Raw genomic sequence first — 144,179 nt, 5'->3', positions numbered from 1 at the left:
AATATTATTAAATGCATGAAAAGATGTCTCAAAGCATGCATATGGGACTATGTAGAATAAACCCTCAAACTCACCTTTGTGTTATGAAAACTCATGGTTTGTTGCGGGTGGACAGACTAGACTTTTCCCTCTCTCCTTTGAGGACAAAAAAAAAAAATGGCAGCTATACCTAGCACAACGCGTTGCCATCTGTATGCATTAGAGTAAGCCAATTCTTAGGATAATATGACTTCCAAAGCTACAGGCAAAAAGAATGTATTCCACTCCGTTTTCTCAGATCCTAAACCTGATTTTCCTCCCAACTGAAAAATTACCATTACCTTAATGGTAAGTATTGATATTGGTAAGTTTATTTTGTCAGTACATGTTTTGAAACAATATTTGAATAAAAAATTCTGTAAAGGAAATAATGAAAGACAAGTAAGGTCATCTGTCACCTTTTGAGCCCTAGGAAAACATATCATTCTCAGAAAATCAGTTTCTGTATTAAAATGCGCACAAGAAAATTAATGACAGAGGGAGAGAGAGAAATCAGGAGAAGAGCTACTTTATGTTTCATTTTGATAGAAAAAAATCTGTATCAACCAAATGAGGTTTTTGCTGTAACATAATTCAGATGAGTCATAATGTTGATTCTTATACCAAACGCATCAGAGTCTCTATGAGATAGCAAGTTCAGACCCATAGTTGAGAGAATTATTTATCAGTCTGAGTTGAATAAGACATCATTCATTTAACAGAAATTAGAAGTAGCTGCCTTGGCAGAGTTTGCCTGTGGAATTACAAGAGGATGGGCAAGAATTCTTATAAAGCTGAAGAAGTCTGTTTATTGACTTGAGCAGACTTTGAAGGGAGTCTTTTTGCATTCTGCTTGCGGTGCTCTGTGCACAGAGTTATCCTTATCTTTAAATGAACAAATGCTGAAAATCTTCTACCCTACCAGCCTGTCTCAGCAGAGCAGGATAAACGTGCTCAGCTGAATGCACAGTTAACTCTCTTCACTAGGGCTTTACATGTGGACCATTATTTTCATCTTTATTTTTAATGATTTTTTCCAGTTTTAAATTCCAGTTGCCTTCATAGGGGACTTAAGAAATTTTTTGTACTCTCAGTTTGGCTTCTTTTAATCCAAATTAAACAATACATACTATTTAAAAGTTAAATATGCTTTATTTTGCCCTCTGTAAAATCCCCTTTTTAAATGGCTGCAATCATAAGGCACTTTTTAAAAATGTGAGGCTGAATTTGCACTGTGACTGTTGCTACTTTTATTCCCCACGAAAATGTTATTCAGAAAAGAGCTATATATTCTAGGCAGATAAGTGCATAGTTTCATTTTATAGTGTTCATGGCAGCAAAAATTATACTTAACGTTTCAGTCAGGCCTCTAATATAATTCATTGTTTTCTCTCATTCATAATTTTTTGGAAAAAGACCCTGTGGTCATGATAATCTCAATGCTTCCATTAAAAGCTTTCCTAAGGAAACATCCTTTCTTCTATTTTAAATTATGCATTTTCAGTTTTAACATAGCTTAAGCTACTATTGGGTAAGCAATAAAACAATAACAGCTGATCAAAGCACTTCTAAATTTGACATATTGCCAATCATGAGAAAAGTAACTCTTTAAGTCCAAATTGCGGAAAAATATTTTAAAATAACATAATGAACTTAAAAAATCAGTTCTTATATAAACTATGCTAGATAAGGATCAGCATATCAGTCTTATCTATAATATTAGTCCTAGAACTTATAACCTATTATAACACATCCTCTGTTCTACCAACAAGCTTTGAGCTCAGATGAGGAGCCTAGAAGAGACTTTCAGGAGGATGCTTCACATCCATTAGGGATCGGAGCCCATCTTTTTTTGTTCTTGTTGCTGTTAATCACTGTCTTTATTAAACTTTGCTGCATTTCAAGCCATTGACGTGCTAAGAACAGCAAAACCAGTCCTGTAGCCCATAGCTTTATCTTCAATATTTCTTTTCTTCCTCACTTGCCTTCTCCTCTCGTGGTTCCCTGTGCAAGTTAAAGACATGTAACTTACCCATAGAGAGACACAACCCCAGCTGCAGCTCCAGGTCGAACATCCCTCCTCTCCCGCTGTTGCCCCTTGCCCCTCAGTGACGCCAGCGATGCTCGCAGCCATGGGACAGGGAGAGGGCAACAGGGGCAGAAAATCACAAAGAGGAGGGGGTCGGCAAAGAAAGAGGTGACAAGAAGGAATAAGTAGAGTAGAAAAGTAGGAGAGTAAAACCAAAAAAGACTCTGGTAGTTGCTCAGAACATAGAAACACCTCTCCTTCTAAAATGGAGGGAGAAAATAGGAGATGCTGGGTTAACAGGAATGAATTTGAGAGTTTCATTCTAATACGTATCAAGAGTAGTAGCTTTGTCAAAGCCCTTCGCACACTCAGGAAAACAATGTCTCCTCTCTTTAAGGATGCTGAAACTCTGCTCAAAGCTCTGATTTTGATTTTTAAAAAATAATGTAGTGGGGAGAGCAGTGCAAGAGGTCTAAGAGCAGAAGGAAATTGTCTCATTGTGTCAGACCCAGCCATGCTTCTATAATATTCCACTATGCTCTTTTAATAGGGCTTGAGCCCAGCCTGCAAACTTCTACCACTTATTCAAGTGAGGCAGCTGTTTCATCAATGAAGTCAGTAAAGAAGCAGCAAGCCAAAACCCAAAATATCAGACTAAAAATCCTGTTCTCTCTCAGTCACTCAGCATTCATTCCCTGGTCCTGACAAGGTCATAATTTCCCTAAGGTAACTCCTGGGCAGCCAAGACAACATAAATATCAGATTTTAGGCATTAAATGTAACTGTGGGGGGAAAAAAAGTCTTCCATGAAGGCAGAACACGGTTCTTGGATTTATTTTAACATCAGACATCATCTCTTTGTATCCATCAGCCACCTCTCTACTTGTTAAAGAGATCTGATCTTAACAGCTTATCCCGCTCTTGTATCCTCCCTCTATAATTATAGTTCATTTATTTTGACCAAATTATGGCTAACTACATATAATGTTATATGCAGTAACTTTCTCACCTGGTTAATTTTGGCTAGAATTACGGGAACTAATGAAACAATTTTATATTTTATATCCTTAAGCCAATTGAATTCTTCCCTTCTTGCAGGAGGTCATCACGCGTGATTCAACCTGAATATGACATTTTGACATTTATTTTTCTATTTAATTTTTGCTGTGTCCAGCACAAAAAAACCCTTACTTGGATCTAAGCATCTTTTAGAACAGCCTAAGAAAGAAGATAACTTAGATCTTTGTTTCTCATGGTTAAATTTTGGTACAAAATTGCATGTATTACCAAATTTTTCCAATGACAGAATGCTGATATTCAGATTGTCCAGGATAATATGTAGAGACTTTAAATAAGTGAATGAACTTCCCTATCAAAAGCAACTTCATTTTTACAGGCTAATCAAAGGGACACTGTCAAGGTTGTTAAGCATTAAAATTTCCATAAATTGGCAGTTGTTCCATTTGAAAGTACTTACCTTAAAGAGACACTGTCAACTTTAAAAAGTCACATTTAAACTTGATCTGAATGCAGTGTGGTTTTAATTAGTGAGTTTAAAGAGTTTAGGGATAACATTTTGTTTTCCTTTAATTTTTGGGAGGAGCTGGGGCGGAATTGGGAGGCTTGCTTTCCTGGCTTTTATGATATATCATCCTGTAAAGTTTTCAGATGTCTAACTGGCAATCCTAATCTAACTGTAATCCTTTCTAAAGCAACTTCAGACATGTTTTCAAAGGTAATTCTTCACTTAAAGATGCAGATTTCAGTGGCAGTAGAATGGATGCTTTTTGAAATGGCAGGAGGTGCTTATCTAAATTTTAGATTTCTAAATACTTCTGCAAATTGGGTCATCAAATGCCACTGACAGACAGTGGGATTCATATTCCTGAGTCCTTTTAGTGCCTTTGAAGTTTTATTCTCCTGAAAAATTCTTTTCCCTCTTGCGCTGTTGCAGCAGTGACTTAGACTTGACTCCTGGAGCTGCTTCTCTGAGCAGTTACATGCCTTCACATCCTGAGTGAAGTCAATGAGTTAAAGCATCCCTCTAAACATTTCATCTACGCTGGACTTTTTTTTAAGACCTAGCACTTAACTATTCAATTTAACAAAGGACACACACTAACCACTGTTACAAACCAACACTATCATACACATGCCAAAGTAAAATATTACTCATGTTCCCAAATCTGCTTCCCATGAAAAGATTAGCAAATTGGATACAATTTCAAAGGTAAGGTTCATGCTACTCTGGGAGAAATGGTCTCCTCAAATAATTACTTGTATTTCTGTAACACCCTGTTGTGTAGGTTCACACAGAGGAATTTTGGGCTATGTTGAAGCTATTTCAAAGGAAGCTGATGCACACAGATGACCATTAATGCCAGGCTTCTTTTATGTGGTCAACAATATGGCTGAATCTGTGAGAATCTTTGACATCTATTAAAAAGCATGCGATTCAAGTGGGTAATTTAGGAGCTGAATGAATCCACCAGTTATTCTCTCCTGTTAAGAGTGGCTGACAGTTGCCTACACCTGCTCTTTACCAAGTGATATTGTAGTTTTGGGAGACTTTCTGTGAAAGTGTTAAATTACTCAAATTCAGGAAAGAGGGAATTACTGCAGAGGAGATGAAATTCATACAATGTGAACTCCAGCTATATGTTCATTTTTGATGCCAGCTCTCCCAACAACCACTTACTGATTCCCTTTTACTCACCTTTGGTATCTTCTGTTCCTCCATGGAGCCTTGCACTGTTTTCCGACAGTGTAATTCCACTGGATTTAGTGCCTGTGAATAGACCACAGTTGGTCAGCAAAGTCACCAAGCTCATCCAGAGAAGGGTGCCGTGCAAACAGTTGTATTTTGCAATAGAACAAATCTCCTGTTTGACATGAATACTAGACTCAGATTGACCGTGATCAATTTTCTGGAAACCTCTGACTTACTTTGGAAAGAATCTGAGGTTTAGATGGCTACCAGCTCAGGGCCTCCCATGCTATTCCTAGTACTACTGCTGAATTTAACCTGATGTGTTGTTTATTATCCCATACATGTCTTGCAAGGCTTAGCATGACAACTACCAACACTCAGGAAAAGCAGATTGTCATTAATTAAAAATCGCAGACTGCCACTTCTCACTCTGCAAACCGCCTGGTTTTCTTTCATTGTGCCTCATAACATTACTACTGTTTCTGACATTGGTTTCAGTGTTTTACTGAGCAGAATCACACACCTGGTGTTTTTCTACCCACTGGAGTAGAAATTTGGGCGTATTGTAAGTGTAACCCACTTTCAGGGCAAACCTTTCTCAAAGGACTCTCAGTCCAGTGCCAATACATCAGGTTTGTAAGCTAGGCAATTATTCTGTCTCACACTCATACTTTAAAATATGTTTTTCACATCAAAAGTGTTACCACACTGCCCTTATTCCTGGTGACATATTATCTCCGCTTCTCTCAGACAGAGGGGCCTTATAAATGTTCAGCATCATCTCATATCTTCTCATAGTAATGTATGTTTCATTTGCCACACTGAAACAGAATTACCTCAACCCACTTTATCAAATCTCTTTGGAGAATCTGATTTTAACCTGACATGTTGGGTCCATTAGAGACTGTAATTATTTAGGGTTAATTGTACAGGTGTGGAAGTAGGAAAGATGTGTTGAGTTGTGACAGCTAGTATCAGGGTCAGACTTGAGGTTAAGAGAAGGAGGGTGTGGGCATTTCTTTTCCCCTTTAATAGAACAATTAACACTCAGCCCAATCAATCTTGCATTTTTGAATATCTTGCTGATAGGTCATGCACCATTACATCAGCATGTGAGAGATAGCCAATGCAAATAGGTCACTAGATGTCATCTCAATGGCATCTTACTGTAAATCTAATATGGTTTAAATGTAACAGAAGAGCACTGAGATGAAGAATAGAGGAAGAATCACAGATTCAGAAAACTTTATTAGCTGAAAAGAATGTTTTCTTAAGCAGGATAAGCAGCACAGTACTGACCCTACCACTGATGTCTGGGTACTGATATAGCTGGAGGTCTCTAAATCTAATAATAACTGTAGAAATATCTTTAAACACTAAATCTCATTTTGCAGTTCGCTGTCCATGGGTTAACAGAGGTTTTTTCCCCTTTATTAAAGAACAAAGAGGCAGCAAGCCCAGCTTTATTTGTTCAAACATTACTGGGTGGTGAATTTAATGACAGTCTTTTCGCACAGACACAGGTTCCTAGCTTCTCAGCTCTTCCTGATGGAACAGTATGAGAAAAGTTCACCCTAGTGGCTAAGGCATGACTGCAAAGAAAAATGATCTGTTCCCAGTCGGGGCACAGGCATCCCAGCACGTGGCTGCATTGCTGCAGCGTAAGGAAGGGTGTGGGTCTGCAGTGTATTCGAGACCTAGGGGGACCCCCCTGGGGGCACATTCTTACTTCATAGTGTCCTGCTGTGAATGCAAAACAATTTCTGCATGTACCTGCCCCATTGTGGGTCACCCATGGGCTGTGGTCCCTCGAGAGTGTCCTTGACCCTGGTTTTAGTGTTAAGTGCCCCTCATCAAGAGTGTGCCTCCAGCTCCCAGTAGCTGCTGGTTTTTTTATCATATACGTTTGAGCACATTCACCATGTGCTCCTTTGATGGTTAGATGGTTAATTTATGCACGCAATGGTTAAATTTTGCTGCAAAGTGGGGTTCCTCCACTGTTTCCCTCTGCCTCAGGGCAGGCTGTCCCATGGTGGTCCCTCCTGCCTCCACCCACACACATGCCCACCATGGCCCCTGCTGCTTGTGACTTAGCTTGTATGCCCAAGCAACTCGAATGCTGTCAGCTGAAAGGCAGCAAGATCACACCTTACCCACTCTGCTATTACTTATGTGCACAGGTCCTCAACTAATATCAAGAAGTACACCCTTATAATGGGTGTAGAAAAATAACAAGATTTCCAATAGCTGATAAACAGCCTAATCAGCTTAATTTGAAGTGTGCATTATTCACAACTCTGAAGTTCAGCTTCAGAAAGAGATCATGCAGAACTGCATCTTGTGCTGTAATTTTAGTTTCCTTCATTGCCATCACATGGAGGAACACATTTGTCAGCTGCACCATTTGCATGAGTATTGTGAAATCTTTTACAGCTGAAATGTTCAAAGCTTAAAATTCCCATTCCATATGATTTTTTTTAAAACTAAAACCCCAACCCCTGCATTTCATCCAGAATGAAATAACAATCTTTAAAGTTTTCCAAAGAAATGAAAACCTTTTCTTGCTTTCCTGAAATGGCTGCTCCTGACTCCCACATTTCCTCAGCCTGTTCCAGAAATTGCACAGGAGCATCAAACACTCAAACTGCCGGGCTCTGAGGCTGCTTGGAGACTCCCAGCTCAGACTGACTGTTCAGACAAGTCTGTTAGGTCTTGAGACTTTCAGGCCTCTCCTCTGCTGCAGGAACATCAGGGTGTCTGACTAGGAGCAGACTGCAATGCAGGACTCAGACCTCTGGATTGGGCATGGAAAGTCAAGGGTTCAAGCAATCTGCCAGGGATCTGACAGAGACATCCATGCCATTCTGTAGTCAGGATGCTGTCACGAAACATTTTGGTGTCTCAGGTCACTCTTGCTCTTAAGAGTTGGGAAGTCTTTAGGGAGATATGCTTTTCCCATTTGCCTGTGGGAAAAAGGAATTGCATGTACAGCTTTCCTTCGATGTATCAATCTTGAACTCCACTCAGAGGTTGAATTGGTTCCTCTCTTTTCAGTTATTATCATCTTCTGAAGAACACTTTTAATAACAACAGGCTATCATCTGCAGTGTCTCTGATTTAAGCAGCAACTATTGATTGACTAGTTAGAACTTCCGTGCTTTATGAATTGTTCTCTAGAGGTGGCAAAATGGGTAAATCAATGCTTCAATTTGCTTTTATATTCCAACCCCTAGTGCAAGATAAACTTTTTCTAAGCAAGCTTCAGAAGGTGAAGGAATATTTTAAAGTACAGCATATTTTGTGGGTGTAGAAGGGACAAATATATCATCAGACGTTCAGTTTATCAAACACAATAATCAAGACAAAAAAATTAATAGTTTAAGCCAGTGATAAGAACTTACTCCAACTAGAGTTCTTTATTGAAGAAGTAGACCATTTTGTACCTCAAATGATTCTAAAAGCATTTCAGAAAGGCTCAAAACCAAATAGTTTGAATGAGTGGAGAAATACTCTTATTATTGTGGCTGGCCTAAAGCACCAAGGTACAACCTTCACTCCCTTATTGCTATTATTGCCGTGGCAATAGTGGTTTACTCTATCAGCCTAAATTCATGAAGGGGGAATAAAGTATGGATTTACACAGATTTGCAGTAAAAATACAGTGGAAATTCATGATGTATAGGCATAGAAGCTGCTATTATTTGAGTCACTATTATATTTTCTGGGAGCCAGAGTAGTACCGCATGATAATTCACCTACCTTATCACAGCAGAAAACCTCTTTACACTGAGAATGAGGTACAGGATAGGTTAATCTTAATGGCTTATGTTGATAGATTAAGTGCATATGTTTTGCCCATGCATCAGTTCTGAATTCAAATGAACAGTTATACACTATTAATTTTGTACATTTTGCTATAGAGTAGGTAATACATATGTTCAATACATTAAAAAAACATGTGTCATGCATAGTTTTCTGTCAGAAATGAAAACAATGCACTTTGAGGTTTCTACATATTGCCAAGCATGTTTGGAATAAATAGACTTTCAATCTTATGAAATACAGCTTTTGCTAAAATAAGAGGCATGCATGAATAATGGCCATACCAGGTAGAAGCAAATGATTATTCTGGTTTTAGAATAGCCATAAAGTAATGATCATTTCCTCATTTCTGAAGAAAAAATGTTGGGGAGAAGGGTAATACGTACACAGCCATTATTTCAGCAGATGGGGCATATTATATTCGTGGATCAGATCTTGCACTAATGTAAAAACAGTGTCTCCATCAGCTTTAAATACCTAGTTCCACATCTTTTTAAGGTATTGTTTATCCTGAAAGATCAATAATTTAATCAACTGTTCATTATTGTGATGATTATTATGAAAAAATTACCAGGTCTTGCTTACATGAACACACCTTCTATTTATATCTGCTTATTATAAGGAGTGTAAATGTTGGATATTCTCATGAAGTAGCAGGACTCTAGGAATCTTCAACATTAATCAAAAACATAATAAGCTCCAAAAACAAGATTTAAAAATAAAATTTAAGCAGTACTAGCAAAGAGGAAATTTTAAAAAGCAAAATGAAACAAATACTCACCACAGATTACCTGAAAAACAATCTAGGACAATAAATATTGTGGGTAATAAAAGAAACAGCATTTCCTTCTCCCCTGCCCAATTCAGTTCAGAACTAATAATTACCATTACAGCTGCCATCATAAAAAAGCATCATAGCTGGAAAAAAAGGAATGTTGTATTCATAGCCAAAGTTAAACAGTAAAGCTGTGGGTTGGCAGATCCTCAGGCCAGGACCCTAGCTTAGCGGATGCAACTTCAGTTCCGGCCATGTACTTCTGATATAACCTTGAGAGACTTACGTCTATATTCATACCTCCCCCTTCAAGCACTGAGTCTCAGGACAGGTAGGGTAATTAAAAGGTGCTGTTTCACAAGGAGTATAAAGATGGTGAGATAAATTACACAAGTCGGAAAAAGCCCAATTTTCTCATGTGACCTCTCCAATCAGATGGATCTTCAGAGAACCATCTGTCCTCATTAGCAACCAGAGAGACTTGTCCCGGGTACAGGAGGATGTCAAACAGGAAGCCTAAAGCCAAAAAGAAAGCTGGGCACTGCAAGTGCCTGACCAAGCACCTATCTCAAGGGTTCCCAGCCATACCTCTGTCCATAAGAGATTAAACACATTGTGCTTATTTTGAGTGTAGATATTTTCTGAAGCTTCAAGAAGGCAAGGTGTCAGCTTCTCTTCTACCATGTGCTAGAGCAAGAATGTCCAGCCTATGGCCCACGGTTTGATTTGGCCCATCAAAAATATTCCATCTGTTCAAAAGCCCACTTAATGTCACTTTCTTTCCAGAAGACCTTCAAACATAGGTGAGACCTTAATTATGGCAGCCATCTTTATGCTAACTTCTTGCCAAAGATCCTTCTAGCCCTTCCCAATCACTCCCCTTTGCTGACACTGTAATGTAAAATTCATTAATCCAAAACCACTACAGACCCAAGATGCCTGAAGCTGTATGTAAGTGAGACGACTCTGGGAAATAAGCTGAGTCCTGGTTTCCAGTCCCTGTTCGCAACACGGCATAGACATTTTCATCCAGTGATATACGCAAAAGCAGACACCACAAATGGGTCCCAAACTGAGGTTTCCTCCCTTGTGTAGGATCCTTACATCACAACAGATGACACTACTTATCTTCTTACTCTTGCTTTTTCTCTGGTCCAATTAGTCTTGCATCACTGATGTCTTGACAACCAGATTCAATGGGGGAACAGCCCCTTCATAACCTTGCCTCAAGCTTGATGGTGCGTTCCCGTGGGGGGGGATGTCAGATCCTCTCAGAACGGCCACGGATTATCGCATGAGTTCCCCCAGTCCACTGCATGAGTACTCTGTCATTGGCCAGCTTTGGGCTGTGCACAGCAGAATATGCCCTAGTTTGGTTAAGATATTAAGGACAATCTTTGGGTCATGGAAATTGTAGAAACAAATTGTCCTCATGCTCAGGAGAGCCAACCACTCATGCCATTCTGGGAAATTATTTGATTATTCAAAAGAGTGCAACATGAGCCCAACATGATTAGCTTTTAAGGTCTCTCTTGTCATTCAAATCCTGTGCAGATTGCAGAGTTGCGTAGGCATGGTGCTTGACTTCTCTTGCCAGGGCTTCTGATCAGGTGCAGAAGCCTCTGCTACGGTGCCTGAGGAATTTTTTTTTGCTCCAAAGTGTATATATTTAGTGACCACAGGCACTTTCAGGCTTTATGCAGAGTGTTAGAGCGCAGTTTGAACTTTTCCTTGAGATTTCAGTTGAACTGCTCTCGCAGAGTTGTCTAGCACCTTTCATAGGTGCCCACTCTGGTCCCCAGATGCTGCTCCAAAGGGATAACAGGTCTCTCACAGATGCCACATCTATAGCAATGTCTCATATGTCTGATAACATGTACTGCATGCCTCTGTTTAGGCACTGAGCCTGTCACTGAAGTGTGACTAAATGTCCATTTAATTGGAATTTAGACATGTGGATGAGAATAATAATTCCCAAACTGTAAGGAGGTTTTGAGAGTAAGCTCACTAAGGTTTAGTTCATGCTCCAAAACTAGAGTGAGAGAGTCACAGAAAAGAGTTGTCCATTACTTTCACACATTACCTAATGAATCTTCATAGGATCCTGGTCAGGCCAGAAGAATTATTATTAATGTATTTTTAACCTTTTATGGTTACTAAGGCAGAAAGAATTAGTCCAACATACATAAATTGGCTGCTAAAAATGTTATCTATTTATTTATCCTTACAAAGATATATTTTGCGTGCATCCCGGGATAACATTTTAGATATCTTTGTTAGAAAATGTTGGAGTAAGAAACCTGTTCACACTCACTTGGCTGACTGAAATACTGGATTCGCATGGCATAGACTGACAACCCACGTAGGCTGGGCTAGCTACCAACCTATGTGCTGTTACTCTGGTCATCATGATGGTATGCAGAGTAAATGGATAAGAATATCTTGCATCACCTCCTGAAGTTGAGAGAGTAGGAAAGTAAAAAAAAGACAAAACAAAAATGGGGGGAAAAAAAGTGATGAAATTTCAGAAACTTTTCTTTTATGATGTAGAAACCTGCTCTTTTTCCAGTGTGCTTATTACCTATGTTTTGAACACAGTGCTATGTTATTACTGAGCCTGGGGAAAAAAGGGATTTGAAAGACTGCAGTAAACTATCTCCATTAGAGCTAAATGTGTTTTAGGGAGCTTGTTTCTATTACAGAAACAGAAAGTAGGAATGTTTTGTCACACGGGCGGTGTTGAAAGGCAGGTCTGGTCGGACATGCCAAGTTGTATTTATACCTACAACTGGCCTGACGCTCTGCTGAGGAAAGCACGGAGAGCTACAGCGGAGGCAGTGGAGCTGAGCTGTCTGTACAGCCGAGAGAGGCTCCTGAGCACATCTCCCATTTTGTTATGATTCGAGCACAAAGTTAATTTTTTTAACCTCTCATAGAACTGCCAGGTCAAGATCATGCGGCAGTCAAAGGGCTGGTTGTTTCCATTCCTGTTTTGGTGGGGCGCTTTTATTTTTTTTTTTACACTCAGAGAAAAATATCGATGGAACAAAAATAACTTTCAGGCTGCAGTGGTGTAGAGGCACACGAGCCCTAGGGAGCGCGGCCAGGCACCCCACATGCCTGGCGGGTCCCATGGGGATAACCCCTCGCCCTGCCCAGACGTACCTCTCTCTGGGCTGGGGGACCCCCATGTTGCACTTGCTGAGAATCGCAGGTGGAGGATCCAACATTTCACAGAGTAAAGTCAACTGCAGAGTATTTTATGGCTCAGTTTTAGTGTTCCCTTCTTTTTCTATGACCACCACTACCATCAGTAGTTTAGTGGTTATGTTCAGCGCTGCTCTCTAACAGCAAGAGATTAATTGCCCACTCAGACACCTGAACAAGGAGCCACGGCCTTCAGTACAAGAATAACACCAGCAGTGAAAAGCAGCTCCTCCCCGTCGCCCTCCTTCCCACTCTCTTCCCTCCACCCGCTCTCCGTTACAGTAAGATTTCTCACTGCCAGGTAATCTCCACGACTAGCACTGCTTTAAAGTGCTGAGGGTGGTATAGCAGAAGGAGGGCATGCTATCTTTTAGCACATGACTATGGTCCAGCGGGGATAATCGTTTCAAACCACCTAGGAAAAAATAAGCAGTATAATAATGTTAGTCAGGTAGCTTTTTCTACCTTATCAACACCTGCAGACACAAACTTGCACTGACAAATGCTACACCAGAGGGTATAATAAGTGGAATTAGAAAATATTACCTTCAGGAGCTATTGGGCTCCCAAATGCGATATGCAACAGTAATGTAGATAGCATGGAAAAACAGACAATAAGCACAGCTTTGAATTCAAACATGACCTTCAAAGAGCTTTTTCTTAGAAACACAGAGTGAAAGCCCTAAACCTTTAAAAGAGCATGACCAAACAATAAGCCCCCAACTTCGTGTACACCTCTGAGAATTCATTCTCAATAATGGACTCTCAGAAGTCTTTTATCACTGTTTTAAAGACTTTATTTATCAAATTTGAAAGATATCTTCTCTTTGCCCCGTTTTTATCACAGTCTCAAGGTATCTTATCAATATTCACTCAGCAAGCACAAGCATATTTCTAAATGACAGTACAGAACAGTATGTGATAAACCGGAACATTTTTGCAGCTCAGACCAATGAGCAAGATAAAAGCATATAGGCTCCTGCAAAAGCAGCAGGACTTTGGCTGAAATGTCAGAAGCAACTATTTTGTGGGGAGTGATTCATTAAGCTGACACTTCAAAAACTGGAGGAGCTGTTCTAGTGCTCCAAGCTAGGTTTGAAAAACCTAGACTCCCTTGAACTGTAGGTTCAAAACTGGCAGAATCTAGTAACCCTACTCTTACTCTTCCAAGTGAGACAAATTGTGCTCTATGAAGCTTAGGACAGAATATTTCATAGGCAAGATCTTCCATAAAGTAGAGTTGTGTTTGCAATTCACAGACAGTAGAGAGCCATGTCACTTTTTGCTAGAGAAAGGGATGTTCCCAGACATTTCTGGTGAAAGCAGAATAATTATTATTCTCTTTCAGCACTGAATTTCAAGAGTGGGTTAAGACAATTCCTGCATGAATATAATTTGAGAATTCCCTAGTATGAAATGTGCTTATGAGAAAAAAGAATTGTGATCATTAAATGCATCCTTTATTAAGCAGATCATTCAAGTAACTATATGAAGCTTTTACAATGAAATAAACTGCCAATAAGATTTTGCAGCTATAACTTAGTGTAGACATTGGATGGTTGATTCAGAAATGATTACATCTCTAGTGAATCTTCATTGCCATGGGCACGTACTGTGTGAATGCATGTAAGTCATACAAAACATTTGTAGCCTACATATGAGACAAATGAAAAAGCTTGGAAGACAACCAAAGAAAACCACCTGTGAATAAGCATCAAAAAATCATGTTGAAAGGATGAGTCAAGCTACGTAAGGCCTTGTTAATGACCAAACCTTAAAATCAACCTGATAATTAATCCTGCAGCCAATAAGGAATAGAGGGATAATGCTCTGCTCCCTCTAACTTACTTAACAATAATATTCTACAATGGCTAGAAGAACAGCCAATGGAAGAAATACAATACCAACATTAAATTCTGCAAAGTGGATAAAGTTTTACCTTGTACTGAAGCAGAAGACAGTACTTTGATTTAAGCATTCCCTTTATTCACCTGTTAGATAGCCAAGGCAGACTATTACAAAATTGATCTAAGGCACATCATAATTCAATAAAATGATTGTTTTAGGACATATTTTTTGTTTATTACTCTTAATAAATTACTATGTGCCTTAAATGATAGAAATCATGTGTGTATTGACCAAAAGAAAACAAGAATTATCCAAAGGGGTATTATAGAACCAAAACTTGACACTGAAATGCATCCAGTCCATTACAACCAGTTTTTAGACAGCATGTTTAGGTCTTTTGTCTATCATTATTGTGGTGGAAACAGCAGTGGTGTAACTCCTCTTGGCCTCATAAAAGTTAAGGACTAGTCCTAGATCCAATTACATAGTGCTAAACAGCTCAAAGTCTCCTGCTGTGATGATACACACTCTTCCCTGGTAGTGAGTCTTTTCTAAAGATAATACAAGACATACGGTATCAGTGGATTACGGAACTTGTGGGGCTTTCTCATTCTGAGTAAAAACTTCAGCAATTACCTATGAGCAGAAGAGCTCATTTACCACAAGCCTCTTAAATGCATGGGTTAACTCCTGTGCTTGGGAAAACGGGGTGGGGAGGAGGTTGGCTTGCTGGCTGTAGCAGGGCTGACCAATCTCTGAAAATCAATTCATGTCATCAGCTTTAGAAAGGTAATCAAGTGTTACATCTACATTCCCCTAACAAGTTCTAATCTACTGAAGGTTTAACTACAGTTGATTTAATGAGGCTACTCTGAGAACTGGAAGGAACTTTGGGGATTTTACTTAAGAAACAGTAGATGCAGGAGCAGACACTTGGGATTTGATAAATGAGGATGAGAAGCCCTTGTTAATCATGTCTTCCTAGAAGTCAATAATTAAAATCTCAATTTTTCCTAAAGGAATTCTTCCTTCACTGTGCCTGCAAACACAGTCCCTGACAATTGTGATATGACTTTCAGGTTAAATGTTTTAGTCTCTAGGACAATAATTTAATAGGTCTTTTATTCTTCCGAAGTCTGCCAAGTTAATTATTAGAGCTACATGAAAAGGGGCATTTACTACAGAATAAATCTGCTATAAACAGCTAGGACCTGTTATGGCTTTCAAAATAGATTTAACTCTCTCAGAGTGAAAAAGTGGTTCTGTTCTCATAAACCACCATTTTAGAAAGGGGTGGGGAAGCACATCAGCACAGTCCAGGAAATTTTAGTTTGGGGAGTACATTGACTCGTGGGTTTTGGTGACTCTATGTAAACACTTCTTTCAAAATACTGCCTCTATCAGTGAGCAAAACCAAAACACACAAGAAACAGTGGTATCATGTATAACTTGAGTTTAGTGAGAACAGAGCTGAGCCATTCATAGTTCCTGTAGAAATGTTTCCTACATGAATTCCATCACTCTTAATCTGTTAAATATGTAACAAACTTTGTTTCGTGTGAGAGAAAGGAATAAAGGTGACTGAACCATCCAACCACTGCACGTACACACATGTCACAATGCTTCACACTGCTCACCAGGACTTAGCAAATAGTTGAAAGACTTTTTTTTTTCCATGTTCTTATCTTAAAATATGTCAGTTGCAGGAAGAAACAATAGGGAATTGTTGAATTATCAGTTTACCCAGCGTTCTCTTGAAGCTATCCTGGGTTCTCACTGTAATATAGGAACATACAGCTCACTCCTCAGCTGATATCAAGGAACCAATATAATTACAACATGAAGAATAAAACAAATAAAATAATAAAACAAATAACAAATCAGTTCCCCATGGATAGCAATAAGCAAATGTCTTTCCTCTGCACTATTTCAGATTCTTTCATAATATCAGTCCATGATATTCAAGGCTACTTTTAAAAAGCTGCTGGCAATAAAGACAACCTCAAACCAAGTTCCTTTTGTCATAAAGTTTGCTCTAAGCTATATATAGTTTTCTTTTGATTATCTGAGCAGGAAATAAAAATGCAATGCAATTTAAAAAAAGGAAGAACACCAAAAGCAAATACACCCATTTTATTTTCCGTTTCTCTTCTCGCTTGTCATTTATTTTCCCTTATGGAGGCCACCAAGGTTTTTAATATATTTGAATCTCATACTCACAGTCCTCCAAAGGCATTAACCATTGAGGATTCATCTACTTCTGTTCTCATATTGAATATGATAATGTACATGTAGATTTCTGGTGCTGTGAAACGCACGTTTGATTTCAGCCAACTTTGCTTTCAGGATTTTGCTAATTCATAAAGTGCACACCCATCGCACCCAATTAAGGCAAATGTACTGATCCAACTAAGTGTACTTCCCACTTGGAGAAACTCTGGAACACACTGCATTAGATTCTTGGTACACCTTCCACTTCCCAAACTCTTTCTTTTTTTTTTTTTTTTTTTTTGTACCTCCGTCAGGGAAATTGCTTATATTGTAAGGATTAATGTCTCCCAATAATACAAATAGTTAATTTCCCAACAGGATATTTAATGTATTCACATCAGCACATCGTAGTGGGAAATGTGTGGCCAATAACCACATGGGGTTAATACACACTAGCTTTGATGATCTCAAAGCCAGATATTCAGCTGGTGTTCATCGGAATGCATCTCCATTTCATTCTATGAAGCAGTGCCAATCTATACCAGTTGAGAATTTGGCCTTTCATCTTTCTTTTACAAAGCTAGAGCAAAAATAGTTAGAATCAGTTCTTGGTAAACTTTTAATCTCATTGATATTAAATTTGATCCCTCATAACCAGATCCTTCATGAATTCCAGAGACTTAATCTTTGCTAAACAGTTTTTCATGAGCAAATACTAATGACTTTGTGACACCAGAAAGGGAAATGAAAAAAATATGTTCTTGCAAGCAAAAAAGATGTGTTAGAAACACCAAACAAATGAATTCCGGCTTTTACAAGGATTCCTAACTTTTGAATTCTAACTATTGAGAAAGATGCATGGCTTCTGCATGGTCTGAAGGGAGAGAATTACCTCCTACTATACCTGGGAGCTGTTCAAAGTGATAGCCAGAAAAGTGTTTTTTAAATTAAAGTCATACTTTGCAAAAAATTACATTTTAGGCACAATAGTCACTCATAGCAGACCTCAGCTTACTTCTGAAATATTATTGTAGGGAATTTGATGTGTGTGAAGCAGAGTGAAGATTAGTCTTGACTGTGAGGTCCTATTTAATGCTATGGGAGCATCCTGCTAAAATAGAATGATGCGGTCATCTAATAGAAGGGGTAGATAGAAACTCAATTTCATCTTTAACAGGACAAAGGCCTTGGAGGCTTTACATTTAGCTCCTTTGTAGTATAAACGTGTCAAGTATTTAACAGTTAAAAAGATAATGCTTCTTCCTTGTCTGTAGTTTTAACTCCTGGAGTGAGTGTTATCCTTCTTGATGCCTCCACTTGGTGAAAGAATCAGAGAATGAGGTACCAAATATTATCCTACTAAAGACAAAGACAGCTGGAGAGGTAGGGACATAGAACCAGTTATTATTTATGTGTGATCAGTTCCTTCAGGTGTTATTTATCTTTTGATTATCTGTTTAATTTTTTAATGTAGGCAGTTTTTCTGTTTATTTGCATAACTAACTATGCTAGCATGGTAATCTCAGTCATCCAGAGATGACAGTATCCACATAGAGGCCCTGTTTTGGGCTGGATTACTTTCCAAAAGGTTAATCACTTGAAAAAAATGTTTATTTGCTTTTATGAAATGTTCCAATTACTGATGAAACTCATTTCAAATAAAGTTACAAAGATGATACAGGAAAAGTTGCAAGATTAAATGTGTCTTTTGTTAAGCACTGAAAGCAGAGTAAAGCATGTAAAGATGGGCAACACTTATCCAGATCGGCTTTAACGGATCTCAATAAAGCTTGGGCTGCTGCAAATGATTAAGTTAAAATCATGCCAACATACTAATGGTTCTGCATATTAGCAGTGTTAACTACTAACAAGATTGAGGAGGGATTATTACCTGACATTTTCATGTCCTTGCTGAACTCCAGAGTGTGACAGTTTGAATTAAAACAAAGTTATCTCTGTCAGGAGAGGATGAAATAGAAGCGACAAATACTTAATCAAGCCAGAACTTGGGATGCTGAATTGGGGCTGAAGGTGATTACAGTCACCGGTGATGGAATGTTATCCACCTACGTCTTATATCAGTGAAAAATAGTAAGTTATTAGTCTGAAATTTGTGAAGTGATTCATTCGAGGATCTTACGTTATAATGACAGAGGAGAAATATACTGTACTTGTATTAGAAAAAGACTGAAAATTTCAGCTTGGACACTGAAAAGCACCACAACAAGAGATAAGAAGCTTAACTAAGCCATAGGTGGAGGGGACATTAAAAAGCAGACCCCGGAGTTCAGGTTCAAGCTGAATCAAGACCAACACACAGATTGCAAAATTCTTGCAAGCTCTTTCAAACTGCCTTGGCAAAAATCCTATCAGATGAACTGATTATTGTAAGCTTTCTACATCTCTTAATTAGTAGCAATCACATGAAACCAAGGAGTTCTGTGGGGTTTCCCACATTTGATCAAAAAAATCTCAGGAGAATGGATATTCTGTTATATCTGAGCCAAAAAGTAGGTACCTCCTGTTTCTGGATCCAGGTCTGAACATGTATGAAATCAGTGTTTTTGACTGAAGTAGTGGATATTTGAAACAAAGAAATGAGTACCTGTGAGGACGTCTTCACCCCCCAAGCTCCCTCCGATAGTTATTGCCTAATCTGTAGTATACAAAGTATCTGAGGTATCATTCCCATGTATTAAAATTCTATATCTGTATGGTTGGTGATAAAGAACAAACATGTTCCTCTCTCTCTTACTAGCTAATGGCCACTGAGACTGGCACAAACAGCATTTGTTTCATGTCTTTTTTCCCCCTCAACTATGTCCATCAGGATTTTCTTACCTTCTGATTTTTGTCTCTAATCCTGCCAAAAAATTCAACTCCTGCAGCTCACACGAAACCCTGAGTGGTATATTCTGTAACAAAACTTCAGTCTTCGGCATAGAGCTGTAGGAAGGGGATGACCTCTTCTATGTAGCTGGAGCGCTGCTGACCAGATGACTCACAGAGGAAACGCAGTGTTGACACAGACATGCAATGCTGTTGAAAAGATTTTGTTTAGCAATTGTTTATTTACTCAGGATCATGGTACCACATTAGCACTTTTGTTCTGACTTGGGATTCACTGATTATTTCCAGAAACCCTGACCGCTATCAGAGTAACAGCATTAGAAACGCTTAAAAGCAAACATGCATTACAGAGTCCCATATACAACTGGGCTGTCTGCTGCATAACGTTGTCATGCTGAGCATTGAAAAAGTAAATGAAGTTGGGAAAAGGTCCAGGAGTTCAAAACATTTGAGCCACCAGTTTTTATTGGCTTGTCCACCAGTAAACACCTTCATCTAAACTTATCTACTATGTCACTTTGACGACTACAATTTGGCACAACAGTGTAGATGCAATAAAGCCCAAATTCTCTGAGTGAAAATTTGTGAGTCAGTCATTGAAAGACTGTGTGTTTTAAGCCATTCAGTTTGTGTTTCTAGTGAGGTGTAGGTGTTCCTTGTGTTCTCACAGCATTTGGTAATAAACCATTAGACACAGATGAAGGAACCTAGTGAGCTAAAGAGAGAGTCTAGTAGGATATTGTAAATACCATTCCTCCCACTTGAGGATGATTGTATGTGTCACTATGGGAAGAAATATTTCATTGGTATTCTGCAGGCGTTGCAGGAAAATGCTACTATTACAAAAGCCTGGATCATAAACACGAAGGAGGAGGGGGAGAAGGGTTTAGTTCTCATCTCTAAGTGTAAAGGATACTTCAAAACAAAACTAGGAAATAAGGCAATATCGGTTTGATTAAAACCTATTGAAGTGAATTGAAAGATTTTCACTTATGTCAAATGGTGTGGGATCTGTTCCTTTGTGATTCTGTGCTGCTATCTGTGGTTTTTTTCTGGAACACAGCACCACAATCATCTTTGTAGCTGAAATGCATTCCTCTCTATCATATTTTAGAGAACGGGGTTTCAAGCCATAGGGACACAATATTTCACCTTGCCTAAAAGGTGCCCAAGGGAAAATGAAGGCAGAGTGGTCAAGACAAGCAGTAGTAGTAGCTGTCTTTCATTGAATCTTGACTGTCTAGCAAAGCATGAAAACTCAATTTTATTTATGAATGTGAAGTTTTAACGAGGAAAAAAACTAGACCGAACCTCTCTCAGGGGTATGAAATTAACCTATGGAACTATCACATGGCCATTTATGTGCTTGTACAAGTGAAATTAATGTGGCACAGCACACTTTTCCCCCCTTCTGCTTGGCTGAACTGTGTTTTCACAGCAAACATCACTTAAATAAGAAAGATCAAGCTAATAAACTTTATCCAGCATTCTCTATGATTATTTGTAGAATTCAGTATTTTCCCTATAGCAGACTATCACTTTCTGAAAGACACAGCAGAACTCAAGCTTTCTCAAAATGTGAAAGCTCCCCACAGAAAAATTTGCTTTAACATTATTGCTTTTGTTTGAGGGTGTAACTTGTCTAAGGGAAGATCCTCATATTTCATGCTATATGGGCAAAACTCAAAGGTGTGATACTTACATTTTCTCAGCCAGTCTTTCTCTAAGTAAAGAAGATAACACCCCTGGTTTTGTTTTCCTCCTACCATTTTTTCAATGGCTATGTTCTCTTGAGGCTGGGAATACTATCCTCAACCGGGTTTTTTTTGTTGCGAAACCTGCAAGTTAGAGAAAAACTGTCTTGTGCCAGCTGCACACTCAAGGTAAATAACTCAAAAGTGTCAGGTTGATAGCTTTTAAACATGTTATGCTAATTATACTACTGAAAAAGAAAAGCATCAGGCAAAGTTAAAGAAATTGTATGCACTAAATACATTGCCATCAATGAATGCATGCAAGTTATTGAATAAATCATCAATGAGGTAGACTAGAATGAGGATGCAACACATAGGAAATGTCCACACAAATGATCACCCGGTTTCCTTGCACATTTCTGTTGAGATAAGATAAAATACCAGTTCCCCAAACATCTCCTTGATGGCAAACCCTGTTCTACCTGTGTACCGAATATGAAGATTTAGGTTAAAAGACTACTAAATATCATAACCGCCACCTAAAACTTAGGAGATGATTACAAATATCTCCAGATGTGACTTTACATTGATATATTGAATTGGATCTGAGTGTGCCAGAAGAAGCCACAAAACTACTTATGTCTGTTTAAGATGTGCCTGTAAAGCCAGAAGCTCACGCTAAATTGATTTGCTTAATGTTAAATATAAGCCCACCTACAAGCTGCCCCAATCTATCTAAACTGAATTAAGACAAATTAGTCTGACTTGTGTCTAGTCACAGGCTCTAGTACAAAGGCAACTGTGCATGCGGTGGAGCAACAGCCGCCAGTGCCCTTGCGGATTTCTTGCTCTGCACTGAAGTGGCAGCCGGGCTGCTGATTACTCTAGATAGCCAAAGAGTCATTAGCAAGGGCTGAGGGAAGTGTCTAATGACAATCAGTGTCTTGATCTGCAGTTATTTGTTGGAATTTTGGGCTGGACCATCCTTGTAGTGTTTTGCTTGTTGAATGTCTCATGTGAAGACTGGAAACATCTGCAGGACATACTGGTTAGCTTCCTTAATAGCCCAGTTAGTCTCTTTTTTAATGATGGATTGCTAAAAATATACAGACAATAAAAATAGATGGCTTTTTTGGTTTATTTTTGAAGGCAGGAATGAGCCTATACAATGCAGAATCAAAATGTTTCCCTGTCTTTAGTGATTGCCATGGTCCGATCTATAATTGCAAAGGCAATCAATACAGGCTCCCTCAACCAGTACTCCTGAAGGAAGATATCCCTTGCCAAAGCATCTGGATCTAGTATATAGCTATAAAGAATTACACAACTTGCCAATAGAGATGAGATTTCTATTGGCATGCATTTTTTTATTAGATGCAAATAGGTTTTCCATATACAGGGCACAATGGGATGTGTTAAGGAGAGGTTTTCAGACACTAAATTTCCTCGCTATTGTGAGTTTAAAGCAGATGGTGGGCATTTTAATATAACTTTTTGGAACAAAAGCCTTTATTTAATGTTATTTTTTAAAAAAGACAGCTCCCTGCTGGAATTGTGTAATTTCTGTGTTTGGGGCTGCATGGTTTGTCAGGTTGGTGATTAGTTACGTTGGATTTCTCATCTCCCCCATAATACAGCAGTAGCGTATATGATTAGGACTAAGCATTCAGTGCTCACTATTTAAGTGTTTTTTATTAATAAAGAGAGAAGCTTTCATGTCTTCCACCTGGGAAGTATTTTACAAATATTAATTACATTTCCAAAGCACCAGACTTGTGAGGTAGATAAGGATCGGGAACAGATCTACCAAAAAGGAAGATGAGTTGTTTTTTTCTCCCACTTAGCACTACCTGATGTAGCACTTGCCAGTGTAACATGTAATGGGACATGGAGGGAGATATTCAGCTGGCTCTGATGTCTCAGGGACTTTAGTATGCTTTCCTTCTACAATACAAGAAAGAAATTCTCTCAAAGAGAGATGTAAAGGACACATCCTCATCCTACTGAAATACGCAGGAATCTTCTCTTAAATTTCAGTGGGACAAGATTCTGACTTTAAAAGGGTGGAATTCATCACACCTAACTTCAGTACTCTAAAAATCAGTTGCCAATCATCTAGGCTTTCTCTAAGGTTGGGGCCAGGCTCAGCACCTGGTTTTGAACCTTTTTTTACAATAGGTAGGAGTTCTTTGCGTAGGTGGTTCCCCCTCAGCTGACTCAGGAATAAGTTTATATGAGTAACTTATCCTAGACACTTAACTTTTATACAGCTGAAGTTAGATAACGTAAATCCCAACCTGAGTGGAGTGCACATGTTAAAGACACACATCCTAGCAAGCAGTATGGCTGGAATAGGAATTTATAAGTTCCTATTTCTCAGTCTTACATTCAGTAAAATGTGTTATGAGGCACTAAATTCTCATTCTAAAGAAAATACAGAAACTGCATTATTTTATTCATTTTTATTCACAATGAAAAAAAATCGTATTAAACCATCAAAAATGTTAAAAAAAAAAATCAGTGGAACGAAATAAGGTTGCAGTTTCAATGTTGTTTCAGTTGATGGAGTGTTGGTAGCAGCCACAGCTTTGGGAGACCCTGTCCTACCCAGCCATCACTAGCCTCCCTTTTTTGCCCCGTTTGAGTCCAGCTGAGCTGACAGCAGAGCCCCGTAAGCAGCCGGTGCTGAGGGGCAGCCGCGTGTGGGCAAGAAGCTGGAGGGAGGGAGAGCAGGAAGGAACGAACTCCTTCAGCTCCTTGCTGCCAAAGCTCCCGTCGTAAAGCTACATCCAAGTGCCGCTGGTATTTCCTCAGCCACCAGCTGCTTTTACCTCATAAAGGGGCTTGATTGCTTTGTTCCTTGAGCCTGGCCGATTACTTGGCACACCCATTATTTTTAATGAGGATTGTTATTTTCTTTGGAGCCAGGACATCCCTGTTGGCAGCCGCTAACACCTTTCAGCCTAACTGCATCCTGCTAACGTGCAGCTTTAAGTGCGGTCTGTATATGTACAGACGAGCACAGTCCCTTCCTCAAAATGTCTGCAACCTCACCATTAAACAACATTAAAATCTGTGTGCTGCGCACACCCAGATTCATGAAGGTGGTTATGAGTACAGAAAAGTGCAAGCGTACGCATGGCTCCCGCAATCTCACGGGTGTTACACAAATGCTGAAATTCGTGTATGCTCCGCGTCTCTAGTATACTGAACATTCAAACAGGCTGCAGAGCTCAAACTTCCAGGATAGGCCAGTTCACAAAGACCTTAGCAGAGCTAAGATGTGCAGCGTAGGAGAGTGCTTTCTTAGCATTTCAAAACATTCTCACTCCCATATCAGGGCCAAATCAAAACCAGCCAGGGAGACAGAGGGGCTGAATATACAGCCCAGTAGTTAGGGCATTTATTGCAATACATTCAGATGACGACAAGAGGAGAGAGTGCCTGACGCAGTCTCAGCTAGCAGCAGCCCAGTGGTTCGGGCATTGCCCCGGCTGAGAGCAGGGACTTGCACCAGCAAGCTCTTATGAGTGCTGTAACTCCTGGGCTACTGATTATTCTGTAGATTTTGCCCTCACTAAAAAGTTTTCCTTTTGACAGATTGTTTTTTTCTTTAAGATGAAAACCTCTCTGTCAAAAAATTCCCAACCAGCTCTTTCACTAAGACAATCAGCAACTCAAATCAAAAGAACTGCGATAACCCCAAACCTTAGGACTGAATTGCCTTAATTATATATTACACTTGATAGAGCAATCAGAGTTGCTTTGATTTAGGTTATGAATAGATAAGATCTGTGTGAAAGATTTAAAAAGTCACTCTGTGCCTCTTTTTTCTTTCCTTTTTTTTTTTTTTAATTGACATTACCTTGACATGTTCATGTGAAGTATCATATTCTCTCCCTGGCATGACTCAACTCCATGTTGCTCACAGTTTTATTACTGCAATGGCAAATATCGCTCTGTGTTTAGAGAAAAAAATGGAGAAAAAAATTGTCAGCAAAGGAAAATATGGATTTGGAGTACTGGTTTTGGTTTAGGCTTTCTCAACAGACTTTTATCTTGAAGCTGAAGTTCCTGCTCTCCTTTTTGTCCTCGATACAAAAATAAAAATCTATTAGAATAAAAATATTCATCTTAGCTTTTCAAATAAAATTTAAATTTTCAGTTTTCAAATACATTCCTTGCTTTGAAAACAGCTTCAGTCAGCTCCTACAATTTGACTACAAAAGAATATGAGGATGCCTCTGTTCAACAGGGACAGTAAGATTAAAACCCTTTACAAGAGGATGGTAGGTTCAAGGTGACAATGCATCATGATTTTATACCAAACAGAAGTAGCCTTAAGAATTATCTCTAGGTCACAGTACTGGCTAATAATCTGAAAAACATCTCTTTGTAAAACAAACCTGGTGTTAGTTACCAAAACATTAAAAAACATTAAAAAGGAGATATTGAAGCATCAAAAGAATGTTAACCTGACAGTAGGTACTGCCTTGAAAATGTACTTCTGACTGTGAGTTGTGCTATCTACAGGCCAGGTTTTCAAAATTGGTCTCTATCGTTGACTATGTCCAGTTTGCAGATGGAAGTTCAGCACATAACATCGTTCTGGGCTTCACCCTTCTTCTCTCCCTCCCCCCTCTTGTATTATCTGTGTGCTCATGTTTTCCACACTCAGAATTTCTGAGGCTCAAGACTGAAGTTTCTCATTTGGCACCCGGGTCTCATTGAGGCATAGTACGCTCAGTGTGTAAAATTACATCCATGTAATATTGCTTTTAACTGAGCAAACAAAAAGGCACAGCAGGATCATCAAAGATGAAGTTAGAAGACTTCAAGCTGATGGTAACATAAACTTTTATCAGTGCAAGCAATTAAAAACTAAGGACATTGCCAAAGGATGTGGTGAATTCTCCATCCTTTATAATCTTAAATATGAACCGGATGCCTTTCTGAAAGATTTTCTTGGTTTCAGCCACAAGTTACTGGGTTTGATGTAGGAAGTATTGAGCGAAATTCTACAGTTGGTGTTAAAAAGGAAGTTAGCTAATACACTAGATTATTATAGCGGTCTCTTCTGACCTCAGAATCTCTCTAGAATCTATCTATACATTCAGGGCTAATTTATTAAAAGCCTGGCTGGCTGTTGTGGGCAATGAGGTATTGCAATACTTCAAGGCTTCTGTGAAAAAGGACTGTTGCCAACATTGCTGACTACAGTCAGCATTTTCTGAAGATCATAGGAAGTGAAAATACAAAATAAGCATCCTTCTGATTCATGTACATTTCCCCCAAAATGCTTGCTTCCAAGTATTTTTCATTATCCAGCAACTGCACACCTTAAAATTTTAAATAAAATATTAAAAATTAATATCTTCCACTAGGTTATGATACTACTTCTCTGTCACACAAAATAATGTCTGGGAAATATTACTTTAGTTCTGCACACTAAGTAGAGATGCATCTCTGGCTGTGAAGATCTTGTCTATAAAAGTCTACTTGCCTAGGAGCACAGCCTAATCTGAAAATACTCAAAGAATCAGCCAATTAGAAAGCTATCAGTATTAAAAATTTAAATTTTCTTTCAGTTCAAAGATAAAAAAATCGTAGCTAAAGACTCCAGGGCTTGATGCCAGGACACAGTTTATCAAGTGTTTTTAGACAGATCTAGGACTAGTGTTAACACAATATAATCAGGCAGTCTGCTGCTTGCTGCTGACTTTGGTACCACGCTCGTAGGCTGACATCTGTAATTTTCACATTTTGCTAATAAATGGAACAAATGGCATTTCTCATTTTTGGAGCCTCAGAATCTGTGTTACAGATTTTTCATCCTCTTTGGGCAAAATGGTTGGGTAGGGAACCAACTCAAGATCTTTGTGAAAGGAGAGAGAAGAAAGAAATAAAAAAGGAATCCCAGAAGATTTTCCTGAGTTGTTCTCTCTAAAAATGCAGAAAAGCTTTTGTTAAAATAGGTCAGCACATTAGTTACTACTTAGTCTGAAAAATGGAAATCTGAAATGACTATGGAGGGGCTCTATACTGCAACTTTCTGAGAAGACCTTGAGAGGACTCCTCATAGAAATTCACCTACTTTCTAACTGCAGAGACAAATAGATAATAAAGATATGTGGGACTTACCATGGCACCTCCTCTGGGACCCCCTTTGGTAGCATGGTTATCCTGGAGATGCGAAGCCAGCCCTTCTGTTTTCACTCATCAATCTACAAAAAGGAGTATTACACCTGTGTTGAGCTGTGCTGCTTTTTTGACTCAGATAAGAGGGAACAAGGGAAACATACTGTATGGGAAACACTTTAAAATAAGCTCTCCCCCATTCTCTACAAAATCTGGAGTTGGCTCTAAGGGACAGAGTTTAGGTTTAGGCTTTGCAACAGGAGAATATGCCCCTTTGGCATTTTGTATGACCTTCTCTGAACTTTTGCCCAGCATTAATCCACTAAGCACACTGTAATGAATTAGCGGGGAAAAAAAAGAAAAAAAGAAAAGTTTCTTTCATTGGTGACTACATGGGACTGTATTTTAAAAAAAGTAAGCAGTTCTTTCCATATGTTGAATGGCATTCAAGATCCACATGAGCATTCGTTTTTACCTTAGACATTCATCAGGAATGTGCTGGCAAATATCACAGGCAGAAAAACTGCTGGAAAAACTGGTCAGGGATTTCTATTGTTCAATATGCTTTAACTGTTCTTTGCTGTTTTAATTAGAGGTATTACTTTGGCATCAGAGTGCTCCAATTTTACCAGAAATAGTGACACTAAATATACCATATATATTATAAGGACACAATCTAAAACATATTAGCTCGGTGGTTGCATCCTTAAATGCCTACAAGTTACAATATGTCAGAAAATCTGGGTTAAAAGGGTTCGAGAACTGAAGCCTAGTCAAAGGGAAACAGCAAGAGAGCTTTATTTTACTGCCTGCTCTGACAGGTCACTGGATTTTGATTATGCAGTCAGATATGGTATTCATCCCCTTGATAATGAAAGGTGGGTGGCTGGCTGGAAAGAAAAGGCACACAAGACAGCTTTTGGTCATTGTCTGCACTATTTCTAGTAATCCTCCTTGCTGTCTAACTCATGTGTTCAGGAAGGATTTGGGCCCGTGGGGTAAATGGAATTGAAATCTCTCAAGAGGAAAAAACGATAAGGAAACAATGTGTACTTGCCAGCATTTTTAGAGGAAGATGTTTAACAAAAGAAGCAGCCTGTATTCTGTATTAGATTACTGCATCACTGGTTGTATTGCTTTCATTGCTGCCTCACAACGCCAACTCAAGACAATAGAAGGACTGTTGCTGCTCTCCCGGCTCCTCGCTGAAACTTTACCAGCTGGATCCGAATACCACCGATCGAATGTCATAATAATGCAAATCGCTCACCATTTAATAAATATACATGGTATTTATAGGGAGATAAACCTTTAACCACATTTCATTTATGGCCTAGTGTGGACTGGGAGAACACTGGTGGTACAGCTAGGAGATAGATCAGCTGCTCTGTAACATACCTTTTTTCTTTTCTTTTTTTTTTTTCTAAGATCTGCAGAGCATGAAGCCAGATTTCCAGACACTCCTTCCTAGCCCGAGTCCTGCACCTCAAACCTTCTGCAGCAGAGGACATTACTGTGAAATTCACAGCATACTACCAGTTAATTCAAGAGAAATGTAATAGGTAAGTTAAATTAACATTATTGCAACAGCTTTTTCTGTGGTAATGGCAGCCTACCATACAGGCAAGGCCAGCTAGTTCCCTGCCCTGCTTTCCTCCCACCTTCTGTTTGGAGGAAAGGTGTCCTGGCCTTCATGGACAGTGAATTACCAGCTTTGAGTCAAAGCTTCTGAGGAGCAACTACGATGGTCATGTTGGCATGGTGTGCTGGGGCAGAATTTTATATCCACCCTCACGCAATTAAAAAAACACAGCTCACTTGTCCACCTATGGACAGACACAGCTAAGTTGTGCAAGTCTTCAAAAGCGAGAAAGATGTGGGCCAGCTAAGGTACAAATGTTTCCCTCGTACACAGGAGAAGCAAATGTGCTTCAGGCTCGTGCTTACCATGGTCCTGCACCCTCCGCCTTCACTCAACACCTTTCCAAAGGGGCTGCACCGGGTTCACCGAGTTGCTCTTGTTCTGCGATTCCAGAGGCATGACATCAAGATGTGCTTCCACCTCGGCAGTGTGTACAGCTCTGTTTGCCATTTGTATTTATCTGTCCAAATCTTCTCAATCAGTTTCACAGTTGTTTAGCTCCAATCACTGTAGACTGTGACATTTAATATCAAATACTCTTCCAACATTCCCACATTAATAAACACAAACAGTGAGTCCTCTCTATTGTAATGATGATTTCTGGCATCATTTTAAAGTGCATATTATTATGTCAGTATTAAGAATTGGTACAGCTTCATGCAATGCTAGAATATATATCCGAAAACTAATTTACTTGAGTTGTAATATTAGGATTATCCTTCTGTCTTTCATGACTGATGCTTCATCTGGAGAATGCTTAATGTTTTCTCGTCAATGAGTGTTAACTCAAATGAATTATTCCAATCTGTTTACTTTATCCCTTTCTAACAAACCCAAATTATAATTAAAAAGAAAAAAAGAAATGCAAACAGCATTGAAAACCTAGTATGACAACATTGTGTAGATTTTTCTACTCTTAAGTCCACATCAATAAGCAATTTAACAATAGGAGAACTCTCAATGGGAGACCAACAGATGAAATTATTGTAGAGCAGAGCCTTGGATGAATTTTTTTCTTTGCCCATGTAATTGCATGCAGCCATCCTTGTGTGAAATCCCCCATCAGATTACAGAGTTTGTTGTATGTAAATTGAAGACTAAATGCTTGGTAGCACCTTTCAGCTCTGCAATGCTTGAAATGAGTTTTTTAATAGGAAATTAGATTAGTAATATTTTAGTCAACAAAAATGCAGAAAATTTCTGCATAAAGATGAGAAAATTATTCATGCAAACTGACTTTAAAAAACAAGAACGAACAATTGTAAAATTCTGTATACTACTATTCATAAAAATTTCTGTGCATTATTTTTTGAACAAAGAATGGGATATTCAAACACAAATTATTTCTACTCTGCTGACTGTAGTATTAACTGAGCTTTTGGGCAGCAACAGGTTGCATAATTTAGTGGCTTCTATTTTTAATATGATTTTATACAGTTCTCAAAGTAAGGAACAATATGTGCAAAATTACAATGAACTCAGTCCAGATTATAAAATAGACTTTTGCAAATCATCAACCAGGCACTAAAACAAGACATTGCCATTTCCAGTCCCTGTTATGTGCAGTTGATTAGATTAACCCTCGGTGAGCTTCAGAGACCAGAGTGAGAAAAGACTTCTTAAACTTCCTCTGCAAATGCAAAAGTAGTTCCTCTAGAATAAATTTGCCTCCTTTATAGCCCATAGCCCAGAAAACAATGGATCAAGTACTAGTAAATTATCATTAATGTTATTTCTAAATGTTTATTAAAATGGTTCTTGCAGTTTGGGCTGGACCACAGAGCAGAGCCTGAATGTACCATACACTGAGAAAACTGAGGAAGACGTGTGTCATGGACAGGAACCAACAGATGGTTGGAAGAATGAAACAAAACATAAATCATCATTGGAAACAAAGTTTTAGACAAAGACATTCCTGTCCCTAAGAGCCTACTGGCTTTTAAGAGCCTGGCTACAGCTGAAGTATTATGAAGCTTTGCGCTTGCCCCTAAGGAAGATATAAAATGTGATGGGTACCCAGAAAGGGTTCTCAGACTTCAGCAAGTTCTAGGTAGGAATAAGAATTATATTGGTGGAGCAGTGAAAACTAATGCTGAACACGTAGGTGATAACTGTTCGGGGGTCCTGGCAGAAGGCTGCAGCTCCTCGAAATCTCTTAAAATTCCTCTAGATAGTTCTCCTGCTTCAAACAGCAACCATGGGAATGTATTTTCCATTTCCAGGAGGAAGAGATCTTTCTCTTCCTCTACAAAAGCTTTAAAGAAGTAGTCCCTTTTAGTTACGAAGAGATCATTTTAACTGCCAAAGGTAGCAAGTCCCCAGCTATTACTGGTTCCAGCAATATGCTCTGTACTTAAAAATGAGAATATTGCTGGGACTAGGAATACATCTAAAATGGGACAGTCATGCACCTGTTGCAAAAATCCATATAAACTAACTTTTAAAAAGTTCCTTTCATGCCGAAAAAAACCCAAAATATTTACTAGTTCTTACCGCCAACAATAGTATTCCGTTCTATATGGGATAAAAAATAAACACAGCCCCTAGTCCCAAGGACTGATAATCTAATCACACCCCAGGGAAACCCACAGAGGCAGTGAAGGAGGGAGAGTAAAGTTGTTTTACTTGTTGCATTGTTAATTCACGTCTTACAGGCTATCCAACAGAGTGAATCTCTAGGAGGGTCATGAGTTTTGCACTGAGGTTACTGCCAGCTAGTTTATCCCTTTTTATGCCTTTGGGGCATAAAGGGGGAAAAAAGGCAACTAACTACCAGTGGCTGTAATGGTGACAATAGTGGCAGGGCAGTGGAGAACCCTTCTGCTCACATTTTACTCCTCTCCTTCACTCTTAATTTCTTTCCTTATTTTCCTAAGACAAAGATTACTCCAACAAACAAGTGGATTAAAATTGGATAACCACAGCTATTATCACCTGTGGCTGTCATCCCTCCCTCTCTGACAGATGTCACTGCAGTTTTCAGTTCAATGTGTGAATGTAAGCCCATTTCAGACCTTGGTTGCTGCAAGATGTGCAGCTGAAAACAGTATTTTGGGAGCCAATTTGCAAGGGAAGAGGGTCCTGGCATCCTTTGGAAGGGCGGAAGCAGCTTCCTCTTCCATCCGGCCATCTTTAAACCACAGTCACGTCTGCCTGAGCTCTGAAACCATCATCCATTCAGACAGAGAGTAATACTTCTAAGGAATTATTATTTTTTTCACAGTAGATAGCATGCTGTGGGCATACATATTTTTAAAACTTTCCTTAACTTTTTTTTTCTCCAAAGCTCCTGGGCTTGATGTTTTTCTTCATCTCATTCAGACAGTACTCTGTGCAGTCCCTACAACTGCCTGGGAAGTGCGCGCTGCACACAGAATAGAAATCAACGCCATATTCCTTAGTCTGTTTTTGTGTAATCCCATCTTAAGCTTCCAGTCTCAATTTTAAAAATGTGATTAAAGTGTAAATTACAAAAGATAACACCACTGCCAAGGACAGAAAAATATTAAAATAAGTTTGCACAGCTAAGAGAGAAATATCAATCACTGGCAAGAAGCAGCCTAGGATATGAATGAATTGCATGTCATTTAGAGAAACAAATAAATGCAACAGAATTAATCAGCAGATGTAAAAGAGAGAGTGTGATGCTGATACAAAATAGAAGAGATGTACGAGAGGGCATGAAACAATAACCATGTGCATCAAATCATCAGCTGGTTTCTGCACAGACGGAAAAAACTCTGAAGAAATGCTACAAGATTTTTTGAAGAGGGTTTCAAGCTGGACATGCATGAAAGGCAAACTAATCCAATCTGTGCCTCTCTCTCTCTCTCTCTCATGTACATGGACACACACAAACCCTACTTTCCCGAAGTCAGTCTCCCATCCTGGATTTCTGACCCTCGCTCTTCCTCTGCCAAGTTAGGGCTGAACTTTAAATTGAGTCTGGAAGGCCAGGGTGTGGTGGCACAACAGCAGCATAAAAAAATAGATGAGTTTTTTTCTGCGTTTGCATTCCTGACATTTTCCTCACAATTCCTATGCTGGAAACTGAGGACTCGGGAGAGAAAGATGTAGAAACAGTCAGGCACAGCAAATAAAATTAGGAAATATTTTGAAAATAGGCTTGCAAGCCAGGACACGCAATAGCCAAATTCACTTTAAGTCTCAACAACGCAGGTTCAAAGGTTTGCATTACTCAAGAATATCCTGTGTTTAGCCAACACTGCTAATCTGGCGCATCTCTTCCTTGTCTGGCCAAGGTTTCTTCCCTTCCCTTCTCTACAGATAAATGCAATGTTACAGACACTCATAAACAGAGCGAACGTGAGCGAAAGATCAGCACAGCTTTGAAAGGCAGGCCATATATCTACAGTCATGATGGGTTTAAATTTTGTTTTGTTGTTCTTCCTGCTGTTTGCCAGCAATAAATGGCAATTGTACTTTCCGACCATGTTCAGCTGGGCTCTAAGCCATTTTTTGCTGTTTTTGATGGCAGAGTTCTCAAAGAGATATATTAAACTATCTGGCCCATGCAATAACTCACTGGGGCTGCACTCTTGTTTCCAAGGAGGCCCTATAAGAAGAGGGGAAGCAGGCCTTTTTAGAAAGGCAGCAGTCTTCTGCATTAGTAATATTAAACTTTCTCATGGAATTTCAATAGCATTAACAAATTACTTTGATAAAATACCAGGAGGCTTTGCAGATGTTTTTTTTAGGGTTTCAACAGAGAAGAATGCGTAAGCTTTACACCCACTCCTTGATGTTGTAAGCTTCCTTACAGTCTGTCCTGTGACCATTCTTAAATACAGTAATGTTACAGAGTTAATCTCATAATGGTAATGCATTCACAAACAAATTACTGCAGTAATGTAGTTAGCTCAATTAACTTTTGAATCTATTCACTATGCAGAACTAAAGGTCATTTTCTATTAAAGCATCTCCCTCCCACTTCCTTATCGCCCTTTGCAACTTAAGGGAGTTAATATTAGAAATCCTGTCTACGCTATGTCAGGAAGAGGATAGGATGACGAAGCCAGAAAAAGACCTTATTCTCTGCTAACATAACACAGACATGGCCCAAAGAGAACATCTGCCTTCTTTCATGAACACATCTAATTATGGCAAATTGTTAACACCTTGAAGAGGAGTTTCATAGAAGGGTAAACTTTAACATATGCCATCCTCACACGTAAAACATCCTGTACTTCATACTCTTCCAAACATATGCCCTTTTTCCTACAACAGTTTATCAAAGACCTTATTTTGAAAAGGACTTCAACCTGTTTTCCATTCCTGTGGATGCATTTTTTAGTGCTTGCAATTATTTGCCTGTCCAAGTAATTCCATCGAAACATCAAGCTATGTAATCTGGGAACGCAGTCAAGAGATACGACAGCAAGGCCTGCAAAACTGCAAATGCAATTATTTCCCCACTCGCAACTGCAAGCTGCTACAATTTAGGTCTTTTGCAAAATCATGCCTTTAGTTTATTTGGGCACCAAAAGCTGCCTGTCCACCTTGCAGCTCCTGCTACTCTTCCCCTTGAGATCCCACACTAAAGTCACAGTGAATAATTTGACACCATTATTGCCATGGCAACAGCCTGATGTCATGCATATACAGAATTATGATTGACATTCCTGCCGTATCCAACAAAAGGAGGAATGAGGGGAATAGGGAGAAAACCAGACACAGCTCCAATACTAATAGGGGAAACAGAGTATCACTGGCACTGTAAATATTGCTTTATCCATAAATCTGCCTTCTCCCATTTTCACCATGTCAACATTCCTGTGAAGTGCTCCCATCAGAGCCCAAAACACACACTTGGAGCAGAGGACACACACGTGCCCAGATTTGGCCAGAGCACAGCGGGTGCCCTTCTCCTGCCGGCACTCTCCTCGGGGGGAGGACTCCGTGCTAAGGCCCAAAAGACTTTTGCCACAGAGGTTAGTCTTAAGAATGCACCTTTTAAATGTCACAGGTATGGCCTAAAATAACATAAGACATTAGACTGAGTGTTTTTTCCCTCTGAGGATAGTCTTCAGGTGTTCAGCTGGGCTGTAAATCTTTCCTTTTCTTTTTTTTCTTGCCGATTTTTATAAGCGCTCACAGAAAGACACACGCAAACCATTAGGAATAGGATAAAATAACATCTGTTAAATATTTTTAAACTCCATGTCTGCAGCAGTTCTCATAAGGGTCTACAGGCAATACCAAGACGAGGATGGAAACAGTCTTTTATTCTAAATTTCATATGTACACGGAAAGCCATTTTACACAGTTTTGTAAATTCTGCGTAAAAGAGCTATTGTCATCCAATGTCACTGTGCTTACACTAGTAACAACTTTTAAACATGGCGTACATTATTAACAACAAAAACTGTTAACAAACAGGCATAAAAGACACAGATACGTGTGCTGATATTTCACATATATTCTAGAAACAAGTTGGCGCAAAAAAAAAATGTGCCAGTAAAAAAAAATAGGCGTTTTTTAAAATCACGCAATACATGATTTTCTTTCTTGCTTTCTTTCTTTCCTTTTTGTACACGATATGCTGAGATCCATTCTCAAGCCTTTTCACATCAGGATTTGCAGGCACTTCAGTCAACCCAGCTATATTTTTTACAATACATGAAGTTCAGACCAACAAACATAAAAACAACTGCTGCAAAAGAAATTCTCATACCCCATATGCACATTCAAATATTACTCACTGCTAGAGCAATCTTTTTTGCTTTAGTTATTTTTGGATACTGACATGTTTTCAGGATGATGTGTAACAGTTTGTCTCCACTTACCTCTCATTCATATACTTAAAGGTTTATTTTTAATGTAGCATCACGATGCAACAATACAGTATACGGAAGCACAAGGCAATTGTCCACAAAGCTTCACAAATTGTAAAAAGAAGAAATTGTTTTCAGTTTTTTCGATCCAAAGAAAAACTTTGACTTCTTCTGCTCTTGCTTTGCCCAAACAAAGACAACCATCTATCAGATGACCATGGGATGATATCCTCTCCCTAGTTCTCTTCCTAGACACACGTGTCATATGACCAAATTCATTTAGAAGTAAAGCAAAGCAGAACTCAGCTGTATGCTTGTTCATAATTTCCCATCTTTAATAAAATAGTAAAATATACTTATCAAGGGCTTGGCTGTGACTGTATAAATAGTCTCTCTCCAGTTATTTCATTTGTAATGGACTGTGTATTAAGATTATAAGGCAATTGCAACAGGATTCTCAGGATAACTGAATGCTTAATATTGTTTTCCTCATGAGTCAGGATAAAGGCTTTTTTAATAAGCTCAGAGTGGGGAGAGAGAAAAAGAGTGCATATGTGCATAATAGGAGAAGGATAGTTTTTCAGCATATAGACACTTAAATATTGATCAACAAAGACTGGTAATGACTCCACCATAAAACATCTTAGAACTGCGACTGCGATCCAGAGTAGAGCTAAGCCTTACCCACTCAAAAGTGATATGTAACCCTCCTCCTGACCCGAGAGAAATAAAAAAGGGCATGTCAATTCTTCCTTCAACCTCAAATTCATTAATTTTATGCCACAAAGCTGCATGTTGGTGTAATAAGTCACTGCAAAGTAAAACACATTACAACAAATCCTAGTAATAAGCCATTGACAACTACTGGACTGGGCTACGGGACTCGGTACGCAGGGGCGGCATTGCTCACTTCCGCTATGATTGTCAAATGGTGGAACATCCTTCCATGAATTCAACACTTGAGACAGAACGGCAAAGACATAAGGCCCACCAATGCTTTGCCCGTATTTTTAAAGGCACTGAAACAGACAACGGATATATTCCTTAGTACCATCAGTTTAAAAAGTTTTCAAAACGTAATTCTTTATATGAAAGTGTTCCTTATTGCATGATAAGTTGATCTTCATTTTCTTCACCTCAAGAATAAAATGGTCTTCCCTTTTCTGGTGTTTGCAATCTGTTCAGCCTCGCTACCTGAGATGGTGAAGGCGGTACATCTTGCCTGAAAGGACCTTTAGGAGGTGTATAATTAGGGTCCTGAATTTTCTTATATGAGTCATAGTTGCTAGGCCCTTCAGAAGAAGTTTTTTTTTTCAGTTGTTGTTCTTTCCGCCTCTGCTCTTGACGGAGCAGTTCTTGTGTTTCTAGCATTACCCTGGCATTGAAGCCATGTCCCCCCATATAGCCATTCCTCGATCCCTGGTAGCTGGAATATCTGGGATTTTCCTTCGCAGTCTGGAATCCTTCACCAGGGGAATAGCTCTGCTCCCAGGAGTCTTGAGATACAGAACTGGCGTTTTTTCTGCTTTGCCTGGAAAGAAAAATGGAAGAGGCTTTTAAGACAAATGTTCTGGTTCCCCTTCTGCTGTTATTGACAACAATCCCTGGAAAGAAGGGTGCTTCTGCAATGCCATCAGGTTTCCCCCATCTATAGTATTCTCCACAAGTCATGTTCCCTTCTGCCCCAAAGAGGCATCTTGCCTCTTTTGTTGGGAGAACATTTCCTGTAGAGTTGAACTATATTTCTAGACCTCTCCAGGAAGAATATGCCATGAAAACCCATCCAGTGCTACAACAACCATCATGTTCTTAACAAAAAAGTGCTACAATTCAGTTGCAGACTAGGAAAGACCATACAAATTGCTGTGCTTCGTAAGAAACCAGATAACAGTCAGCACTTGGAAAGTCACTCATGAAAGATTCGAATCTAGACTCACACTTGATTAAAAATGCAACAGGCAGATCTTTAAAACACTTGCTCTAACACTGCACAAGTCAGAAGATAAAGCTCATTATTGATAGGTAGTTGCACAGATGAGAGCTTCTTCCTCCCATTTCCAGAACTAAGGAATTTTGTGCTATCAGGACTGTTTCCCAGTTTGCTATAGCTTTCATAAAAGAAAAGGCAGAGATAACCTTTCTTGCTCATTTTTTGGCTCCATGGGGTAGATAAATAAATCAAATACATATAGGAATTACAAATTCTTATCTCTTTTCACGATAAATCATCACATTATTTTGAAGACAGATTATGGCTTTGAAATAGCTTTAATTCACTATCAAGCTGCTAGATGCTTTTATGAATTTAAAATAAGATTGGTGATGATAAAGTAAAACAATTTTGTGCTGCAGCAAAAGAGATACCCATTTTGAGATTAAAATTAGTGTACGAGAATCAAGCAGTACAATGAAATATATTGCAACATTAATCAATAAGAAAATAATTTAGTTGTTTATATATGGCTTGGTTTTTCATGTCAATGTGGCCTCATCCAATGAATATGCAGTGGAGAGACAGGAGACCCAGAGAATTTTTCTACCATTAGTAAAAGTAACAAGTCACCCAATGTTTTTGCAATCTTCCTTCCACACATATAATTTGAAAATGACCATACCAACCTTATTTCATAATAGATTTTGAGACCTCTGGATGAAAATTGTTAGTCAGGATAAATGTAAATTATTACAGCATAAATTACAACATAATGTAAATTCTTATGCAAATTTTTATAGCTGTTCTTGGTATTCACATAACCAACTTTGCCAAAGAAATGATGTTTCTGAGCCATGTTTTATCACTCCCTGGAACAACAGCAAATTGAACGAACCTCTGTGGGCTACGAAACTGTCAGGTTTCTGATCTAGAGCAAGATAAATTTTAAGTACTAGAAAATGAACTTGGAGCTAAACATTGTTTTTACAGTTTCACATGGGACAAGAGGATGACTAGATGAACTGATTTAATTTACTGACTGTTTTCTGGTACTTTTTCAAAATTAGTTGGCCCACTTTCACTGTCTTTCTGGGAAGATCCTTTAAAATTGACTCAAGAGTTTATTTGCCTTCAGTACTAATGATTTAAATGTACAAAGGGAAAAAAAAAGGAGGCACCTAGAGACTATACAAGATGAAAAGCAACAAAGAATGAAGCCAGTGCACAAACTTTAATCATTACAAAGCCATAGTTGCAACATTAAGCTTGGGACCTAAGTTTCAGAGTAAGAGTAAGATTTCTTTAAAGATCAGTCACAGAGTTACAAACAGTTTGTAAAGCTGGAGAACTGGATGTCACAGCTTGTTATAGGAGTATCGTGGTATTTACAGCACTCAACTTTAGCCCAGGGTCCTGAAATGCTGTCTGCTCTCAGCTCAAATACCCAGAGTGCTCAAAGTCATTAAATTATCATTAATTACTCAGTAACATGCATTGCTAGCTTGCTAGTCATTTCTCATGTTGAAAACCACATTGAGTGAAGTTCTCAGTAACTCTTTTCAAAACAAGCATTTCTATGACCCAAAACATTATTTTCCAAATTTCTTGTAGATTAATTTTCTCCTTACAGGCATTAATTTCTGCCACTGGAACTGCATTACAATTGACTTCCAACTTTTGAATGCTACCAGTGATTGAGCAGAACAGGGGAGGCGAGTTTTAAGAATCATAGTTTTAAAACTAAAAATAACCCCCCTAACTTAAAAGCAACACTAGCATCCGTGCTCTTCCACTCAATCTGTGCATTGCTGGGTCTAGCAAAACTGAAAGAGAATTTCTCAGGAAAAACAATATGGCATTAACAGGTGTGGTCACTTCAGAAGGAAGGTAGAGATACGAAGCAAAGGGAACATAAAGATTTTCAAAATGACAAACTAACAATCTAAGAATACACAGTATCTTTACATTTTCCATTTCCACCTTCCAAACTTAACAGAAAAATTCTACACTGAATTTGAAAATCTGAGCATGTGAAAATCTGAGAGATCTGTTTTATTTTCAAAGATGTTGGTAGGATAAGAGTTCATGATTAGATAACTTTGATTATGAAGCTTCTATTTGTTTCAAAAACAGAGTTATGATACACTTGGTAAAACACATGTTGTCACAAAAATATATTTTCCACACCATTTTCACATGGGGCACAAAAAATAATACAACCTTATTGGAAGAAACAACTAGAATCAAGGGAAATTCACACCAACCTCCAGTGTAAAGGATTCTCCATTCAACCATTGCCACTGATATTTGAAAATGCAAAGACTATTTGCATAATGCTTAACTACGATAGCCATCTAACTTACAATACAAGTTGGGTAAACTTCTAATAATTCTTAAAGCTAAATATCAAGTAAAAGACATTTTGCCCAAACATCTAATTTTTTAAAAAAAACTAAGATTTGTTTAGACAAAAAGTGTATTAATTTTCAGTATTCCATTGCTAATGACCCAGTTACTTAGAAGATATGTATATACTGGAAACTTGGAGGCCCCGGATTTTTTTGATAGTTCCATATTCTTTTGTTTGAGATCTTGAGATTTTTTTTTTCCTTTTAAGTTTCTTCTCTGTATCAGCATCACAAAGATAGAATTTCTATCCACTAAGGAATTAGGCAAGAGAAAAAAAATAGTCTGACATGTCAAAAGGGGACAACCCATGTCATGCTCAGGAGACTTTTGTAATTGCAGAAAATTAAACTGGATGGTGTCCCACAAAGAATAGCTTTGTTTTAATGTCTCAATTCTGTTGGGTGCTGAGTGTTATCAAATCTCACCGAAATCAGCTCTGAAGTAATTCTCCTAAAATAAATAGCTACCACATGCTCTCACTTAAGAAATTTCATGCCTCTTCCACACTGAATACATTCCACCTTATATCAATGCTAAACAAAAGTGTCTGCACTAAGTACAACATTTTCCTTCCACAAACGAAATTAGCTCCAGGCTCATATACACTGAATAGCTTCAGACAGTTACCATACCTGGGTAATGAGCTGTACTGCCGCTGAGCTTGTTGGAAACTCTCTCTTTCTTCTTGCCGCTGCCGCTGCATTTGAACCTCTACTGATACCGAGTGTCTGCCACTCTGTGAGTACGTCTTGGTGCCTGGCTACAAAATGAAAAAGAAAATGTCTTTAAAAAAGAAGAAAAATACCCACAAAAGGGCTATCATTTAAATTGCTATTGTACACATACTGTTGTATTTGTTTCAACACGCAGTTCAAGTAGCTCTTTCATAATAATTATGTTAAATTCTTACCCATAACAATGTTCTGTGCTACAGATTCTTTTTCTGACCTACTATTTCTGAGATGTATCAGGAAAATATTGGTCCAGAATGGGTTGTGCCTTTATAGGTACACTGCAATTTAAATTAAGTCGGTGGAACAGATCTTCAGACACTGTAAGTTAGCCTAGCCATGGTAATGCTAAGTTTTACACCCCCCTGAGGATCTGAGGGAGGAGGGAGCACAGCAGCTCTTTTGAACCTCACCAGTACGCTCAAGCGATGCTCTCCCTTAGTGGAGCCATCCTATTTTGCTGTTGGTCCACACATGCACCGCTTGCTTTTCTGAGAGACAGGGAAACATTTTCTGGTTCGATATGATCAAGTAGATAAATTTAGCAAGTCTCTTGTGGACAATGGGGAATCCTGTATCTCTGAGAAGGATTTTAGATAACATCTTAATGAGGTGACAATTTGAAACTTTGAGGCCAATACTAAGAGGACATGAAAATGGATGGCCTTTCTGGGAACACAGAGCATTACCAGTCAAGATCTGGCAGAATGGCTGGATTCAAATTTTGGATTATGAAAAAGTTTACTTTTGTAGACATATTACTTTTCATTTTACATTGCTTCTCTCTTCAGATTTTGTGATTTCAAGTTGCAAAATAGGGTGCCACAAAAGTCAAAGAATGTTATGGGCTTTTCTTGTTGTTTTAATAATAAAGTTTCACCTAACAAAGAAATAGAACACTGTTTTCTCTCCTAAAATTACCACTTCTATTCAAAACACGTAAGTCTAATCACTGGAAGGTTAGGAGCATAACCACTTGGCTGAGCCTGGGACTGAAACAGCTTGTCTCAGACCTGCTTTTGTTCAAACACTTTCTGCCTTTTTATCTGTGCCTTCCCTCAAAATGAACATCTCTTTTGTTTTTTGCCGTTATAATTTCGGCAGCAGAAAGATATCATAATGGTTGACAAATACCTGCAAGATAAAAGACTTTTCAAAAGTTTCTTACATTGAAGACAAGTTTTAGAAACTAGAAAGTTGTCATTTGTGACAAACTTCTCCTTTGTCTTACTATGTAGTCAAGTACCTACAGGTGGCCAGAAACACCACAAATTTGAAACAGGTGTACAACTTTCAGAAACTTCATTTTCAATAACAATACACTTCAGACAGAGCATCAGTCTCAGCTCAGAATTTAACAGATAGATACAATTTGATGAACAACTGCCTTTCCCCTTACAAGAAGATTATTGTGCAAAAGACTCAGAACGTAAAAGCATAGACTATGAGTAACAGAGAATTTATTTAAGAGAATCCTTAATGCAACATTGATGTCTACTTCAGAATAGATTTACTCTGTAAAAACTTCAGTAAAACAGTATTTGTAATGAAAAATGCTTTAGGAATGGTATGATGAAGCAACAAGTTGAGAAAACAGAATCGTGTGTCAGCCTTGTGGGAAATTTTCTTAGAGATGAATAAGCTGTACATATGTATGTCCAAACCAACAACCCCCATGGAGATCTCCTACTATATTGAATAAGGGCAACACATACAGAGCAGTGTTTCAGTTATTGCATATGTCAACATTTCTAACTTTCTTGACTTTATTGAGAGTCTTCTGACATTTGGTATTTTATTGAAGGGCTCAGCTTACGGAAGCGTGTGATTACCTGAAAATCACAAGATTTATTTGTGAATTCTCTCCAGTGTGGTTATAAGCAGCTTACAGAGAACCAGAGGGAAACTTAGAAGTTCCCATCTCAACTTCTCCATAAGGAATAAACACATTTAAACTGAGATTTTAGAGTCAATCTCCTCATTTTGTGGGTTCCACTTTAACAACGTTGGAAAGCTTGCATATAATTGGAAAGCTACATTATGTCATATTTGAGAAAGTAGTTATTACAGATAAGACGTGAAATCAGAATTGCTTCTCTTTATTTGAAAACACAGTTTCACTTTTCTCTGTTCATTGTAAATATAACAGATTAAAGGATTTTACAGCACAGGGAATGGTTAAATTATCAAACAGGTGGAGCTAGAATCAAGCTGCTGCTCAGTTTAGGTTTATGCAACACACTAAAATGCATCATGTAGAAAGCATGAATGCAAGTACACGCACACACATGTGCAGAGAGTTGAAGTTACCACAAAAGCCTTTACAAAAGAGACAGAGGCTTTGAAAGCCCTAATGGACTACGGATGGACTACGATCAAAACGGAGCTTCAGAGATAATTTTTTTTTAATGCACACAGGAACCAATGGTTAAATAGAGGCAGGGGCTATCATGCCCATCTGGCCGCTGTAGCGCATGCCCAGAATGACTGGATCTGAGGAGTCAGGTCTGGATCTCCGGCAGTTCACACAGAATTTCATCTAATGGACAGCATTTATAATTTGATGGGTCTAAAGGCAAACATCTAAAATCCATTATCTGATTTTCTGAAGGTATGAGTACCTGTATGCCCTGTTAAATTAAGTGGATTTGCAATACTTAACTAATTTGAAAAGGATACTTATTTAGAGTCCTGTTTGCATGTTGTTCACATCTACAATAAGCTATTCATATAATCAAATCTGCTTTCAAGCATTCAAAAATATGGCAATGAGACATAAAAATACTCTGTCTGTATAATATCACATATGCCATAACATAACATAACATATATACACACAGACAGGTACACTCAACCATCTTATTAATGAAAGGCCTTTCTTTCAAATCTTTTCATTAAAAACTTCAGTGATACCATAGTGAATGCCCTTGATACATGGTTATGATGATATAAAGACTTAACATATTCCTTTTTGGACCCTTAACTTGTTCAGAAAAATGCAAATGTCCATACAGTGATTTATCTTTTCAATATGCTTTCAATTAAAGTATCTAAACCAAAAATATTTATGATGTCATAAGTAACCTTAGTCTTCAAAAGCTCATTGGTAATTTTGTCTCAATTCCCAAAGTATACACTTATACATATATACTTATATAAAATATACACACAAACACACATCTATATGCATGCATACTCCATTCATATCAGCACAAAATGGAGGTAATTAAAAAAAAAAAAGCTGAACTATTTTCACATCTTTCAACAGCAACAAAAAACCATGTATAAGGCATACATGTAACACAGTAATTTTAACACTGATATCAACACAAGGCTAAGTACAATTATAACAACCTGAAATCACCCAACAAACCTCGCAACAGCTCGGTCTTCACAGTACAGATTGATAAGAACTCTGGCCTTGTTTGCAATGAGATGTATGACAAGCACTGACCTTTTAAATCAGGATGCAGTCAAGGCCACAATAACAACCAAGGCTGCGCTATACAAATAAATGTATGTTCATGTCTTCCACAATACATTTAAGTGGCAATGATAGTTATTGCATTCAGCATTGTTAAACAATATTCAGCACGTAAAATTGTGCTTTAAGATACATGAAATTACACGGCTCACTTCTCAAAGCGACATTAATTTAAAATGAGGGCTGCAAAGTTAAAAGTTTCTACATATTTCTCACTTTATCCAAACAACATTTTTTCATTTTACACAAAATGTACCCATGGCTGATGTTGCACTGACCACTATCAGCAGTAAAAGGCAGCATGTTTTAAGGGTAAAGGTCCCTCTTCTCTTTCCTAGCTATGCCAGTGGCTGCCCACACAGTTTCCTTCCCTGCAGAGTGGCATTTCTGCCCACCGAGGGTAGCTCAGCGTGGTGGCAGCATGGATACTCCAGGACAGGCACGGATCGAAGATGCCACAGAATTAGAGAGAGGAGATCATGGGGGTGATCCAGGGCACTGGACTTTCAGGGAGATCCAACCAGTTCAGGCAACAGGAGATCCACCAGTTGAGGTGACACACCTATCTCACAGCCTACTGCCATAGGGAGAAGCTGGCAGAAACACTGACTCAAAATCATAGAACTCCTTTGTGCTGATAAAGAAATGGTTAATAGGGAGACTACTAAAGGAAAAAGTCCCTTAGTATTTTCCCAGTTATTAAAAAAAGACCATTATTTAATATTAAAATAAATGTACTAATTTTTTTCCAGATTAAGCTCTGTGTTTAAGTTTCAAGTTCATCTGGGGAAGTTGGTGTACACAAGGCCCCCCAAAAAGTCCGTGGTTCTTATAGTTCAGCACTAATTAGAAATAGATAAGACTGAATGACCTTGCCTGCTTTATGTGTAAATGTACTTGGCACAGATGACAGACAATCCAGTAACTGTGTATATCAAAATTCAGAATGAGAAAAAACATTCAATGGTTCTGGGAGATGTCCTTGGAAACTATTTTTACTTCCATCTTTTTGTTTATGTTGCTATGGTGAACAGAATGTATCGCAGTATTTCTTATTTCTTTTAAAAATTGCCAACAGGTGTGTGTATTAATTCAAACACCATATAATAAGAAAATCCCATCCCTTTGTGTATCTTTCTATGATGTATATGTAGGAAGCTGAATGGCGTGGTATGGGACTAAGATTTCCATTCTGTGTATAGCAGCAGCAGCAAGAAAATCTTCAGTATGGTAGAAACAAATCACTTAGCCCTGAAATTCTGCCTGGGGTATCACATGCACTGCATGCCTGTGAGCTATAAATATGTTTGTTTACAAACTGAAATTATTTCATTTCTTTTTAAAATCTTATGTTTCACATAAATTAGTAGATTGAAACTAGTGGGGGAAAAATTTTCAAATATAAAATTTTAAAGTCAGAGTCTAAATCTTGGCAAGAAATTGCTGGTATTTCATTAAATCCTTCACAGGTTTAGCACAGAATGGATATTAACTACGCAACTGAAAAGAAACTACCTGTGGAGAGGCTGCCGGGCATAACTTTGGTTTCCTCTCTGAAACAGATCGGGGTAGGAGAAACAGCAATTTAGTTCCTAAGGTATTCTTTGTCTACTGCAATGCTCCATGATATACTGCCTAATATCTTGAATAAAATATCCTGAAAGAGACTCTTCAGATGGATTCATAACAACTTTTCTTTCTCATTAATGTGTTGAGTAATTCTACATAATTTACAACCTGATATAAACTTTAAAATGTTTGTTCTGAATATAGTCTGTTATTCATTTTTCCAGGTAAAATGTGTTACAGTGGAAGTTACAGTGATAAAAATCAGGCTTTTGTTTTTCTAAAAGAATTTTAGTTATTTAGAATTCATTATGTATAGGTCATAATTCATATGTATAGGTCATATTCATTATGAATAGGTCAAGGGCTCGAGAACAGGGATAAAATACGAGTACCATAAACAGATAAAAAAGAATTTTTTTTTCTTTAAATCTGTCTTAGAGACAAGATCTACACATCAACACACAAAAGAAAAAACAAGCATAGTCCCTACATTTCCTGAGCATTTATCTATCAAGCCATGCTAAGTATGTAATTTGGACCTCTGGTGTCTTTCCTCTATGAAAATCATGCAGTTATTTACCTTTCACAAATTTGTGCATGTAATTAAAACTATACTCAGATGAGTCAGGTAGTATATTTATTTTGACCCAGTTAGCTGTTATCTTTAGAAAAAAAATCTTTTTATTTGATTCCTAAATATTTAAAGTAGAGTTTGCTCAGCTGCTCTCTCGATGCCAATTTTCTCCCACCATCCAAATAGATCCAGGATGACTGGAGAAGAATGTATTTCTAATGAAATTTGCCACTTTCCATTTTTAGCACTGATTTTTTTTATTAAAGATGAAGAAATAAATCACCAAGTTTTGTCCCTGCTGCATCTTTGTAGAGTTTTTTGATAGTCGGTGTGCTTCTACAAGCAGGACTGGCAAGCAGTTGTAATGTTTTCAACAGATTTAATATGCTCTTTTTTTAATTGGATTGTTCACTCCCATGACATTTAGGGCCATAATGCTGTGTTTTTGTTATTGAAGGTGGGGATCTGTTAATTAAGATGTGACTAGGCAAAAATACAAGATATGGAACAATTTACAACCAAAATACCCCAAAGCCCAGGACTGGTGCAAGCAAGGATAAACCTCAGCAGACCCAGTACCATCCAGAAAAGAACAAAAACTAGAGACTCAACTTTGGCACCGAACAGAAAAATCAGCCCCAAAAGAATCCTGCATTAGTATAAAAATGTCATAGCAACAGCAAGGGTCTTAAATATTAGCAGACATACTGTGATTCCATGCAATTCTACATGCCCAGTTACACATTTCTGCAAACTCTGACTGGAATTAACACCAGCAGCATGAAAATGGATTAATCATACTTTATGTTATTTTTCTTTTTTTTCCCCCATGTAACATCAGGCATACGGTATTGCCCTTGACACCCTCTTGTACCTTGTTTTTTGAAACAAGAAAAATAAAAAAGCCACGTAAGAGAAAAAAATTATGAAGCCTGAGAAAGTTATCTTAAAATAAACAAATGCGAAAACCTTTTCCAGAAAGCTTTGACTCAATTGCAGAACTAGTGGGTTTTAGAGATGGCTCGATGTTGCGACAGTTAGTTGGTTATTAAACCTTAACAGTGTGTCATTCAAACGGCCTTGAGCAGAACCGTTACCCAGCTTAATAGCCGGTGTCATCTCATTCCAGCGCTATCACTTTTTCTGTCTGTTAAGCTGCCTGATGCTGTATGAACACTTGTAGGCAGTCAAGTATTTTGTTTACTGGCAGGGCAACCACAGCCAGGCAAGAAGTCCAGCTCTGTCGCATTGCTCATCTACAGAGAAATAACCTTCACCTGATGGGAACAGCCAGAAAGGGACGGGGTCAGGCGCCGGTCTCTCTGCCACGGGTATCATTCAGAGCCAGCGTGATGTAGTGCTCCATGGTACGGAGGTCTGCCTCCAACCCGTGGAGGAGACTGAAGGTATTTGTCACGGGTAACCAGACTTCTCTGTCACAGGCCATTAATGGTCTGGGATGGATTGGAGTTGGTGACGTTCACAGGATCGTTTTGATAATATATTAGAGGGTTTGTGAGCTATTGAGCTCCTCTGAATATCCTCAGAGCTGCCAGATTTCCGTCAGCATCCATTACTTACACTGCAAACTTTGCGTTCATTTACACTTCCTTAAAGTAACCAATAGTCCCACATCACATCAGCACTTTGTTCCCTACCCTCAACCCTCCCATCATCTTGTTAATGAGAAATGCAAACTACTTGTCACCTCATAGCACACACTTCTCCGTGGATTTTTTTTTTTCTCTCTTTTTATCCAAATCAGGTCAGAGTTGGCTGCTGTCATGTGGCTCACAAGCATCCCTGGATGTAAAGCCTTTTGTTTGTGTAGGCTGCGCAAGCCATCTCCCTCAGGTGAAAACACACTTTTCAACAATTGTCCACATACAGGTGCACTTTTCACTGCTGTGGTTTGTAACCAACAGCTTACAGATGGAGAAGACTGAAAAGACGTTGATGAATGTATCCAAGTATTTTCCTGCATACGTATTATAAACCACTTTTGCATTTTTTTGTGTCACTGGTATTTAATAATACATCTGGATCTGTTTTGAGAGGGCGTCTTAACAAAGTCCATCATTTTATACTAATATGTTAAAGTAATACACACTCCTTAAGAGAGAGGGTTATGGCTCCTTAACACCGAAATGACTGTGAACTGCTGAAATGGATGAGATCATTGCTTTATCCTTTCCAAGCATTGTGATCTTGAAAGGCTGGAGTGCACGATGGAAAAAAAGAAAATTATAATTCAAAAATACCCTGGGCCAATTTTTTTTAAAGTACATATCTAAAATAAAACATTTGGTCAACTATGTATTTAACAACAGAGCAGCTCCTACAAAAGCAAAAATAAGCTTCAGAATTAATATTAATACATTAAGCTGAATTAGTCACTTTGAGCTCATTTGCATGATCCGTAGAAGGGGAGTAAACAGAGAGATCCCATTTGTTTGAATAAGAGAAAAAGAAAGGTCAGTGTTCTGACCCACAATTTAGGAAATTATTCCATTCCTAAGGTAATCAGCCTGTCATCCAAATAATTCCCTCCTCGCTCATTATAAGAAACTATAATAAAAGCCAAGTTGCCTGTCTAAAGTTGCTATGGCATTTAGATATACAACAATTTGGCCCATGACCTTCGGTAGTTAAGTTCCCAAGTCTTCAAGAGTGCAAGTTTTTCTCATACACAGTTTTCCCAAGAATGCTGCTCAAATCTCTCATTTGGAGCCTAAACAGCAGTTGATATGCATAATGGAAAGTACCTCCTACACCCAGCCCCCTTTCACCCCAAAACTGCTACACTATAACTGTGATGAGCTATCACATTATCTTCATCACATCAAATCGAAAGCATCTGGTCATAAAAAAATGTTTATTTTATTTATACAATTTCAGAGAAGGTTAGAGGTTTTCTAACATGGGAAAAGAGAAGCTTATATCCTGATACAGTATGTTAAGCAGTGTTAGGTCATTTAGGGATACATTTACCTTTGTTCCTCTCCATGCTGCATGTCAAAAATACCACAGGTTCAAATTGGTGAGTTTAAGATGGACAAGGACACAAAGAGCCAACAAAAGTAAAAAAATCTTCTACATCCACCACACCAGGCAACCAAAGATGTCATATGCATTATGATGTTACCTAGGTTGTTCTCATTGACTTCGTACACACAGATGCTGATCTTCAGCTATTTCCACCTCGGTCTCGTGTGCATCGTAATGCTACGTAACGACAACCCACCACCTAAACCCGCTTCGGAGGAAGCTGTGAGAGATTCTACTGCTCTCATCATACAGTTCCCACTTTTTTGGGAACGCAAGCAAATTGTTCACTGTCTTTATTGTGCAATTTTAAATAAAAATACAATAAAATATTTGTCCCATATTTAAAGGCTCTTAATTTAGGATCCTAATTGATTAAAAAGCAACACTGATTCATTCAATTATGTTAAACAAGATAAGCACATGGATTTACATAATTGTATCACATCGCTAGATCGGATTGAACAGGATTTAAATGATCAATTAGGACGTATATCTCGAGACAGAACTGTCTTGGCTAATATAAGTGGCAAAGGGGTACTACTGTGAAGCATGCTATTATGCATATCTCTCCTTTTTTACTGTGAAAATACATAGCTCTTCCTCTTAAGGAAAAGAACTAATCACAGTGATATTGCTTCAGAGAAAATACCATTTACAAGGTTACATGTGCTCTCTAAATTATTTATCGTTAGCATGTGTTTTATTCTGATTTTCCTAGAAAATTTCAGAATAATTGATACTGCCTTTGAGGCAAAAAAAATCCAAGTAGTAACTCTCAGAATTGAGGGCCTAAACACAGAGCAAATAATGCTATATGCACACAGGACAGATGGCTGAAGAAATTTAAAAATGAAATAAACATCAATGAACTAATAATGGGGATAACGGAAAGGGCAGAGTCTGGAGGCCCAGGACCCTGCGTCCCTATTGCTTTGCCCCGGACCAGCCCAGGGACAGTGGGAGTTAGGGAACCTTTCCAGATGTGAGGGACTCCGTAGACTTACCCATGGCTGCTCAAAACTGTAAGTACGTCTCCTGTCTTCCACGTCCTCATCTTGCTTTGCTTGCTGAAACTCTTGTCTCAGGCGCTGTATCCGGTCATGATTGTTAGGGGTTGATCTGTTGCTAAAAGAGGGAGGATGGACATGATCAATATCCTTAGGAACTGCCACCTGTGACTGTAATTTCTTAGCAAGGGACTGCTACTGCAGTGCAGGAGTACAGACTTAAAAATAATTTCCAAGCGTTTAGTACAAAGATCTTTAGTTTTTTAAAGATGATCAATGCTGTTTGACTTAGAAAGAAACTCCATATAGTGCAAGGATAAGACGAATGAGGCCATTCCTAAAAGTCATCAAAAGTTGCTGGCATCTTTTCACTCTATGCTAATCCTAGAAATGAAGAGGAAAATATGCACTAGTGTCAGACTTAACATAAAGGGAAATTAAGAGAAAAGTCCTAATGATCTCTGCTACTGCATAAGCATGAAAGATACTTTTCCCAATCAATAAACTGTAGTACTGTCAGATCTTTATTCACATCAAATTCATTACAAAGCCTGAAGGCCCTACCTATACAAAATTTGATTATTTTCCCCAATCAATAAGAGCTTGTCATCCCTTAGTTCTGTTTTTAACAAGTCTTTTAAACTGATCAGTCTGAAAGCATTAAAAGGCTTGGGGGCCAGTAAAAAGCAATCCATTTGACAGGGCTGTACGCAGGAACGCATTCGGGCAGCAGACCAGCGCTGGCTGATGCCCCATGGATGCCGGTGGGCTGGAGAGGGCTCAGCCCCGGAGGTACCGCTATGTAACATCACACCCAAAACCTTGAATTCTTCAAACCCATCAGTTTTTCCACAACGCCTATCGCACGTAATCCGCTCTCCGTAGCGCTGGTTTATGTGATACCATAATGAAATATGCACAGGAATGGCTTATTTCACGGGGCAGAGGGAAAGTGGGTATTTATTAATCTCGCTGCCGTTTTTCCAGCTGTGCGGCTCGTACCTGACCCCTACAACCCCCACCGTATTTCAAACATGTTAATGTGGAAATCACAGGAAGCCTGACAAACAAATATGTTATATCAAGACTAACCAGAAGCATTTTAATCTCTTACTATGGCCTTCTTAAGCTGTGCATTTCATTGTTTATTTCAAAAGAGCTGATGAGGAATGGTCAGCTATTACTTTGTTTCAAAAGAGAAATCTGCAGGGACACAAGGGAGAACAATTCCATAGATTCCTGTTCTTGGACACAGGGTACAATAAAACACAGTGAATTTATATCCCATGTCTTCTCTCATATGAAAAGAGGCGATTCTGGAGTCCATTTGTGACTGCTTTCCACGTCTTTTGGGACTGGTAGGTGCAGTGGATTGGAGGCTGTAGGTGTTTGAGATGTTACCTCCCACTCTTTTCAGTGCCATTAAATGGAGCTTAGTTGGTCAAACAGAAAAAATTAGCACGGTTCTAGCAAAGGCTAATTTTTGAAGAGGTTTGGTTTTCTTTTTCTTTTCTTTGAAACCAAAGGCAAAGAAAAGGAAGGAATTTAGAGAAGTGTGTTCTTTCATTTTTTTGCAAACGGGAGCTTTAAGAAATGCTTTATTTGTAGGGTAGGTCAACTTCTATGTGCAAATTGCCATTTTGAAACGTACAGTTAAAGAGCGCTTTATTTAGAACAGGTGGAAATGAAACATTGTGGCATTTTCAAAATTTCCACTTCATTGTAGGTGTGTTGCTAATTCTATTTCCTTAATTCAACTTAATTTTGTGGAACAGCTTATCTCCATTTGCAGTTTTATGTTATATAAATTTATTCTTTATTGTCAAATTCTGCCCTGCTTTACTGTACAACCACTTGGTTTTTTTCCCATGCATTGCTATATAGTGCACATTTTAAATGTAATCATCACAAGCCAGTACAAGATATACAAAATACTTTTAAATGGTCTGTTGATTTTTAAAACTGGTATTGTTAATCTAACAAACAAGTAGTCCAATACTTTCTACACAGACAGTGTTTTCTGTAAGATAAATTGCACTTCAATGTAGCAAAATACTTTAAGTATTAGTATTTCAGGTATAAGAACATATGTTTGAAAGAGAAATGCCATTGAACTTCGATGCAAAATTATTAGGAAAGCACCGTACGTAAACACCTTGAACTACTCAAGATGATTGGTAAATAATCAGCCTTCCTTAATCAAAGTTGTTTCAAACTGTAAAGGATCACAGAGCAAAAGTGACACTGGAGCAATTATCCAATGGCAAAGAAAAACAGAAGGTAAACCCCAAAAGTACTGCACTGTGCATTATAAGGAACAGACACACTCTACCAGCCCCAAAACGGGCTACTGGAAGGCTTACTACAGATCTGAGGACTTCTGCACATTTTGTGATTGTTATTCATTAAAACAATTACAGCAACAGAGGAACAGCAAGCAAATGCATAGCGTCCATGCCATGAAGCCAATCCTCCCGAACATCACAGACATGAATCTGACACCCTTTACATTGCAGAGATGGAACAACAAAGGACAAGGAGGATCCTGGGATTTATGATTACCTTGTCTCCAGACCTAAGAAGAACTTATTCTAATGACAAAAAAAAAAAGAAAAAGAAAAGAAAAAGAAAAGAAAAAGAAAAGAAAAGAAAAGAAAAAAGAAGTCAAGCTGATATAAGAAAAGTTATTCAAAGTTATTAAAAGGTTTGATAATGGCAGAAAAGATTTAAGAAAAGTTATTCAAAGTTATTAAAAGGTTTGATATGGCAGAGAAGATAAATCTTTTAACAATATTTCTATTTTATCTGAAAAGCAAGGGACATGACCCAAATTTAGAAAATTGCAAAAGAAGTGAATTATAAAAAAGGACTATTTCACAGAAAAAAAAGAGCTAAATTAAAAGACAAAACCACTCTTGTATCTACTCAAACTTCTTTGTGCTCAAAAAGTCTGTGAGACACAGAAAGTGAGGTCAAGTCAGCGGTTTTATAATAATAAAAAAAAAATTAAACATTTTTATTTAGAAGAGGAAAAGGGAAAAGGCAGGCAGCTAAGGAGGGGCTAAAATACTTTTAAGAAAAGATTAGTTGAGGGTTTAGACTATATCTCACAATGGCTTCCTTTTGTTTGCATTTTTTTCTCAACCTTGTTCTGATTCTCTAGGTGAAATTATTCAGCTGCCCTAACTTTTGCACCAGCGAAGGCTTGCACATCTCCGTCCTGGCCTGTCATGCTGTCTCCCATTTCTTTTCACGCCTCTCTTCATCCAGTTAATTTTATCATCAGTGCTTTTTTGCTGTGTTTTTTATGTCTCCCACTGCACTCCCACTGCACTCTGGGAACACTTGGCACACCCGCTTGGTATCTCATTCGACCCCCAGCCAACAATCACTACTTCCAAAAGTAGTATCACAACAAATACTGTCATAATCACAACAAAAAACTGTCACAAGTAAAGTTTTGGAGTGCAAACCTAAAAGTGCAGACCTAACTTCATTCCTTTTCAGGTCCTGAGATGTTCTGTTTTATCTACAACTCTTTATGTCAGTCACATCATTATCCCTTGGGACAGATCTAAACAAACTATATCCAGTGTGAAGAGTCCTTAGCCAGTCTAAAGCAAAATGAATTTTGACTTATTGGATTAATTCATCCAAAAGAGGTAGGGTCATATCAACAGACTACTAGGATGCAGGGCTGCAGGTGTTCCTGCTGCTTAAATTCCCTTTTGACTTTTGCAGATGTATGGCGCAAGTCCTCAAAAGTTTAATTAAATGCACCATGTTTTGTTTGAGTTTTTCATTCAAATGAACTGAAAATCTGAAGGCAAATTCACCTCAAAGAATTCAGGACTACTAGCAGGAAGGAAGGAGTTTAACTTGAAATCCATCCAAAGTTTATTGAAGATTTGACCTATGCTAGTTTTAAACTTTTTAGCAAAACTGGAATTACAACTCTTTACAGTAACCACAGGTTGCCCAGACAGCCTTTCCCTATGCCTACTTAATTACAGGATGACTGTGAACTTATGGAAGGCAATTAGCACCTCCTAGCATCAGATGCCAAGTGATGTTCTTCTTTCCAAGTGCTCTCATTGTTAAATGTTCTTAAAAGAAATAAAAATCAAGGAAAGGCTTTGAGGGCCAAAGTTAACTTGGGTTGCAAAGTGGCTGGGCTTCCTTGTACTGCATCTCTACTTGGCGCCCTATTGCCTCCCATCTGCAGATGGCACATTTCACAATCAGCTATTTTGTGAGCGCTGCTTTAAAACACACACCCGCCAGCATGGGCTAAAAATGCAACAGTAAGCAAGGCTTAGATAGGCCAGAGCTGTCACATATTTCCAGAAACAAGCAGCCGCAGCAATGACCATCGGAGTCTCAGATCATTAAGCAATGTCTCAGTGTGATGTCATGCACTGATGTGCAGAATTGTAATCCTTTCAAAACAGACAGATTTTCAGTGTGATAAAGTAGATACAAACATGCTACTGAACAGGGATGACTAAAGCTTTGGAAAAAAATTTATTGGCCTGAAAAAGCATGGAAAAGGGTCTTAACAACATCACCAGGCAGTTGCAACATGACTAGAATAACCAAAAGGTTAGTAAACAAACAGTGTTCTTTACACCTTGAAATCTTTTAACACAGATTTGAGCTGCCAGGGACTCGCTGGTCTGACCGGCTGCTTAGATCTCTGGATAGCAGTTATAAAACACAGATGGATTCTTATTTACTTCAAGCTGGCAAATAACTATCACCTATTTGTATAAAATAAATTCCTTTCATTTGGATGGATTACTCACATCATATTAAAAATCAAGAGCTGAATTTGAATCTGCCTGTGTCTACAGGTAAAGAGGAGCAGAAAAAGAGTTTATTTCCATCCCGTTGAGGATTAATAATGTCCTCGTTCTGGTGGCCGTGCCATAGTTGGCAGCACGCATCCTTGCCAAAGTTCAGAACTAGCTGAGTGTCTACAAAATTGGCCCCTTCCTTCATGGCTTGAGCAGGATGAAAACAGCCCAACAGAAAGCAGAGTGGTGATAATCTGAAATAAAAACTTCTGCTACATTTACTGAAACTCGAGCACCCTCTCGCCACGGTGCTTACTCCAAGCAGATGGATTTGTCTGTTTCGGATGGCCCTAGAGGGTGGATAAGCAGAAACTGTCAGGTTGTTGCAAAAAGCCATGGATGGAAAATCAAATGAAAGTATGCCATTTACCAGGCTTAAAGTTAGCACCATACTCCAATGCACGCTCTGCTGGTCTGTTCGCTTTAATCGTCAGTGACACAGATGTCTGTGCCCACACACCGCAGGGCTGATGAGGGCTGAGCAGCGGCAGAGTTTGCACTGTCTCCTTCCTACCACCAGCTTGCCAGAGCAGGTTGGTCTTTTCCTATTATTTTGTTCTGTGGTTTATTTTTTGACATCTAAATACCAGTCCTCAAGCTTACATTAGTGTAACCATTTGGCTGGTCCTCTCCTTCCAGCGTGCCCTACATACGGTCCTTCTCTGAGACATCAGGGAATAGATTTTCCAGGAACACATGGATATTAACACATATAGACATGGTACACAAACAGGAACAACCCCGGCCAGCGTCTTATAAAAGAGCTCTTGCGTGATTACAGAATTGCTGTAGTCAGTCTGAGAAAAAATCAGCTGAACAAGTGATCAAATTTGTTAGACTGCAAATGTACTTGTAACACGGTGCCGTTATAACCTGGAAGGAGGCATAGAAAGGTTTATCCTACACTACTTTTGTTTTTCTTAAGTGTCAAAGAATTTACTGGAAATAAGGCATTAAAAAGTGGGGGAGAGGTGTAAAAAAACCGAAAATGTATCAATTACAAAACTGCAAATAAAAATAGCTTCTCTGCACAAGCTTCATTAAGTTTTATCAGCTAGTATCTTGGGGTTTTACACTCAAACCACAGGTCATAAATTCACAGTAAATCCCCCATATGTTCACCAAACACCTGAATTCAATTTCTCTTCTAGTTGTAAGAAACAGAATGTGCTGCTCAAATTAATTATGCATGCAAAGTTAGTTTCTAACAAGGGCAGCTTCTTGCATGCTGAAGGGTATACATCCTATCTGAATTTTCTTCCCCCAGATCTCTTTCAATCTTGGCTTATTTCTACTGTTCACAAGGTTATAAAAATCCTTCTCTCTTGCCATTTCACATTTGCTAAATGAATACAGGGCATTATATATCCTTTAAAGTCTGCAGTTTTTAAAGGCAGCTAAATTCAGGGACTGGCTTAATGTGACAGGCAAGATCTAACATGTTACCTGTACACATACCTACACACTTTAGCATATTAATTCCATCAAAATAACGATTTAAAACCTAGGATTTATGTCAATATGTATGCATGTGAAATCAGCTCATCAGGAAGTTTTCTGTCATTTCCAGTTTACCTTCACAGTGGTAGTCATCAATCCAATACCATAAAAAAGTTACGCAAGTCCCCAAACGCACTCGCTTTCTTCAGTGAAAGAAATTAATTTCCAAATTTTGACATCGTGATTTGTTGATCATTTCACACCGATTTTGACAGAGTAAGTCATTAAAAATCAAAACCATACATCTCTATTCTCTGGGTTAGAAAGGTAGTCTCAAATGCTCTTAATTCGGCACTCGCTTCTGACGCGATGGCCATAAACAACGCAGAGAGCTGGAGCTGATAGGGAGGTCACTTCACCACAACAGTCTCTTCAAACTCTCCAGACTAGATTTCACTTCGAGTCCCTCTGTGGCCCTTCTGTAGCAGAGCCATCATTTTACAACCAGTGAAATCTGAAGAATGCACCCAAGACCCTTTTTATTGCCACCATCACTCTTCCTTATTGGCCTGTCAGAGCCTGCACACCGGAGACAGAAATCCAGTCTTACTTTTGAGGGGAATTCTTCTACTAAAAAGAACAGCAGAGATTTTAGGAGCTTGCTATAAACATCTGAAAACAGATACTCAGCTACTGGGTTATCACACAGTCTAAGCCTTATTTTGGAGCTGTTAGATTTTGCAGATGTAAGTCAAGCCAATTTTCAGCCACACACAACTTGTTACATCATTTTCATAGGGTATTGCATTTTCCGAGTTAAAAAAAAGAAAAAAGAAAAAAGAGAACACCACATGTAACCTCAAGGAAAATACATGACATCTAACTGTGAATTTCTTATGAAGGTGTTAAGGAAATGGCAGAAATACACATACAAAGATTTAATAAATCATAGAAAAAGAAAATAAAACAAAAATACTGGTGATTAAGCAAAGGAGAAATTTGCTTTTTTGATTCTAAATGAAACACAAAATTACTTCAAAGGCAGGCGGGCAGAAGCGGGCTCTGACCTTCTAAGTATCTTTCTATCCTAACTGGAACACACAATGACGGCTCCAGTGCTGTTAGGTCTGATGAACATCCACAATTAGGCATCACGGGCTATTTTGTGTCAACACGAGGAGGATTGCCTGGCACAGTAATACAAAGACATTTAACGAAGACCACAGAGGATAAATCCTCCCCTGGACCTAGCTGGCCGATCCTGTGCCAGCAGAAGGGATCATCGGAGAGATCCCTAGCGGGCTTCAGGCCATGTCAACCTTCGTCTCTGTTTAAGCTAATCCAGCTGCTTTGCTGGAAGCTATTTCGGGAGAGCTCCCTCTGATCTCCTCTCTGGATGAGACGTGCGGGCAGAAGTCTTCAGCATCTGTCCACAGCCAACACCACCTGCGTAGTGTGAATGTTGTTAGGTAGGTATAACCCCGCTCACTCTAGCACACCTTACACGACTCTGCTACTGCCGTGTGGTGACACTATGTTTTACAGCATAAAATCTGCTTCAGAGCCCAACTCTAGCCGACACTAGAATGGAGAAAAAGCCTGTGTCTTTTCATGGGAGGAGTCTAGAGACATAAAAGATAGAAAAAAAAAGATCCTGATTGTACCATTTGATTTGAAGGATTCATCAGAAGTGAGTGAGTAATATTTTATTCAAATAATGCACCATTACACTCTGTTTGTAAATGGTGAAATTTAGCTCTGTTTCATGAAAAAAAATCTTCTTTAGAAGGTATTTAGGTCTTGTTTAATGCATTGACATAAGTTATACTGGAAATCCAAAAAATATTTTATGTTGTTTTATTTCTCTTTAACCACAGAAAATGCTTAGGAAATAGGTATCAGGGTGTTGCAACTAGCAAAACACAACAGAACGTTTTTGACTCTTGTGAACACTTGCCCTCACTAAAAATGGCATCTGATTTTAAAGTACGAATAAAACTACAGTATCAAGCAGTACATCGCTAGACAAACACTGATGTATAGACAAAGACATCTCTTTAAAATGCCTGAACATTTAAAAAGATAATACATTACACAAAGTTCACATGACTCCCACAGTCCTTACCAGCCACTAACATAATTATAGTATAGTTATTTCTGTTCTTTGACAGAGGGGTTATTGCATTATAAATCTCCAAATAATATTTTGATTGATTTTATGTTATATCTTACTCTAACTATAGGCTAATTTCCAAGCGCAAAATGAGAAGTTGTCCATTAAAAACAAACAAAAATGACTGGCCTAAGGATACCAAGGCTAGGTCAAAACTTCACATGGTTTCCGAAATCTGAAACTTAGGGAGACTCCCTCTGCTAGGATCATCAGTAGTAGATCAGAAATTCTATATAAAACACAGAGAAACGTGGAATCATTGTTTTATTTTTGGCACTAAATAATCTGCAACCTCTAAATAAAACTTTAAATCTGGGCTTACTGTTAAGCATTTCATCATTTAGTGCCTGTGCACGCAGTTTCCCATATGACTCAACCAAGAAAAAACAAAAATCAAAGCTAAGATTGATTACTTGAATTGGTGCCTAAATTCACATGGCTGTTGCCTTCTTATGAAGTTGATCAGTAAGATTTATACTGATTAGCACAAAAACTAATTAAGATTTTTAATTAAATATTCATTGCATATGAAGATTAAAAAAATCTCAATATGATATTTTGCAAAACCACTGATTTCTGGGTAAATCCTTTCACCATTTTATTGTAAAGATAAAGATTTTAATAAATAGATGTTTTAATCATGCTTTACCACCACATTGTCTTGATTAACTTTAAAACTAGAAATTGCCATAAAATTACAGTTATATTCAAAAAAATAATCAATTCCCGGCAAGGAAAGACAAGAACAGCACTTACCTTTTATCCAAAAATTCAGTTGGTTATTTAGTGAGTCAGCTGGAACTCAACTTTTACTACTTAAGATATTTTCAAGTTATTTCACTTATTTTTCCTCTTGGAAATGTTGAAAATGTCTTTTCCTCAGGAATTCTTTTTCAGATGTACTGTGCAGGATGCTCAGTAATTGCTGAGGGTCTTGCTATGTTTTGAAACACTGGATTAGAAATTCTGAATTCTAATATTTATTGTTGTTGGGCTGCTTAGTCTCAACCCAAGTGCAGATTTCAGATACCCAGAAGTATGTATTTCTTTTGCTGCAGAATACAACATTTACTTGTAACACCACTTCGATGGTTTACCAAGACAATTAGCCTGATGATAAAGACTATAGGAAAGCCAATTTATTTACCAAGAGAAAGTAAGGCAGGATTTTTCTCAACCAATTTTAATCATCTAAAAGGCAGGCATGTAGTTAAAACTACCCATCTAGACCCTTTCTAAGGGAAATTCAGAGAAATAAGTTACTCCAGGGGGCAATTCACAGCACCTGTCTTAGGATGCAATTACTTACCCTCGAGAGCTCATTACTTTTCTTCATTGACAAAGAAGAGTAGAGGGACGAGCTCAGGCTTAGATGGGTAGCTTTAGACAACTATATTAGGGCAGATGAATCCCACTCTAGGTGGCTAACTTGGGCTCAAGGTAGGTGAAAAATGATTCATCCTAAGAAAAGCTAGTACTAGGAATGCCTGGTAGAAGGTGAGGGTCAAAGGTGATGGTCAACAGGCATGGTAGTACAACCCAACAGTTTCATTCTTAGGCAGAAAAATGAATTAGAATAAAATTGTCTAAGTCACTCAGCCTCTGTGTGTTTGTGTTCACATATCCACAAATGGACAATAGCCTTCAAGAAGTGGTTTTTGAGGCCCTGTATAAAGTCTATACAACAACCAGTTCTCATTTACTTTACTATAATTTTAATGGTTCTTTACAGAGTACATTATACTATTGTTTGTAATTCTCCATTATAGAAAAAAAACCTAAAATGTTTAGTTTCTGAAACATACAGACGTGTATAGCCATGCCTGAGATAAACCAAGGATTGTAACATAACAGCTTCTGTGGTTAAGATCTCTTTGGTATGGCTAATTTGTATCTCAACTTTCACATTACTTCAGCAAATGCTATGCAAATGCTATAAGGTTTTCTTGAGTAACATAATTGCCATATGTTTTTTAGTAAACAGAAAGAAATGAAATACGTATAATAAGTAATTCCACTTAGTACGTCAAATTTATTTTGCATGATACTGGCATTACATTACAAAGTTACAATGGTATTATTTCATGTTGTTATTCTTGTAGTCTTAGGTTGATAATGTTTCATTTTGACACCATAATGGTGTCTCTGGGGATTTTGATGACAATGTGTTTTGACATCATGTTAAAATATATCCAAACTGATATCACTTTATTTTGTCATCATTACCTAGTTTCAGTTGGCTTTCTAAGATACTGCTTTATTCTGACATCTTTAATTAGGAAGATTTCAGTCCAAGTGGCAAGTGCTAAAAAAAGTTTTGAAGACGTTAAGCATGGCTGTGAGCATGCATTACTGCTGTTCAAACTTGTACTGGCCAGATATCCCAAAATATAACAGATTAGTCACATGGTACAGATCCTCAGTCAGATCATAAAAACATGAAAATGTTTTTTCTTCTAGAGCATGATAATAAATTTAATAAATTGTACTGTAATTCTATTTCAGACACTTCAGGCAGGAGGCCCAGCAGCAAAAACGCTGCCACAAACCAGAACCTTCTGCTGCCGTTGCAGCGTCTGACGTGCGCTCACTTCATGAGTCCCTGTATAGAAACCAGAAATTATTTCCTGAATGCTATTAAAAAAGTGAGATTTCTAATTCATAAGCTTCACTGAAATGGAAATTGCTACATATGTGATTTTAACTAAAGAACAGCAATGCCAGTTCCCGTACAGAGCTCTCAAACGCAATGCTGGGCTTGAGCCTTAACTAGCGCAAACCTGCCTAGACCCATTGAATCCAACTGAGCTTTGAGAGTTTATGGGCATCTGAAGATCTGACCAAGAGTTTTGAAAAGATTTTAGGGGAAGAAATAATGAATTTTGAGCTCTAAGCTTCTTGTTACCAGTATGAAATTCAGGGATTGATTCTGAAACCATCTGCTATAGAAATGATCTGGTAAGTTATCCCTGAGCTACCAGAAAGATGCATGTCATACCAATTTGAACGTGTCCACCTACAGCAATATCACTCACTTTCTTCTTTCTGTTATTTACTAGTTCTTCATTCTTTCTCTACAATGAATTAAACAGCAACTCCAGGGAAATCAACACGTTACACGTACTAAGAAGTATATTTATTCAGCACAGCAGCCCAAGTTCTACTTACTAAAATGATTGCTGATAAAATCTCTAATTTTAAACATTAATGCATAAGATTTCTCCTATGGCCATTCAAATCTGATCAAAGAGATTAAAGAATTTCTTCTTTTCCCCCCACTCTCCTAAAGCATAATACTTAATAGAAATTGCTTGTATTACCTTATTTCAGAGAGCAGGCTAGAACTGAGACAATCCCTTGATCCCAGTTCATGAATAAAGCATTTAATGGACTGCACTTGTCAAAGGACACACTAAGCATTTGATCTATACAGTAAACAAATGTCTATGAAAAACAACCCCCCAAAACAAAAATTTGCCATTGTAACTCATTATTTAAGATACTTTCCCTTCCTTCCTCTCTTATTTCAGGATTAAGACTCTGAAGGCATTGCTGGGACGACAGAATCACATTGAGATGAAACCGGAATTTTTCAAACAACTGATGGCAGCAATTTATATTCCAGGGAAACAGCTAATAAGTCCATCTAAAGTTCATACATAACTACTCTCCAGTAAAAGGAATTAATTGTTACAACACCAGAAAATGTATAATTATTAAACAAATGACAGAAGGCTAAATTGTACCCTGACATTCTAACGCTCTTCACATCTTCTTTAAGAGTTTCCTTTGGGTATTTCCAGCAAAGAGGAACTCCTGCCAGGAGAAGAAAATGAAGCTACAGAACTGTGAGCCTGCATAACTATGAACCCAGCTGACCTAAAGAATTTGATACATACCTACAAAATGCTCTTTCATGCTCCCAAAAGACAAGATGAAATATTACAAGCAAGTAACTGCAGCTATTAACATAAGCAATACTGCAGAGCCAGTTCCATTTAATGCAAATTATAGACTTGTTTCTACTGGCATTGACCATTCTCCACTAGCCAAAAAACCAAGTAGGCTGAACTGAGAGGCCTATACAGAAGACTAAGTAATTTTTAACAAATGTATTTACTAAAAAGATGTATTAAACCAATTTTTTTCTACCTCTTGAGTTTAAAAGCTCAGTGTATCTTCTTCAATTACCTTAAAAAATAAGAATTGCAATTCATATTTTTTTAAATCTTTTTCAATACTTTTTCAAGGCTCTTTTCAATGAGCCTTATTAATGCAATGAGCTATTAAGTGACAGACTAACGAAACGTCAGCACAAAACTGCACTGGTATTTATGATTAATCTCCGAAATAAACTCATAGTGTAATACTGCCTCTGTAATTCAAGGGTTATATTGTAACAGGTCACATCATTGTATTTTTTGTCACGTGTGACTGCCATGATCCTGTAAAGAGGGCAGTGGTAGAAGACATTGCACATCACTTGTGTAAGCACTAGCCTGCTCTGAAAATGACTTCTCTCCTACAGAAGGTAACAGAAACTGCGTAAGTATCTATGGGAATTTTCAAAATGAACTAAGGCAAGACATAGCTTCCAGAGAGCAGTTTATATTGCTATGCTGCTAACTCAGATAATGTTAAATTCCCATGAATTTTCCCATTTGAGCTGCACAGCAATTTGTTTTTCAGGGAAACCAAAACCAAGAATTAGAGGTTATGTAAGAAAAGAATGATAAATATCCTTAGGAAGCAGGACCCACGAAGATCTGATTTTGCTGCCCTTTTGCTATTTACTTTGTATTATTTTTGCCAGATTTCTGCATCATTAAGCACTACTTAAATAGTAGGACCCTATCTGCACAGACTGCCTACAACCAGGCCTTAACTAAAGATTTTATAGTTTAAGAACAGATTTCCTCTTGCACAATGGAGCACACAAAAATTTGTGAAATGGCCCTTTTCCTCACGGCAAATGCATGCAGCAGGCGGTCAGTTCAGTGCCCGTGTCTCCACTGACTGCAAAGGGAGTCGAGCTATACAGGATTACACTGGAGACACCTAAAACCAGATGAATTAGGTTTCAGAGCAGACTTCTAAAGTCAGAGCACCTGAATGAGAAAAATCACCTTACAAATGATACTTGGAGAAATTCTGTGGGATTTAGATACCATCCAAACTTATAGAGAGGGCCATGTCAAAGACGCTCACTACGTTGGGAGCTGATTAGCATGCCAGACGGTGATGGTATCCACCATGACTATGGAAAGAACCAGCAGAAAAAAATGTGAGTGAAATAACTACAAACTCATTTTTCCTATGTTGATGTCAAGTAGACGCAAAATATCCATCAGGACTGTAAAAAGGAGAATCCTGCAAAAGCCCCTTCACCCTCTCCCTGTCTTCGCAGTAAGAAATACTGACTCCAGCCATACTGACTCCATGCACCATTTTTACTACTTTGAGTAAGAGACAATGTAGAAGCATGAGCAGCTCCCCAAAACCATTCTGGGGATTTTTTTTAACCAAAAAATATTATTTTAAGCCATTGGCACAAATAAAATAATAATAGTCTCACGACTCACGTAAGGCCTCCTCCTTTCATTCTCCTGTCGACTGAACCCAAGATAACCAAAGAAAGAGATACAGGTCTGGTTATCTGATTACATTTAAGCAACTATACTTTCCCTTGTTGTGCACAGGTAATTGCTTCTTTTGCAAGGGCTGTAAAAGCCTGCATTGAGAGAACAATACAACTCATTAGCTCATGGTACTTATTTAAAATAAACCAAATGGCATGTCTTATATTACAGCTATGGCTCTATTACTAGTGCCCAATTCAGGTCGCATTTTTCCCAGCTCTATCACTCCTAGTAAATTACTGCACTTGATGTAGAGCAGGCATAAAATGAGCAGAAAACAAAACTTCGGCCATTTTAATTTAAATTCTCATAATGGCAGGTCAAATTTATGTGAACTCTTTGGTGAATTGGTTCCTTTATTAGTACCCAGTTTAATTCAAATCAGAGTCTTCTACAGAAGATTAATTAAATATTAATCAAAAGTCCAGGGCAGTCTAAGCTTCTGTTCCATTAACCTAAATGTGACTCCATACAGAACCACAATGCCTCCCCCCCCTGCCCCCCCCAGCCCATTTTAAAGAAGGCTTTTAGGTTTTTTTCCATTATGGTGCAACTCCTTGTAAATGCAGACATGCTATTTGCAGTGTATGTTTAAAGGTCATGATTCTTTTTCCTTTTCCAATTAAAGCTGCTCTTAATCACAATTAAGCTTTCAAGAAACAATTAACAGAAGTCAAAACTTTTCTCCATCAATATGTTTAAGAGATGTACAGTGTGTACCCTCTATTACCACTGGTGTCACTGAACTAATTATGTGATGTTAAGGTTCACCTTCTCGGGTGTAAATTTTGGTTTGAGTTGACACTAAAAAGAAACATCAATTTATTAGGAGATAAAACTTGTTCCACAGTAATGGAACAGCTGTGTATATAAATTTATTGCAGCTTAATGTTCTCACACATAAAGCAATTAGAGCTTTCTGACAGACAGACTTGCTAAGTATAGTGTGGAGCATATAGTAACATGCAGTTACAGGCACAACATATTTAAGAGTGATCATATATATTCTGTACAGTAATATCCATTTCACAAGCCTCTCCAACCCTAGATGTGTCCTTAATTAACATAAACGTATGCTTATAGTCATGTGAAATTTTCCTCGTCTGTGGAGGAACCTTTTCATGCCATGTCATTTTACTCATAGACACCTCTTGTGCTAAATTTGGCTTCTCCTTCTGCAGGAATAGATACAGTCTAATTCCTTTAGGTGGGCTTAATTTTTTTCCACACAAAGGATAATGGAGGCAATAAAGTTGTCATCAGATTGCTTAAAAAAAATTCCAGAAGTAAAACTATATACATGGTGTTCAGGATAAGCACCTTTATTTCTAGAACCATAAAGTATGAACTCATGAAAGAAACTGTGTTCATTTAGCATCATTTCCTCTCATCACTTGCTCTCAACTAACTTCAGTTGCCTTCAGATAGCTTCCAGGATATTTTTCCTTCCTTCCTCTCTTTCCTACAGGACAATTATATTTAACTTAAGCTAAGGACTGTGGTTTTGAGGATATTGATCAGCAAGACTAGCAATGGAAACTGAGCATTATGGAGCAGTGCTGGTCCAGACTAATGGTATATGATACCTTTTCTAATCTTGGAAGCTTGGGAAATATTAGATCTTGAAATAAGGATACACGGCTAATTGAGATTATAGTTTTTCAGCTGATGGACTGAAGAGTTAGACTAAATGGAGTTTTCCAAAAGACAGTTCTGAAAAAAAATCAGAATTTCATGATGTGTGGAAGTACAAACATGTTATTTGCTTTTACTTTGGAAACTCCTAGGAGACTTCCTTTTTATTTAATAGCTCAAAGCTGTTCCATGGCCAATTTTGTCAGATTTACTCATGAACGAACACATATACATTATACAATACCTGAAACTCTTCCTGCATTTTAATATATTTATACTATGTCTGCCTTTATGTGTACACCTATCAGCTAACTGACGTGATGCTCACATCAGTTAATTAGAATTTCACTATCCGTAATACCTGGGAAGGGTAATTTCTTAAATCTTTAGTTAGAGGATTAAATTAAATGACTGGGAAATTATTGTTGTAGAATAACTGCATGACTTTTTTAGGCTAGGATTCTCAAAAAAGTCTAAGACAACTGCAGTGTGTTTCATACTTGGTTTGAACTGATCTAAGTGCTGGCTGCTGTGGAGAAGTTCTGCCCTCTGCAGCTGAACGTTCCTGTCCCAACCTTCAAGCCACAAAGCACTCGTGAAGTCACATGGCTAGCCAAATCAAGGAGCTGAATGAAAAACCTTGGTTTCTTCTTTCTTTTCTATTCTCTTCTTCTACAGGATTTGCTTTCAGGAAGATCAGCTCCCTGATCCCTCTGTGAGCACTAGCACTGGCAGGGACACCTGACATGGGGCAGAGGAAGAGGCTGGAGTCTGGCTTTTTCAATGGAAACCGGTCCCTATGGTGTTCTTCGCTCACTGTACGTCAACAGAAGGGGGGTACTTAACTCCTCTGGCAGTCTTAAGGAAGGCAGGGTTAAGGGAGAAGAGGAACCTAAGAAAGTAACTCTGCAATGAAACTGTGGAAGCCCACTTGGTCACATGAGGCAGACAAATCAGTGGTGAGATGTTCAGAGCTCTCCTCAAATTGAAACACTAACAACAATTAAAACAGAAATTTATGAACAAGGAAGATAGACAGGTATGTACTCTTTACACATATTTTATATAGTTTAGAGTGATGTGGTTATCCTTCTCTGCCAAAACAGCAGTGTGAAACGCCCTCTAAAAAGAGGGAAACCACACAGCAATACAGGTAACAACTGGAGCTTCGATGGTGCCATTACCATTAGGTCATCAGAAATGCGTGATAACTGGTGCCAAGACAACCAGCTTTTTCATTTCACTGTCTTTTCTGCTTTTGTCTTTGAGATGTGACACAGGTCAGTGAATCTGAGCACAGAGCAGAAGCCAGGAATTCTTAATTCTGACAACTTTGGAAAAGCTATTTTTAACCTGTCTCTGCTGCAGCTTTAGGAATCGCTATCTGAAATATACACCAATATTTACCTTCATTAGACGGGTACTCTAAAGACTAATGCTTCTGGAAGAACTCTGAAGATAAAAACTGTCAACAACTTAAATATTCTCAGTTATGGCATACTTGCAGCATACAAATTGAAAATAACTGGCAAAAATTATGTTATTTTCAGAATTGTTGTTATAAACAATTTTTGAGCTACTATTGAAATTTAAATCCCTTATAAAAAGACCCTTCCCATAAATTAAACCATTTCTGCAGTTCCAGACCATTTAGTTTGGGGAATAATTTATTCTTAACAAACTTCTTGAAAAGTACACCCTACCTTCTGTTTCTTTGATGATACACAGAAATAGCTAAATTATGGAGCAATGGCGGGGTTTTCTGTTGTTTCTCAGTTTTTTTGAAAACCATCACCTATCCACCACACTAAATAGATTCCTTTCCACTGTGCTGACAGCTGTTTCCCAGGTAACCAACCCAGCTAGAAGTTGACTTCAAGCAGTGTAAGGAACCAGCACTCACCCCCTGCATTTACATGTTTTGAGGAGCGCTTTTTAACTGCTGCTGTGTCCCCAGTGCCCCCGGCAGTCAACGGGAGCTGGAAGAATCCAGCAAGTAATGGAATAAAGCTCATCAGCAGTCAAAAAATACCAGCCAAGAGTGGTTTTATATACAGAATAGTAAATGCCATTGGCAGTTGGAAATTAAAATTATCCTCAGTGGTAAACCAGCAGGATTAGATTTCACACGAGCTGTCACCTTTTACAGGTTCTGCCTGCTTCTTCCCTTTTCCATAAGGGAACTGGGACAAAAGCATCAGGTATTTTGCTGCATCTTTCCATAATCAGGAATCATTGTCCCCCCAATTTCTGAAAGCATCTGTTTAATACACCTTACTTGATAAATCAGATCTCATCTGCTGTCAGTCAGCATTCTTCTGGATTTCATGGTCATTGCAGTGCACACAATTCTAGTCATTTTTTGTTCATCTGTCTCTTGCTGCTATGTATTAATTGAAAACTGAATTATTCTATAAGGCACTGCCTACACTTGAAGGTATCTCTTAGAGCTCTCTGTTGTTCTGGGGTTGGGCACTTACTTTTTAGATCCATCCCACCTGATGCTGCAGTGTAAAGAGCTGACAGAGAAGATTATATACTGAACAGGCCACTAAAGGAGTAGGATTTACTCTATAAGCATACAGGGCTTTTTTTTTTTTTTTTTTTAAGATAATGAAAAAGCTGTATCTTTGGGAAATTCAATGCCAGATGTAAGTGGGTAGTATTGCTGATCAGTCAGTGCCTAATCATGCTTGTTATGGAAAAACTGTTGAGCTTAGGTATGTTTATATTTATAAGCAGAGGAATAAACCTCTTTTGGTTCCCCCACCCCCCTAGAGACTCAAGCATTACTACTCCCCTTTTATTGTGTTGGAGTGTGGGGTTACAGATCCAACAAATGGGATGATCTCAACAATTCTGTAGGAAATCCACAATGCCATACATGTGTGAGCATATGCACACCCACCCTGCAACATGGGAAGACAGTTGAAAGTCTTTGACAAACATTGCACTCTGTTTTAAAATAAAATCAGGCTTTGGTGTGTAGAACACTAAGTTATTTGCTCACACTGTGCTCGACTGTTCAGATATTCAGCCATCCTAGAATTTCCTATTCCTAAATTAATTTCAGACACTGCTTTTTTCCAGTGTTAACACAATGGGCCCTTAGAGTTAGCTGCGATTTAATTTTCATGTTCTCCTACTACTCTGGATCTGACTGTGCTGTGTCTTTTCACTGTCCAAATATACCTGCTTTCAGAATTGACTGATTGTCTTTTCCCATTAATATTCCATGAAAGACAGACGGACCACTTTCCATAGCAAAACAAATGTCATCACAACTATTCTAGTTCCATCCAGAAAGATTCAATGGTGCCTCTTATCTAAACGAGCATATCTAGCAAGTAATCTACCACGCTCTCAAATTCCTGCTTTGTCACAAGCCCTGAGGTCAGACCTCCTCAGACGGGGTCCAAGAAGCAAACAGCGATGAATGGAATTAGCCTGCCTTGTGGTTTCTTAGTGCGTGTGGCTGAACATAGCCCAGGACGTCCCGAATCTGGCCCATTTCCCTGTGGAACACTGATTCTGTGAGAGCCGGTCACTGCCACCCCCCAGCAGTACAAATAGGAGCAGCGTGTGGAAGAGGATAAGAGAAACTCTGTCTTCTTTACATCCTCACATGCGCATGCAAGAGGGCAGAATACTATGTATTTCAGTACAGTACCACAGCCTCTTCATCCAATCTCAATTATGTTGGTTTTAATAATTTAAGGGAATTTCTTTTGCATAATCCAATCAAGTTTCTTAAAATTACATTTTATTAATAATACATTATATTGAGGCTTACATGGACAGACGTACGTACCATTTTCCTAAAGATAGTGCTTTCAATCTATCTCCTGCCTCTGAAATATGCACAGGAGGTTACCGATTTCTAAAACCAGTTAAAAATTGGAATTTCTACGGAGTACAAAATTCAGACTGGGGTGAAAAGTCAAAATACTAAATTCTTCCCTGAAAGAAGCAGCTATGGAAAAAACTGTGATGCAGAAATGGTGAAAAATATTGTTCTAAAATTATCTACCAAAATGAAATACTTCATTATTCCTTAAATCAAAATGTTCATTTCAGTTCACCTGAACTGTACATGTTCCTTTTGGGATCACTTCAAGAAACACCTGTGCTCTCCCAAATTGCTACAGGCTCTCATGGACTGCAGTTGAGGTACTTTATGCGGCCATTCTCCAATACAGGTTGGATTTTTTCACTGAAATGAGGTATTTCATGATGTACACCACAAAAATTCAACCAGAAGTACGAATATATTGCCTCATGAGACACAACGGCCAGTAATGAGTTGCCACAGAAGATGATATCAATGCTACTTGGTGATATTGACATGAAAAAAAATTGTTTAACAAATAAAAATATTTTGTTGTGGATTGAATGGCCTGGCCTGCGATAATATCTTGCAATTATATCTTCATAATGAAGTATTTTTAATATGGAAAAATTAAAACTTATATTTTAGGCAGTTCCAATGGTTTACTAAACTTTGTTCATCAACAAATTTTACCATAAAAGAATTAAATTTTAAATTCTAAAAAAGAATGTGAGAAATGGAAACAAAATATTTTATTTCTCATTTGTACAACTATGTGGAAGCTGTATGAACATCTGTTGGAAAAGCATCCATTTTCAGTACTGCTGGTCAAAAAAACCCCAACCTCTTCAGAAATAATGGGCAATTTATGCTTTCTGAAATTAGCTACAACAAAGTGAGTAATTGCTGGGCGAGGCATACAACATTTTACAGACTGTGTTCTTCCTCGGAACGAGATCCTGAGGCTGCTTTAAAAGGTGTAATCTTCTGTAATCATTTCTGGTGCTCAAAGCAATTACTTTTCAATGGGAAAAGCAAGTAGGAGAACAACAGTATCCAAGAGCAGAGTTCACTAGTTTGTAAACCTTGACCCTTCATATCATTCAGTTATTGACCAAGTTGGTAAAAGGAGTGTGTTACGATTGAATTACTACAGCCCTCATCTCAGATGGCACGGAGCACCTGCGGCCGGTGTCTGGTAAGCAGAATTTAAAGAAGAAACTTATTTAAGAACTGATCCCTTCACAAGGACTTTTCAGTCCTCTGTTCCAACGAGGTGAGAGTTTCGTACAAGTAAAACGCATGTAAGGGAGATGAGAAACAAGAAAGAAATGCTGCGCCTCCCGCCTCGTTCTCCAGCAGCAAGCTACGGGCAGCTGAGGTGGAGAGGGGGGTGAGGCAGGACCGATTCAGAGCGCTCGTGGGAAGCCTGGCAGAGGCAGGTGCTGCTGCTGCTGCTGCTGCTGCTACAATGGTGTTTAAAGTCAGGAAAAGAAGCCGCCGAGTAAGAACATATGGCAATAGAGCAAATTTGCTGGATGGAATGTATATTTTTCCCCTGCTTACTACCTCTCAAATAAAGACTTTGGTTTTATGCGTCAGAGACCTTAAACAATAATAGGCCACTGCAGGAGGCAAATGTTAACGACACTAATATGAAAGAGCTGTTTCTGAGTAAAGGGAAAGGATTTCTAGGGGTTTTAGGCTATTACTGCAGGCCAATACACACATCTGCTCTTCATGGGTTAGATCCATGGTTTTGCCTTCCACGGCATCCAACCACCTGCTTCTGCAGGAAGAAATTCAGCGGAGCTGGGTTGTAGGATGCTGGGGAGAGAGAATGGGGAGGAGGAGAGCACAGCAGTGAAAACAGGTTGAACACTCCTTGATCGTGTTATAGCCGATGTAAAAGCAGGAAAGACATTATCCAAGACACCTTTGCCTCTCAGCTCTTATTTTCTTCTGCAGATCAGCTAGGAAAGAAAGGAAGAGAAGAGGAGTGTGGAGAACTCATGTGGGAGAAAGCAATTTTTGGAAGAGTAAATTTAAATTAGAGGAGAGCTAAGGGAACGTCGATGGGGGAGGAAGAGGAACAAACATATGTTTGTGGAGATGTCAGGAGATTTAAAGGCTGATGAAGTACTTACGCACAAATCTGAAGGGGAAATAGAGAATAGGATAATAAAATGTGACAGTATTACTGGAGAAAATACTGGGAAAAGATGGAAAGAAGAATGGGGTTTAGAAAATCTATAAGGAAACAAAGACATTCAAAGGGGCAATGGAAACTCTAGATAATAATGGTGAGGATCATCTCACTTAAATTTTAGACATCTAAGGTTAAATGTCTGAGTGAAAGCTTGTCAGTTTTTAATCTAGGGAGAGAAATCGGTATACAGAGACAATGAATGATAGCTGTAAAACTTACCTTAGACACCTAGGGATCCCAGAGGACATGGCGACTAGAGAGGCTTCTTTCTTTCTATTGGATGTAAGGGGACTTTGATAGAAGTTGAATTTGTATGTGCCAAAATAGAGAAAAGACTCCACTCTATGAGAATGAGACTAAGAAGGTGAAGACAAATGTTTTAACTGAGGGAGGACCAGACTCAGGCAAGTGAAGGCAGAAGCAGAGAGGAGGCAAAACCACGTAAGAATGAGAAGAAAGCCTGGACGAGTGTGCAGAGAAGGAAAAGTCACTGGAGGAAAGAAAAACTTGAGGAGTGGAGTGCTAATAGAAAGTTTGTTTCATTCAACTTTTGAGTACGCAGTGAAACAACAAAAAGTTTGACCTCTGAGATCATAGCATTTATACTTGGAAATATAGTGTCCCTTTGGTTTTAGTCTGAAAACTTAGTAGGTGCATAAAGGTAGTTTTGCCTTTTCAGGAGGTGAACATCTCACTAACAGCGCAGGACTGGAAGGTCATCAAAATCCACTGATCCCTGCTCCCCGTAGCTTAACAAGACCATATTTCAGAAGAGTCCTCCTTTTCCACCCTCTTGCCAGGAACACCTCAAAAGCTACAAAATGCTCTAAGAAAAAATTAAAACTCAAAGACAATAAAAACATAAGAAACTCATTGTGTCATGAAAAGAGAGACTACAGGCATCACCAAGACTTAGGCTACATGAAATGCCTAGATGGGTCCTTTGAGGGCTACATTTCAAATTATAAAGAAAACAAACCTTACCCCTTCATATACAGGTCTCTACCAATAAGACCTTAGGAAAAAGCGTCCTGACTTCAAAAGGCATGTCCAGCTCATCCTTGAGTTTGAGTGTGAAGTACCCAAGCAGTGTTTGTCAGTGCGACGAGGAGCGTCAGCATTTCCCAAGATGTGACTAAGCTCTGAAACTTCAGACGAAGGCCCTGTTCCCCAACCACCTGCCTTGCAAAGTCAAAATATTTCTGGCCCTTTCAGGTGACTAATGGATGACATGAAGCATGGGATTTAACTAAATACAATATAAATTCAGAACAACAAATACAATCAACAAACTGTGATCTTGTCTGTTTTCAACTTCCTCTTGGGGATACCAACAAATCAAATACCCAAAGGTTAATATCACACACTTTATTTTCGAGACAACAGCATGGAAGCCACAGGAAAAGTAAACTAGATATGATTAAAGAAATGTTACGACCTTTGTGAGACTTTGAGGACTGCTGAGCAGCCTGCGAGTTAATGTGATAGAGGAGAGAGATTGGTGTTTGTTTACAGCATGTCCAAAGGCAATAAAAGAAACTACAGAGGAGAGAGTAACAAAGAACAACGCTGCCCAGCCGAGCGCTCCTTCCCCGAGTCTGCTTCCCTGTTTTCAAGAGAGAGGAAACGCAATGCGTCCACACTCTGAGCCCCTGAGTCATGTATTTATAATTTATTAAGAGGTCAAAAATGGCATTTGCTGGGTCTCAGTGTCCGAAACTCCTTGAATTACTCTAAGAGCTGAGACTCTGTGTTTAAATTCAATAACTAGAGTTTATTGAACACATCCATTATGATGGGAAGTTCACCTGCAGCAAAACTACAAATTCCTACTCCAATGTATGCTGGGCTTTGTGCAAGGCCCAGGATCCGATTCTCTGCAAGAAGTTTCAGCACTAGGTATTCCAGGTCAGTCACACCAGAGACATGAGCTTAGTAAATGCACTTAAGGTTTTATCCAGTTTCTCTCTCTCTCTTCCTGCCCCGCCCTTTTTCCCCCCCCCTTTTTTTTTTTTCTTTTTAAGCTATCCATGTACAGTACTCTAAATAGGCTTTGGCCAAAATATGAAGTACTTTGCATATCTTTTGTGTTTGACTGGTGTTCTTAGATTAAAATAAAAGCTTAATGAAAGTCAAACAAGAACAGCCTGTAACATTTTCAAAGATATGTTCAAACATTAACTGATTCATCCTCACTGGCTCATTAAGAAGAGGAAATTGTGGCAGAATTCTGTGTTAAAACCACTCAGAGAGGAGATGACAGATCCAGGATCAGTACTTATAAATTACTGTCTCTCACCCTTGGTCTCAGTCCCAGCCCTGCAATAAACGTCTGTGGGAAAGTTCCCTGGGCAGGCTCAGAGCCATCACGTCCTCAAAAAAGGCTAACGCAAGTTGAGAAGTTTGTTCCTCCTTTCTTCCTAGCATTTCACCAAAGTCTCAGCCCTTTCAAACACCAGGCTTATGATTTCAATAATCCACCATGGTAAAAGTCATTTGTGGCATTAGATATATTGCTAGCTATTCAAATATTTTCTAGTACCTATTAGTACACTGTACAGCACATCAATACAGAGTCCAGATATTACAGCAAGGGACACTCTGGAAATACCCAAGCAGACTGATCAATTTAATCTCTGTTGCAATACAGTGCATTAGTGGGATGGCTTTTTTTTTTCTTTTTCTTGGCACAGCTTAGGGAGCTCAGAATTAGGACAAATATTCTCTTTCCTCCTCAACAAATGCTTAACAAATGACAAAAGTGACAGCTTTGAAAGATTGATTTTTTAAAAGTGAGGTTCTGTATGGTAGCTTATGAAAGCACTTTAATTTAGAATGATTATTAATCAACCATCCGTTCAGATAATTTTCTAATTTAGGGGAAAAAAATCTATATTCTGTCTCTTACATCCCCATCAGGTACTAAAATATGAATGTCTGCACTCATTAACAAATACAAATAGGGAGCATTATCTGATGCAGAAAGACAGACTTAATGCTGAGATGTAATACTCCTACCTGACAGAAAATGTTCTGAATTTTAGTACAGAAGAGATATAATATGAACTTTAAATATTTTCGTATATTACAGCCATAAATACCATGCATGTGTGAAATGGCAAACCTATTCTGACATATCGGAACATAGTTGCTTGTTCTGGATGCTCTCTCTGGTTAATTCTACATAGATCAGAGACTTAATTTCCTATTAAAAAAACACAGGATAATAAAAGCAAGTGCAACTAAGGACAAAAAGATAAGAGTGCAATGCAAACAGCAGAACTGGCAAATAAGATTTTAAACCTGAAGATTTAAAAGATATTTTGACTGACTCATTATAAGCCCATCCTTATAGTGATTTATTGTTGTGTGGTCTATCTACTTTGTTTCCCCAGCATGAATCCTGTGAAAATTGGAAATATAATGTGAATATTTATCACCACAACATTATTCTGAAACAATCCAAAGAGTTCAAGTAGTATGCAAAATACTGTAAATTAGTTTTCTAAACAAAGTGCATTTAAAGCTCAATCCAGAGGAGTTATGTGCCTAGACTGGGATGTGAACAGAAAAGCATCTACAAAGTAGGTCTTGTGTTTCCTGGCCAACTTTTCTAACTGACTGGCTACTGAGTCAAAGATGAATGCTTGCCCTCGCTGCAGCCACACTTAACAGAATAAAACCTGACTTAAAAACAATAGTTGCATTTCTGGGGGACTGTTCTTTCTTGAATCGCCCTATTAGCTGCATAAGAAGCTTCAGAAGGAAAAACAAAATAAATGTACATCTCCAACAAAAGATTGGCTTCTTGGAGGCATACACTATTGAAGTAGAAGCTACACCTTTTTTAGGTGTGACTCATAATCCTTTCTAAATGGACCCTGGAATTATGTCTGGTTTAAAAATCCAAGTTTATTGTGACATGTATATACAGAGGCATAATTTATGAAGGAAGACATGCAAACACAATTGTAACACAAAATATGTGGCAAGGGAGTAATTTACTAGGCTTTCATACAAAATACAAATTTATTCCTAAATGTCTATGCCTAAAACTCAGTATGTAGTACATCATATTTTAAATTATTAACATCTCTGCTGGAGAAGCTTCCTTCATAAAATATTTACACAGCACATCTCAGGACTCTCTATTTTGCCAGCAGTTACTCAAAGGGTAAGATAAATATAGTTAGCAGGTCATTGTTTTCCTTGATAAGCTATTCTTTTCACTAAAAAAACCCCAAAATGTTTAAGCTATACTACTGCTATGGCCTTTGTTAGGAAATGCTGCGCTCCAATATAACGATGTATTTTGACCCCTGAGAGCTATTGGGGTCAGAGTGCATAGCTTTTGCTAATGACAGTGCATGGCTGTAAAACACAAAAGGCAGGCATGTTTCAATTACTTTTCCAATTAGTAGCAACAATCAATGCATGCTGCAAAAGGCCTTAAGGAAACTGGCAAAATGTTGCAACGTATGGATATGATTCTCTTTTAAGTAACAAACCGAAGAACAATAAAAGTACTAGTATTCCCCTGATTGTTTTTTCAATACTGCAAGACCATACAACCCTTTATTTCAAACCAGGCAATCTGGAAGTGTTGCCTTTTCAAAATCCAGACAGCTCTTCAAAGCGAGCAAGTATTAGATAACTTATTCTTTTCTAACCTAGGCAAGAAGAAAACTTCATATTGGTCATTTTGTTAGAGGAAGGAAATTGAATTTATGATGCAAACTCCAAACGTGTTGGACTGTTACTTAAAACTAAGCAATAATTATGCTCTAATTTTTCAAACAGAGTCCCTGCTCAATAGAAAAGAAGAGCCTCCAGCATTTCAAACTCTTGTCATACAGTGGCCCGGGCTACTAAAAAGCTTCTCAACACAGTATGAGAATTCTGTTAGCATTTGTATATTCAGTTTGCCAATGTCAAAATAAAATTTTAAAGAAGATGTAAAGAAGCAGAAAAGTAGAACTAGAGACTCGAATGGATTTTAAAGTAAAATAAACCCAACTATACCCAAGATATAAGGCATATATGTTTTGAAACACATAAGATTCTACTGTTACCAAAGATTCAATTAATAAAAATAAATTTTAAATATTTTCTTGACATTCATATAGTTTTATCAAGGATATTAAGTAATAACTATTTGGATCAAGTTTGCATTAATGGTTGATACTCAATACAGAAAAATTATGATGAGGTAGCATTAATTTTAAACTTCACAATACACACACATTGCTTTCTACTGTGGGCTAAATAGCCCATGGCAATAGCCCCCACATCCCAAACTCATGGAAGCACAGAAAAGAGAATTCTGTGATCATTCCATTTGATTTTTTTAAAAATAATGTAACAGATACATCTTTCTAATGAGAAAAAATTACAAAACATATAAGAAATGAAAAATACCTCCATGTCCCTTACTACATAGAAATTATTGGTAATAATGCAAAGGAATGATTTTTTTCTTATATTCAGGGAGAAAAAGTGCTGTCAATTCAATAGTAAATAAGGAGATTACTAAAGAGCAAACATCTATAATGAATTGTTTTCAAATCTGCAAGACCAGATTACTTGTGGTTTATAGTTTCTAAGGAATGGTCTAAGGGTTTCCTCTGGACAATATTGAAGTATAATATCCACTGTAACACAGAAGAAATTCTGAACTCTAGAAAAAAGACAATGTGTCAACATTTCAAGGAAGTAAGTGGGACCATCTCAACACGACATCATTGTAAGGAAAAATTGTGAAAATAATATTAAAAGAGGTAATCAGTTGGATTGAGTGGTAGCATGATTAATACCAATCAACACTGTTTAATAGAAAACAGGTCTTCTTAGGAAATTTCATATGATTTTGTGATGATATTACAAATTCAGTAGATAAAGATAACTTTTGAAAATACTTGCTTTGATTTCTGTATAAATATCTCTCCCTATTATCTCTCTGATGAAAAAGTAGCATGGCACAAAATCAACACGGCTTATATATTAAACATGTTAAAGAACACTGAGAATCTGAAAAAGAAATTGTAAATGAGGAACCAACACCTAATGGGAATATCTTCAGTGATATTGTAAAGATATGCATTATAAAGAGCCAACAGGACTGAGCAGCAGACTCAAGATACATTTTAAAACCTAAATACCTCAGAACAAAATTGTGGACCGCAGTGATAACTAAAAATATCTTAGTGGTCCTAATAAATAACCAACAGAAAATGGATTCTTACTATAGCACAGTGGCTCTCAGAACTTGTGTATTTTGTGAATTCTTGCACCTGGATGTGCAATGTAGGATTGGAAAAGTCACATTTATCTGCACGTGACATTGATAACATTAAAAGAAAGTAATTTGCAGTTCTTGTCACCACACTTTCAAACGGATGTCTATTAAAAGAACAGTATATATTATCACAATAAGGGTGATTAACCTCTGGAATAATTTACAATATATGTGGTTATTTTTTCTCTCACCTGAAACCTTAAATTGAAATTAGATGGACTAGAAATACCAAATTGAACAAAGCAAAGAGGAATTGATGAAGCAATTCCAGATGAAAAGTATGAAGTAATTTCAAAAGACCAGGAAACCTTTTTTCTTTGCACAGGGAACATATTTTGGCATAGAGATAAATATCATCTGTGCTAACCCTTCAGCATGGATAATGTTTCCTTAGTTCACAGAGGAGCTGTGGGGCTGAAATTAATTTTAATGCTTTTTGTAAAATTATTTTGATGCCAAAAATAAGAGAATAAACACATGTTCTTCCATGTTTACTGATTCTATCTCCTGCATTTCAATATTATTCATTAGTTCTGTTGTGTTTCAAATGAGACTATGTTCAAACCGTATCTGACATCATCAGGGACCAACTCAGCCTGCGGCCTCAATGAGATATTGAAACCCAAATTGTAAACAAGATTATAACAATAGGTACAAGCCTAAGTCAGCTCTGTATAACAGTTAGTAAACTAGTTAGTACCCTCCACTTTTACCTTCTGAAAATTAGCTGTTTTGGACTACTCCCAGAGCTCCCAGCTATGACAGATAAATGCACTATAATATTTCTGGAGTCAAGAGGCACTCGGCTGTGCAAGTCCCCTCTTTATTTACTTTACCTATGAAACAACCAAAAGCAGTAGCAAGGTATGTAAGAGTTAAATTTTTCTGCTGATTGAAAGATTTGCTAATAGCTGTGGAATTTGCATGATAATACACACTCATTACAAAAAGAAATATATGTATTATTTTAGATGAACAAATGAACTACAGAGCTGAAAGGAAGGCTTTAAAAAATATACATTAAAATGTTTTGTTCATTACGCACTGTAATTGCTTTCCTCAAAGTGAGTATGTGTTTGGCTGCATATGTGCATACACACAATTAGGTCTATCCAATTGCAGCAGCATTTTGAAGTCCCCTTTAGAACCAGGAGAACTTTTTAGCTGACTGGGGCATAGCTCTGTTCCATTTTGTGCTGGACATCAGTAAATTGAAATTTTGTCTAGTGTGGCAGACTCGCCGGCAAGGCAAACTGATTTGGCTGGGACTCCCCTTGAACCTCCCTCTTCAGGGGAGTATGCTGCGGGGAGGAGAGGAGGGAGGAGAGCATGCTATGGTCTTGGCTATCTCAAGGAACTCAGGGATTCAGGCCCCAAGAAACTCTTATCTCCATTTTTTACTGACTGCAATCTTGGAAAAACAAAAAGATGACCCACAGATAGATAGAAACAACTTCTTGAACTTGACCACATAACCTTCTGGAAGACTCTTCTCTAAAACTGTGTGTCTTGCAGGTGAAGGTGGCATTGTAATTGAAGAATACAGAGAATTTGAGCAAGTTTTACTCTAGGATCCCTCAGATGCTAAGCAAAAGCCACTTCAGCACACACAGCAGAGTATCCTTTCTTAAAATGATGCACTATACGTTACAATCTTTTGTTTTATCAGTGACATGCTAAGTATATTATTTCTCCCTTCCCACTTAACACTTCCTGCTCTCATTTCTCATATACAGAACACGCTGGGACAAGCACAAAGGATGAAAGGTAAACTGAAATATGCTTCCATGTGGCAATACATCGACCTCTGAGACACCACTCCGGATTCACACTTGCAAATAGGTCTAAAGAATTTCCCCTTTGAAGAGCGGATAGAGCAGCCCCCCTCCACAAATTACTGAGCTGGGAAAGTCTAGCACTCAAGCACTGCAACATTTCACTCTATATGATAGAGGAATTGCCCAAATTTTAAAAGACATTACTAACAACTATCAGTTACACAATAGCAGAAAATAGAAGTTGCAATATTACAAAAAACATTTAAAACAATCACTTTTATGTGATGACTGAGAATCTTAAAGAGAAATTATATTCATCACACATGCCCTAGGTCTGCATTGTGCTTGTGCTTTCCAAATCTCTTAAATTACTAAACAGAAAACAGGTGTTTAAGCTCTTATGGTACATCTGTCATATTCATGCCACACTGTTTTTTTCCACTGAATTTAAGCAGTAATGTAAATGTGATCTCAGTTAGTTCGGTGATAAAGAACACCCTTCATAAAAACACTGGTACAGGTGCTTGCAATGGACTAAGAAGCCAGCGTTTCTGGCTAACACTCAGTATATCATAAATAATTCAGTACTGTAACAGATCACTCTCTTTGTACCTTTCTTTAATAACATCTCTTTACCAAAAATTAAATATTTCATGATATGAACCAAACGTTATTATAAATAAGGAGACTTACACCGTGTCATTTCATCTACTTCAGGAACAGTGAGTAATGAATGATGCTGTCTGATAGCTCTTGGATTGAGTGGGAGAAGGTGCAGCAGAGGCCGCTTTTAAAGTTTTTCACGTTTTTATACACTGATCTAGCTTTATTTTATTTTTAAGGTCAAGGGGCACTATTAAATCACTTGACAAATGGCATGACATACTTTCAGGAGGAAACAAGCAGAAAACCTAGGAAGGTATTGCTAAGTTGCACATTAGTGTAGAAAATACACCACATATAGTAAAATACTATAAAGTTACCACACAGTAGACATGCAATAAACCTCATAATTAGAGCACTGTGGATATGATGATAAAGGAAAAAAATAGGATAAATTATGTTCTTGTTAGAAGAGTCCCCATGTTTATCCATTAGCACATACAATTAGCATTTAAAATTGCTGATGCTGGAAGTGGTACAATTGTTTATTGCTACCACTTCTGGGAAAGGTTCAGTTACGTATTTTCAGGCAAAATAATAGGCACAGAGGTGATGTGCTTTGTCTCAGGGGCAAAGCTTGCCACCTGCACAACTTTTTAGCACCCCAGGCTTGCCAGTCAACTACAGCAGCACTGACAGTGAGCTCAGAGGAGACTTCCACTTTGCCCTCATCCAGAGGACAAAGGTGTTGCACGTGGCCAAATGGGAAAGAATAAAATTTTCTTTAAACCACCTGCAAAGGCTAACTCAGGGCAAAGATTTGTTTCCCGATTGATTGGTGTCCCTGAGCATGAATTTTAGATGCTGTTAAAAGAAATAAAAAGGTAACTTCCAGCAATTAAATTCACAGAGCTTTCTGTGGTTATAAAATCACCGATAGGAAGTGATTAGCAATGCTGGTGGAGAACAGAGGCTGTTACTCTCCTAATGAAAGCCCTCTGTCTGGGGTTTCCACCTCAGCTTACATTTAGTTGCTATAGTTTTATCATGCCTATGTAATAGGCAGTTTTGCTTCCTCCTGCCAATAGTCTGCCATGGTAAATAGGAAAAATGTTCTTGAAACTGCACAGCCCGCTCACACATTTTATATCTGAGAAATTAGATCAGTTTATGAGCAGCATATAACAGTTCTGTTATCCAAGTCTCATGGTTTAATCCCTAGTGTTATGACATTTATGTATTTTCCCAAAGTGCCAACTGATGGGAGTTACACATCCCTTACATTTTTAATCTAGTTTCCTAAGAAAAGGAAGCTTTTATGATCGCACTGGTCTGTATTTCAATCTATGAAGAGCTTTCTAATAACTTTTGAACCTGCAGGCTGATTTAAGTTAATATTGGGGATAAAAGTCTCAAAGATAATTAAATTCCTAAGAGTTTTATACAAATCACTGCCTGGATTGAGGACAGAAGTTGAAATTGCTGGCCACTCCATTGGAAATGTGGTCATAACTCAGCCCTGAGACACTGCTTTGGACCTGCCAGCTGGTTGACCAACATACCTGTCCTGGCTACTCGGCATGCACATAGCTTTAGATCTGCTGAACTTTGTACAATTGTTGCCTCTTTTCCAGTGGGAATGTAATAGCAAGGGGGCTCATGGTATCTTGCTGGGGACAAAGAGTTTAAAAAAATACATGACAAAAACTGTAGGACAAAAGACTTCCAGTTCTCCTGCTCAAAAACCCATTTTTTCTCCTTTGAAGTAAGACCTACTTACCTAGCTGGCGCAGAAAAACCTGCAAACACAAGCCACTAAACGTCTAAGGGCTCAAGAATCAATAAAGTGAGCCAAAAGAACAGAAAAATTTTAATCTCAAGACTTCTTTACGTACCCTCAAGATCTTGGGATGAGAAGCATTGATAATACTGTAAGAAGTTACATCAAAAAGATGCTAGGGCCAAATCCTTGTTTAAAAGTGGAACACATCTGAGATACAATGCTCAGAGAGATACAGAAGGGGAATTTCCCCATAGGGAATATGAATAGGAGTTGAGGACGGGGTCTGAATTGCCCCGGTTTCACTGCAAAACACATTGTGAATCAGAAAGATATCTACCGTACTGCTCATAACAGACAGGACACGGACTTGCAATGTTTACATGCAACCTTTTGACGGAAATGTTTTAACGAATTTGTATCTGAGAACCTTATAAGGCATCTATGGAAAGAATGAACTTCTAAAAACTCATATTCAGCTGTTCCTTAAAAAAACATTGGCACAGAACAGTTGAAGCTTTAAGAGTCAATAGAGAGAAGAGATTAAAACATTAGTTTAAAATGTTTCATTCCACCTAATTTTTAAGTTCATATGCTGATTCAATACTGCCATTAGCATATTGGATATGAGCCCTCTACAGCTACTGATACGTCATTATAAATAATTGAATACAAACCTATGGGTCACTGTAGCAGAAAAATAAATTCATGAAAGTAGAAATGGACTCTTTTTTGTCTAATGTATTTCAAAGAATTAAAAATACGAGATGGATTTTAATTTAGGTAAAATGATTAGAAGCTCCCACAGTCTCTCCTTCTCCACCCCTAATCCTGACCTTTCCTCTCCCGTTCATTTATTCTCTGCAAATTTTAGTCCAGTGGGCAATTAAACTGACCCTGAGCACTGCAATCCAGCTATTCCCTCCTTAATAGCATGTCATGATCAACAAGATCCCTCTAAAATTGTGGGAAGTCAGTCTTTTTGACATCAGAGGTGCTTTGATAGCCTCTCTCTGCCCTCACGGTGATACAACCAGAGCATTTACTTTACTGGCTTGAGCTACACTGACGCTATTTTTACTGCCTCAGGATAAGGAGAGCATGATGCAGGAGAGGGAACATGTATGTGACTTGGGTTAGACAATTCAGATTCCTTAGCAGGCTGCCCTTAATAGACGAGAACAGGCTTTTCGGGAAGCAAAATTCAGACCATCTCTCTCTACTGAGTAAACAGCTGGGGAAGACTAACTTGTGCATCAGTGTTCAATACTGAAAGTTAAGGGTGAAAGAATTGCTCCAAGTGTTACAATGAAGCTCTGCTTACCCTTTTAATCTGTACAATAAGTGCTCACATTTCTACTGCGTAAAAGCTCTCCTTTCAAAAAGAACAAAATTGTTCTGGTTTGTAGCCTAGATCTACCTTGTCAGAAAGAGAAAATGTAAAAATGTAAATATGAGGGGCTGAAACCTTTGTAATTTCTTACATCTCCTGTTAGGGGAGCATCCTTTTAGGCTTGATTAGGGTAACAGGCAAAGCCCCAGTGAAGTGGGTTGGGTTGGGTTACATCCTCTTAAAACCATGAGATATAACTGAGGGGTGTCACTGAAGGAAAAATTAGCACCAGTGCTCTTTTACAAAATACCATCACTGAAACAGTCACAGGAAAATACCACTCAGCAATTTCATCTATGGACAGGAAGGTCTTCATACAGACAAATCAAGTGAAAGAAGGATAGGTATGTGAGAAGGAGACCAAAAATAAACTAATTTAAAATGGAAATATCTGGGGGGTTTAGGTAGCTTATGGATTAACTTGAAAACAACAAAATGCATTGGGTTTCCCTAGAAATCCATTAAGAGCACACTATTAAGAACACAGCTACGAAACGGTGAGGCTCTTTTTTGGTACTGGTAGTTGAGATAAAACATCTTAAAATACCCTTCGCTCAACAGAGACAGTTCCTAAACAAAACTTTGGTCTTGGGCTTGGACTTGGACGCACTCCAGAGTGCACAATGTTCCTGTTTTATTCCAAAACGGTAAATGTAATCAATTCCCTAAATCAGCTGACTATTGTAAAGTGACAACAAAGCACTTGTCCATCTCATCATGTACACAACAGGAGCTGTTAAATGTAAAGAAATGGGCAGTTAAAGATACCATAAATCTTCTGCTATTCATATAGCAAACATACGATTTTTGGTACAGTTTTCTATTCTGTTACTCCAGATTTACAACAGTAACCTCTATGGAGAAAGATCAGACCAATAAAGTCAACTGATATCTGCAAGAGCAGAGTTGGGCCCAAATTTATCAACAACAAAATCGTTAATAACTCTGTTTAATTACAACCTGTTCTATCCAACACAGAATATGCATGAGTTTTCAAGGAGATTTAATTATTTAGAAAGTTGAAAGATGTGATAAGCTATTTTTGAGATAGAAGGAGACAAAGAAAGAGACAAAAGTCAACATTTCAAACTGGTAATTTTTTAATGATCTGTACTCAAAAGCTGTCAGAAAATATTCTCTCTAATACAATGAAGCAAATTCATTCTTCAAGTCAAGGTAATAGTGGGAAAAATGGGCTTGGTAATAAAAGGAATTGTTTTATTGACTGCAGAAGAGCTATCACTCCATAGAACCGTGTCATGAGCAATAAGAACAAACAAAAAAAACTTTGCACTGACCAGTAGAGAGGAAGGAGGACTTAAATCAGAAACGAAAGCTGACTTTTAAAATCAGGCCTTACAAAAAATGGGCAGTTCGCACAGGACCACAAATACGGAGCAGAGTTACCAAATTTTTAAAATAAATTATCAGTGCAAAGAACCTTATGGTCTTCTTGAAAAAGGGACTTAATATTCTGGCAGAATATTATGTTTAGAAATGTATTTTTAGTTTCTTGTGTTATTTTCTCCCACACATCAGTATTTATATGGAAACATATGCATGCATCATATATAAAGCGAGCTGCAGATATGCCATAGGGACACATTTCTACACCTCCATCTTCATGCTTAGTCAAATGTCTTGAGGGACCATCAAAACCTTCAGCTGAAATCTCATTTATTTTATCAGAAAGGAAAAGATTTTCTCAGCTTTTCCAAAGCTCGCTGGACTCCCCTCCTTCCAAACAGGCTGTGTTTCATGTTCTCAATCCCAGAATACAGCAGAAAGATGCCAGCTGGCTTCCAAAATGCCAGCTTTACAGGGAGTATGCTCAGCTAAGCTGACGAGTGTCTGTATGCTGTACAACCCTGGGGGATATAAGCAAACTTTGGTTAACCAAGAATTTTGGTTAAGTGGTGTTCTGTAAAATAGGGATATAATGTGTATTGCATGTCTCGTTCAAACAGATGTTGTCTAAGCTGCTTGGACGCTGACATTTCAGCTGAATATTGCTTCTCATTACCATATGCTAATTGCATGTTGTTTATGAATAGCATACCACGCTAATCAGTTATGAGACTGGTTCATGTTATATCCAGTTAATAAAGGAGAAGGCAACCTCTTCTGAAATAAGCCATGAGTCTCTGGTCCTGTACTCCCAAAAGGCAACATGAAGGAGTCATCTATAACTGCGTTTATACTATATGATCACTAGACATAGTGAGCTTCTTTCTCCTTTTTCAACACCACCAGACAACATCTCAGATCTAAACAAAGATCTGAGACCTCTCCCCCAGAAACTTGCTTTTATCAAATATGGCAGAATTAGTTCTCAACAGAGATTATGGAAAATGGCTATAAACAATAGAAACCTCCAAACTTTAGCACAACAACACACTTTTGCTGTGAATAAGCATAAAATGAGAAAAAAAATCCTCAAATACTAAATAAGGTGCAAAATACAAAAATATTCCTGAGAATATATGCAACGATCAAGGATTAATAACCATGCCTACCTCTAAAGCTGTCACATAAAACTGCTCTTTTTCTCACAACAAAACTAGACTTTCTGTATAAATTATACCCAACATCATCAACCCAGACAGATTTGTATTAAGTACACATTTATCTTCTAGCTAGTTATCCAACACTAACATGATATAGCTCATAAATTAAGACAGTTTTATGTGAGTTCAAACCTGAAAGCTTAAGCCTGTGGTGAGTATCAATAAAGACATTATAATTATATTTGCCTTGTATAACCTGAAAACATAAACTTTATCATTTATTCTCAAGACCTGGTTTTAATGCACACTTCTTCATATGACATAAGTATATATGAATTTTTAGTTAATACTTATTTGTACCCAATGAGCCAAATCCATCAAATTCATTGCAATATGAAAATTCCAATGGTTTATAGAAGTACATTATCTACTATTTAAAATTAGTAAAATTGATCTATTTCCAACTTCATTTTAATATAACACTATGATCCCTTTCCTAACAACGCCAAACTTGCCGTTGTTTTCAGGCATCTCAAGAACAGAATCCAAACACTGATGAAAACACTAAATTGGGTAATACAAAATAATTTAGGTCCCTAATCCCGACTTAATTAGCTGTATCTGAATTCCATAATAATGGCTACAAAGATTCTTTTAAAAAAATTAGCAATCGGGTCACATCATAAGAATATTGGCATACCTACTTAACCTGTAGCCTCATGGAGGATAAAAATTCGAAAAAACGAAGGCAGCCTACCATGTCAGCTAAAACTTTTATGACTGCTAAATTTGAGAGCTATCCTTCTGTAGTACACTGGAGATGGAAAGACAGATGTTTTAAATCTGCAGAGCCTCAATACTACTGTGCTCTGAAGACAGCAGGCAACAGAACGGAAGGAAGAAAGTATCTTGATAGAAAAAATCCCAGGAGTTAACCTGCTTGATCTTTCACACATACCAACTAGATTTTACAGTGCTTCGGCAGTTCCTCTGCAGTCAGAGGTGCTCGCTATTGTACTTCTGCATGTGGCAGTCCTACCAGCATATCATCATGATCTCCCGTCCTTTGTTCTAGTGTTAGAGCTCTTTAAAAATAGACTTTTCTAAATACGCTTCCTGAGTAGTTCACTTCTGTTGGAAGTTGAACTAAATAAGCTAAGAGAGATCACCTTTACCATACCCGTTAGACAGACTATCTGGTGATGGAGATAATCACCTCCAAAAATAGATGTAGTTAAAACAGCCAAGTTAAAAAACTATGGATTAGCTATATGAACACGTCTTCTTCATTTATGTTTTCTCATAAGGCAGAGGATACAGCATTGCTTCCAATCCCATGTTTTTAAAAGCTGTTCTTCAAAAAGGATATTGAGTAAAAATAGAAAGGCCATTAACTGAATTGAATGGAAAAAATGCAGTTGATTTAAACCAGGTCAGGATTCTCGTTAATAACTTTAGCTACATATACTAAGGCAAAAGTTCAGATTACAAGCATCGTCACAGGGGAAAACAAAAGAGCTGTTATTTCTGCAGAAGGAGGGGCAACAGCACGCAGACTCTCAGACACCAAGCAAGAGCAGCAAATATATCTAAAGGCTGACCCGTCTCTTGCTCCTATAGAAACCTTGAGCCCAAATCAAGCCACTGACAAATCTTAATCACCCACTTGAAACGAACAAAGATTTATTCTAATATTCACATTGTTATCGCTTCTATCTGTCTCATCTAAAACAGAATTTAAAATATGGCCATCAGCCCCAGCCTTTTAGCAGGACAATACACACCACCATAACACTTCCTTCCAAGACATCCTCTGGGAGGTCATTCAGAGCCAGTCGTTCAGTCAGCTGTAGGAATTAACATCAAGTAAAATATGTTTTTACACCCTAAAGCAAAACCACTCCTTCCTTTCTAATTGTCTGGGTAACAGTTACCTGCTACACGCTACTGAGCAGGCAGATCTCCCACGAGCTCAGACAGCAAATAAGGCACTCGGCACCTAATGGGATAAGGTTCAAAAGCCCTGTTTCTACAACACTTACATTTGAAGATCAAGGCTCAGAAATTAAGGACATGACGTTTTCCATATGCACAGTACTTAATGACTTAAAAATAAACATATGTACAAGTGTTTCTGTAATTGGGTCTTCAGACTGTAGTGCTGTCTCTTTATTATTTGGCTCTTTTAAAATCTTTTAAGTACATTACTAACATCCTCTAAGGAATCTTCTTAAGGAAACTTACCAGTAAAATACAGTCCTAAAATCTGAACTTTCCTACCTCGAAGATATACAGCTTTTTTGGTAGATGAAAATTCATAAATATTTCCTCTACTATTCCAAAGGAAAAACTGATTCATCTCTTGTAGTCTTGTGGAAACCCATGAGAACTCAGAAACAATAATGATTATAATTTCATTAAATAGAAAACTGGATGTTTATGATTACACGTTCATTGTCTAATTTGGGAGAAATACAAGAAATACAATAAAGAATGGAAATTAAGCCAAACATTAAATCCAGGCCATTTCAAGAGCGTGAGCTCCTTTTGTTATTATAGACAGAAACTCTCACCCATGTACTTCCAGGGCACCCCACCCCACAACCCAAAGAGTAGCCACAGGGCTGTCTGCAGGCTGAAGTCTTATTTTGGTGTGAATCCACTGGCATTTGATCTATTCGAGCACAGGACTCTTTTCAGGTTTCCCTGTTAGCCTATCAAGGGCATCCGAGAGAAGAGTTTGTATTGGTGTAGTTGAAACAAAACATATCCATCACGAACATGAGTGAAATTATATCACACTCTTTATTCTAATGATTTTTCATGATGACAGATGGCTCCATAACCTTATGCCTCAGTCCAAGTGCAAATTACTTTGAAAGGATGTATTGACATGCTCATGGATACTGCACAAATGCTGCTTCAGACTCACAATAATATTTACAGGCATATTAAGCCATGTAAATATAAATATAATGAGAGAGTAATGCATATTTCGGGAATTTAATATCCACTGCAAATGAATTAATGATTTCACCTTTTGTCCTATAATGTTTCAAACCTCTGTCTAAGTTCTGGCATCACGTTATCCTTTCAAATTAACTGTAATTTTCCACTGCTACGCTTGATATGAGTGAGCAAACATCCAAAGAAATTACAAATGTGCTGACACCTTCACAAAAAAAACCCAACTGTTTTCTCATGTGGGAAAAGCTCTATTTTTCCTCCATTTTGTGTATTATTTAATTTCCAAAGTTGGGGTTTAATCCCAGTGTGTTTGCAGTATTAAACTGAAAATTTCTAAGACAAAATAACCTGAAATAGAGAATTAGTGTATTTCTGAGGATAACAAAGTAGTGCCCAGCAGAAGGGCAATGTACAGAATGGAACAATGTATTAAAAAAAAGCCTAAAAAAGAACATAGCTCTTCAGATAATTAAAGTGCTTTAGACCACTAGCCAATTGATTTTCTCCTTGTAAAGGCAGCTCAATTGAAATGTTCAGAATAAATCATGTGTTAAAATTATCTTCTAAAGTAAGAGCTGAGTGCATATTGATTAATAATTATTTGCACTAACGGACTGAACTAAAGCAATACCATCAATTACTTCAAAAATCTGTAAGATCAGTCAAGATGGAATCAACCATTGAAAGATTCACTACACTTTTCCCAGTATTTCAGAAGTGCTCATCGAATGGCTTTCTCGAGATACCTTGGTTTCCTGTTTCTAGAGCTATGGAAATTTGTTTTAAATACCAATTACCACTAGGCGTTTCAGCTACATAATACAGCTCTCACCCTTCAATTACATGGGAGGTCTACAAGAAGAGCAAATGTTTTCCCCATCAAGTATGAGGCATGAGGGGGCACTTTCACCAAGGAAGTTTAGTTAATATTTCATACTTACGCTCACGCAGCAAAAGAAATGCAAACAGCCTAAACTAATGACCAGAATAGATGATTTACATAGAGCTGCCTATCCAAAGACGGGGTATACTCAGTATAAATTAACTCCGTTTTACACACTAATGAGCCCTGCTCACTGAATTTGTCCGGGCAGCACAATAAAACTCTGGTAATTCTAGAAAAAATTACAATTTAGTTTGCATGGTTATAAATAGCACGGAGATCGTTAATCCCTTACGGCACCACAGGCATTACTCAAGCCTGCTATCTTACTGAAAATCAAAGAGAATTCTCCTTTCTCATGATGTATAGCACCATTAGAGTCAGGTGGGGAGTTTGCTGGCTGTAGTACCAGGTTTTAAGCAGGTCTAAACTAAAACCAACGTTTCTGTGGTTCTGGTTTTCGTGATTTCTTTTCCACTAGGCTTCAGGTTTATTTACTGCAGAAGTGTTGAATACACAGACAGACAACAGGTCACAAAATCTAGTGAAATTTAGTCCACACGTTGGTAGAAGATGAACAAAATGGCAGCACTGACCTTTTAGTTATTTCCTAGATTTTTCTTTTTTAAGATTGGCTGACACAGGACCAACTCCCACATGCACTAACAGGTCTTCAGAAGATAACAAAATTTCTATGCACCTTCTCTGAAATGCACAAAAAACATTTTGTGACCTGAAACAATAACACTTTCAGCTGAAATATCTAATTTAAATTTAAACATTCTTTACATAAATGAGATGCGCAGCTCTGTCTAAGCATCTTAATTTTATGCATTTTTACACTTCTAAGCAACTTAGCAGTGAGGACTGCTTATTTGCATTCATTTACATACAATTTGCAGGAAAAGCTGAAAAAAGGTAGTAAGGAAATCCATCATTTTGACTTGAAATGAAAATATTATTTCTGTAAAAAACATCTGGAATGTTTATTTTCTTATTTTACTTAGGAAATTGCTTTTAATATCTTCATAAGTATTAAATGGCACTTCTCAGAAATGGGATTTTTTTTCACCTAGTAGGTTTTTAAAAAAATCCAGCAATATCTTTGATGTATACAGATGCAAAATACAACTTTTTTTCCCCCTAAGAGAATTCAATTTCCTAGCAAGGTATATCACTATCCTGACATATATCACTATCCTGATACTATCCAGTATATCAGTATCCTGATATACTCTGGCTCTTCTCCGAATCCTTGCCAGGTAATGGGGGGGAACTGCAGGCCCGTTAATGAAAAAATGGTGTAATACGCATGTACAAATTTAAGCGTTTCTGCTACCATTTTTAGGTCCTGTGTTATCTGTGGATCATTTCTTAGATGATGTTAAAATGTGTTCAAATAAATCCTCAGTAATTTCACACCTACATTCAGCATATTTTCTTAGTCTTTTAAAGCTATAATCTTCATATGTTGCCACATTCCTCCTGGCCACCAGCTGGATCTCTAATTAGCTGGTACTAAATCATACCTATTCTCAGGATTAAGATGGCCAATGGCTTCTCTTTCCTTAGAGACCGCACATAGTTTAACTCTCTTAGTTTATTTCTTCATCACATCCAACCTGTCTCCCATTACATCCCCAAGCCTCTGCAACATACTTGTAAAATCAGGAACTCGCTAGAAAAGGCAAAGAAAGATAAAAAACGCGGAACAGATGCTGTGCTACAGCTGGGCTTTCTAAGGAAGCACATTAGGAAATTCTGCAGTGCAGAAGCGGTCTCAGGAAATAATCGCGGGTGTGTTTTGCTAAAACATGCACCAATTCCTACCGTCTGCCACGGTGATAATTTTATCGGCTTTCATCGTACCCTTGGTGTCGGTAACTCAGCGCGGTATCGGGGATAGCTCAGGCTGAAGGACTTCAACACAACTCAGGGAAAGCCAGCAGAAGCACGTGCTTGGCGCAGCCCCCGGTGACCTGGTCCCTGCGACGGCCAGGCGAGGGCGAGACCTCCGATCCAGGGCTGCTGCCCCCGCAGCGGCACTGGGGGCACTCCCTGCTCCCCAGGGTATGTGCAACGGAGGTGAAAGCCCGGGTTACTGTGGATGCAGCCCAGTGTCCTAAAAGCAGGGCTTCCCCGAGTTAATGGTAAAAGGGAAGAGACACTTCATACATTCTGCTTCAACTAAGCCAAAACATACTAGTGGCAGGAAACAAAATGTGTGTTTTCAGGCTTTCACAATCATTTTGTAAGTTTTTATTCCCTCCTTTTTCTCATGTGTGTGCTTTTCTATACATCCTCCAAGTTTCTGTGGGATTCAAGACAGGCATTTCCTAAATTTTACTTAAATGTTTTCAACTGCTAAATATTTTGAAAAAGAATTTTGTGCTGATTTGCATCAGGTCAGTAACGTTGCTTTTGAATATATTGTCTTTATAGTGTAACACCTCACACTGCAAGATTTTAGAGTTTCAAACTCACAACTCTGCTATACACTTTTAATCTGGTTGAAATTAAAAAAAGGAGATTTTATTCTTGCAAATTAAAAGATAGTACAAGTCCATTAATTTTCATAATCAGATTAAGGCGTTGTAATAAAACTTTCAGTGACTCAAGGGAAAGATTGCTTGAGACAGCAAAGTGTAATTAAGCAAAACTATTGTGTCTGTATCATTAAAGAAAACGTTAAAAGTAATTTGAGTCTAGGGATCAGCACTTCAAACCTTCCCTAACCCTAGCCTTAACCCGCAACCTAACTTTGTGGTGTAAGCACATTTTGTCAACAGCAGCCTAGAGGCCTCATGAAATTAATTAAGTATGCTATCTTTTTACAATGGAAACAAACCCCAGTCCACAGGCTGTTTGCATTTCTGGCATGATAGGCATTCATTACTGCAGTCACCGGTGTCAGCAGCTGGGAAGGACAAAACTGAGCTCTCTTTCACTTCTTTTGTCTTCTCTTACCACTTTCAGACTCACACGTTAATTATGGTACTCCATAGGTATCGGTCTTAAAGAGCAGGTATGTCCCCTACCGCAAAATGTATTATTCTGACAGTTCTTATCATGAGAAAGAAAAAGCCTCCCAAAGTGCCGAAAGAAATTCTTTGTCCTTAAAGTCCTTTTACTCTCCTTTAGAAAAACTATGTGCGTCACAAGTAGGAGGACTGCAAGGAGGCCAGGATACATTTGCCTTGCCATCATGTAGCAGCTGTCAACTCTTCCATGCCAATGACAGACACGTGAAACTGCATGAGAATTTGGAAACGTGATATGGCACCAAAAAAAGAGAGACGCCAGGAAAAGGTTAGTCCATGCTGCTGCAGCCTCCACAGAGCAACCGAACTGACATTACGTTGAAGCTAATGGCAAGATGGCAAATAAGCCCGTGGCGTTGCCAGAGCTGGGGCTCTCCGCTTGAGGGACATGCCTTATGGGCAGATGCTCCCGGCAACCTCCCAGAGATCTGGGGGGGTTGCGCCAATTACCCCATGGATCCTCTAGCTCTACACATTTATCAAACCGCATCAGAAGCCCAGCATAAAGCCAAGACACCAAAACCCCCACAGAAGTCTTATTATTCACCCAGCAGTCATACGAGCACTGGCCTTTTAATGGCCATCTATACAATCATAATTCTCACTTAGATTATAGGGTCCTGAGGCCCCAACTTCGTTTGTTTTATAACTAGGCAGACTAATTTCCCCCTCCCTAACCAAGAAATCCAGACTTTAAAAACAAAATGAACAGAAAATTCTCAACCCCCCACAAGAAAGTTATTCAGCATAGCTCAGCTGTTTATTGTCAGTTTAATTCACTCTGTAAATAAACTGCATTTGTTCTTAGAAGCTAAGATTCTGTAAGTGAATATGAAATAGGTTTCCAAAAAGTTGTTGTGGTCTCTGGTTTTATAAGGAAGATATACTTTTGCATAAAGAAAAGTTGGTCACCAGTTTTAAAGTGAGACTTAACAATGGAATAAACAACGGCATTTAGTGTACGGATAAATGATTTTTGACAACATGTTTACACTCGTGCGGAACCATAACAGAATCCTAGATCTCTGTAATCACCACTATGTTATTTGTGTAGGATTATCGCATGATTGACAGTGCACACATCAGCAAGGATAGCTGAGAATACCAAAATACACACATGTAAGATTACTTCCTCTCAATAGACATGACCATCACGCTGGTAAAAAAATGCTGGCCAGAAGCCATTATCCTACCTCTGAAATGCTGCTCTTGGATTTTATCTTCAATTTGAATACACTCTAGCCAAAACAGGATGAGTTTTAAATTAATATTTTACATCCAGTGGTCAAGCAAATACTTCAAATGTCATGCCAGCAATTAAAGTGTGTCTAGATTTTTTGGCTACTGTGGTAGTTGAACTTAGGACCTTCGCAGTGAGTCACCACAGTCACACCATTACTGAGATATTATATTCTGCAAGCACAAAGATGGGAAATTTTCCAGATTGTCTGCCAAGATTCACTGCACCTAGGATACAGAAAGTGTCATAAATAGAATTTGCCACAGCAAGCCTTGCAATAACTGCCAGAGAAACGCAACAGACCTCCTGCAGTCTGATTTAACATAAACAAGCCAAGACATGGAAAAAGTAAAAACACTGCCCTGCAGTCACTGCTTAATAGCTTTTCCAATTGAGCATGGAGAAGTCTGACGTACTGAGAATGTCTGTCTATCCAGCGTATGACGGTGCCTTATGCGTTGCAGCTTCTGCCACATCACGGGGAACCTTCCGTTCCTACTTGCAAGATGTCAAATTTATGTTCAGAAAGAGCTGAATTTAAAGTCTGTTGCGCATGTATATGTGAATATTTGCTTTTACTGCTTCTCCGCCCTGAAATAGCAAAACAAACCCCATACATGTTAAAACATATGGCTTGGGTGAGGAATCAGTAAATGCAAAGCTCTTTTATTTCCTCATTGAGTCTCACTTTATAACTGCTTGTGCAATCCAACTCGCAGATCTTCCTGAGAACATTTTACAAAAATAAGTCTTCCTCATGAAAATACAAGAACCAAAAAGTTTCCTTATAGCTTATCTCATTTTTATTCATAGAATTTTATTTAATTTTTAAGAATAAAAGGAATTATCTACAAATAAAATTTTTTTTTATTATTAATATATGGTTTGAAAAACTCCTCCTCCTCCTTTAGGTCATCTTTTAAAGATGAAAATGTTAAAATACATTTAGGAGAACAAATTAATAAACAATTACTGTAATTGTTATTACTATATTGTAATAAACATTACTAATGGTATTACCTGCAATTACAGTGACATGATTACAGATTGAGTATAACTCTACTCGCAATTTCTACGTTATAAGCTTTAGACTGCAGTTATGGTATGTTCCAGAGTACTGGAGAATTTAATAGAACAAAGGAATAAAGAAATTATGTCTTTAACAACTGCATTAAAAAGGTAACGCTACCTTTAAAATAAAACATTGGTCAATTAGTTGGAAAGGGCAAACTCTTATTTTTCTTCCTCTTCACCTTGCTACAAAGAAACACCATCCTGGGAAAGGTCACGGTGCATTATGGAGAAATTAGGGAAATAGGTTGCAGTGAACTTAGTGCTAGTCTTCCGTGGCAAAGTGCAAAACCCTGCAGTTATAAAAAAGTGTACAGATAATGGTTTATCAATGAAGAAGTAAAATTGTAAATTACTTCATCATGAGAGCTCCAGGCGCAAAGCTAGCATGAACAGGACTTTCATACGTGCTATTCTTCCATGTACTTTGAACACAGCAAACTCTCCTCCTGAGAAACAATTCAGCTTCAAATGTGAAAAAAATAGCTAAAAATTATTTTGATACAGCTTAAAAGCTGTAGGATGTCTTGAGTACAGGTTTAAAAACAAATAGATTAAATAAAATAAAATTTTTATATAAGACTGGGAAAATGGCACTGGATTTGAAGTCTTATATATAATGAAACAGTGATCTATCCGAACTGAGGAGAAAGACAAAGGTTTAATTTCAGTTTGAAAGTGCGGTCACATGAAACCAACATGAAGAAAATGTAAATCATTTCAGGGGTGTTTCTTTTCATTATTTAGGAAATTATAAATTCATTTTAGAACTAATTTGAGAAAATCCAGTGATTTACTAAAGTAGTGTTTGCCTTTTTACAATACATTCCTTTGAATGCTGAGAGCCCTGATACCGTTTGTGAGTTTGTCATCTGGAAAACCTCAAAAAGATTTCATTCCCTTCATACTTAGCTAAGAAAACAATGCTAAATAATGGAAAATAACAATCTCATGGGATTTTTTTTCCTTACAAACATATACATATAGCTGAAGACATTATGGCTTCTGGATGTTACACTAACACAGGGGAACTTAGGGACTATGAAAAAAATGTGGCATAAAAAAGTGGTCTATAAGGCTGAACTGGTAATTTTCTGTTGATACACTATTGGGTAACAGCTCATCTGACAGTATCTGCAGAACCATTTCTATTCTTTTCTAATTTTTGTGGGTTTTATACTGTTTTTTGCTGGACTTTAATGGTTTCATATATCTTATTTTATGTTTTACTTTGTACGAGTTCATTTTGTAATATCAACACCATTGAAGAGACACAACTGCAGAGCTATAGCAAGGTCTGTAGTCATCTAAGCATCTGTAAGTCAAGAACCAAAAGATTTATTTTGTCCGAAACTCCTTATTCTTAGCTTGCTTTTTAATCAAAGTGGAAAAGAATGCAACTATTCTGCATGTGACATGAGTTCACTTTCAGTGGGAGTTTAGCATTTAAACATGGTATACACTCTTCTGTTTTGTGGAAAGAGCCAAATTACAATCAATGGTACTCTGTGATAAAGTTGTGCTGGTCCTTAAAAAAACATGGTGTTTTGAGGTCTTCAGACACTGATTAGCACAGCTTTACATCACTTTCCTATAGTTCTTTCTTACTATATGCTAGAGGATGTACAGATATGCCAGAGGGTGCTCATAGTTAAATATATGGGCTGCAACCGATTCACTTCTAACACAATTTTAGCAGTCCAAAACAATATCTGTATTGGGTATTATTCATTTGCTCTTTATTTTTCTTCCCAGCATAAGAGGTTATCTATTACTTTCATGTCTTTCTAGGCTAAAAATGTTAGAACTGTTTCTTAATGACTAGAAGCAACTCCGGGATAGTACACCATATTGCACATGATACTGCAAGCTGAGCCTCTCAAGCAATCAGCAGCACCGGCCTCCTGCACTATGTGCTTATTTCCCCTATAACAATAGGCACAATTAAGTCAAAGCAAACCCGATTAACTCCGCTCCAGGCTAACCCCTGCATGCTCACTGGTTCCCTTGATTAACTGTAGAGGACTGACAGACAGGAAGGTGTCAGGAAAACCCCAAAGAATTAGCAAGCCTGCAAGGAGACTCTGCAGGAGGGAGAAGGTGCAAGAAAGAAAGAGCAGAAGGTGGCAGTTTAAAACACTTATTAAAGGAGTTAACAAAATAAAAGGATGTAATTTAAATCACTAAATGACAGAATCCTATTGTGATGAGGCAGTGCAGCGTCTGAAAGTGGATACTCCCCGTAAAGATCACACGTGTACCTCCACAATAGCATAGATGAGGATGGAATTATAAATCTCAGTGACATCGAACTTTGTGGGTTCAGCCTCCTTGCAATAATTGGAATACGGTTTGTATTGATAGTTATAATCTTAAGCAATATAAAGTATTTATTAGTGCCCACCTGCTGGTAATACTTTAGTGCCCCTTATACAAAAGCCAACAATAACATCAATCAGCAACTCATTAAAATAAAACTCAAAACCATGCCAGTGAAATGCTGAAACATATTTGAAATATGTTCTGTTAGCTTTCCAATATTCCTATATACAGTTATAGCACCGAGGTATGAGCCAATATACAGAAGCTCAGATGTTGTTGTAATTTTAGCATAGGGCAATGTTAATTACAGCATGTCAAGCTATTTAAAAATTAAATTAATAAAAGGAGATTTAATTTCATTTTTGTCGCATACCAGTTAGAACTCCTACTTCTGTTCATCACAGTTGACTGCTGTATCGTTAGGACTTTTATAGCATTGTGCTCTGTGTGGAAGGAGTGCCCTCCCCCACTCTAACGGCAGAAGACTGCTGGGAGATTGTTCAAAGATAAAAATATGTATCACCAAGTCCCTAAAATGTCATGATAAACGAACTCAAATGTCACTATTAAAATATTTCCTTTCATCAGTTTCACAGCACAGATCTCCCACTGCAATGCCAGAACTGACTCAACTTTGCTAATATTTCATGGGAATACTGAATTTCTTTTTGAAGGTTGAATTTAAGGCAATGGCAAGGCGTGTGGCATAAAACTGAGATAGCCACCTGTAAAGTGGCTTAAAAGGTACCCCCTGGAGAAAAACTCTTCTGCGTGACCCTCTTCCAGAGGAAAAAAAATGAGGTTGAGTTTATCACAAGCAGACCCCTGAAATGATTCTCTCCAGGCTTCTTTAAATGTGAAAAGCATCATTTTGCTTTCAGCTGATTCTGTTAACAGTCTCTGAGAAAGATAAAGAAGTAACATGGCATAAGAGAGAACCGCTTACGAAGAAAACAGAAGACTACATGAGAAATTCAAGGGTACTAGACTTCTTTCCTCTTTGCCACTGTTATTCAATGCTGTGTTCCCAGACAGCAAAGAAAAAAAAATGGAAGAATTCCTTTAATGCAGTACCAGAATCAATACGACCGTGAAAATTTTGTTAGTTTATTATGGGTAGTTTCTATAAAATTTCACGCCTTTCTCCCTCCTGTCTAACTATTTTCTATTCAAATATCCAGGTGATGCTTAGGAACTTTTAACAAAGGGCTGGTAGGAAGGGAAGACTGACGAACAATGCGTGTTTATAATGAGAACCGAACTGCTACCTGCAGAGAATAATACAGGATGATCTCTCTTTGGAGAGGGGGAGAAAAATCAACAACATAAATGGAACGCTGTCAAATTTATAAGCAGCAATTTAGACAGCAAATATGTTGCTTGGGTTTCAGCAGTCTTAAACACTGTGAGCGGCTTAACCTTATCTCCCAGTGCCACTGCCTTCCTGGAGTAATTGATGCTCGGAGTCCCCCAATTTCACATAAACCAGGCCACTGTGTTATTGTATACAGCAATCTAACTGCTAGCAGAGACAGGAAACGGCGCTGAACCCAGATCAATAGACATGTCAACAGTAAGCTGCTTAATCTAATTCTGCCTATCTCATCTTGGAGCACAGAGTTTGCAGTTTTACTGCTAGGTCCCTCTGGCAGGAAATGGTTTGGAAAGTTTAGTCTTAAGAAGTTTAAGCGATATGCTTATCCTTCAGGCTCTCGAATGTTTATTCAGCAGAATAGCTGCTTTAAATGTTTTATAAATGGCAGCAATGTAAACAAGGCACTCCTGAATTCCTTCCCATATGAAAGCTATAACGGTGATTTCCTCGCGGTGGGCAGGGAGCTTAACATGACAGCCAATTACGCTTAAAGGTAAATTGCATTTGTACAGATGTACCAAACTAAAATAAACTTGCAAGATCAGAATAATTTTCCAACATCCCCTCCCCCATTCTGATGATATTCCCACATGGAAACACTTCTTTTTTGGCAATTACATTGCTCTCGCCTCTTTTTTTTTCTCTTTTTTTTACGCCCATGAAAATTACATGTTTCTTTGCAAGTAATTTCAGTATCTAGGCTGGTATAATACAATCTCTGACAATAAATTAATATCAGGCAATAAGAAACCCTGATATAGGCTCTCCTTCAGAGAGCAAGAGGGAAGAAATGAAACTGATGACATTTTCCTCCTCATCTTCCTACTGCAGTGGCAGCACACCTACGTTCCCTTTTGAAGGAAAAAAACCCGGAAATGCAGAGGTTTGCCCCAAATGTCAGAGCCAGCCATGGGGAAGCCAAATGTCAGAACCAGCGAAGCGCCTGGGCAGACGGCAGCGCTCCCGTCACAGCCGTAACACGGGCTGGGCTCCACATCGTCCCGCGAGCCCCCTCCAGCCATGCGCCTGTCACAGCGTTATCAATGATTTCACAGCAAAAATAGAGACATACATATATATATAAAATTCACAGTTGACTGGTGCCTGTTCTGTGTCCCAAAACGCTCAGAGTTTTCAATTTCATCTGAACTACGACGAAGTCAGGGTACCTCCCCGGGGGTTTTATGGTGCCATGCAATTCAAGGGGCAGTGGCCATTGCCAGCGGAAGGGAAATTTAAGCTCCTGGTTAACTTTGGAATCACAGTTGATGCCTTCCAACCATGACAGACCTTTAAACTACTTTGACAGTCTATTTGTCACTGGAAAACAAGTGCAAACTTTGTTTAGAGAGGAAAGAAGGTCTTTTGCTCAAGGTGCTGGAGTGAGAATTAGACGACCCAAGTTCTTTCCTCAACTCTGCCACAAAGTGCCGGTGTGTTTGTGCCGGCCAGTTTTTAAGTGCTTCAACTCCCCATCCATAAAATAAAACTTCCTTAACTGCACTGGAGTGCTGAGATGCTCGATCCATTAGTGTCCATGAAGTGTTCAGACACTACAGTGCTGAGCGTTACAGAAAAGTCAATAAATGAACTCCATAAATAAAATGTTACAAAAGCCCACTTCAAACCTTCAACTTGAAATCATGGGACTGCTCCCATGAGTTAGTGCCTTGGAAATAAATTTAGCAAAGATTCCAGGAACAATACAGCTGAGGCTAAGATTAAGAAATAGTAAAGACACGATTATAATTTAGATAAGTGTGCATTACTTAACAAGCAAGTTGCTTACTCCTGGAAGTCTTACAACACACTGCATACCTCAGATGAGGAAATTTTGCAAAAAAGTATCTGCAGATGCTCCCTGGAGTAAAATTTTAAAAAATTCAACTTGATATCTATGGGCTTATTTGTTCATTTACCGTGAGCACAACTCTCTTGGACAAAGACTGAAATGGAAAGAGTTTGCATAGCTGGCTTAAAATCTCTTCAAACTCCCTTCCTTCTGTTTATAACAGTTTTATTCTTTTGCTCTAAAAGCTGCTACTATAGAATATTATTCCAAAGATCAACAGCATACCACGAATAATCAAAGGCAGAGCTGAAGAGATTCTTTTGTCAACAATTCATGGACTCAACTATAGCCATTTCTAATGAGGAGCAATTTAGTAAAAATAATAAAAATCAGAGGAGACAGACTACCCATGAATACAAAAAGCACTAATTTAGTTCAATTAGTTCACTTCAAATAGAAACTTATGGCATGCCAGTCTATTTTGGTTTCAGATTTGTCCCACCCCCTGTCCACATTTTCAAAGACGTAGTATATTCCAAATGCTAATTAACTACAATTCCTTTTAAACTCATGTATATCCCTACAAATCTGACAGTGCGGGTTTTACATGGATGTAAGACTAAGAAATTACATTCTCATTAAAACGCAAATAAATCAGAAAGACCTTACTTTAATCCCTCATAAACCACTATTGGAACAAACATACTTCCCTATCTCAGCAAAATACTCATACCAAAGAGCAGCTAAGAACATGAACACATTTCTAAGCCTGGTGACTCGCTCATGGAGATCTTAATTTGAGGAAGTTTCAGTGCTTGTAATTTCAACTTCATTTTAATGCAACCTGCCCATTCTCTGGATTAAACTATGAATTTTCTGCCCTCTCTTTTCATTCAACTTCTTCTCAGAGAAACTATTCTGGTATACTGGTAAACAGTAATTAGCCAATCAACAATGCCACAAGCTGGAAATAACCCATTTTACCAGTTCATATATTTAAAGAAGAAAAAACTGACTCTTTACAATCATCAGGTTGGGCAACAGTGAAAATGATATAATCATCAGGCACATGCTTCTTACTATTTTCCACACTTACATGATGCTTCTCAATATAAATGAAGAAGTAATCTCTTTGGAGGAGGGACTCTGTTTTCATATGCATTTGTTTTATACCCACAAGTGAAGTCATTGATCATTTCTGCAATGCAAATAAATGATTACTCCCTCTGATCTGTAACAAAAAAAGTATACTGGCAGCTCAAAATCTTTCCAACTCAAACACAAAACTGCAAAACAACAGCAAGTACAGAATCTTGCTGTCAAATGGTAACAAGTCTACTCAAAAAAAGAGAACGCATCTTGCAGTTTTGAGTAGAGTAATTAATGCTCTAAGGTTTTAAAACTTGCATAAAGAAGAGTTGCACAAAAGACATACAAATGGGTATTTAAGGTTTGTTGTATAAAAATTATGGAGAATCTTATAATTGACAAAATATTATTATTATGCCATATTTGGCACATGCATACAAAAATACTCCATGATATAGCCCAGGTATCTGAACATTCAAGTGTTAGACCATTTTTATTAAACTAGATTGTAGAAGATACCAAAGTTTGGGTTCCCTACCTCGAATCTCAGGTATTTAATTCCTTTACTTAGAAACATTTTCCATTTCAACAGTGTTGTACAAACTGCCTAATACCATGAAGACAGAGAGTTACAAAGACTGTTTCAAAGTATTGTGCCAAAAATTGAAATACATGTAGCTCATTTGCGGCAAAATTTAAAATGTACATGTTCAAAATATGAAAGCACAACTGTTCAGCTGAGGAGCTATGTATACAATCGCCACATGAATTTTTATGATGTCCTGATCCTTCCTAACAAAAAACAAAACTAGACTTCTGTTTTAAAACTCCCACACCACTGTCTTGAAGATGTCACTTTTTGTGTTACTCTGGCTTATAGGAGACCAGATACAGATTCAGACCCTGCAAGCCAGCAGGCAAGAAACCTGAACATAGGTGCTTACCAGTTTTTTTAAAGTGTGTGAGGCTTTGAATCGGTATCTAATTCCCACTGAGATCAATAACATTTAGATGCCTAACCTGCTCAAGCACTTCTGAAAACCCCATTGCATGCTTAAAATGTTGCTTTGGCTAGTCTAAAATACTAATAACCTCTACATTTTCAGAGCTACAGTTGCCGTTACTTCATGACTTTACTGACCCGGGAGAAACTGCAGGCAGTCCTTCCAAAAGGACTAAGTCAAATTGATGAGTAGTTGTCTTTTTGACCCTTTGTTTAACAAATGCATTGGTTGCCTTCTATCTGGACTTAGATAAATGAGTAACAAATTAAAAGAAACGTTTTTATGATTCACTGCAGTAGCTTGCTTTTTGTGCTTTTCTCTTTTCTGATACAAGGTTAAAAGTGACTGGTAAACCTTTTAAGGTTATTGAAACTAAATTATTAACGCTGTGTTTCACCTTCCTTTTGTCCTCTTCATGGCATTCTCCCTGATTGCTTACTGCTACTCCACTCCTACAAGTTGTAAATCAAATGAAAAATCTTTAAAGTACAAAACCATCTGATTAAAATTTTCATCCACAAGGGAACCACAGATATGACAAGAAGCCACATTATGCAGTTTTTACATTTAAAACATCTGACAGTCTTTTTTTTTTATGTGTGCGAAAATTGAGCACTTTCATCTTTGGAAGCAACAAAAAGAATGATTCTCACTCATAAAACCCATTTGCAACCTCCAAAACATCTTTGATATTCTCCTCCATTGCATAACTGCATTTGGTGCATTATATGCAGGCATAAAGTGTTGTGACACACACAGCTCATCTGGACAAATTTGAACTTCTCCCAGCTCCAACCTGTACAGTTCACAGGTTTGCTGAGATTATCCATCAAGCTCAGCACCACATTGTTCACCAGAGAACCCACACTATCCGGGCGGTTGGAAACATAAAGGCAAGACATGTGGTAAACCATGATCAAGGGGTCTAATAAAAGCCTATAGTGAATACTTCTGAGGGGAAAGATATACCTTTAAGGAATTAACTCTATCCAGAAGGAAGCCAAATACTAATATACATTTTTGTGAGGTTTTTAATGCAATGCCTATCTTATCTAAGATATGGGTTTATTTGACAGCATATTTCTAAAAAGTTGGCAAACAACAACTTTCTTAATGCTGCTTTTCAGCAGCAAAGTATAGGATGATCCATCACCAAGTTTTCAAGATCTGAGCTCCTGATACTCCAAAACAGAATAAACCAAGCAAACTGCTGCATTCAGTTTTCATTGGATTTCGTAGCTGCTGCACATTTACGGTCTGCTAGGTTGGCACAGAGTTACTGCACATATGCCATAGCGGTAAGAGGTTTGTTTCTCCAGCAGTTGAATTCCTGGATTGGAGTTAAAACATCAGCCTGAGTCATGAGCAGGCCCTGAAGAAAGCCTATGGTGCTAATACTACACTATTTAACATCTGATAACATCTCAATGTCTGATAACACATTAATTATGGAGATACAAAGTTACAGAGAAGCACTGAGTTCTCATGAAATAGCAGCACTGTCTGCTGGGCCAGCTCCTCATTTATCCCATTGACATATTATTTGAATACAACAGCATCAACAAGGTGTCCCGTAAGCTGATTGTTACAGTTATAAACCGAGTATTCGGGATACTATATTAAGAGCCAAAAGCACAGAAATAGCTCCTTCCTAATCCCATGGCATGTGATGTGCATGGTGCTTCTCTCAGGAACAAGGTCAGCGACAGCACACAGAGAGCTCTGGCTGGCTGAAAAGGATGCCGAGCAGGAAAACCTTCATGCATGGCAAGCTTCAGGAAAGCATCCCAAGAGCTCATGGAGAATGACTTGAAGTGACTACCTGAGATACCATATTTGGGTCAATAATGCTAATCAAAAGAGACTTCTTCACGAGGAGAAGGTCTCAAAGATGTTTATTTTCCTTTATTTAGTATTTAAGATACCGGTTGCATTTTATGTTTCATACAGAAGAAAAGGATCATTTCAGCAAGAGTGGAACGCACTGACGGCAAACTTTGCATGGGAAGGCATGAGCTTCTGTGATGGACAGAGGGGACTAACCCGGGAGCAGCGGCTGAAGACGGCGACTGGGACGATCAAAGCTCTGAGCCAGAAGACAGCAACCTGTCGGCATCTGTGCCGTACTCAATCTAGCACCCTCACTTTTCCCTGCAGCATTAAAATCTGTATTGCCATTTCCTACTGGAAAGCGATGTGGCAAGATTTTCTCATGGAAATCTGAGCAAGCCGCATACAGAATGAAGGAACTCTTATGGCTTGTATTTGTCGAACAATTTGTTTTTTCAGATCTCAGGTTGTTTTCCTTTTCCCCCACCTTTTTCTTCCTGCCTTTGTTTTGGTGTTCAGACACTTAGACTCTCACAATCAATCACGGCAAAGTAGCTCCTATAAACTTGCTTAGAGGAAAACACTTTCCTCCTCAGCCCTCCAACCCATTCCCTAGAAAGCAGCTGTTTCTCTAAATATACAAGGCAGCATCATCTGAAAAAGTGAGTATGACATTACATGACAGGAGAAATCATTTCAGTTCTGCCACCCCGTTGCTTTGTAGAATTGCGACTTAGGTAATAAAAGATATAGTTTAAATGATTTGGAGATTTGTTTATACAATATGCATTAAAAGAGTCACTGGACAGAATAAAGAAAGGCAAGGGCATAAACAGCCAGGAATCCTCAGCAAGATGCCATAACCTTCAGGGAAAGATTCATAGTCTCTTCCTCTGGCCCAGGGAATTTTTTGCTCTACAGTGGCACAGTGGTGACAAAGGGAGAAATGCGGTGCAAAAAGGTGAGAAGCAAATTCCCGCCTTTCATTTGCTAAAAGCTGCCGTACCCATTCCGGTGTTAGATGATGAGTTTGGCTCCTCTTTGCTTCAGCAGCCACCGCGACACACTGTGCGAGGCCTCCAGCTGAGTCAGTACACGCTCGCCGTGCTCCGGGCACACAGATGGGAGTAGGCAGAGAAATGTCAAGCTACTTGGATTAGCTCGGTTTTGGTCACGCACAGAAGCGGAGCTCAGGGCACCCGAGGAATCCTAAATTAAACACAAAGCATCCTCCCCAGTTTAGGCACCTCGTTTTTTAGGCATTAGTCATTAAGGAGCTTCCAAACTTGTAGGTCTTGCTGTGGGTTTAAGTGCTTTCATAGCTCTGCATCCCAGCAGCAAAGGTACCTTGCCCCAGCAATGAGATAAAGCCATCACATAAAAAATGTGATACGACGTTTTAAGTTTTCAAATCACTTGGAACACATGCATGCAGTTAACTTTATACTGTTATTGTTGCCAATCCCCTTGAGGGAAAAGCAATCTTCCCCTTCCACTCATTCTACGTACGGAATCTTTTTTGTCTGACATATTTCAGTAATTGGGCACGTTTATTCCTCAGCTAGTTCTAACACAACCAGTAGAGGCTGCATTTTGAATCTATGGGAGTAAGCTGGCAAGTTGCATGAAAAAAATTAACATTTCCAACAGTACGCAACACATGGATGAATGTTACTCAGCCTGATGGGATGCACAATTTTTAAATCTCATACAAATGTCTGCATATTATTCCACCACTTGTCCCTATGGCTTTGGTTGAAGGCTATTTCCAGTTCAAACTATTTTCCATCAGCATTTTGTCCCATCTTCTCTACCTGCTGTAACATCCATTACTGGCTCTCACTCTCTTCAGTAAGTGACTTGTTTCACTGCCTTCCTTTCCATTTTCTTTGTACTAATTCTGTCCTCTCCTGGTCTTCCCTCTGACTCAAGGCAAGAAGCAGGTCCTGTTCCTCCTCTGTACACAATTTAAAGGAATATTCTGAAGTAGGAAGGGGTGAGAACCTGCCAGTTTCACTTTTCCAGCAGAGATAAAGCTATAGTCTTTCTGTGTTATACTTCTGTATATCAATGCCAAACCACAGATCAACTGCAAAAAGTAGGCCTTCTCAGCCAGGTATTAAAAAAACCCAACAACCTACCCTCAATTCTCCTCCTGCAAATTTCCAACTGATTATCAGTGTCACTTTATAGATTAAAGGTGCCACCATGTTTAGGGTGCTCAAACATAAAAAATGGCAGAAAGGACAGTACTGCCATGGCATCAGCATATTTTTTTCTTTTTACCACTCCTAGCCCAGACCTTCAGGATCCTCCTTGCTCCTCACCCAACCTTCACAGGGAGAGGATACATAGGAAACACTTAAACATGAAAAAAAATCACTTCGTAAGAGAGCTGCTACCATATTGCTAAACAGCAGTTCATTGTTCCCTTGCTTTGGATAGTTTTAGCTTTAGGTCTTTATTTTACTCAAAGATCTCTTACTTACCAATGCCCTGACCTTGGCATCTGTGCTACTCTTCTTAAAGCTAATGTGATCTGCTCACACAAAGCAGACTATTGCCAAGGAGCATAAGCAGCCCTAGTGATGTCACTGAACTCATTAAAGATATAGTTGACTTCTTGGCCCTAGAAAACCTAATTATTAAATGTAACCTTAGCTGAAAACAGTAGTGCTTGTTGATAAGCAAAGCAAAACAATAGGTGTTTTGTTCAAATATAAAAATAGTACTTGACCAATAAATAGGAGCTCCTACTTTATAAAACGGTGGCAAACTGTCGTTAACCATGGAATTCCTGAGATAATTGATATACAAAAAGGACAGAGTATTTTCAAATACAATCACATGCATACTTTGAAAATCTAATTCCTAAAGCAATTCATAGCATTAACGCCAAGTCTAGAAAACTTAGTGGTTCATTTTAGTAAACGGCAAAAGCTGCACATTCTCACTCTGAGGACCTATTAGGAAGCTAACCCTAATGTAAAACTGCTATAATCTATCTGCTGAGAATTATTTTAAAACATACCTTTTACAGCAAATGTAAAACACAATAACTGTGTTGTAAATGTGACTGCTATATTTATTTGTTGCTATAGCTATGGATTGCAAATTTGAAAGGAAAAATACACTTCAAATACTACCACTGACAATAAGAGCCTTATGCTTCTACACGCTATTAAACGTGCCACCTCCCACTGATGATATATAAATCACAGCACTGTTGAATCAGTTCGTTTCTTTTAACATATTTGCTTCTTGAAATTTCTTAGATTTGTCCTAAGATTTAATGTATTTATTTTATCTATGATTGTATATAAAAAAGCCAACAACTACCCGATGATTTCTGGGTCACTGCAGTCCATCAATAAAATTCACACGAACACCTAAATCAGAGAAACGGAGTATTCTTGAAATGGAAGTGGCTGAAGGAACAGTTAAAAAATAGAGATTTTAAGTGAACATTCCCCAGGGTCAAGACACTGTCTTCAGACTGACTGGAATATGCCTAGAGTATTTATGGACATCTTTTCCTCTCCCTCTGTCTCTATAAAGTAAGTTGAAAACAATGCTCCCCAAATAATAAAAGGCTAAACTGAACAGAATGTACAGGTCTAACTACTGGGCAAAGAATTTTACTGGGCTTGGTGCAGCTTTGCAGGTATTTATGCTGACTTATAAAATAAGCCAGATAGAGTCACCTTCAGCAAAAAATCAGGTGGTTCACCTGTGTTTTAGTATGGGAAAATTTTCCTAGGATGAGAATGGATATTCCATTATTTGAGGCCTTTAATGTTAGGTTGGTTAAAGTTACCCTGGTGATGATGCTATGGAGAACAATGCTGCAGAGACAACATTCATCTGTCACAGAAACTGAGACAAGCCTCTCACATTTTTTTTATACAGGTATTGCAGCCTAGTTTTGTATAACAATTTTCTCTCCTCCCTACTGCATGCTTCAGGATTTCATGAGAAATTTTTGCATGAGATCTGATCAACCTCCATCTAGAAGCTACCAGTTAAGACTACCTGCTGAAGGCATTGAGGAATCTCTGAAAATACTGCATCTGAGACCAAAATTATTAAAAAAAGAAAAGAATATGCATATACATTATATGTAACAGTTTTATCACATAGGAAAATAACACTAAAATATATATGAATGGTTTAAAAAACCAGCAGTTAAAATACATAGTACACCAGGGGAAGGTAGTTTTAAGGGAAGTGAAATCATATACACATATGTGAGCTTCAAACAGAAAAAAGCCTTTTTTTTTTTTTGTGAGAGGATTGGGTATATCTGACAGATGTCAAGGTCAAATCACCCAACCTTTAGAGCTAATACAAACTATTACAGCACTCTACATGTATGTGTCACAAAAAATGCATGTGATTTTCAACTCTTAACCACAGATTACAGCCTGGCTTCCTGTGACTTTTTTAAGCAGATGGTCAGAAGCAAGGATGAAAGAAAGCATTTTTTGCGATCCGTTGCTCATATGAGAATATTATCTTTGCTACCGTAATGAGCTGAAGAGAATATTCTAGAGGGTTAAGCTTTTAAAATGAGCAGATTCAGGAAGGGGCACAATAACACCTGAATACCTAACAAGTCAGTAAACACTGCGCATACCTGAAGGCCTTACTGTTTAAGGTCTTTTAAAAAAAAAGGTATAGATTTCAAAGCACTAATTTTAATGTCAGATTTGGTATCATTGCGGTATAATTATCTAATGCCTGATATGTCCTTGTAAGGAACAAAATGCATCACATAATCACACCCCATAATTACAAAATACATATAATCCTTATTTATATATGCACATACTTCAGTACAAAATACACTATTATAATCTTCTGCTAAGTGAACTTTGCTAAAAATTGTAACTATCTTATATTTTTCCATCTCCCTTATTCTGGGTCTACTCTTGCTTCTGTTTTTCTCATCCATTGGCAACATCTGTACTATAACTATAGACAGCAAGGAGTCAAGATTAGTTATTTGCTATACAGTTACGCCCTGACCTACATGGTGCTTTTCCAATATGCATGTTAAATCAAAGATCAAACAGTAACAATGTCTAGGCAAAGGCATTCAAAAAAGGCTAATTCAGCTCTCACTGAGCATTCCCTGCACACAGGGAAGTTCAAGTAGCAGGATGTGGGGACCCAGTGTGGTATGTATAACTGCTCCATTTCTCAGCATCTTTTCCTATCCAAAAGCTCGTGGTATTTTTTGACAAACTTCTTATCTGGAGTGAGGGACCCCCCTGACTCACAGCTGTAGCTGATACACTATGTCTCTCCTTCAAAATACATTGGCATTGCATTCATGGCTGTGTTGCAGGGTCCCACTCTGTTCACTACCATACAAGAAATGTTTGCTCTTGCCAATGACATTGCAAGGCAGAGTGCAAATTAATTGGAATAGAAATAAAATTTTATAAGAAATTATTATAATTTTTGAAAAAATTGTTTCTTTATAAAGTGGGTCATAACCTCCTAACCACAAAATTAAAGGATAACATGAGAGACACTAAAAGTTACTTAAACACTTTCTATACTCAGTGTTTTTTATGTTAAGGCAAGTAATGTGCTTAATTGTTTCAACCACTAGAGATGAAAAAGAAATCTGTCTAGTCCTGTAAAATAAACTATTGTAAGTGTCGAGACTCTGACCACTGAATTCTTGCCAGGAAACTTAATCCCATTGCTTTCAAATTAAAAATGGAATTTGAGCTACTGCTGCTCTGTTCTAAACAACGTCGCTTCAAACAGAAGAGTAAAGGACATCGAGCAATTACAATAAAAGAAGAAAAACATGTCAGCTACATCCACTTAGTATTGTTTTTGTGCATCTACACCATGGACGCTGCCAATCCTGAGCAGAAGCCAGCTGAGGAACTAAAAGCATCTGCTCTGCCTGAGCAACTCAGTTTCAGGAGCCCAAAAGCTTCCCTTTATATCTCTTCCCATTGGGGTCACTGACATTGCTCGGGCTGCCCTTCTTCGTCTGGAGTATCAATAACCTCTTTATCCTTCTCACAGCTTTCTTCTAGTCATTCTGTCAAAGCTGATCCTCATATTTTCATTTTACTGCTGTCACACTGTATCAGGTACTTGTAGTATCGGAAAATTTGAGATTACTACAGTATTTCTTCTCATGCCATCTTCATGCTCTCTTTTCAGGTCATCCACTTTCACAAATGCTAAAAACACCTGATGTTACTTCCTAGGATAAACACATGTCCGTGTCTATTAATCTTGGTCTAACAATATTTGCATACCATATAGTCAACATTTTCCAATGATGAGACCTCCTCTTAGGCACCAAAATCAAAATGGGTTAATTCAGTGCAGAAAACCCCAAACACATGTTTCAAAATCATGGATATTATGTCATTGAAAATAAGTCTTACTGGATTACAGAAAATGGATGGCAGACCAAATTTAAGTATCTAAATCGGAAAACGTTGCCCTAAGTATGGACTTCTTAAATTGAATGCTGAAGCAAGCCTTATAGAACAGCTATTTTGTCAATTGCAGTAATGACAGAGAATGAAAATCCTATTGAAAACCTACAAAACCCGCAGTATAAGAGAACTTTACAGGATTTGAAACAGTATTACCCTGTATTTTACTTAATGGCCAGCTATTAACATAACAAAATAAATACAAATAATATGGAAATAGGACAGAAAGAAGCCAGGACTGACTCCCAACTTCGAAGCTCTTGATATCATGCTAGGTTAAAGTGGGAAAGGCACGGCATGACACAAATTCGCACTTAGGCGGCCGGTTCACAAAAAAGGGTGATGCAATCCAAGTGTTCAGAATTACCCAGACATGCCCCTTCCATGGCCACTTCTTCCCTCTCCCACCTCCATGCTCATAACCTAACAACATGTTCACCTAACTCCAGCTCTGGTAATCACCAGGCTCTTCATGAGACTAGTGATGCCACCAGCTCAGCAGAAAATTAACCTGGGTAGAAAAGATAGTTTTCTGTGCAGTCAGTGAGCAGACCTGGTTCAGCAAATGGCCCTGGGATTCCTGAGCTGGCACTGGCAGAAGGTCAGACCATCAGAAATGGAGGAAGCTGGCAGGGCAACAAAACACTCTTCTTTTTTGGTGGCTGTGAAACACCACAACAGCTCAGTTGTTTGCAGAAGCAGAGCATTAGAGCTCTGGGAATGGGACTAACATCAGTGATGATGTCCTCAGGTTCACTTTCTTAACAACACTGGTATCTCTGTATAGAAAATCCTTCAGCAAGTTGGAAAAACTGCAAAACCAAGGGAAGCTCCAGAATTGCTGCAGTCAGGAAGCTTCATAGGATAATGAGCTTTTTCAGTAAAGTTTCTGAAATTATGAATTAACAATTTGTTGTTGAAGGTTTGTTATTAGAAGGGGAAGCCACCAGATAAATGGAATGGCAAGGACAAAACCACTCAGAAGTGTAGCAACTAACTATGCACTTCTAAAACAGTACAGAATTCCCCCTTCCTTCTGCTGGGAAGACTTTACAATAGCAAACTGGTGATCACTCAGCTAAAGCCAAATGCATTCATGGGCACATTTTACAAAATTTGATATACTAAAAGCCTACACATATGGATGCAACACAAATAATCAAAATTAAATTTAAAGAAAAAAGGACCCTCAGGTCATAAGGAAGTCTTGAGAGAGATAGTGACACTCTAACAACAACAACTAACACTGCAAGCTAAAATATCTACATCCATAGCCATCTACATATTAAAATAAATTCATATTCATATTCCCTCGGCGATTTCCCTCTGCTCTTCCAAACTCAAAGGAACCCTTCTCTAACCAGATACAATTTTTCTCACTATGTTTTTCAGCAGCTGTCTTCGCTGATTTCTAATTAAAGCTCATGATAACTGGCTTTGGCAACAGATTGTAGTTTCCCAGATGAGTAAGCAAACAAAGACGTTTTTTCCCCCTCTTCCACAGAACTTGAGATGCATCTTGTGTCTTAAGAGGGAATTGATGAGTTCCGTAATCTGGTCAACACCTCAAATACATTTAATGAAGGAACGTCAGAGGTCTATGGTATTTGTATACTTCAAAATGTGGACAGCTACACGACAAAGATAAATGCCAGCCTGGGAAACAAAAAATTGGAACGTAGCAATTTATAAGAGTAGAAAATGAGAAACCTTTAGACAACAATTAATTTAGATTTGACTGAGAAACAGGCATACGAAGAACAAGTAAATTGACACATCATAAAAAATCTTCACTTGGGTTTATTCTAAAGTATTCTTTAAATGGGGGGAAAAAGCTCATGATAACAACAACATTCACTGAAAGATGATATTGATTTAGTAGGCAGAGCCTGAGGGATGTCAAACCAGAAAATCACTATAATCAACTACAAAGGAAATTCATCATGGCAAAAAGGAAGTGGGTGGAGGCGCAAAGCTAATGAAAGAAAAAGAAAAATAACACTGCCTGCTGTTAGATGCATTATTTAAAAAACAAAAACAAAGGGAATGCTAAAGTGATTCCTAAGCAGTAAATAAATATATGAGAAATCTAGTAGATAGGTATCAAGAGAAAGTAATTAGGGTATAGGCTGTATTTTATTGAAGAGACATTGCAGAGTTCCATAAGCAAATGTATCTTGTAACTGTGTTCTAAAGACAAATTTTAGGTTGAAGATTAAAAGTCTGAATACTTAAAAATATAACATTTACATTTCTCAGAAAGACTGTATAAAAAGAGAGAAAATATATACTAAACCCACACTTCTAATTTACTTTTCTATAATGAAACAGAAGACTGCTGAATAAAGTCCAGCAGAAGCCAGGGTGTTGATAATTGACGAACATCCTAGGACAAGAAAGACTAAGTTTAATATGTCTCAAATGCGTAGGTTTAAAATAATTTCATTCAATATTTGTTCTCAGTCTTGAATAGGAGAGGAGGAAGAGGGGAGATTAAATGATAGGTGAATTGAATGTTTCTTTTGGTGATAATAAAATCTAGAGCACTGATGGAATGTAATTTAATCTAAACCAGCACAAACCACTTATGTTCTTCTACAAAATATGTGCGTGACGTAAGGCCTGATCTTTCAGCGCAATCTGGCAGCGGGAACGGCAACACACCCAGCTCAAAGCTACCCTTTGCACATCGGGCGGTGTATGGCACCAGCTTCCCAACGCAGCCTCCACGCAGCATTCCGACAGCCAATTTAGGGAAAAGAGATTCAAATGTGGTTTATATTTTTGAATGCCCTGCTTTTCGCATGTTTGACTCGAGAACATTTCTCTGAAGCAGGACAGTATGTAGTCAAAGGGTGCAAGCAGTTGAAAATGAGGCTAGAGAAGTTTAATACAGAGCAGTCAGAAAACTGTGGCAAACAATATTTGGCCAGAAAAATTTAGTATACAAGTTGCATAATTCCCATTCCCCTCCACAGCCCTAAATTGTGTTACACTAAGCAGTAGGTGAGGTGCTAAAAAATAGTAGACAGCTTGCAAGTGGTGGTAACTTTTACTATGGCTGCTGGAAGTGGTAGTCCTCAGAGCCAACTCCAAAGCCCATCTTCATTTTCTACCACCTGTCTTCATTAGCGGTGGAAATGGTAAAATAAAAACACCCCCCAAAATAAAATTTGGGTATGGGACAATAACTACATGCAGCTTTAGGGCACTGTTCTTCACTACTGTGAAGTAAAGGGCATACTGTCACACATTTAAACGGCAACTTCATGAGTATCTTGAGCCAGACAGAGAGTGGGATTCACCTAATAAAATAAAGACACCTCTATCTGTGTTATTCATCTTAGTCTATTAACATAAAGAAGACTGTTAGGACATACTTAGTTGACCTACTTAGACGTTTGCTTTAGGATGAGGTAAATTACACTGTAGCTCCCTTTGAATGTATTAATTAGATTCTGATTTTCTATAAGCAAAGCTCAGGTGACTTGCTCAGTGTATGTTTACATCTAATTGGTTGATTCCTATTTGCTTTGCAAAGTGCCTGCAAGTGGATTCAAGAAGCCAGTAAATTGTGCATGCAATTAAGTTCACAAAACCATAGACTTCTTATTTATGCTTTTTTTTTTTTTTTGTTCTGACTTGATTTTTCTACCTTAAAAGAAACAAAAACAGTTGGACTGGATCACAGAAAAGGTCCGTCTGCTCCGTATCTTCTAATAGTGACCAACAGCAAATATCCAGGGAAGAGTATTAAGCGTATAAAGCAACCTCTCTGATACACACTTCCAGTCAATGCAATTTGCATTACAGACTTCTTTAGCTGGGTTGATATTTTGTCTTGAAGCAGAGATAACAACTTAGCCCTCACAACGTTTCAATAACAATTGTCTGTGCAATGCTTCAGAGCAGTAAAGCACTTTACAAGTGCTAAGTATCACTATTCAATGTGTTTCACTTGTATTAGAGATTTGATGATGAAATGCTCAGATTTAATATGCCTATTACATGTATGAGCTCAAAATAATTCATCCAAAGCTTGAAGTCTATTAGCTGCCAACCAGTCTGCCAATTTACATGATTTTCTGATTAAAAGCACCCTAAAGACCACTGCAGTAATAATGAGGTGTTTCTTAAAGAATCCAAAGCAATATACTTATTTAAAAATATTTATTATAACAACAGTTTAAACATAGCAGTTACAGCTTTTATTTTTCAGATCTACAAAAACTAAACATTTGCGCCTCTGGCAAAATTACTTCTGCATGAATTTTCAGAGCGTTAGCTCTGAAATTGCAACTTCCTAAAACATACTGAGTTTATGTTAAGGGCAAGACAATTTACTCCATTTTGAACTATTTAGTACAAAGGGTCCTTGCAATAAATGCTATCACCTCTAACAGCTCTCCTTTTCTTTTCCTTTCCTCTTAGCCCTAGCAAAACATTCTCCAAAACAGTATGTAAATATGTTAGCATGACTCAAAAACCGGTTTTACTGGGATGAATATTCCTAAAAAAATCACCTAATCCTACAAGACTAGCAGAAAAATAATAATGTGCCTACAAAAAAAAAAAAAAGTCAAATCAGTAACTTTCCATCAGGGAGGCTATACAATACCATATAATATTCAAAACAAAAATGCTCAATGAATTCAAATGGTTTTCCCTGGCTGAAGAGTAGAGCTGGAAGGGACCTAAAAGTCTTCTGCTCTGAGGAGAATCAATTATACCTGGTTATACCAGCCTCACCTGACCATAAAGATTTCTGATGTTGGAGAAACCCACAACCTCTACAGGCAATCTACTTCCAGTGCTTCATCCTCCTTATCACCAGACAAAAATGCCTTTTTTAACTTCCACTGTAAATCTAATATTTTTGCCCCATGCACTAGTACTAGGGAGAATAGATTATGTCATTCTTTTGAGAAACCTATTACGTCATATTAGGGTGGCTCTCAGAGTCTGATAGTAGCAAAGTAGCTCTTGAAAAGATATGTATCCTTTTGAAAATCATTTATGAACCAATTTGCCATTAATAATTATTGCATATGAAGAAAAACAAAGTCTATTTGCATTCCTCTCCTCTTAAGTCCTTTGTTATACTGGCATTGCCAACATAAAATATTTAAAATATGTTACTTATAGAGCCAATTACAATAATCAAGTGAGAAAAATTCCATTACAAATCTTAAAATAATCTCTTATTGCATTTTAAGCGATCAACTATATTATGCCGTGACTTCTTTAGCAATATTACAGTTGCTGAGATATCAGAATTCTTATAGGCTGTTTCAAATTATTCTCTGAACAATGTCTCCCCAGTCTGTCATATACTATATTGTCTACGTAAAGCAAAAATTCTTACGGTCTTACAGATTCTCAAAATACTTTATAAAACAGGTTCTCATCTTGCTTGAGTAAATGGTATTAATGGAACATGTAGAAGTAGATGACTGCATACAATTGCTATTTTGCCCTTGAGAGGCAAATTCTTCTCTAGCAGCCATTCAGAGGTTCAGCCACAAATTAGGGCTACCGTATGCAACTGAAATTGCTGAGGAAATGTCTGTAAACAACATTTCATTTTTCAAACTCAAGCTTGAGTAGGTAGAGACTGCACAGCAGAATTTACTCAAAAGCTACAAATAGACATTATTCAACAATTAAAGCATTATTTTCACTGAAGCATATCAACTTTTACAGTACAATACGGAAACAACATCTTTCTTAAAAACAAAATGAAACAAAACAAAAACCAGTTAATTACCAATTTGGTAATCAGATCTATGGCTCTGTGATATTTAAATAGCCATCAAAAAGAAGTAGCTGGTAAGATATAGCAGACATTTATGTATTTAAGTCACCCTAAAAGAAAAAAAAAGCTTTGAATTTAGTGAAACATGTAGTGTTTAGTTAACGAATTTTGAATCTCCAGAAGAATATAAGCCCAGAAACATTCTAAAACTGGCCAGATTCAACGAGCTGAATCTTCACTGCTTTTCTTCTCGCATATATTCCTGCTCCAGAAAACAGCTTATGAGGGCAGTTATGAATCTAAGCTCTCCTTCCAAATAATGAAGAGAGAGGCAAATGAAAGGTCCAAATACTTGATGATTAAAATCCTCTAAACGAAATCCTTTAGATAGTATTTCTTTGACATATAAACATTTAGCATTTACACGTATTTAAATGCTGCAACGTTTAAGTGCATTTGAGTATTTGAGAGTACACAGTAGCCATCCGGACACTGTCATCTTCAGACGTAATACTTTGCCTTCTTATGCACAGGAATGAGGACAGCGAATGATCTAACCAACAGGAAAGGACAGGCAGGGGCAGTGGTTTTAATCCTGATCTTGCATGTACAGGAATAAGGTTTAACTTTCCACTGCAGACTACTGTAATTGTAGCTAAAACTCACCTGGTGAGCATCAGCAACTCAGATGCCTAAACATGGAAATCTAAGTGTCATTTTAGTTACCCAAAGATTTATTTCCATAGGAATGGCAGATATGAAAAAGACCTACAGCAGGCCCACAACCTTCTTGACTGGAGCTATAGGCTGGGTTTGCATGCTTTAGGGCATCCAAAGTTGCTCTGAACATTCACTTTTAGGCATTGCATTTGCCTTTCACGGGATATTCACGTCTAATTTTCAGTGCGTACATTATGAAAACCAGATTTCCTGCGCAAACATTAGAGAAAGGCATGTTTCTAGAGTGCTTTGATTTACCCTGTGGAGATACCTCTATCTATGCACTCTATATGGATTTCTCTCTCTTAATACCTATACTGTGTGTGAACATCCTCCTCAGTGTCTGCATTTTATGAGAATCTCAGCATTTCCACACCTCATTCTGATATTGTAAAGCTAGATGCAGAAGTGATGCTCACTCACTGTGACATCAGGGTTATACCACATCATAAGAGCAAAACAGACAATCCCTGGAGAGCTATGGATGGCCAAGCCTTCATGAATGGACTTCCATTTGCACCATGCACAGAGCGGAAGCTTGGTTGACTTTGGACTTAATGAGTTCCTATCAACTTGGTAACAAAATGACCTCAGGGCAGGATTAATATGTATGCGTAGGGAACATTTACAACTCTGCCTAAAGCTATCTCACTTGGATGCTCTGAATTGCCCCCCTGAGGATACTAGTTCTCTCCTTTGACTATATAGATAGCTTGGCTTTCTAATTTAGGCATGAGTAAGCTCCTTTTTAAAGCTTTGAATTATTTTTGTGGAACCTCTGTGGCTTTGGCTAGGACACATCCCAACAGATTTAGATCCCATGGAACCACATTAAATCAGAGTATTTCAGAGATACCCATTCATCCTCCAGTAGCTAAGACTAGAATTTAGAAAGAGGAATTTTGGATCTAAACATGTCAATGGTGTTTCTTTAAATGGTCTACATTTCACCAAGTTTTCTCTCTAAGTCAGTGAAATTTTCTAATTTGACAGTTAGATCCATAAACCATCACGACTATCTTAATGCTACCAACAGTCTAAGTGCAGTATCAAAGTTCAGTTCATCGAACTATCAAATAATATTCTCTTTGGGGCATTTTCTTCCCTTGATGAGCACACATAAGACCTAGTTACGTTAATCATCATATATATAGAGAGAAGCAAATGTAATCCATTGTACGTTCAGCCTGTCAAAATGTATTAATTATTCAGTCAGAAAGGTCTGAACATGAATCATTTCAGTGTTCACCACAGAGCAGGCTTGGAAAAGGGTTTTGATGAAATAACCGAGTAGGAATTTTAAAAACTATTATTCTCAACTAAAATTTGAGGTATAAGTAGGGAAGGCATAAGTAGGTATAAGTCAGGTTTAGGACTGCTTAGAAAGCATTTCTTTTTCTGTCCTCCCTGCTAAGCTCTTTCCAATTCAGATAATGTTTCCATTCTGCTGCAGGTTTCTCTCAGGAAATTAATTTCTTAGCTGGATGTCACCTAAGGACGACCAAATGAACCACCTAACATTTCTGAAGCCTCTTTTCCTTCTAATGCTGTCCTACATCTCAACATTTCACATAACAACTGCAAAATTTTTATGGGAGACAATCTGATCTTATTATAAACTCTATAAAGGGCTGCACCACACTCTACGGCATTATATAAATAAAAGTAAGATAGCATCACTGCTTGAGGATTTGTTTATGTCCTGAAAGTCCTCTTTCACAGGGCAATGTACTGGGCAAAACTGAATGTTTTGGCCAACCGGAAACAAGACTGAAAGAAGATTGATTTCCTCTGCTTTCCACTCTTTCACAGGAGATTCTTGTTTTCTTTCCTTTCCCAATATTTTACCCCCCTAATGTTGGGGGGTGTTGATGTTGTCTAGAAGGGGATAATTGCAGGAGATATTTTGTATAAGATGAGATACTAGACTATTAGATAGGACTCTTCCTTATCTCGTGTGTATGCAGAGGAATGTATTAAACAGAAGTCCTTTAAGGTACATTAAGCTTGACAGTCGTCTTCCCTCCGTTGTGAGTTAGGCACACGCGATTGCTGTGAGACAGCGATGTGGGCTGCAGCTTGCTCTCGTTTTAACGCCGGCTCAGTCCTGACATTCTCCAGCATCTAGTGATTTGGCAGTCAGATATTTTAAAGAAGTTTTTATTTTCCCTCAGTTTTTCAAATGAACTTAATATAGTGTAAAGTAAGAGTTTATGATCCTGGAGAGAGATACACCATACAGACTAGCACAGCATAAAAAGCATCAGGATAGGTTTTCCAGCAACCCCCAGTGCCTCAACTCTGAGCCGAAGGGACTATTTTCTCATCAAAAGCCCTCATATTCTTCATTCTTTGCTACTCTTTTGATAACAGAAGACCCAGACAAACAGAAGCAAATAGAAACTCTATTCTGTTGTTCACGCAAGCCTGTTCACAAAATGCCTCCCACAGGCTGCTTTCCACCAGCCCTGCTATTTCATTTAATCCGTTCGGTCCTGAAGGATCAACTTAGGCAATTAGACAAGGGATTTGGGCTCTGAGGGATAATTGGATGACTTGCATGCAATAAACTTCTTCCACGCTCTCTTCACTTTTTTCTTTTGTTCTCTTTGCTCATCCCTTTGTTTCTCATCATTAATTTTTTTAATCAAGTTTGCAACATCCTTGCAGAAACAGCAAGATAGTAATGTGACCGAGCAGCGAGAACCTAAACACCTACATTGCGGCTCCTGCTGTTTCATGCCTCTTTAAATTGTTCTGATGTGATACCAAAGGGAAGAGCAGCTGAATTTAGATGACGGGATGCAGCAGTCAAGGCTTCATTTTTGTATCTGCAGCACTGCTGAAGTTGCAGGGAGGGAACGAATGAGCTCAGATGTCTTTGCCTAATCTCAGGTGAATTCCGGAGAAAAGCTCATACTGGGGGAAAAAAGTATTACAGCAGAATTTAATTGGTTGTATTCTGGTGAATTGTGTGTGAATTATATCATGGCCAAGGAGCTCACTGACACAGATTAAGGACTGCTGAAATGTAATTACCTTTCTTTTCCTCCTATAACTACCTTCATCCTCACTCCTTGTCATCTCCAAGTCCCAGTCTGGGAGCTCTTTTTGTCCTGGACACACCACCTCATTCTCACTCTTTAGTCCTCAGCCTGATGCTTCTAACTTTCATTTCCTCCTATTTTGACATGTTCCTCTCACATCAACCACTTCCCTCATGTCATCCTTCCTAATATCTTATTTATTTACTATATAAAATTGCCTTCCTCTGCTCATGTGATTTTAGCGTTCTCTTAGCTCTTTTTATTTCCTGCACGCTAGCACAATTTGTCAGTCTGGGTACACAGCGAAGTTTAAAATCACATGCAAGTTTCAACATCTCCCTCTAATATTACAATATAATTCTCTTTTATAATAAATGTCAGTGAAATATTAATGATGACTACGCTATCAACCGTAAAAAGTAATAGCAACAAAAAATAAAAATCAGTTCTTAAACCACCTAGCTTAAACGTGTAGAGATTGTGTAACCAACCGCTGAATGTGCAGAAGTCCTTTTCAGTGCCCATCTGTAAGGAATACGAATATTGCAGCCACAGCTGCCAAGACTTAGCTCAACCTGTAGGAAAGAGAGTTTTCCTTCTAGCCATCCACATTCAATCTGACATGAGCAAACAGACACAATGTCCTGCACACCTCCTCTGAAAGGCTGGTCAGGTAACACTGACGGACATAATAGGAAATTAGGACAGACTGTGCACAACCCTGTGAAATGCTGTAGGTTTCTTACAAATGAAAAACACCCATCAAAAACAAGGTCAAGAGCAAAACAAAATTTATTTCTCCTACTACTAGAGAGATAGGTATTCAAGAGCTAGCCATCTTCAGATGAAAGTATGGGGGATTTTAAGATGAGACAAATATCTTACAGAGAAATAAATTGAAAAATACTTTTCAGAGTTCTTGAATGACTGGAGGGAGCATGCAGCTCTGCTCTCCATATCTCCTCAGTGAAGAGCAGGTTTGAGTAGCTCAGGCAGAATGCTGGAGGATGTGACTGTTGAGTTGTTTCAAATCGTACTCATGTGCTCTGCACAGAGAACATAAATTGACTGAAGATGGAGTAATGAACTAAGAGGGTGAAATACAAAAAATATGATTAAACTAAGCTCACAAAAGGAGAGACGCTATGTTTGTCTCCAAATAGAGAAGGAAAGGAAGATGGTAAGGGTTTGTCTCTTCTGTGGGGTGATGTGGTGATATTTGAGCTAGCTTTTGTCTTTGCAGCAGTCTAAACACCACAACAGAGGTCTCAGCAGCAGCTAATTTACCCTGTTTTGTGACTGAGGAACACACATCAAAATCATTTTTAGCTCTTTCCTTAGGATCTCAAGGGACACCCTCAGATAGGTACTGGGAATTTCAGACACTTCATGTCTTTCTGCCCTAGACCCTAGTACATTCGAGAGAACATAGAGGTTATAAAATAAAAATTTAGGTTAAATACCAGGCACTTGTCTTCTCAGCCAAGAGTTATAAAAGAAAAAGAGTAGGCTACCTCTTCACATAAAGCTGGTGGACAAACCCCATTTCAAAGTGACTGAACGTGTGCCATACGACTGAACGCGCACCAGACGAGTGATGGAAGCACAGTAGGAATCTATTCCGTGTACGGAGGGAGTCAGACCATGCGACTAACAAGGTCTTTTCTATAACTCAGTAGAAAATGGTTTCTGGAAGAATATCACCAGGCACTTCTCACAAGCGTACAGGTGTTAACCTTGGTGCCCTGGCCACGTTCCAGCTCAGGTAATTACCTTTTTCACTTAAATCTTCCTTCCAGACTCGCCTGGCTTGTCTCCACTCCCCGGCCCTGGTTTATATGCAATTAAACAGCAGCAGTGTTTCACTGCGCAGGTGGTTGCTTGTCAGTGCAGGGAGGGGTGAGAGGATCAGCCACGAAATGGTCGTTTTATTGACTACAAGTCCCCATTAAAGATTATGATGTTCTTCAGGATCCTTGCAAATATACTATCTACATGAAAGACAACCCTGTATAGACCACCCTATGCCTCATCTGTGCTTATGAGGAGGGTGGTTGATTCCCCCCGAGGGCGAGAGGATAGCTGGCTCCCCTTCCTCACAGCAAGCCCAGCAGGCAGCTTCCTCTCCCCGACCACCGTCCTGCAGCGTTCCTGATCTCCGCAGGAGAGTTGCTTCATTTCCCCCCTCCCTCTCCTCCGGTGCAGACCGTCAGCTCCACAGGAGGCACCCGTGTCTCCTGAGGCTTGGTTCCCGCAATGCCACAGCCTTCGCCATCTGCAAATTTTAGCTCACGAACAAATGTAGGTGAGCATGGCTTTGAGAAATGCTTGGAAGCCTTTGTTTCACAATTCCCTGCCAACACAGTATCATTTCTCCAGGAGTTATGATCTGATCTCTTTTTGTCCAGAAAATTGTGCAGATGAGCTGCAGAACCTCAGTGTTAAAAGAGAAATACTGAAAATCCTTTAGCAGAAGAAGAGAGGCTGTCACAGCAGCAGGTCTCGTGAGGCAGCAATCCTGCCCGTGCAGGAGAGCCACACAATGAGAATGAGACCAACTGAAAAGCAAGAACTAAGCACATATAAGAAGCGTACGCAATCCAACAGCACACACAACTTTGAGTCGTTTTTTAAAAGTACTTTCAGACGCGCTATTTTTGGTAGAGCTGAATGTTGTATGTACAATACAAAGCCTGTGAAATAAAGGAGAAAAGGCAGCTTCCTGTATTTCAAGAGGAATGAAGCATTATACTTTGTCCTCAAACTTTTTCGTCAAGTTTTGAATAGTGTAGCGGAGAAAAAGACAACATATGTATTCAAGTGCATACCTAAGTGTAACTCTCAAATATGGAAATTCAATAGGTGATTTAAGAAAAAAAAACTTTGGCAATCGTTCTAGGAAAAGTTCCATGTTAACAATGAAGTAGTATTTTGTAAGGTAATCCTTATTATTTTAAAAGTTTCTTTTGATGCCTGAAAAATTCGAATCTGTTGTTTCATATTCCAAATCTTACAGAAAGTGATTCATTTTTTTTTTAAACACACACACCAGACTCTTCTCAGAGTTGCACAGTAATAGGATGAGAGGAAATGGACACAAACTAGAGCACAGGAAATTATGACATGAGAAGCTTTTTCTTTTTTCTTTTGGTGTTGGTTTTTTTTTTTTCCCTAAGATAGCATGAAGCTGGTCAAATATTGGAACAGGCACCCAGGGAGCTGGATGAAATCTCCATCCTCAGAGACATTCAGGATACAATTGCAGCCCTGAGCAACCTGACCTGATCAAAACTGCGCTGAGCAGGGGGTTGGACTAGATGAGCTCTGGAGGTCACTTCCTCTGGAGCGGAGGAATTTTTAGAGAAGATTTTTTATACGTATACATATAGACAGACATAAGCACAGACACATAAAAATTCTGCCACAGCTAAACACATTCATGTATCTGCATCTTATTCTGCACGTGTGGATGTGCTCTACTAAATGTGGACACACACTCACGTATGACATGCTACATAGATGATGCAGGCATATGAGTCCGAGAAGGAATATTAAAAAGCATAAGCATGAGCACCAATAAAGTAGGATTAGTCCTGACACTGAATGCTGTCTCAGTTTCACCTATTTTTGCTGTTAGATTCTGACATCTTAAGCTGCAGCAATTTTAACTACATCAGAATAGTGCAACTAATGAAAGCTAATGAAATTCAGTCTGCGTGAACTGTTCAATGTGGCTTAAGAGGAGAAACAACAATTTAGCTCTGACCATCTAAGCAAGACTTAGACGACAATGTTTGAAATTCTAATTAGACTGGATTGAGGAAAATGACTACGAATAAGAAAAGAAAAAGATGGCCCTGCCCTAAATCACAGTGCACGCACAGAACGGGCATCGACTGCACCCACCAAGTGTGACACGCTTTTCAGAAGCGAGAGACGAGCAAAGGAAAATGAAGATTGTGACTGTTCTCCAGCCACCCCCAGAAAAGGATCAGGGTACAGTCCGTGGCACTCGGACTGCTTCAACCCACTGCGTTCTGCTGGTGCTGAGTAACCAACCATCGGTTGTTCTAACATGGTACCTGAATGGAAAGTTTCCTGGATACTACTCTATAGGGACACCTTCCAAAAAGAAACAGGTTATGAAATTCAACTTAAAATAGTAACACAAATGCATTTGGGGACTAGAAATTACCGGAGTATGATAATGTAGACAAAACTTAGATGAACAGCCCTGCTAAAGTGAATGGAGCAATTACTTTTAATTGTACATCCTTTCACAAAACGCCTTTGCATAAATTCCCATAATTGCTTTTCTTCATGATCCCCCAAAGATTTAGATAAAAAAAACATTACTTACAGCACTGTTTTAATTCCGAGTTAGTTTTAGATGAACTATAAAGGCCTAACCTAGTTACTGTGCAATCTTACGACTGTACCAACTCTCTTAATTTCCCTCTATCATCTCTCTAATATTTTTGCCTCACTTGTCATATATAAACCCATACATATCCTCAGTTTTTAATACATCTATTTGAGAATTTATACTTTATCAGATACAAAGAGTGAAAAAAAACATTAGTAAAAGCAAATGCATGGAAAATTGCTTCCACAGAAAAGAAGCCTCTGTCTTAAGTACAGTTTTAAAAAAGTTGGATCAATTAGCAATCTGTGAATGTTAGAAACATCTTAACAATGTCTCAAAGATGAAAGAGCATATCACAGAATGAGAAAAGGGGGAAAAATTAAATTATGTCTGCAGTCATAATGAATCAAAGCCCAGAAGGTGGTCTCCGAATCAGCAGGTTTTGATGAAATATTAAGGAAAATGATTATTGATGAAAAATGAATAAGCTCTTTTTGATTTTAGCAACCTTTAAATCACACTTTGCTAATTAAAATAGCTTCAATGCATCCCGCCATTCCTTGATGGGCATTTAGCAATCCTTAGAAACGGGTGGGTTAATTTGACAACATTTTAGCAAATATGCATAGAGTTTATCTTAAGCAAGCAGACACAGCACAGTTTAAGATGATGTACAGAATAATACATAGCTAAACCTTCTCTTTCTTTTTCCTTTTTCTCTTTTTCTTTTTTACACTATATCTACTAATACAATTATGAAGTAATGACAGGCAGCTTCTGCTTGTTTCCTCTGCAGCATACAATACCCAGTAATATATATTACAACTATTAATGAGCCATGAACTATGTCTCAGGAAATAATGACCGATGCTACTATTTTCCATCTCCTTTGTTTGCCAGGTCAGAGCGCTTTTAGGACAATTACTCCTACTACCTAGGAGGCCTGTTACTGCGGGTACTGCGGTCTTCTGCAAATAAATTTCCTTCCCAAAGATAAATGGAAATGAGAAGTGTGAGGGACATTAGTTCTCATACCCCTTGAAGTTGTATGGATTCTAATTGCTTTTTAAAATGTTGGTAGAATCATAGAATCATAGAATCATTAAGGTTGGAAAAGACCTCTAAGATCACCAAGTCCAACCGTTAACCCAACACCACCATGCCCACTAAACCATGTCCCTAAGCGCCTCATCTACACGTCTTTTAAATACTTCCAGGGATGGTGACTCCACCACTTCCCTGGGCAGCCTGTTCCAAGGCCTGACCACTCTTTCAGTGAAGAAGTTTTTCCTGATGTCCAGTCTAAACCTCCCTTGGTAGTAGTAATTCTGCGTTCTCTTTTCATCCCAGTTTGTATTGTGCTTCCTTTTAAAGGGAAACCTAGGAATGAGGGAAGGCGGTAATCGAGACTGGGTTGTTGCACACAGAAGACATTTCATTACAGAATGCGATGCAACTCAGGCCGTGCAGTATTGTTACAAAACTATACAGAAAAATTAAAATAAAGCAAAATCTGCTCCTTTGCTTTTTCTTTCGTAAATTAAGTCTTATATGTTATATCACTGTCTAAACTCCGGGCAGATGAAATTACCTATCCATTACAAATATGTGACCTATTTACTGTAATAACATTCCATATATCCATCATGTAAGAAAGACTGCTACGAACACATCAGATTGAAAAGCTATTTAAATGTCACTAGTATTTTAAGGAATGAAAAAAAATTCATGGCAAGTAAATAAGTCTGACGTTAGAACAACATTTTTCAGAAATACATAATCATATAAAATAGGTCATGCAAGAAACCTTTTAATATCTCACATCATGGTGTTTGAGCCTTAAGGAACAAGATTTCAAACACCTTATAAACCAATTCTTTAACAATACGCTATGAAGTATAATGCTCCAGTAATATACACTGTTTTCTGAGTGACGAGTGGAAAAGCATTGATTTTCAACTTTCCAACCAAGAAGAGACTGAAATGAGATCTTTCAGCAATTTCTCAATTTCCAGGGTTTCCAATGTGGTATGTTTCATAAGCACTCATTCAATGAGTTTACAAGATGGTAAAAGGAAGGAATTAACCACCAACCCCCAATGTATACGTAGTGATGTTATTTTCCTTCCTAAAATTTACTGCGGAGGATTCCTCCTCACAATTAGATTCCACCACTTCCGCCAGTGACAAACTACTTCGACCGTAAGCAGGATGCTTTTTAAGTCACATAAACAAACAAGACTGGCCATAAGGATAAACAATATAGTTAAATATAGTTTGTCTCATCTGTGAAGGAGATACCATTCATAAAAAAAAGAACAGAACAAAAAACCCTCCAAAACCCTCCAACAGTAGAAGAACATACATAAAAAATTAATTTTTATTTTACTTTTCATCCATTAACCTACATTAATTTAAAGATCTAACTTCAAATTGTATATTTAGTTTTAGCAAGTGGAGAGCCAGGATTCAGTGAACACACAGCACTCCCTCCAAGCTCCGCCTGTGCAGCCCTCTCCTATAATCAGACCACTCTAAAATGCAAAACCCCCAGCTCTTTAAATGCTTGGAGAGGAGAAGCCTGAATCCTTCACCAAAGAGGAACAGATGGGTTGACTGGAGGGACATAAAAGATAGAAGAATCATAAATTTGTGTTCTATTTAGAAAGAGCCACATTCAACAGCAACAACAAATTAAACTGATTAAATTATGGCATTCAAGTGCTGCATAACATCAGTTCACAATCCAAATTTTGGTTAACAGGACTAGCAAAGAACAGATTTTAACAGTTTACACTGGTAAGATCAAAGCACTTAATTTAATGAATGGGAGAGCCTTTGCTTTTTCAGCTTTGTGTACTCAAATATTCCCCATAATTTTCTCAGGGTGAAGAACTCCAAATTGTATTGATGGCATTAGTGAGAAATAAAGATGTGCATGTTACACACACAGCTGGTTTTTTGAACTGCATTCTCAAGCCATACAATAACCATTCGATGCCTGAGACGTTGCCTTTTCTAGTTTTTACGTCATGTTTTGTTTCATACTAGGATATATAATTTTTCCTTTTTTTTTTTTTTGTTTAATTAAATGCTGCCTTCTACCATCTGAAAAAATGTAAATGTTGTTCTCTTTTTTCCTCCAAGCAACAACATGCCCAAGCAATCTATATCTGTGTGCAAATTGCACTAATATACCAATGAAAAATATTATACATATTTCAGTTACAATGTGTTTAAAATCCTCATATATATTACACCCTTAAGTGGATGAAAAGTGACAGGTTTTGATCTACCCTCTATAAGTATAATCTCTCATCATAAGCAGTAGCTGCACTTAAAGAATTGAAAATTACAAACCTAAAGGGAATCTCCTGATTTCCAGCAAAGGGAGCTCGTTAGCAGTCGCTCAGAACGGGGGCACGAAGGGCATGTTCGGGTGGGCCCCACTTCACCCCCTCCTTTTGTAACCCGGAGCGGGAAGTTCATCTCTCTCTTATCTTTCTGTGCATTTTCCCACTGCAACCATTTGTAGAAGCACTAACTCGGGCTGCTTTTGTAAAAACAAACAAATAGCTGTCACACTTCAGATTACACGGCAAGCCACGGGAGGAGAGAGGAAGCAAAACCACCGGGGTTTAAGCGAGGCTGCGGCTGTGGTAAACGGAGAAAGACGTGGTTCTCACAACAGTATCAGTGCTTGGTATCTATTCAGAAAGAAACCAGGACTTTCAGGTAATTAAAATGGGAGACCTGAATAGAGTTCACTGTATGTCTGCCATTTATTCCACCAAAGTGGTAACCCAAACAGGGAGAGTGCAATTGCATACTTTCACAATAGGGAGCCTACATAAATCCTCATGAATTTATATTAAAACTTGTCTTATATTCTATCAAGATGGAAGAACAAAAGAAAACAACCAACCTAAGATAACAAAATGCCAATGCTAATAGTGTCTATTGGGTTCTAAATACATGGGTCTATGAGAGACCAAGCTAATTTTTAGGCAGTCCTGGGGGCAAGGATTACTGGCTTATAGGATGAAGGGTAGAGGAACAAAAAAACCCAATGTGTTAGCACTAAAGTGAAATTAAACCCCAGGAAGAGTCTCACAGAGGCTCTAACTAATCCTTCTCTGGGTTATCACAGACGGAGGAGAAAAAATACCACAAGAACTTCCAAGTACTATTTTCAGTTTTACATGTTAGAGAACTGCAAATAGTTCATTAACCCACTGCTCTCCACTGAGTTGTCTTGGAAAGTCTGTTTGATTATCCCATAATGGCATATGCGCCATTTTGTAGGCCAGGGAAGTTTTTCCAGAAGCCAGATTCTCATAGGAATGAAGCTTCGTTATGCCACAAAAGGGTGACACTCACTGGAAGCTAAGAATTTAAAACCTATTACTATTAATTTCTGAAACATTACCAATTATTCAGGGAGCTTGGACAACAAACAGCTCTGAAATGCTTGCAACCTGATCGAGTATTTACAGCGTATTTACCCACATGAGTGGTACTTTCCCCTGGTAGCACATCATCCATAGGGCTCTGATGGCAGAGGGTGATAAACAATGAAGAACAAAGGATCCAGGCATAGGAAAACACTTCCACATCAGGGAACAGAAGTAAACAGAGGTAGGAGGGAAGAGCTTACTCATAATCTCATGCAGTCTAGGTTGTTAGCCTTCTGCCCACCTCTGCAGGTTTTAAATGTCATTGGTTAGGTAGTTTACAGTGCCGTGGCTTTTCCTTTCGTGAAAGTGCTCTTCAAGTCAACTTCCAGAACCGTCAAAAAATCTCTTCATTTAAGAAACAAGAAATATCCTAGCATTTACAGGATGCATCCCCCTGAGTAATAACTCCTATCTCCATCTCTGGTGGGCCTTGCAGTAAGCTCAGATTCCTTTGCATAAATGATCCCACAGACATAAGAACACTCCTGTGACTGACACTACTAATAAAGCAGTTTAATATAGCTGCACAAGCGCCTTGTTTTTTTAACAAATATTTATCCAGGCATGGCAATATAGTATTTCATAGCTTTCATGACCCACTCTGCTATTGCTGAGAGTTATTTTACACACACTAGAAAGACAGGGTCTGCTTATTTCACTTTTTACATATTCCTGTATTATATTAGAGTGTTTCTTTCCAGTTTTGGGATTCATTACTTTCATGCCAATTTAAGCACAAAGATACTACTGCGCGAATAAAAGTTAACATCTAAATAAAATGTTCTCCCTTTCTTTTTGGAAAAGCAGCCAGCAAAGTATGCGACCTGACCTTAAAAACAGCATCTTGTCTCTTCGCACCGAACAGATGATAGTTAAAGCAAGTGGGGTTATTTTCAGTTCCCAAATATTCCTTTGACATAACTTGATTCCACTTCTGATAGAAAAGAAACCAGTTCATAAAGGTCTCCCTTTCTAAAATGAACATTTTTTCTTTTTAATGGCAAAATGCATGCAAAAAGCATATGATTATGGTATTTATATTTCCATTAAAATGTCCTCAGCAAGCTGGAGGAGTCTAGCCTACTATTTTCAAGCTATTTAGATTTACAGCAGCACAGTGCCTATTTTATTTCAATTATATTTCAGGACAATGCACTTTTGGTGGGAAATGATTACATAGTGACAGCCAGTAAATGTCCATTAGGAGTCGTCTTTCTACTTACTGCTCAACTATGGACGTCAGGTGATCGCTATAAAACCCCATTGTATAGCATCATTGTCATCTACATGAAAAACACTATCGATCAGCAGTGCAGCTTCTCTTCTGTATGATGCAAAACATACTAGAGACATTTTTCAGCTAAGCTAAAAGCTTTATCCACAAGAACACAGTTCTTGAGACACTTCTTTCCTGAACTGTAAAACAAACATAGATTACGCATTCCACCTAGATTTTGCTCCGTTAATGCCTAACATAAAAAGTTGGTAAGTGAAAAAACTTCTTAGCAGCCTGTCTCAGTAAGCTATCAATACACAGGATGGAGCTAACGTTGCAATGGCAGCTGATGTATATGCAGCTATGCTGATGACAGATCACTCCCAATAGATTTTTATAGAATCATAGAATGGTTTAGGTTTAGGTTTAAAGATCACCTAGTTCCAACCCCCCTGCCATGGGCAGGGACACCTTCCACTAGCCCAGGCTGCTCAAAGCCCCATCCAACCTGGCCTTGAACGCTTCCAGGGAGGGGGCATCCACAGCTTCTGTGGGCAACCTGTTCCAGTGCCTCACCACCCTCACAGTAAAGAATTTCTTCCTAATATCTAATCTAAATCTACCCTCTTTCAGTTTAAAACCGTTATCCCTTGTCCTATCACTACACTCCCCGATAAAGAGTCCCTCCCCATCGCTCCTGTAGGTCCCCTTTAAGTACTGCAAGGCCGCTATAAGGTCTCCCCGGAGCCTTCTCTTCTCCAGGCTGAACAACCCCAACTCTCAGCCTGTCCTCATACGGGAGGTGCTCCAGCCCCCTGATCATCTTTGTGGCCCTCCTCTGGACCCACTCTAACAAATCCATGTCTTTCTTATGCTGGGGGCCCCAGAGCTAACACAGTACACCTGGTGGGGTCTCATGAGAGCAGAGTAGTGGGGGAGAATCACCTCCCTCGACCTGCTGGCCACAATTTTATTTATTTATTTGTTGCTAGAGCTTCATTTCCTCTGAGCAATAAACTCCTCCTCTCTTAAGGAAAAAAATCTGCTTTAATTCTTTAGGATCAAGATCAGAAAACAGCTTTTTTTAATGCTACTGGAGAGATTTGCTATGACTAGTATAACTGGAATTTAAAACGTGTTTCAAGATTCACAGGAGCTCCATGTATGCATGGATTATGTAAGAAGCCCAAAATAAAGAATCTCCGATATTCTAACTACATATTCAACAGATAATAACTATCACTGAAAAACCAAACCAAACAACCAACCGCCCCAGTCCACACCAATATCCATCAATCATTTAACTCTGATCCAACATATATCTGCATTAAAGCAATTCTAAAACAGCTTCAAGACCTGTAAGGACTTTTTGAGTAAAATTTACTATTTATAGGGTGGTTTTTTTCATAGCCATTGTTGGTAAGATGGGTGAAGCAATGTTACTTACACACACATACTGATGTGCAAGTCTCCAATGAGTAAGTTAATGTCTCCTTCTCCTTTGGCATTATACAATCCACTTTCTAATTTAGAGAAATGAAAGGACAAACTATTTATGGAATAACCATTTTCTTCTTATTGTTTTGTACTACCTGTCTACAACTGCAGAGCTTGGGATACATGCAAATATAAAATACATGGAAAAAGAAGAATGAAGAAACAGGCCTGGTTTTGACACTGGATTCAAGTCAGGTTATAAAATAACTTGGGGGACCTCTGCCTAGCAACTTGACAGTACCATCATTTGGCGAAGCACTATAATAGTTGTCCTCATAATATCCTTAAACTTGCAGAAAATAAAACAAAATAGTCCATTATTCTGATGAGCAGTTTACATACTTGTCCTCCACTTTGTTAGCATTCATATGCCATGACACAGTTAAACTTACATCAGTTGGTGGCATGTGTTGATGAAAATAAGAGAGAAGTTAAAGGAATATTAAAGAAAAACAAACCCTGACAAGGCCTCACACACAGGCGCAGTAATTCTCTTGCAAGTTAAGGAAAAATTTGTCATAAGTATTCAGCAATGGTATGCAAACTATTATGGGACATTTTGTTATAGGTTTCTTTGCAAGAATCTTTTAAATAACCTTTTGGACATACTTAAATGTCAAATTTTGTTTGGCACTAACCACCAAACTGTAATAGAAATAACATTTCCCATATAAACAATGCTGCTTTTAATATGAACGTGCTAAAGATTTGAGACAGCCTGGCTGTTACCAGGTCCTGGCAGTTCAGCGCAAGGGTAACGCGCTGCAAGTGATTTCCCTTCCCATCCGTAAAGGCTGGAAGCAACTGTTTTCATTTAGGTAACCTCTGAAACGTCCAGAGGAAAGGAAAGGATAGCAGGGCAAAGGGGTAAAACACAGGGAAAATAACGCTCACTGCAGATGAACGCTAATGTAAACAATGTTTTGAGGATGCAGAACTGCAACCGACTATTTCTCCTCAAATTTCTTGTAGCATTATCAGGATAAACCAGACTAGAGAGAAGACAGCTCCCTGAAGAAGAGCCTTGTGAAGAGGCACTTGGACGCTTGGTGTGTGGGGAGGTGCACCACGGGAGATGCCAAGCGAAGGGGGAAGGTCTCACTGCTGGAAAGGGATAGCAAGAAACAAGAAACATCCATCACATGGGGTGAGGAGCCAGGTATCCTACAGACGGGGAGACAACACAGTTAACAAGTACCTCAGGCCCACATGGCCATAACTATTTCTTAAAATGATGCTCAGATGACACTTTCTTAATACATCTAAGATAAAGCCTGTAAAACACAGAGCAGCCTTGGGAAGGTAGCTCAGTCGTCTGCTGAACATTACATGGGGTCAAGCTCCCGGACGTTCTTCACACACCTCAAGGAAGACTGAAAGCTGCTCCCTCACAGCTGTCATATCTCCTCCGTGCCTGACACAGGCCACACACTCTCTCAGCAGTGGACCCGAGGTATGGACCTGACTTCTGGGAGAGTTAAAGATAAGCCTGAGATTGCGCAAGTCGCTGCAACGCTCCCAAAAACGTCTCCCGGAGCCAGGTGGGATTCACCAGCTCTGCAGTTTGGTTGCTAATAAAGGTGTGAGGAGAGAGGGAAGAAAACCCCATACACTAGACAACTTCATGCCTCAGACCCCCAAACAGGTACTTCAGAGGACATTTATAGTAAATAATAACCTTTTTCCACCTGCATTGCCTATTTCTTTCCAGATGTTTCTTGCCGAATGCATCCCCCCTTCAACATGGGACTGGGGTGGCTTTTCTTGCCCCAGTTCTAGTCCCCGACTTGCATTTTCTCCCTCTGCTCAAGCCCGTTGCGTGCGCTGGGTCTCTTCTTTTCTCACAGCGTGATCTAGCTGTGAGAGACGGGGCCCTCTGTGCTCCAGGACCAGCCTGAACGTGCAAAACTACCACACTGCTCTTCAGTCCTACCCTTACGATTAACATCAGATTCCCCCAGTACTCCATTATCTTCACTTTTACTCACTCTCTCCCGGCTCTTTTATCAGCAATCACACAGAGTTAGCTAGGTCACGCAGGTCTTATATTTCGCCGTGCCAGGTTTGCATCAAAGAACTTTTTTTTTTGTTGATGTAACATTGATGCCATTCAGCTCAGGCATGAAACACTGCCTTTGGTCTAACAAAAACAGCCGTGAGAGTCACCACGTGGCAGCCATATCCAACCAAGCTATCTTGATTTCCAAAGGCACAAAAGTGCTGAAATGTCAGGCACCTGGGCACACCAGCACCAGTCAATATATGGCTATGGAATATCAGACTTCAAGGGCACAGATGAAGCTGAACTCTTTTAAAATTATTTTGCTTCCTTCACTGAAATAATGTACATATCCATAAAATATAAATTAGGTTTATTTAATACGAAAAGTATACCTTTTACACAGTGCAATACAGCAGAACAGTGTGATTGAGAAAATAAAAAGGCAGTTGTGCTAGTGAATTTTAGTAAAAACGTATGCATTCGACAATGCATCTGAAATCTCTTTATTTGTCATGTTAGACAATATATTTTCCCCAATATTATGTAAAGGTACTTTTCAAAATAGATCTAGTGGAGGGTTAAGTACACCACTCTCAGTCCTCAATTAAAAAGAGTTTTAGACAACTAGCTGAACTCTGCACAACAGCTACTTTCCTTAAGACCAAATGCAAATGATTCCGTTACCACCTAGAACAGAATATGCAAGATGAATGCCAGTCCTCGTTGAGAACTACACAGACCTCAAACGCTGCAACCAAAGACACTGCTTTGCTGATTTAACTGAAAGTCCAGTATTTATCTCCTGGAAAGAACGGGGTAGAAAACGAAACAATGAGTGGTTTTACTATGAGCTAAATTAATAACCTCTGAATGAGTTAACGATACCTCCTGCACTAGGATTTTAGTGTTAGTTTTCATAAAGCTGAGAAAATGCAGAACTACAAGATCATAGATGTAAGCCAAGAAAACAGATGTATTTTCATTGTTAAAGCACAAAAAAGCTGTGAATTTTGCCTTTGGTTATTTCTACTTTATGTTAGTTTCCATGCCTGTTTTAGCTTCAGGTTTTCAAATGAACTCAAAACTCCATCAACAGAAACCGGAATTTTGCCCAATTTCAGCATAAACCCAAGCATGACACAGTTCAGGTAATGTAACCACAGGAAGAGTATAAATCATAAGCTACAGCCCGAGAAGAGAAAGTAACTCATGAGTCAAGTTTGGAGTTTACTCACTTGGGTCTATATTTAACCAAAAAGCTCCACCTGTTAGACTGAAGTTCAGGACTATGATAGGACTAGAATCCAGGTAAGCTTTAACCCACTTTTGCTTTAACAACAAGAACTTTCTAGAAATCTTGTAGCTGCTGTGAATAGGTTGGAAATGTATTCCACAACCATTTCGGTTAGAGTCTGATAAATAAACCAGATGAAGTTACAAGTTTGAATTTAATTTGAATGATACCAAACGGTGACTTCAAAATTCCAAACCATCTGACGAATGAGAAGAAAAGCAGCAGCTCTGTAGAAAATAACTTTCACGTCCCATTCTGTTATAGTTTGATTTGTGAGAGCTCAATACTTTTCTACATAAAGGCTTTTAAAAAGCCATTAATAAAAATACAGTTCTGACTTTCCAATTGATGTGCAGTCATCTCCCATGACAAAAGCATTACAAGGGCAGATTTTGAAAGAGCATATTGATTGCTGTCTGGTGCCTACCTGTCTACAGGTGAAGACTTTGAATTCCGTGGTTTCTTCACTTGGGCGTACAAGGCTTCCACTGTCTGCCCTTCCCTCGGGCTCTGTGGTCGGGTGTTCAGTGTTATCGTGCCGCTATTTGAAGAAGAGTCATAGGAAGCAATCCCAGCGTACATTGGGTCCGCATCACAGCCAAATGTCCGGTTAAAATCCTGTATCTCTGCATAGTCACGTTCACGAGCTTGTCTCTCTCGAAATTCTCGAGTTTTCGCTTGAATTCTGAAAAATTAAAAGAAGGCTGAAACTAATTTTTTCCCCCCAAATCATTTGAAAGCAGCAGTTTCAATGACACTTTAGGACACTTTAGGAAGCCCATCTTAATGAAAATCACTGAAGGGTTTCCAGCTTCAGTTTGTCATGGAGCCTCAGGTTTACCTCGGATATTGAAGTCTAGATCAAAGCAATGCTACAATCAACACTTGTCTTTAAGGAAGAAGTCTGATTATCCAGAGTCTTTTGTTTCATTGTCAAGTAAAAAAGGACTAGCTATAGTTGTTGGTAAACAGAGTTTACCTGTTGTCTTATGCATCTTAGGATGCCTGTGCTATTACCTGACCTGTCTGAGAATGGCCTGACACCATTCATATCATATTGTACTCCATCAAAACCTAACAGATTTAATGGTTCCAACATCTGTTTTTAGAGATGAATTTTAATGTACTTTTGGCCCAATACTACAAAAATCATACTTCTTTCGGAATTTAAAAACTTCGTAAGGATAGGACACACACATATATATTTATGTATGCATGCATGCAGTAAACAGCAGAAGTAGATTCTTGTATGAATCGTTTAAAACGTGCATGTTTTGTTTAAAATGTAAACAAACTGAATCTGGCATCTCTCAAAAGTAGGCACTTTCTTCTCAGAAAATAACTACATGTGCCTTATGTTAAGGTTACAAATGAAAGGTGATGCTATACTGGGATTTTGTACCTAGGTGCACTTGTTTAGCTGTATGATAAAAAGTGACAGATACAAACAGATGACATTTAGGAATCTGACAAACACAAATTGAGCACAGGTCATATTTTCAAAAGCACACAAAGCTATTACTAAAATTTGATATGGGCTTCAAAGTTTCTTTGGCATTTTAGAAAACCTGATGTATCACACACACTTGTACAGTGAACCAAAAAAACCAACACCCCTCCCCCTCCCCAACATTGTCTCCCCAGACCAATTTGATGCTCTGTCATCATTGCAAAATGAAGCACTCGGCTGTCTCCTCCCTTCCATTAGTAAAATGTGCTCCTTTTTCATCTAATACAGCCATGGCTACACAGTGTGACAGCCTCCATCCATTCAGACTACAGCTCTGCGCACCCCTGTTACGTGTCATTTCCAAAGACAGCTTGTTCACCGACTTTTAACAAGAGCAGCTACTGAAAGTAGGCTACTTTTGAAAGTAAACCTTGTCTCTTTTGAAAATAGAAAATCCTTAAAGTTAGGTAATGTTGACATTTTTGGAAATTTTAAACTTAGCCCCGTTCAAGATTAGCCTGTGCAAAAAGAAAAGGGGATACACAAAGGGTGGGATCCAGGTTGCAGTTAAAGACACCAGAATTCAGGCGCCTGCAGTAGGTGAGGTCATGCCAGGGACTCCAGTCGGCAGACTCCAGAGTTACGCAGCTGCCATGCTGGTCAGTGGGTCCTAGCGTGGAAGGGTCGCTCTATAAACACTTTGGACACCGTTGTTTAGGACTCCTTTGGAAGCTTGGATACTCAGCCTTGATTCGGTGGCTCAAACATAAGCAGCTATGGCCTCCTGCCATCCCCAGGCCATCCTGTGGGATCTCCAGCTGCTGGGCAGGAAGGACTCCTGTAGGTCCTTGTCACATCTGCCAGCCTGTGCTGATATCTCAGAGACTGTGATAACTCAAATGACAGAAGACGACTGTGTTCAAGCATATGAATCCAGCCCTGAGCTGTACGTGAACATCTAAATTTAAGCATCTTCATCTGGCTAAGTCCCCTGCAAATTGTTCTTTCTATGCTAACAAAGATCGCCATAACAAAAGAAGAGAATAGGAGGATGGCACAGATAGGCAGACCTATTTTCCCCCCAAATCCCACAGGTATTGACCAAGGATACTGATTTGGGATACAACTGATTGGCTGAACTCCCTTCCAACAGCCAGTGCCAACTACATTGATAGTTCAGTGATTCATTTACATGCCCCAAGTTATATCTCAGCAAAATTCCTCTTTTTATGTCTACTACTACTGACTTGTGCACCACAACTTTCTCTCATAGTCAGTCACAATGGAAAGAAAAACAATCATACCAAAAAAAAGAAAAAAAAAAAAGCCAATAGAAGAAATCTGAAAAAGTTTAACTTAAACCAACACAAATGTTTAATTTTGCAATTTTGCAAATACAAAATTATTTTCTTTACTGGTTGCTTTTTATTTTAATAGGGAAAAATGGAAATGAAAACTGTAACAGTATCCAGCTGACAGCACGCTCCTCCGCAATTTCAGCAACATCAAACTGGAATTGTTTTTTGTTTAATTTACAGTGACAAAGGACTCAGGTTTAAATCCAAAACCCATTTCAAATTTAAACTGTGTTTCTGCATGCCTATTTTTTAAATAAAAATATATGTTTTACATTGTCCTATACTCCAAAGCTGTAATTCAGAAATGTTACAACCTTAATCACTTGGAAGGTACCTATGCAGAAGGAAAAACAGGCCTGAAAATGACCTGTGGTTGTTGATTTCTCTCTCTGCAGATGTCACTTCCAATTTGTAGTCCTGTATTAATTATCCTGTGGAGGAACGCATTTGTCTATTCATATTTGTCCTCTGAATGGGAGAAGCAAAGGAAATCAGAAATTTCCTAGATATTGGTAGATTTAATTTCAATGGACAATGTACCATCACATACTGGAACACTGGCTGACACCAACTTGAGCAAAAAAACCCCATGTATTTTAGATAACCAAAATGTCAGTGTATGAAACCTGACAGTATAGCAATAACGTGTCATAGTGTAATTTGGTCAGAAGAAAACATTGTTATCTAAAGTGCTTATAAAACAGAATTACCTGGTGATAACTGGTGATATTGGCCTCAGTGTTACACTGACTGCCATGAGAGATGGCAGTGAACTTATCTAACTTTTGACCATGAATGTCACATCACTCTCCACAGGTGCAAATATGAGTGTTCCTCATTTCACGTTAACCAAGTTTTCCCATGTATCTGCTTATCGGCTATTTAATATGTTTGGACGTAGCACCATTTGCAGCAAGAACATTAAGATTTTCCCATGCACGGTTCAATGAGGGATACTTATTCCTCTTCAAGTGGGAGAGAACCGATTGTTGAAGTGTTATGCAAGTAATTATGTTCATATCCACCAGGAAAATTTTTAGAATATTTTCTACAATTGCTAATACAATGTGTTAATACACATACGTAGCATTAGAAATCAGAATCTAAATGCATTATAAATCTTCCTGTTAATTATAACCAAAGTACCCAGTAACCAGTTGCAGTAAGCAACATTTAACAAAGGAAAACCCTGAAGTGAAACTATATGATGTCCGACCATACCGACACCCAAAATGTTCCGATTTTTTAATTAATTTTTTGTGCTTTAAGTTTTGTGCTTTAAGAAAACTTAAATGTGTTAAACTTAAATGATGTGCAAATCCTATCACTTTCACATGACAAAAGTATAGGTATTCTGATTACTTTACACATTTTAAAATATTGTTTAAAATACAGCTTTGGTTTTTGCCTTCTCCAGGACTCTACTTAAACATTATGTCTCCAAACTTAGAGGAAGCAAATGACCAGGGAAAAATACATAGATATTCTTGAAAAGAATAACAGCTATCAGCTGAATATTGCACTTTCCCTTTTGCAATTATGATAGCTTTTAACTCTGAATATATTTCTATATAAGAACCTGAACTTAATGCGACATTATTTTTTATGTTGAGCCCTCTTATTGTGTGCGTGTGTCTATATGCACGACATGGCCTAAATAATTTGTTAGCATATACTGAATTAAGTATACATACGGGAAATGCCAGTGCAGACTATTGTGGGAAAGATTAAAATGATTATGTAAACATACTGTGCAGCACAGATGACAACCTGGAATTTGCTCTGTACTTCAGCCCTAATCAGCAATGAATGCTCCTGGTATTGAAAGCCAGTATCTGGAGAAGTGTTTGACCACAGTGCTTCAGTTTCACAATGTGGATTAAGCTGTCTTCACCGAATTGTATTCCTTCATGACATGGCACAATAAAATGCGTATGTCTGAAATTTCAGATCAGCTAATTTTGAGGATTTATGGCCTTCCTATGGATTTTGTGGGGGTTTAACAATAATAATAATAATGCTTAGCATTCACATAACCCTTTTCATCTTCAAAGAATTTTGCAAAAACTGCTAATCAATTTTGCAGTGTTTAAATGAAACTGAACTTTTAAAAATACCAAGAAGTTTCCAAACCCTTCTTGCTGAAGTGTTAATACTGAAAATGTCAACAACGTACTGTCGTGCTTTTGAGACTCAAATTATAACGTTCAGTAAAGTATAAACTATCCTCATGCATTTGTGTGCCGTTCAATTCAAAAGCTAATGATAACTGCTTCAAATGACAATATTGTTAGCTGCAGAACTTCCTATAATTGTGAGAAGAGCTTTTCACTGCAAGCTAATCCAGTAATGATAGACATACCCATTGTACAGCGATTCCTATGCGTGTGAAACGGTGGTCACAAAAGTAAGGGAAAAGCTTATGCTCTGCTGTCTCCAGCAAACAGGAGCCACCTCGTTCCCTTCTTCAAGGCAACTACCATTTTAGACACCTAAATTTAGGTGTCGATACATGTTTTGGACTCCCAGATGAGCTGGTCAAGATTCAGCCACATCAGGGGGCTGCCCGCAGGGCGTAGAGAGCAGTTCAGCTGAGCAGCAGAAAGGTGGCCGTTGCAAGGTGAAGCCAAACCCTTCTCTAGGCTCTACCAACCGTGCCAAGTACCCCTCCCTGGACCACAAAGGGCATTTAGCCATGTAGCTCAAATGTAGATACCAAATTAATCATATTAGTCTGCGAGCCAAATCCTACCCTGAACCAAACGTTTACAGTGGTTCTGTCTGAACTAAACTTTAACTTTTTCCAGCAACAGAAAATGCAAATCTGTGGTGCTGGCAGAGCTGTTGCGAGTAAAAGTGAATAAGCAAAGTTGGCAAAAGAAATCGACCCTAACTTCACGTAGTGTTAGGAGTGAAATTATAAATATATTCCCAATCCCTTGGGAGCTTCAGTCCCTTTTGTGGGATTTTTTTCATATTAGCGATTGAGCTCTTTGCAAAAAATCACCTACTTATCTTAATTGATGAACACAGCATGGGAAGGATATTCATGGCTAGTATATTACATTTGCTGTTGCAATGGCAGCAACCTCCTCCCCTAAGAGCAGAAACAAAGTTGGCTGCTGCTTCTGGTGTGCAATTGCTTGGTCAATTCAATTAATCCTCCTGCTGCTGCCAGGACTCAGCTATGGCCCAAGTGATAATCCACAACCTCATCTTTTCCACCGAGGCTCACTCATTTACAAAATCAGTATTGAACGCTTGCAGATCCACATATGTGAGATGGCTGACAATGTTTATTAAGGATAGAAACAGCATTGTGTAAGGACAGAAGCTAAATGACAAGCCATTCACCGCTGCCAGTTCTCAGTTCTTCTGCCATCAGACTGGCATGCGTCGGGATGATGGATTGAAAACAGAGAAAAATAACAACACGTTTATAAAGCCAGTCAGCTTGTTTAAGTTAGTCAGACGGGATGAACACATTCAGTCCAATTTTTGCCAGATATCGTTTCTAATAAAGAGGTTAGGAGGTGCGTTGGCCAGTAGCCAAATCTTGTCGAATTTGTCCCCTCCTCCTTTGCTAGTGAAAAATACCTTGCAGGCACAGCGTGCCAGCAACTAAGCCAGGTCTTGCTGATCCTCCTCCCCTTCTCCTCGACTGCCTTCAGGGCTTTAATGGCCATTTTTCTAATTTTTGGCAATCAAGTCAATATGGGAGTTTGTCCTCTCCTGTATTTTTCTTTGACCTTTGTCTGGATCCAAGCAGAATTTTTCTGACAACTACTCTTCTAATGAGTGTACCTTTATTATAGGCATTATTGTGATTTCCCTCCGAACCAGCATATGACACTTAGCTTTTCTTATCATGATTAGAGCTAGTCAGTTATCACAGTTATAACCACCTCTCAGAAAAAGCCATCTGCTTTCGTGGGAAAGTCATTCTAAAGGATCACTGTGGGCAGTGGATCATCATGGGCAGCAACAGCGGTAGCTTGTAAACAAGACAGACACCTCCTCTTCCTCATTTGCCCCCCCATTTCATTCAAAACTTCAGCATATTTAAAAAAAAAAGTCAGAAAATACACTATGTAAATATAATTTTAAAATTGAAAGGCCGGAGAGCAACCTTTTTCAAGTCATTAAAAGAAAAAAATTAACAGTTCTGCCTTATCTCCTATGTACATACATGTGTGGCAGCTGGCTGAAATATGACTGTTCCCTGATCTCGGACATGTGAAGAAACACGTACAAAATATGGTCAGTTTGCTATGGATAAGCACAAGCATACAGGGACAAAATCAGAAAGGCCAAGGCACAATGTGAAATAAAAGTAGCAGGAAGCTTTAAAGATAACAATAAATCACTGCGTAATTGCATTAGCAGTAAAAGGAAGAGCAAAGAAAAGGTTGCTCCCCTGCTCAGTAGCGAGGGAAGCAGTATTGACAGATGATGCTGAGGAGACCTAAGGCTTAATGGTTTTCTTTCTTTGCATCTGTCTCCACTAAAATGGTTGATTGCAAGCAGGTGGCCAGCACAATTGATACTGCCACCAACAGCAAAAAGATCTCCAACCTAACAGCAAAAGAAGTAGCTAGAAACTGGTTAAGTTGAACTTCATCCGACACACACAACTGTCTGAGGCAGTCTCAGACCTTTTTCAGTAACCAGGAGAACCTGTTGAGGACAGCTGAAGTATTGAAAGACTAGAAAAAGTCAAATATCCCTCAGAGGAGGAAAATTATAGACTCATCAGTTTAACTTCAATCCCCTTTAAAACAAACTATTGGTAAGCACAGAGAAGACAATGGGATGAGCAGTAGCCACCATAGATTTATCAGGAACAGATGTGGTCAAGTCAGTCAGATTTCCTTCTGCAACACAGTAAACAGCCTTGTGAACAGTGGACAAACAGTACGTCCCAGGTTAAGAAAAACAGCTACAGGATGGGTGCAAATAGGTTGAACCAGGCAGTTCCTACAGAGTTTCTAGAGAGTAGCTCTCAGCAATTCACAGTCACGCTAGATGGATGGATCGAGACATTTTCTACATGGACCTCTCTCTGAATTTACTCAGGTTTTTCATTATTAATTAGGATGCTATTGAATCTGCAGAAAACCCAAATGAAGGAACTTTGGAGGAAAAGTTTAACATTTCAAATGTTCTTGAAAAACAGACAGAATAGACGTCAAAAATAGAATTAACTTCAGTAAGAGCAACTGGAAGGTAATTTACCTAGTTGGAAGAATTAAGCATACCAATGAGAAGTAGGGGAAAAAAATCTGTGAGTTGCTTTT

General features: G+C 38.4%; 1 protein-coding gene across 1 annotated transcript; it reads right to left on the bottom strand.

Moving 5' to 3' along the window:
- Positions 1–36,819: 36,819 nt before the first annotated feature.
- On the bottom strand, positions 36,820–136,759 carry LOC104080301 (partitioning defective 3 homolog; the record flags this gene model as incomplete). The annotated part of the gene is made up of 4 exons (XM_009582648.1): positions 36,820–37,269; positions 40,713–40,840; positions 50,491–50,611; positions 136,502–136,759. Coding segments are annotated over 4 exons (901 nt in total), but the record flags the coding sequence as incomplete, so codon positions are not given.
- Positions 136,760–144,179: the final 7,420 nt, after the last annotated feature.

Source organism: Fulmarus glacialis, unplaced genomic scaffold (genome assembly GCF_000690835.1).
Source record: "Fulmarus glacialis isolate BGI_N327 unplaced genomic scaffold, ASM69083v1 scaffold43027, whole genome shotgun sequence".
In the NCBI taxonomy this organism is placed as follows: Eukaryota; Metazoa; Chordata; class Aves; order Procellariiformes; family Procellariidae; genus Fulmarus; species Fulmarus glacialis.
The sequence above is the reverse complement of the archived record's forward strand: the minus strand, read 5'-3'. Positions and strand labels throughout refer to the sequence as shown.